The sequence below is a fragment of the Melampsora larici-populina genome (genome assembly GCF_000204055.1).
Source record: "Melampsora larici-populina 98AG31 unplaced genomic scaffold MELLAscaffold_12, whole genome shotgun sequence".
Lineage (NCBI taxonomy): Eukaryota > Fungi > Basidiomycota > Pucciniomycetes > Pucciniales > Melampsoraceae > Melampsora > Melampsora laricis-populina.
Genome location: NW_006768776.1, coordinates 883,012 through 1,024,455, shown reverse-complemented (window position 1 = coordinate 1,024,455; position 141,444 = coordinate 883,012). Strand labels below are relative to the sequence as shown.

General features: G+C 39.5%; 25 protein-coding genes and 1 pseudogene across 26 annotated transcripts; 11 read left to right on the top strand and 15 right to left on the bottom strand.

The window, feature by feature from the left end:
* Window positions 1–542: 542 nt before the first annotated feature.
* On the top strand, window positions 543–2,392 carry MELLADRAFT_47836 (uncharacterized protein; the record flags this gene model as incomplete). The annotated part of the gene is made up of 6 exons (XM_007408468.1): window positions 543–742; window positions 898–1,005; window positions 1,073–1,158; window positions 1,233–1,345; window positions 1,472–1,733; window positions 1,805–2,392. 6 exons carry the CDS (start codon window positions 608–610, stop codon window positions 2,100–2,102), a joined length of 1,002 nt encoding a protein of 333 aa, XP_007408530.1.
* Window positions 2,393–3,620: 1,228 nt separating this feature from the next.
* On the top strand, window positions 3,621–4,159 carry MELLADRAFT_124551 (uncharacterized protein; the record flags this gene model as incomplete). Its single annotated transcript, XM_007408469.1, has 2 exons — window positions 3,621–3,693; window positions 3,762–4,159. The coding sequence occupies 2 exons, from the start codon at window positions 3,621–3,623 to the stop codon at window positions 4,157–4,159; spliced, it is 471 nt and encodes a 156-aa protein (XP_007408531.1).
* Window positions 4,160–6,431: 2,272 nt separating this feature from the next.
* MELLADRAFT_105167 (uncharacterized protein) lies at window positions 6,432–7,079 on the bottom strand (the record flags this gene model as incomplete). Its single annotated transcript, XM_007408338.1, has 3 exons — window positions 6,432–6,717; window positions 6,807–6,846; window positions 6,908–7,079. The coding sequence occupies 3 exons, from the start codon at window positions 7,077–7,079 to the stop codon at window positions 6,432–6,434; spliced, it is 498 nt and encodes a 165-aa protein (XP_007408400.1).
* Window positions 7,080–12,583: 5,504 nt separating this feature from the next.
* MELLADRAFT_105166 (uncharacterized protein) lies at window positions 12,584–14,227 on the bottom strand (the record flags this gene model as incomplete). Its single annotated transcript, XM_007408337.1, has 4 exons — window positions 12,584–12,706; window positions 12,786–13,752; window positions 13,898–14,010; window positions 14,084–14,227. 4 exons carry the CDS (start codon window positions 14,225–14,227, stop codon window positions 12,584–12,586), a joined length of 1,347 nt encoding a protein of 448 aa, XP_007408399.1.
* Window positions 14,228–20,526: 6,299 nt separating this feature from the next.
* MELLADRAFT_84986 (family 38 glycoside hydrolase) lies at window positions 20,527–25,808 on the top strand (the record flags this gene model as incomplete). Its single annotated transcript, XM_007408470.1, has 24 exons — window positions 20,527–20,624; window positions 20,693–20,772; window positions 20,855–20,968; window positions 21,043–21,065; window positions 21,136–21,218; window positions 21,381–21,538; window positions 21,602–21,730; window positions 21,804–22,368; window positions 22,456–22,600; window positions 22,681–22,756; window positions 22,828–22,886; window positions 22,948–22,991; window positions 23,059–23,092; window positions 23,173–23,265; window positions 23,342–23,416; window positions 23,512–23,689; window positions 23,770–23,840; window positions 23,917–24,235; window positions 24,313–24,427; window positions 24,495–24,544; window positions 24,612–24,763; window positions 24,824–25,112; window positions 25,181–25,571; window positions 25,652–25,808. The coding sequence occupies 24 exons, from the start codon at window positions 20,527–20,529 to the stop codon at window positions 25,806–25,808; spliced, it is 3,498 nt and encodes a 1,165-aa protein (XP_007408532.1).
* Window positions 25,809–26,837: 1,029 nt separating this feature from the next.
* Window positions 26,838–27,686, bottom strand: MELLADRAFT_124031 (uncharacterized protein; the record flags this gene model as incomplete). The annotated part of the gene is made up of 5 exons (XM_007408336.1): window positions 26,838–26,969; window positions 27,046–27,124; window positions 27,196–27,239; window positions 27,318–27,375; window positions 27,472–27,686. The coding sequence occupies 5 exons, from the start codon at window positions 27,684–27,686 to the stop codon at window positions 26,838–26,840; spliced, it is 528 nt and encodes a 175-aa protein (XP_007408398.1).
* Window positions 27,687–29,728: 2,042 nt separating this feature from the next.
* MELLADRAFT_84985 (uncharacterized protein) lies at window positions 29,729–32,160 on the bottom strand (the record flags this gene model as incomplete). The annotated part of the gene is made up of 6 exons (XM_007408335.1): window positions 29,729–30,072; window positions 30,130–30,183; window positions 30,249–30,471; window positions 30,551–30,921; window positions 30,970–31,052; window positions 31,124–32,160. 6 exons carry the CDS (start codon window positions 32,158–32,160, stop codon window positions 29,729–29,731), a joined length of 2,112 nt encoding a protein of 703 aa, XP_007408397.1.
* A 2,407-nt stretch (window positions 32,161–34,567) lies between these two features.
* MELLADRAFT_105162 (uncharacterized protein) lies at window positions 34,568–38,024 on the bottom strand (the record flags this gene model as incomplete). The annotated part of the gene is made up of 6 exons (XM_007408334.1): window positions 34,568–35,421; window positions 35,495–35,623; window positions 35,689–35,813; window positions 35,880–36,123; window positions 36,190–36,208; window positions 36,900–38,024. 6 exons carry the CDS (start codon window positions 38,022–38,024, stop codon window positions 34,568–34,570), a joined length of 2,496 nt encoding a protein of 831 aa, XP_007408396.1.
* A 10,170-nt stretch (window positions 38,025–48,194) lies between these two features.
* Window positions 48,195–51,170, top strand: MELLADRAFT_105161 (uncharacterized protein; the record flags this gene model as incomplete). Its single annotated transcript, XM_007408471.1, has 4 exons — window positions 48,195–48,486; window positions 49,461–49,505; window positions 49,890–49,931; window positions 50,722–51,170. The coding sequence occupies 4 exons, from the start codon at window positions 48,195–48,197 to the stop codon at window positions 51,168–51,170; spliced, it is 828 nt and encodes a 275-aa protein (XP_007408533.1).
* Window positions 51,171–55,792: 4,622 nt separating this feature from the next.
* MELLADRAFT_105160 (uncharacterized protein) lies at window positions 55,793–56,640 on the bottom strand (the record flags this gene model as incomplete). Its single annotated transcript, XM_007408333.1, has 5 exons — window positions 55,793–55,921; window positions 56,000–56,078; window positions 56,150–56,193; window positions 56,272–56,329; window positions 56,426–56,640. 5 exons carry the CDS (start codon window positions 56,638–56,640, stop codon window positions 55,793–55,795), a joined length of 525 nt encoding a protein of 174 aa, XP_007408395.1.
* A 1,562-nt stretch (window positions 56,641–58,202) lies between these two features.
* Window positions 58,203–61,943, top strand: MELLADRAFT_105159 (family 20 glycoside hydrolase; the record flags this gene model as incomplete). The annotated part of the gene is made up of 15 exons (XM_007408472.1): window positions 58,203–58,489; window positions 58,582–58,990; window positions 59,091–59,176; window positions 59,345–59,367; window positions 59,464–59,579; window positions 59,670–59,792; window positions 59,870–59,942; window positions 60,023–60,138; window positions 60,232–60,331; window positions 60,418–60,553; window positions 60,608–60,817; window positions 60,964–61,004; window positions 61,182–61,525; window positions 61,638–61,806; window positions 61,909–61,943. The coding sequence occupies 15 exons, from the start codon at window positions 58,203–58,205 to the stop codon at window positions 61,941–61,943; spliced, it is 2,268 nt and encodes a 755-aa protein (XP_007408534.1).
* Window positions 61,944–63,421: 1,478 nt separating this feature from the next.
* Window positions 63,422–64,451, bottom strand: MELLADRAFT_123221 (uncharacterized protein; the record flags this gene model as incomplete). The annotated part of the gene is made up of 4 exons (XM_007408332.1): window positions 63,422–63,773; window positions 63,844–64,116; window positions 64,191–64,271; window positions 64,336–64,451. 4 exons carry the CDS (start codon window positions 64,449–64,451, stop codon window positions 63,422–63,424), a joined length of 822 nt encoding a protein of 273 aa, XP_007408394.1.
* A 1,128-nt stretch (window positions 64,452–65,579) lies between these two features.
* Window positions 65,580–67,526, bottom strand: MELLADRAFT_25365 (uncharacterized protein; the record flags this gene model as incomplete). Its single annotated transcript, XM_007408331.1, has 8 exons — window positions 65,580–65,940; window positions 66,043–66,162; window positions 66,306–66,502; window positions 66,584–66,696; window positions 66,781–66,956; window positions 67,064–67,195; window positions 67,277–67,373; window positions 67,439–67,526. Coding segments are annotated over 8 exons (1,284 nt in total), but the record flags the coding sequence as incomplete, so codon positions are not given.
* A 3,620-nt stretch (window positions 67,527–71,146) lies between these two features.
* Window positions 71,147–71,923, bottom strand: MELLADRAFT_84981 (uncharacterized protein; the record flags this gene model as incomplete). The annotated part of the gene is made up of 3 exons (XM_007408330.1): window positions 71,147–71,376; window positions 71,439–71,557; window positions 71,631–71,923. The coding sequence occupies 3 exons, from the start codon at window positions 71,921–71,923 to the stop codon at window positions 71,147–71,149; spliced, it is 642 nt and encodes a 213-aa protein (XP_007408392.1).
* Window positions 71,924–72,897: 974 nt separating this feature from the next.
* On the bottom strand, window positions 72,898–74,730 carry MELLADRAFT_84980 (uncharacterized protein; the record flags this gene model as incomplete). The annotated part of the gene is made up of 4 exons (XM_007408329.1): window positions 72,898–73,796; window positions 73,871–74,279; window positions 74,344–74,363; window positions 74,412–74,730. The coding sequence occupies 4 exons, from the start codon at window positions 74,728–74,730 to the stop codon at window positions 72,898–72,900; spliced, it is 1,647 nt and encodes a 548-aa protein (XP_007408391.1).
* A 1,005-nt stretch (window positions 74,731–75,735) lies between these two features.
* On the bottom strand, window positions 75,736–78,152 carry MELLADRAFT_47830 (uncharacterized protein; the record flags this gene model as incomplete). Its single annotated transcript, XM_007408328.1, has 4 exons — window positions 75,736–76,629; window positions 76,724–77,441; window positions 77,536–77,667; window positions 77,783–78,152. 4 exons carry the CDS (start codon window positions 78,134–78,136, stop codon window positions 75,902–75,904), a joined length of 1,932 nt encoding a protein of 643 aa, XP_007408390.1.
* A 9,059-nt stretch (window positions 78,153–87,211) lies between these two features.
* Window positions 87,212–88,869, bottom strand: MELLADRAFT_116059 (uncharacterized protein; the record flags this gene model as incomplete). Its single annotated transcript, XM_007408327.1, has 4 exons — window positions 87,212–87,833; window positions 87,910–88,206; window positions 88,304–88,427; window positions 88,511–88,869. 4 exons carry the CDS (start codon window positions 88,743–88,745, stop codon window positions 87,626–87,628), a joined length of 864 nt encoding a protein of 287 aa, XP_007408389.1.
* A 1,667-nt stretch (window positions 88,870–90,536) lies between these two features.
* MELLADRAFT_105154 (uncharacterized protein) lies at window positions 90,537–91,971 on the top strand (the record flags this gene model as incomplete). The annotated part of the gene is made up of 4 exons (XM_007408473.1): window positions 90,537–90,795; window positions 90,874–90,997; window positions 91,400–91,699; window positions 91,773–91,971. The coding sequence occupies 4 exons, from the start codon at window positions 90,537–90,539 to the stop codon at window positions 91,969–91,971; spliced, it is 882 nt and encodes a 293-aa protein (XP_007408535.1).
* Window positions 91,972–93,262: 1,291 nt separating this feature from the next.
* Window positions 93,263–94,633, top strand: MELLADRAFT_124549 (uncharacterized protein; the record flags this gene model as incomplete). Its single annotated transcript, XM_007408474.1, has 4 exons — window positions 93,263–93,521; window positions 93,599–93,722; window positions 94,068–94,370; window positions 94,453–94,633. 4 exons carry the CDS (start codon window positions 93,263–93,265, stop codon window positions 94,631–94,633), a joined length of 867 nt encoding a protein of 288 aa, XP_007408536.1.
* Window positions 94,634–105,392: 10,759 nt separating this feature from the next.
* On the top strand, window positions 105,393–106,829 carry MELLADRAFT_105152 (annotated as a pseudogene; the record flags this gene model as incomplete). Its single annotated transcript has 4 exons — window positions 105,393–105,531; window positions 105,623–105,750; window positions 106,307–106,536; window positions 106,616–106,829. Coding segments are annotated over 4 exons (711 nt in total).
* Window positions 106,830–107,976: 1,147 nt separating this feature from the next.
* MELLADRAFT_123917 (uncharacterized protein) lies at window positions 107,977–109,270 on the top strand (the record flags this gene model as incomplete). Its single annotated transcript, XM_007408475.1, has 5 exons — window positions 107,977–108,189; window positions 108,254–108,338; window positions 108,422–108,456; window positions 108,547–108,652; window positions 108,759–109,270. The coding sequence occupies 5 exons, from the start codon at window positions 108,059–108,061 to the stop codon at window positions 108,858–108,860; spliced, it is 459 nt and encodes a 152-aa protein (XP_007408537.1).
* A 5,330-nt stretch (window positions 109,271–114,600) lies between these two features.
* On the top strand, window positions 114,601–116,742 carry MELLADRAFT_74556 (uncharacterized protein; the record flags this gene model as incomplete). The annotated part of the gene is made up of 6 exons (XM_007408476.1): window positions 114,601–114,887; window positions 114,991–115,305; window positions 115,411–115,534; window positions 115,645–115,814; window positions 115,901–116,124; window positions 116,226–116,742. 6 exons carry the CDS (start codon window positions 114,762–114,764, stop codon window positions 116,455–116,457), a joined length of 1,191 nt encoding a protein of 396 aa, XP_007408538.1.
* Window positions 116,743–117,217: 475 nt separating this feature from the next.
* Window positions 117,218–119,558, top strand: MELLADRAFT_47825 (putative cytochrome P450 monooxygenase; the record flags this gene model as incomplete). The annotated part of the gene is made up of 7 exons (XM_007408477.1): window positions 117,218–117,455; window positions 117,531–117,571; window positions 117,642–117,922; window positions 118,012–118,357; window positions 118,455–118,665; window positions 118,763–119,012; window positions 119,155–119,558. 7 exons carry the CDS (start codon window positions 117,218–117,220, stop codon window positions 119,363–119,365), a joined length of 1,578 nt encoding a protein of 525 aa, XP_007408539.1.
* A 2,011-nt stretch (window positions 119,559–121,569) lies between these two features.
* Window positions 121,570–122,319, bottom strand: MELLADRAFT_71490 (uncharacterized protein; the record flags this gene model as incomplete). The annotated part of the gene is made up of 1 exon (XM_007408326.1): window positions 121,570–122,319. The coding sequence occupies one exon, from the start codon at window positions 122,261–122,263 to the stop codon at window positions 122,015–122,017; it is 249 nt and encodes an 82-aa protein (XP_007408388.1).
* Window positions 122,320–125,923: 3,604 nt separating this feature from the next.
* On the bottom strand, window positions 125,924–126,894 carry MELLADRAFT_71489 (uncharacterized protein; the record flags this gene model as incomplete). The annotated part of the gene is made up of 1 exon (XM_007408325.1): window positions 125,924–126,894. The coding sequence occupies one exon, from the start codon at window positions 126,868–126,870 to the stop codon at window positions 126,400–126,402; it is 471 nt and encodes a 156-aa protein (XP_007408387.1).
* A 1,987-nt stretch (window positions 126,895–128,881) lies between these two features.
* On the bottom strand, window positions 128,882–130,731 carry MELLADRAFT_77398 (uncharacterized protein; the record flags this gene model as incomplete). Its single annotated transcript, XM_007408324.1, has 2 exons — window positions 128,882–129,701; window positions 130,492–130,731. A coding segment is annotated over one exon (678 nt), but the record flags the coding sequence as incomplete, so codon positions are not given.
* Between the last annotated feature and the right edge of the window lie 10,713 nt (window positions 130,732–141,444).

Below are 141,444 nucleotides of genomic sequence, written 5' to 3'. Positions count from 1 at the left end.
TTGAACTTTGTTTGGTATTTTACCTTTAGTCCTTTTATTCTAGCATTTATATAGCTCATACTTTTGTAAATATCCTTGTCTTCTTTATTTCTTCGTCTCTTTAGAGAAATAAGAATTTAATCAATATATTTTATTAACTTATTGAGCTGTTTGTTTTGCTTTTGGTTGGTGCATATTTTGAATTCACTTGGTGAATAGATTGACTACTTCTACATAACACGGTCACCTAATGATTGGTTAATCTATTTTGTCTATTATTCTATGTGCCATAGATTTTAGCAGATGAATTTGATGAGGGAAAGATACATGAAAAGATATGTCTGATTGAGGTGGTGCAATGGGATTCTCCTTTTTGATGAAATGGTGAGGTATGAGTTAAGGTGAGTTTGAGAGAACCAGAGCTTCCAAAACACTCGCTGGGATGGGTCGATCAGGAAACGTGTGATCTTTCACTGACAAGTAACAGACCAGTGACATACCCAAGTATGTATCAAGAATTGACCCGATTTCAACCGACCCGATCGATAGCTATCAATCCAACCCAAACCAAACCAACCAACCAACGAGCATCTAATTAGAAAAGAAAGAAACAAACAATTAACTTTCTATGATGGCTTTCTCAACTAGAATTCCATTTTCAAACATCTTAAAATCTCAAGCATCACGTCATCAACTCACGAGTCATTTACCTCGATTCTCGTCTCGTTCAATTTCCACTAATACTACTTTTTCAAAAGCAGAGGTCAGTTCAAACTTCTTCATTAAACCGAACTTATCAATCGATCATCTTTCGTTAGACAACTTGGAATTCAGTATATATATATGATGATTGAAGAAAGAGAAAACTGATCAAGAGATTTGGTACAATATCTTTTTTTTGGGGGGGGGTTGGTTTAGTCGGTCTTGACTTCAAGGACAGCTGCAGTGGTCTCATCTGTCTTTGCTGCTGGTTCTTTAACATGGTACACTCAGTTATACGGTGTTCCATTTATTTCGGAAGCACAAGTGAGTGATGAACTTGATCGATTGAGTTTCACACAACCAGTTGACCAAACCTTGGATCGGGTTTTAGGCTATGACTGCTGCTGAACACGGACTTCATGCTCCTAGTTATCCTTGGGCTCACAAAGGACCTTTTGAAACCTTTGATCATGCTGCGTACGTATAATCATCACTTGGACGTGGGTTTGGGGAAACTGATTGGAGGTCTTGGTTTTGTTTCCGTCTTTTAGCATTCGTCGTGGGTATCAAGTTTACCGTGAAGTTTGTTCTGCATGCCACTCACTCGATCGGATCGCTTGGAGAAACTTGGTCGGTGTCTCACATACAGTCGATGAAGTCAAAGGTAAGTGATCAAACCCCAATGCAAACATCACTTTCTATCCCTAAGAAGGCTATCACATGAATCCGATCTCAACGATAAGGATTGAACCAAAACACTAATATAACCTTTTGTCAACATTCAATATAGCTATGGCCGGTGAAGTAGAGTACGAAGATGGACCAGATGACGAAGGCAAAAACTTTCAAAGACCAGGAAAACTTTCAGATTATATGCCAAAACCTTATCCGAATGAAGAAGCAGCTAGATCAGCCAATGCAGGAGCCTTACCACCTGATCTAAGTTTGATGGTCAAAGCTCGACACGGTGGTGCTGATTATGTGATGGCTTTGTTAACTGGATATGTGGATCCACCAGCCGGTGTACAGATCAGAGAAGGACTGAATTACAAGTGAGTACTTGTTTTCTTTGCGTCTTATGTTGAACTTCAGATCGCTTATCTTGTTGTGTGGGATCCATCAGTCCTTATTTCCCAGGTGGTGCGATCGGTATGGCTCGAGTCTTGTACGATGGAGTAGTAGAATACCCAGATGGGACTCCAGCCACTACATCTCAATTAGCTAAAGATGTCGTAAGTTTCTTAGCTTGGACGGCTGAACCTGAATTAGATCAAAGAAAGAAGATGGGATTACAATCGGTGATCATCTTGGCTACTTTGACGGCTTTGAGTATTTGGGTCAAGAGGTTTAAATGGGCTGGTATTAAAAGTCGAAAGTTGGTGTACAATCCACCTCCACCTACTACCGGTCCTAAGCATTAGTTAGTGGATTGATGGATTGATGGATGGATGGATAAAAGTTGGATTTGGAAAAAATTAGAGTGTGCAAATTGATGAGATGAGATGTATATGTAATCTCAAAAAGATCTTTGACTAGAAATTATAAAAGGCTTATTTTTTTCCAAAGATAGTTTGATTGATTTTTTTTGAAAGCTTTGAAAGGAAAAATTTCTTTTTTCTTTTGGTTTTTCAATTGATTTTTTTTGTGTGTTGATCTGGTTTTTTTCTATTAGATCTTTTTTTTCCTTTCATCAATGAGATTTTTTTTTGGTAAGAGAAAACTTGAGGAGAAGGGTTAAAGAAGAGGATGGTTTGATGATTCAAGAGAAATTGAATGATCAAGTATAAAAACTTGAGTAAGTATGTATTGAAACCAATTTGGCAGGTTGGAAGGCTTTGAGATTGCTTTGGTATTTACTCCTTTGGGCTTTTTCAAGCGAGATGATTCTAGCTGATTCTGTTGAGGATTGTATACAGAGTCGTACCGAGATTCATTATTTGTTCGAGCTGCATGCTTCTGGTAGAGCAACAAGATCTGATACTCATTCATCAAATATCCTGCTCAATTTTTTCAAATTTTTAAAACGCACTGAGAAAAACCCACCTGAGAAGCAGATTCATTTTTTGTAAAAAAAAAATCTGAAGCATTTCATGATCCATTCTTTGGGCGCAAACGGCTTATAATACGGTAATTTTACAATCTTTGCCATTGTGAAGTGTCAAGGATCTTGAGAATAACATAGATATGATTTCGAAGGAAATAGTTCAGAGTCAAGATGTATAATTACGATCAAGTCAATTGAGGACTTTGACGGTTAACAAGCACCAAGCTCTTCCTGGGCCTGCAACCGGTGCTACGTAGCACTCCGCTGCCAGGTATGATTCATGAGTTAGTTTCCGTGTACCCTGTGATTTGCTCCTGTCCAGGGCGGAGTTGTGGACCCGGCCTATCTTCGATGCTCCAAGCGACTTGAGTGCAAGTTGCACTGCCCCCAATTACGCGACAAAAGGATACGTCTGCGTCTCCGAGGGTGAAGCTGTCAAAACGGAAAGATCCAAGGAATTCACTTCAACACGCTGAGGTCTTGGCACGCTTCCATATTCAGCCCAACACCCGCGATTGATCTTTGGTCGAGAGATATGTATAAAAGTATTGCACTGCAGTCGCGCCGACGCTCCGAGCGACATTTGGATATGTGAGTGGTAAGTAAATAGGAAATTTTGAGGGATGTCTTATTGAACCAGGCTTCATTCATCAGCTCCATCCGAGCCGAAATGGAGGGCTCTGAGCACAATGTCAAGCTGACAGGTGAGGATCTCAGGCAAAAGCCACTCACCTCACCGTGAAAGAAAAACCTATGAAGGGTGGTCATAGATATCCATAAATCAATCTCAACCAACAACTCTTCAGCTTACTCGCGCATCTATCAGAATTTATCTATCTTATATAACTCACTCTCGCCTACTTTGCAAATCGTATTCACTCAACACTCTTGCAAGATGTTTGTTAAAAAAATGTACTTTGATGTCTTTGCATTCCTCATTGCCTTACACTCTACTGCTGGTCAACAAGGTACATATGACAAAGATCTACATATCCTTCTTTCACAGAGCTGACCAATACTTTTGTTTTATTTGTAGAAGAAACTAGTACCCAGCATCTGGCCACCAGACAGTTCAATTTCCAGCGTGGCCTGTTCAGTTACAGCACCTTTGGTTTACCCGTTTATAACAATAACCCTTTATACCAATTTAATAACAACTACTTTATCTACAATAACGGAGTACAAATTTCCGTTCCATCAAATGTCTTTCCTACTGGATTTCGCTTCAATATCGCACCACAATACCCAAACGGTTTAGTTGGACTTGCACCACTCGGTAGATATTATCAACAGTTCCCAATGTTTAGACATGGGAATGTATTTGGTTATAATCGTGGTGGACAGTTTATTCCACTTCCTACCACTTACAATTTTTTGCAAAAGCGGTCTACATCTGATGACTTGAGCTCTCCAGAAAAGGAGTTTGTTGCATGAACGGTTACCACAGGAAGCCTTAAAAGTCAGTGATACTTGACTCTGCAAGCCTTGGTTTTCACTGACATTGGCTTTCACTAAATAGAATTCTTATTTACAAAGGTCAAATGCCACTATATAAAGCTTCCAGGTTCTCAATTTTGTTATGGTTTTCTTCATATAGTGAACATTGGTGGTGCTCTGAGCTTCAATTTTTGATCATCATTGACTTCTTTTTACATCACTTCTCTTCCGCTGTTTAGTTCAGAGGAAAAATTGTGTTTCTATTCTTTTGTTTGTAAACTCTCTCAGCCCAGAAAAGGACAATGCATATGAGTGTTTTCAAAGTTTTGTATTATAACACAAATGATGATTTCTTTTTTGTTATCTTGAACTTGTTTGATCTTTTCTACACACAAGCTCTTACGACATTTTTGTAATGAGTAGCAATTTGAGCAACTTAAAAATCCTTGTTTTTCTTCAAAGTTTCAGCTTTGTCTTACTAGGCGTAGGAGAGGAGAAATAAGAATACAAAATGGAGAGAGTTCAGAATGAAAGAAAACCCAACCCTGCCCAAAAAACTAACTATGGTTGGTAGTGCCGAGAAGCGTCAAAGGTCGGACCAGCGAGTATTACTCTGCCAACTTGAGGCCGAGCCACAAAACTCACTGAATTTGGGAGCCAAGGATACTGTTGGACTCCTGACATTGATGGCAATCCAGATATGTCATTGGAAATTCAATATTTGAACTTCTTGTTTTAGTTGGTTTCTACAACATAACCAAATCTTGTCTTGAAGTGTAGTTTTTGATAAATATCCGGTGTGGGATTTGACGCTTCTCGGCACTAGCAACCATATGCCAAGCTACCAATTCACTCGGATGACAGCCATGCCTACACCCTATGTTAACTACCCTTACCAATGATAACTGGATGCCAAACAGCTCACACACCCTTCATCCATAGGCCACCACACACAAGGCCCAATAAGCCTCGTGGATTGTCTTTGAATTTAAGGATGATATGAGTATCTCAACAATCTTTTTTTCCCTTTCTTTGACTAAGTCTTAGTAGTATATACTCTCTTTGTGGAGGAAGAACCATGAAACATGGTGGTTCTGTACCATTGAACTCAGGATGGCCCATTCCATCATACCACAAATCTACCAAAAGCCAAATGAGATCCAAGGACAATGGGTGTCCATTTCTGTCTGTTTTCATATGTTTCATTATGGCTTTTAAATCATACCATCCTTCAACTTCCCTCTTCACACGTACTAATGAAGATCCCAAGATAATAGGTTGATTTGCTTCAGAGATATATTTGATCCATATAAAAAATACTCTTTGAGAAATTTCCATCCATTATCAGATATAACATCCCAAATTGAGTTGGACTCTCACTGTCAGAAAATCACTGATGCCTGCCAGGCTTGGGCCATTGTGATGTGAGCCACAGGTTGGCCCCCCTTTGAAGCCAACCAAATTTCACATCCTGCCCTGACAAAAGCAAGGCTTCCACTATACTCAAAAAGTCCTCTGTGAACCGCTGAAGTGCACACAACTTAGTCATCATGGTGCCATCTCTATGCAAATATGCCAACACAGGATCAGTGAACATTTGCAGTTTATTCATATTTGCAGACAAGTCACTCACACAGCTAATGATTTATTTTGAATTTTTGCAAAAACCCATTCATACATTTTTCAGCAAATTCTGAAACATCCATCAATGGTCCCCAGTACTTCATTGTGTCTGGTATGTGCAAGGCATATGTAGTGGTGATTTGGAAGAATGACTATATTGTCAAAAAGCCTTGCCAAAGTCTCTATTGAACAATGAAAGGTACATATATATACAGACTCTTCTTCAAGAATAATTGCACTCATGTCAGGATATGACTCTATAGAAAGAAAAATTTGCAATAAAAGAGTTGATGACAAAACAAAAGTAGATTCTAGACAGAGATATCCATACAAATATTTCAGTCTACAAGAGCCACCTCCTCTTGTGGTAGATGTGTAAAAATTGATATGCAATCAGAGCTGGTAAGTAACTTCCGGTTCTTGTGCACCATTTGATACACATATAAATGGAGTTCCTTATGTTGCTCAAAAACTGAGCTTTTGATTTTGGTGGTTACATTTCTCAATGCATCTAGGGAGGCAATGATTTGCTTGTGACATATAGCTTTAAGTTTGGGAAGGATCAACACTTGATTTTATCAAAGCAATGGTACATCATTGATCCTTTCAAAATCATGGTTCAAAGTTCTGGAGATGATATTGATATTCATGGACTATTGGCAACACAGTACAGGCTTTTTGGGCTTGAGATAGTCTTGAAGCCAGGTATAGTGGTATAAGGGGTGCTGTGAGCTTTGGACCACTTAGGCCAAGCAGTGCAGTGCTCTGTGTCAGAAGGTTGCTCTATCTTAGTAGATTGTGTCATGCCAGACTCTTCATGGGATTGCTCAATCTCAGAAAGTTCAGAAAGTTGTTCTATCTCTGGAGCTTCATCAGAATGTGGTTTGCCGTCTTCTAGGTATGCAGATTTCAGGGGTGCAAAATAAAGAGCCCTGATTTTGTGACAAAACTAGATCAGATTGGCAGGCTGTATTGTATTGTTCATCATCAGGTTGTGTTGAACATAATAATCTTCACTGACCCACAGACAGCTAGTCCACAAAGGCTGGTACATTTGTTGACTGAAATATTGAGATGAGTATCCGGCAAGAAACACACATGAATGAGGAGATCATGACCAACAAGGTGTCTGGGACATATGAATGGGTCCCTTTTCAGGTTCAAGGCTTTCTGAATCACTATCCCATTTGTCATCATAATTCTTGCAGTAAGCCTCTCCACTAAGTTTTTCTATCTCATCCCTTTGACATTTTTGTTGTATCCACGTCTTGAGCCTCAGGATAGTCTGATTCATGAAGCTGACTGCTGCACAAGCTGGGATCGGATCCTAGTTTCAACTTTATGTTTTCAGTGTTTTTGTGTAAGTACCATGGGGCATTTCAAAAAAAATACATGCTTTCATGAGCTAAAGTGTTTGTCAAAAGTGCCACTGCCATTTTTCAAGCAAGAATGACTCTGTCTTGGGTTGGGCTGAGCCTGCAAGGGCCGGATACCCTAAGTGCATGAGGGAGCAAAGGGGATCCCCTTGTGGAACTGGGGACTTAGCAAATTTTGTTGGGTGTTGTAAGTTACCCTAGCAGCAGCTAGCAACTAGCTAATTCTATAAGGCGATTTTCAAAGTACATGTGATGATACAGGAGTCTGTATCATCCTATACATTGGGTGCTTTCCAGTGTGCACAGGTGAGTGTGGAAGTGGCCACTCAAGGAGGCAGCAGGTGGAGGTCAGTTAAATTGAGGTGGAACTGAAAGGCAGCACACACCATGCTAAAGAAACTTGATTGCTTGAATCAAGATGTATGAATCAAAGAACCGTTCAAGAATGTCAGATATAACAAATAAAGTTAGAGGAACCTAAATAAGGTTTAGGCTTGAGAAATTGAGAAAAAAGGGGTTTTGGACCACAGATCAAACCCTAGGTTTCTGGGCAATGCTAGGGCTGTGACCCAACCCTGGCCCCGCCCGGCCGACTGTGCCTGCTGTTTTCTGCAAGCAGACAGTATGTGCCCTGACACACCAAAACCTACTTAATAAGAGTCATAAAAGCCCTGTGGGCACCTCAGACAGACCAGGCTGCCTGGGTGCCATCATTTCTTTTGTTGAAAGATGTAAAAAATTGCCTTCTGATCAGTTGGGCCCCATGGCTCTTTCCAAGCTCTGAGTAGGCTGATATAAGGTTTATATACAATTTCATACACCTAGATGTGCAATAAATGCCAGAAATCCCCCCTATGGCCCCTTTTAGCACTTATAATCAATGTGGGTTGTGCCCTGGTTGCCCCTGAGTGTTTTCTGGATCCCATTGGGTCTGCCACAGGCCGGGCAATGCCCTGGGGTTGCCCTGTCCCACTCAGGGCCGGGTCACAGCCCCAGGCAACACACATGACCTCAAAACTTACTGATGATTTTCACAACAGCTGTACATCAAAATCAGTATTGCATATCACGTAGCCAACCAAAAACAACTTACACATCCTGCGTGTGTAGTTAGAGCATCTCCAACACAGGTTGGTAAACGTACACACGTAAGCTGTATGTTATGTTTACCGACCTTGGTCACAAAATGACCATGCAGCGCGGTCTGAATAGTTGACAGCTCACCATGTGTGTGAGTTTGACTTTCCAGCAAAACACCTTTCACACGGTTGGTATAGTGGGTAGTGTCAAAGCCTTTGAAATTTCAGCCAAATTTCAGGCGCGATATTCCATTTTTTCAAATTCAATGTTCTCACTCCAATCTCAACTTTTCAAGCATTTGAAAACAGAATCATGATCCTAAACCCAGTCGCTTCCCATGCATAGCTTTTTTTTTGGATCCGATCACAGATTTTTGTTTTCATTGTCTTTTTAAAAATTCAATGTTCTCGCTCCAATCTCAACTTTTTGAGCATTTGAAAGCAGAATCATGATCCTTAACCCAGTCGTTTCCTATGTATAGCTTTTTTAAAGAATCTGATGACGGATTATTTTTATTTTTATCTTTATTTTTTTATTTTTTTCATTTTTTTTTGAAAATCCGAAGTTCTGGCATGAGATTTGACATTAAGAGCATGCAAGAACAGCTATGGGATGTTCAGACCCATTGCTATTGATGGGCAGTGTTTTTAGAGATTGGAGATGTGTAGTTTTTTTAAAAGATCAGAGGTGTGATTTTTGGCTCAAGTGCAAAGTCGTTTACTTAAAACTTTGAGATTTCATGTGATGCATGTGACAAGTGCTGAGAGAAAAAGAAACTAATGATACCTGGAGAGAAACAATAAAAAATACAAAAACAACAAAATAAAGAAAAATAAAGACAGATCACAAGAAATCATTCATTGGATGTTCAGACCTATTGCTATCGGTGTGTAGTTGTTTTATGAGATCAGAGGGTTTGTTTTGGCTTGAGTGCCGAGTTGTTTACTAAAAATCGAAAATCTTGAGATTCGATGTGATTCAATTGGAAAGGTTGACGTCTGTTGCCGCTGTGAGCGGAACTTGTCGATGAGAAGTGTAGACCTGCGCGTTTGGATTGGGTCCCTTTGTTTTTGCCCTACAGGATGAATTCACATATTATGATTGTATACAAAGAGATTATGTCTGTCTGTTTGAAACAAACCAGAACAACTTACATTAGGTCACTTCTTAATTTATCAACTTTCTTGAAAAACTTGCGTATGGTGATAAGGGGACAGGTGGTCCTCACAGTTTGCCATAGAGTTTTAGCTTCTTGGATAGTATTGGCAGTGTGACTCAATTTACGATATCCTAGAGCCAAATCAAGATGTAAACAATGAAATCAATGAACTGGTGTGGTTTATACAGTAGTCAAAAATGGCTTACGTGGTTTGATATAGCACCAAAGAAGCTTGATAGGGTTCCATTCGCAGTGAAACTTGAGTAAAAACATGCACAAGTGGCCTGCATCTTCAATAACTTTCTGGAGCACCGGCTTTTCGTTTTTGAAGTCGGATTGATTGGAGAGGACCTTGTACGCACAGCAATCTTGAACGTTGTTGTTGGGTGATGAAGCTTCATTTGGTTCCGAGTTGACTGACTTGGTAACTAGGGAGGCATTTTCAATAATCCTTTCGGATTGACGAATCTTGTCTTTAGCAGAACCGGTTTGTCTGCAATTTTCACACTTCAATACCATGGCTTTGAGACCTCTTAATGCGCATTGTTGGTTGTGATAGCTCCACAGTCCTTGTTCGGCTAGAATTTGCTGGACTCCTTTTGGTTGGTCTGCTAATTTGAGGTCGGGCTGATCTTTGATTTTCTTGACACCAGTATAATTGGAAGGAAAGTTCATTGTCTGAATTTGGCCTCGCAGGTTGGCAGGTATGTTTGGATCATCAGAAGGGATGATAGTATCTTGAGGACAAGGTTTTACACCACCAGATCCTAAGTTCATCTTTTCAACCCAAAGAGCATCATGAGAAAAAGATTTGTGAGCCGAGGAACAGTCGAATATGAAGAGAGCTTGACATCCAGGGTTCAGAAACTCAAAAATTGGAATTGCTCGAGTTTTGACCTGTTCAATCAGTTGACGCCAGTTCCACCATGCATCACCTTGACTACCAGGGTAAATTACAACTGCAGCATCCTTGAATGGGAGTGTGCAGTCCACCTCTGGAGGTATTACAAGACAACCATGTTTATTTTCAATAAAGTCTGAAAGATGCATCAATTTTCCTTCACTCTTCCGTTTGAGTGCGCAGTCCTTCTCTGACAACCAAGCATATTTTGGTTCCTTGCCTGTGTGAATAGTCCACTCGTCCTGATAAATCCAAACAATCTCTTGGGTTGAGCCTTCAAGTTTTGGGTGCACAATCTGATCTAGCTCATTTCCGGTGTAATCAACTTCACATTTGCTGAATTCATTGAGTTGCTTGTCAAAATCCTGTCTCTTCAAAACAACGTCCGCACGTTCGTGACCATTGTAATAGATACATTTAGAAACAAGTGTAACATGTATCCCAAGCTTATGCATCCATTTATTAGCCGTAGGAACTGAAATATCATTGGAATATTTGTCAAATTGAGGTAAAATCTCTTCATTGACATGACAAGCAAGCTTTTGAGGTGTGATCTGAGCAGACAAATCATCATTTTAAAATCAAATGTAGCAGCAATTAAGTTCAAAGCTATGTACATACCTTGCCAACCTGATCATCTGAAATCCAATCTGTGATCATCCGGAAAAGTTTAGGATTGTCAAGCATTGAGGGATGCTGGTTGGCCTTACCAGTACATGGTTCTATCAGTTGATTGTAATCTATCAGATGACTTGCTTGCTTTTGAATCTGAGCTGCGTGACCAGGTCCACCTCCCAAACCAGGTTTACCGTCAATTTTTTGAGACATCACTGCCTTTGCTACTGATTTTGAGGCTTCAATCTTGCATGATCCTCGGCTTGAGAGATTGAGTTCCTTTAGTAGATTATTGTATTCACACAGTTCAAGCAGGGTGTTGTGATGTTCAATCAAGACTGAAGGTGAAGGTGAGTGTTTAATATAATAGGCTTTGGCTTTTTCAATGCAGACTTTGAGTTGTTCCCAATTTTGGTGGATGTGAGCAAGCTGGTGTGCTGTCTTGTAGATTGGTTTAGCAATTTTAGAATGATTTTTGTCTTGTTCAATCATGGGAGTGTTGAGAGAGTCCTGTGTGCTAGATGGTTGCTGAGGCTGGCGCTACTGACGGAGGCGCTGAGCCTGACAGCGTCTATTGATTGCCATTGAGTTTGATTTGAGGATTATATATATATATCTGATAAATCATTAGGTTGATCTGAGGGAAACAAGCCCTCATTCAAAATATGATCCCGCGGGGTCATTTTCATTTCTCAGGGCATCTACCCCGTCTGAAATTTCAAAGGCTTTGACACTACCCACTATACTCCATATTTGGAGTACCAACTGAACTTTTACAGCAAGCTGTATTAGCCAAGTATTGGACAGGCATTTGGCCCATGTGATGATAAAGTCACCACATGTGTCCTATCTTCTTGTTGTCCAACCAATTGATGGCTATTTGGTGGCTCAATTGGGTGAGGGTTTGGCCACTTGGGCAGCTCAAAACGACTCCAAAACTTATACCTCATGTGCGCGTTGGACGCAACAAAGCTGAAAATGAAATACAGCTGTCATATTTTTTCCCGCAATTTTTTGGGGGTCTGTATTTGGTTTACAGAACAGGTCCGCGTTGGAGATGCTCTGAGCACAACCCGGTGCCTCGTGTCCGTAAGGTCAAACATCAAATCATTGATGTTTTCACACCTCTACCTAGCATTGGTGGCAATACCCTTAGACATACTTGGGTTTGGCATCTTCTCAGATCTGGAATTAAATGCCAAATATTTGAAGATCAGAATACCTCCATGGATTCTAGTCAGTTTCTTCGCTTGAAGGGGATCAACTGGTAGAGCTTCTTGACTAGAAAATAATAAACTGGACAAAGTCCCTTTGTCTCGCTTGTTTTGGCTCCGTGCTTTGTGATTTGAACTTGTCCTTGCAAGACATCAGGATTCACAAACACAAAATCAAACATGTCAGAAAGAATAGCCAAATTGTTGTTGGAAAGAAAAAGTATATGAAAAGTACAACAATAAGATTGTTTTATAGAATTGTGTTGGATGAACTTTACATTGCAATAAAAATCGATGCTTTAAAGCGAGTAAAGAAAAATACTGATTGGGTTTCTCTTCTCATCTGAACCTATCACCTACCGCCTTTTTGTTGTGTTCTGATTTTCAAAGATCAGAAATAAATGTAGCCTCCTGAACAAGTTGTAAAAGATAAACCTCATCAGTTTGGAAGTTTCACAAGGTTGGAGAGGATTTGATACACACATTGAACATGTATCCATCAACGGTAATCGTCTTGGAACCTGAAGCTTCCGTTGAAGAAGGCATTTCAATCGTAGCTTGAGCCGGATTATGCCACTGTATTTGATCAATTCAGTCAATAATCGAAGTGAACCTCATAAAGAAACTCAAAAACAGAGGAAATGGATCAACTCACAGTATAAATGTAAGGACGAGCACCAGCCACCGTTGCAACGAATTTCTTAATCAAATAAGGGATTTGAGCCATCACATCCACTTTTTCGATTAAACCTTTCGTTTCGTAATTGGTAGTACTAGATGATGTCAAATCGAGTTTAACTCCAGCTTTCAATTCTCCTTCTCCTTCAATCACCGGACCTTTCCAAGCAAAACTTAATCCTGCTGGTGCTTGATAGCCAGTATCCGAATCAAGCATAAACGGACCTTCATGGGTAGTCTGAGCACGAGGTGAACCAGCCACAGAAAGTAATGTGTCAGGAACTGTAGCACGATCGACCGTGATGGTTTGAGCTGGACCATAATAAGATCCAGGAACGGTAGTAAACTCCATAGTAATTAAGCTCACACCTTGGTCTTCTTCTTCACCTCCAGTAGGAACCGATTGAAAATTACAAAAGTTCCAACGAGAAGCAATGAGATTAGGTCTCATACCTTGAACTGCATGAATGAAGATAGCACGACCGGTATCAAGTTGAATTCGTTGACCATCAATGTTGATTTCTCCAGTTAAAGTACAACGAGGCCAGAATCGATGTACCACATATCCATCTGATCCAGCCGTCGTGTCAGGTTTGTTTCCAACTTGTGGTTTCTTTCCATTAGAATTACCAAAATAAGTAAAACCACCTTGAGCATCATGACCTAATTTCCAACCTGGTACACCAGATAATTGAGTGATACTAAAATCTAATGATACATTATTGTCATGTTGACCGTTTACATGATAAGTATTGGGTTGAGATGGATCGAGTAAGATTGAAAATTGATCAGATTTGCATGATCGACGATCGTAGTTGACTTTAGGTTTCGAATTCGATGGTGGTGATACTTTGAAATTCGTGACATTGGTCGATTTCCATACGTGAGTTTTGGTTTCAGGATCGTAGTAACGAAAAGTAAATTGAATCTGCGGGTACCAAAGACTGAACAAATCAAAAGGCCAATGGTCAGTTGATTGTTTTTATTAGGATCAGGAGTCGACGAATACAGAAAGTTCAATGTTTTTAAAGACAAGATGAATATGAAACACGATCGAGTAATCATCGAAACAAATGAAGAAAAACGAACCCAACAGCAGAATGAATGACTTGACACATTACTAATTTACCACCCGGTAAGGTGATATAAAAGGTTTGAGTCTCAGTCACAAAGCCAGACGATTGAGCTAACCAAGCCGTATCCTTTACAAGAAAACGATACCATGGTCATCAGTACGGGTTTAGTGTGAAGAGAATGAAAGTAAGATTGATTAACCTCATCTGTAAGAGTTCCGAAAAGGGATTGATCGGGGTAACGAGATGTGACTGGATTGATAGTATTGACGGAAGCAGATAAAGGTGGTGAAGTAAGTGTGGAAGAAGTTGAGGATGGTGGTGCTTGGATTGAGAACCAAGACATGATGATTGTTTAAGATGGTTGAGGATTTCTCGATTTGATTGAGAGTGAAGTGTTGAAATGGGTTGGAAAGGGAAAAGAAAGAAAGTTGAAGTTGAAGTTGACGTTGGAATTTGATTTGTAGAAACTTGGAAAACCAAATACAAAATTAAACACTTTAATCAAAATGAAAACCCTATCAAATCGAATTTAACAAAAACCCTTCATCAATCATACTCCCCTGGGCGTCCTCACATTCTTGAACTTTCTTGCCGAACAGAGATCACTCACTTCGGCAGGGATTAAGAAATGAAATTGCAATCTTCCATCACAAGATTTTATCGTGTTCCAAAAGGTTGAATGCTCATTTAATAGCACAGCTCATTAAATGGTCAATATTCCAACTGAGTCATTCGGCAACAATTCTGACAAACAAAAAAGGATTTTTAAACTCAATCACTTTTCACCTTGGAAAAATACATTATTTCTGCAGTTATAGTGTGCATGTTTCCAAACCTCAGAGAAACATTCATACATTTGATTCTGATCTGCATCCGCCTGAGCACACGCACTGAGCACCACTGCCAGGGCAATGGAAATCATTGCAAAGAGTCAATTATCTCTTGAGCCATCCTCCGAGCTGTTGCCAGAGGAATGTCAAGAGAGCAAAATTTTGTAATCATATCAACCTTTCCTCAGCTCAATTCAAGTCTGGACAACCCAGACCCTTGGCTATCCATCCCCAGTCAACACCTTACGTGATGAAACCTTTTAGATGAAGTTCAATCAGAACTTGTTCAGGAAACTTGTGAGAGTGGAAATAGAGAACACTCGAACCTGGAGATAACACTAATTAATAAAAGGTGAAAAAGAGAAATGATTAATAGTAACTATTTGCTAACCTATTCCGAACGGGCAAGGATTGGGTCGTGAGGAAATAAACTCAGATGAAAATAATAAAAAGAGTTTAGATGAAGAAAAAGGGAACAACATTCTTTTGGACAAAGTGAAAATACAAATAGGTGAAAATTGTCAACCATTCTTTCCCAATCCGTCATAACTCTCCTCTCATCTCTATGTTTTGTCTCTACGCCTCTTTCCATCCCAATCCGTCATAAACTGGTTCAACTTGTGGTTTTCTACTTAGGTTAACAGGTAAGGGTGAAGCAGCTACTTATCGTTCAAGATTACGCTCCTGAACTAATTCACAATCTAAATTGAGGAGTTCAATTTCTTCTTGTTTGTCCTTCTTTGCTTTCCTCTTTTCAATAGCCTCAGGGCTCAAATCTTCTTCTTCCTAAAGGGTTTCTTGATTGGGCTTGAATATAGGCCACCTAAGAGATTGATAATGCTGGTTGATGCTGTCGCAGCTTGCTCAATCATAAGTTGATTGCTTTTCTTTGCAGCCTTATTCTCATTTTTCATTTCTTTGTAATATGCTTGAGTAAGTAATGACAATCGAGTTGATTCAAGGACACCTAATGAGAACACTGTGTACCTAAACAATCAGTGCCTAATGTGAGCACTAGCGGTACTCAAAGTTGTGTATACTTTGCCATACATAGTTTTTCTTTTCTTTTTCACAACTACACACGGCCAGGAAAAACTATGTTTCTGGCTCAGAGGTACATATTTTTGAGCTGCAAACAAAAGACATACTTTTTCCAGGTTGTGTCTAGCTGCAAAAAGACAAAAAAACTATACACAGCAAAGTATACACAGCTTCGAGTACTGTAAATGTGTTCAGGTTTGAAGTTTTTGAGGAATCCCTTGTTGAATATCGCCATGGCTTCTTGTTGCATTGGGTGTTGTTCACTTTTGATTTTGGCAACAGCCACCTTATCACTTTTGTTTTTCTCCTCATGTTCCAACACTTTTGCAGCCGCTTTGCTGATTTATTCAGCTACTATCTTGGGTCCAGAAGTTTGAGATTGCTTGGAAGTCACAGCTGAGGATCCAATTGGGCTCCTTTTGCTTTGGACAAATTGTTTTCTGGGCTGTCATCCTTGTCCCTGTCACTGTCATCAAGGGCAGCTTCAGCCGCTGTGAGACCGTCGTTTTGAGAGCAAGACTTGATGAAGGAATAGAAAGAGAAATGGAAAGAAGAAAATAATATAAAAAGAAAGATTAGAAACAAAATAAAAAGAAACAAACAAATAGATAAAAAAGAATATGTATCTTACAATTCCAGTGTTCCTCTTCTTCTCTTGCAAAGGAGGTGGAGGCCCTGTACCTTCAATATCACCAAAATATGAGTCATTGTCCTTATTTGAATCAGATCTGTGAGATTGAGATTGAGATCAATCTTGTCCTTCATTTGAGCCATCATCAAAATACAAAGGGTGAAGATGTATCTGTCAGTATTGACTACTGTAGCCAACAAAGAAGACAAGATGATCAAACTTACCATCTTTGTTCTCATCTTTGTCTTCCTCCTCTTTGTTTTCCTCATCTTCATCATCAGTTTATAACTCACCTGCCTTCTTTTTACTTTGAGTTCCATACCCGTTGTTACCATTGGCTCAAAGTTTCTTTGGAGGTATGATTGTTTCTACAGCTTTATAGGCAGGAAAACCGCTGTGTTGAATTGGTTTGGCATCACCATTGCCTTCCTATCATGTGGATATTGAATTCCATCACCTGAATCAACCATCTATATATATTAAAGTTGATTGAAAGTGGCTTACCTTTTGGATCCAATTAAACCACCAGTCCTTATCAGCACTGACCTTGCCAGTTACTGTATTGGTTCCAGGAGCACTGGAAGAATTGATAATCTTGTCAAAAGCCTTGCAAGTCTTCTTTAACTGTGTACAAATGAAACAAACCATAAAGAGAGTCAGTCCAGTTGAAATGAAAGAAAGAAATGAAATGAACCTGACATTTTGGAAATGATTCTTCAATTGTCTCAAAGATGTGTTGTTTTTGAATTTGAGGTTGAGGTTTTCTAAAACAGTTTTCCAACCCTTGGTCTTGAGGTCACCATCATTACCTCTAACAAGATCCATTTGATGTTTAATTTTGTCGATGAGATAGAGTGTTTCCTTATGAATCCATGAGTCACCAGATGTGTCTTTATCTTCAGCTTCATCTTCCTTCTTATCTTCCTTCTTATCTTTGACTTGATCTTTCTTGTTATCTTTAACTTTAGTTGACTTGTTTGGTTTTGGTTTAATTTTTGATTTTGAGTTTGTAATTTCAATTTCTTTGGGTTCAGAATCAGATTGAGCCATGTTGGATCAAGAGTGGAGTTGATAAAGGTGTTGGATGATGGGTGAAGACGTTGGATGATGGCAGAAGACAATGGTTTTGAAGTGAGCCCAGTGATGGTTTTTGACAAAGGTGGTGAATGATGGATTTTGAGAGGTTCTGTACGGTGGAAGGGGACTTGTACAGCCATATTCATGATTGATGAAGATTTGAAAGAAAAACTTTTTGAATAATCACAGCAAATTGTGAATACAGTATTACAAGTACAGCAAAGATCATTCATCACCACAGTTTTGCTGTGATTATTCAATTAGTATTTTTCAAAACATTTGAAAAGTTTTTTTGAGTGTTCATCAATCAGGAATACGGCTGTATATTTCAACAAAGGTTTACGAGAAGTTGAAATGTGATTTATTGAAAGGAAAATTCAATAAAACTGAATTCTGTGAAATCGGCTCATGAGTCGCATTTTACAAGCATTCTGCACATTACAGAATGCTTTTAATTAACATGTCAAACACATTTTACAGAATGCAAATTCTTGACGTTCAAGAACTCGGATTTCCGCGGAAATTTGCCAGTGAAGGCGGCCTATGTAAACAATCTGTGCAACCTTCCGTACGTTACTGATTGACGGCACGGCTGGGAATGCTCTAAGAGCATCCGCACTCATGCAGTGAATTGGGTGTGGTAAGTTTAAATTTAATGCAACCACGGGGTCTTTTCCACACCGGTGAAAAATTAGCCCCGCGGTAGTTAATCTTTGATAACTTTGCGTTAGCAAATCGGTAAATTTACCAATTGGCTAACACATGCGTTATCAGACAGCACAACTCGTCCACGGCAACTTTGACCACAAAAACGACTCATTCCAACCTCCAACACCAAATTCAACCTTCAACACCGTCTTCTCACCTCTCACACTTCTTAACCCCGCAGTCACATGAACCATACCAAAAACGCTCGATGCCAATCAATGTTTTTCCCATCTTTGATATTGTGTGATTTTCAAATCAAAATTGATCAATTGAATATCTTCAACTACACTTCAAACCAATCACATGAAGGTAGAGAATATCAGGATTCAAAACCAAAATCTGAAGATCAATTAGTTGAGGACTTGGAATCAAGAGTTACAAATCAAAAATCAAAAAAAGTTTTGATACATTAGATTGGTCATCTTTCTTTCCTTGTTTTGAATCTTTCAAATTTCTACAAGATCATAGTATTCAGTAAAGCCATTGTTGTTTAACTAGAATTCATGTACCAAGTAGCTGAACAAAGTCATGTTGACTTTGTCCTTTTAAATCAAGATCTATTGATCAAATAGATGAACAGGATGATATCGGATCTTCATGTGTAGATGGAGAATTTGAAAGTATCTTAGTGCAAAGAAGAGAACAGTGCCTCTATCATATGAAAACTGGCAATGAAAGCAGGTGATTTGTACTCAAAAAAATTAAAACTTTACCTTACTGCATGGCCGGTGTGGAGCACACGCATTATCTGTAAAGCTGCAAAAGTTGCAGCACTGCTAATGCAAACAAGTGTGGATTTTTGATGAATTAAGTAATAGTGGCTCTCAAACCTGACCCAGTTTCAAAAAACCCGGTTGCCCCAGTTGCATTTTTGGCTGGGAGCTGTCAACAAATGTCAACTTGATACACAAAGTTACTGCCAAAAAACAACTGGGTCAACTGGGTTTTTTGAAAACCGGGGCAGGTTTGAGAGCCACTAATCTTTTACTTAATTCTGAGTTATGTAGTTACCGCACGTGATCAAGTTAACAACCGCAAACGAGTGTGGATGCTCTAAGTGCTTAATTAGGGGGTTTCAAGTCAGAAATTTTTTGTGAAACTTTTTAAAAAACGGACAAGTTTTTTAAATTTTACGGTGGGTTTTTTTTCTGCAAATATACGGTCAACACCATTCGGGACACCTAAAAAGGTGTCCTGATTTTTTTAAATTTACGGTATATTTTGCAACATTAGGGGGTTTCAAGTCAGAAATTTTTTGTGAAACTTTTTAAAAAACGGACAAGTTTTTTAAATTTTACGGTGGATTTTTTTTCTGCAAATATACGGTCAACAGCATTTGGGACACCTAAAAAGGTGTCCCGACTTTTTTAAATTTACGGTATATTTTGCAACATCGGACAACTTGTTGGACTGTAAAATACCGTAAATTTATTGACTTGAAACCCCCTATTGCTTTATGGCATACTACACTAGCTAAACAAGTTAGAGAAAAGGACTAGCACATCTAAACAAGACAGCCATCTAGTCAACTCCCAGAGTTTGTTTTGTCTGTTTTTCCAGTCAGCATGGTTGAGGAAGGTGTCTTGAATGGCCATTCAGCTGCAAGGATCCGATCGTACATACGGACCCGGTGCAGATGATTAAAGCGAATCAGTCAAACCCGCGCTAATGCATAAATTGGGGAGACAATTTTTGCTATGCATTATCGCGGGTTATGCAAATAGGCATAAACCCCCATAATGCATATTTGTATGCATTTAGGCCTAAATGCATTGAAATATGCATTATGACGGGTTTTTGTTGAAATTGTATAAGTTTATGCAATAGTACGTTTGTATTTTGCACGGGTACAAGGACAAGATATTTTTTCAATGCAGAAAAAAACACCACTAGGGGTCAGTTTGACCCCATAGAGGGCTCATTGCTGCCTGATGTTGCCAAAATCCTACTTGCAAAGGATTCAATCAGAGTTCAATGAAAAAAAAACACATCCTGGGGCGCTTTGTAGGCATGCATTATGACTTTGGGGACTTGAAAAGAAGTATGCATTATGGTTTTTGACATAATTATGCAATTAATGACAAAATTGGCCCGCACCAGCTGGGTGGAAACCAAAACTTATGCATTTTGGCTGGTTATGCATGTGCGCGGGTATGCATGTGCGCGGGTTTGACTGTATGACGCTACTATGACGCAGTATACAATTCAATTGACATTCTGACATAAAGGGGTACTACCCTGTTTTACCGCAACCTACAAAGTTTAAACCGAACGATCGTCTTCGTACCACCTGCCATCTCAGGCCATCTCCTTACCCTTCCCTCGAATATTGCGCTCATACACCATAGTTCAGCGATGTCCACCCAACATCACGGCTCGGCTGACTTGCGCGGGCCGTCTGTCACTCCGAACTACCCGCTACGCGAGCCCTTCCCTCGAGCCAATCGTTTCAGGTCAGCTCAAATTGCATGAGAAGACAGTTTTCAGGATGGTGTTCATGAGATTATATCTTGTGATTCAGAAACATAACCCTATCCCATCTGGACAACTTCGAAGGGGGAGACTATGCCGAATATAACATCACCTCTGTCCTTTTCGAGGGTATGCTTTCAACTTCGGATTACTGGTTAATACAATAGTGAGCGTGCCTTGGTTGAATACTTTGTTTAAACGTTTCTGCGAGTAGGTCGAGATGGATCCGAATCAGCTGTTCAGCTCGAAGTTTGGTCAGCCCCCGGTACAACTAAGCCTACCTTTGCGGAAGCTGTCAAGCAAAAGTATACTAAGATTGGCGTTGGTATGTCATGAGGCTAAATACTATTGTCGGTGATTGAAGAAGTGTCTTAGTCCACTTTTTCCTGATGAACGCAGGCTTCGAGTTTGGACCGAGCTGGGTGGGTTTGCACGTTTGTAGGAAATTGTGAACAAATCTTCATACTTATCGAAGTTGAATATTATGTGCAGACCAACCATTGGATTCGTGCAACATTGAATGTGAAGAGCGAATGGCGAGACAAGGAAAGAGTGCAGTTTGAATTCGACCCCGGGTGAGCGGTCTACCTTTCACTATTCAAGGGTCACTGCATTTTGCTCGACACCGATCTTTTTGGAGGAGACTGAGACTATATTTTCTTCAGCTGTGAAGCCATGATCTTTACCACCGAGGGTTTGCCTTTGCAAGGTATTTAAAACTCACACTATCAGACGAGCCATTTTCCTGGGACTTGGAGAGGACAGTTGACTGATCAAATCCGCCGATCTCAAGGCATCACGGGCGGCCACGGAGGAGAACGCAGGGTCGAATTCATCATTCCAAAGGTCGATCGACATCTTCCATTGAGACTTTATATCGAGGTATCTGCCAATGGTCAGTCATTCAGTGTCAATCAATCCTCGCCAGTTTGCCTTATTTTTCATACCCCTTTTCTAGGCCTATTCGGTGTGCCAGATGAAGGAAAACCGATTCATATCAAGAAATATTACAAATTAGAGTCTGCCGATATTGTGGTACCAAGACAAGAGGCCTGGCATCTCATGTGGGATATGCGGGTAATCAGAGGTATACTATGACTTCGATCTCCCTACGTACATTTTTGATCATTGATTGTCCTGACATGTCTCTCTCATTCAAGATATTACCAAGAGTTTGCCGGTGACCAACCCATCTTGTCTTAAAGCACAATCAGTGGCAATGGAAATCTCTAACACCTTCCGAGCGGATGATCTGTCGACTATTGCGACGTGTCGTAAGATAGCAGAAAAGGTTTTAGGGAAAAATTGGAGCAGTCAAAGTCCCTACCAGGAAGATCATGACTGGAACCCAGATGAACAAAGAGACGGCGTGCCAGTCTTAGGGATTGGTAACTGTCATATTGACGTACGTATCACCCTGACTATCACATTCATTGTGTGGTCAAAATCTTACATGAGTTTATCTCAGACGGCTTGGCTGTGGCCATTCTCAGCCACTCAACAAAAAGTTGCCCGATCTTGGTCTACTCAAATAGATTTGATTCAGCGATATCCAGAATACAATTTTGTTGCATCTCAAGCGCAACAATTCAAATGGCTTGAAGAGCTCTACCCTCAACTGTTTTCAAAGGTGAGGCGTGAAATCGAGAACGGTAGATTCCACATCGTTGGTGGCAGTTGGGTCGAACATGACACCAATCTTCCTAGTGGAGAATCACTTTGTCGGTAAGTCTACCATTGTGACATAATTTAGCGATCTTTTTGCGTGTAAGCACTGACACATTCGACATTCTCCTCTGTCGCCTCGCTCAGTCAATTTTCTTATGGCCAAAGATACTTCAAATCAAGGTTTGGTAAAACTTGTGATGTGCTCTGGCTACCGGACTCGTTTGGGTATGGCTCTCAGATCCCTCAGATCTGCCGCTTAGCTGGTATCTCTTGTTTCTTCACTCAAAAAGTTTGTAACTCACTGTTCCGACAGATCCCTCTGGTCCCAAGTTTTTTTCTGATCGTGTCCTATCCATTTGTGTTTCAAAGCTTTCCTGGTCTCAATTCAACAAATTCCCGCATTCAACATTCAATTGGATTGGTATCGATGGCACTCAAGTTTTAGGTTTGTAATCACAGATCCGCTCCTGAGTCTCACCGGCCGAGTCCTCATGCTAGATTGTAACTTCTAAACAGTGCATATGACACCCGTTGACACGTACAATTCTCAAGCCACTGTAGGTGATGTGATCAAGGTGAGTGATATAACTATAGTTTGGGTTGATCAGTCTACTCACACAGCTCTTTGATCCCCAGGCCACTTCAAACCATAAAGACCTTGAATGGTCAGACAAATCCCTGTGAGTGGGTCTCTGACTGCCTCAATGGCTGTAAAAAATCTCACGACAATTCTTTGTGGGTCCTCAGACTTGCGTTCGGAAACGGCGACGGAGGGGGTGGGGTGCGTTGAATTCCCATCTGATGTTGTCATTTTTTATGGATGTCGTTGGTATGAAGATTCTGATTGCACGTGCGTCATAGCCGCTTGCACCCATGTTGGAGAGTCTGCGAAGAATTCGAGCCGCTGCAAATCACGCCCCGGCTTCAGGTATCCCCAAAGTTACATTGGGTAGAGTAAGTGAACCATTATCTTTTATACGTCTTGTGGTTCGATCATATTGATCCCTCTTGATATGCAAAACTACAATAGTCTGTGTCAGATTTCTTCAAAGAGATTCTGCATAACACGCGCGGAGGCAGGGACCTTCCGACCTGGCGAGGTGAGGTAAGCAACGAAAGACCCACAACCTTGGCACCAACTTCGTTATGGTCGTATGCAGAACTGCATCACTGACGGGTGATTTGGAGTTCGATGTCTAGCTGTATCTAGAGTATCACCGAGGAACTTACACTTCTCACGGATCAATAAAACGTCATAATCGCAAGTCGGAGGTGATGCTACGCGAAATTGAATACTTAGCTACGCTAGCTTCGATATCACCTGATCGCAATGGATATGAATATCCTAAAGATACTCTCGATAGCATGTGGGAAACAGGTGTGTATATTTCTGTATCATCATATCATCTACTTTGAAACTGAATGATCCTCATTCTGGCTGCCTTGCCTTGCGTTCAGTTCTTCTTTGCCAGTTTCATGACGTTTTGCCTGGAAGCGCCATCAACATGGTTTACGCAGATGCTGAGAAAGTAGGCAGCATGATGGATTCTCTACCGAGGCTGTATAACGACTATACATATGCTAATGACAATTGCTTAATCACAGATGTACGCCGAAGTGGCAAAGAAGGGTGCTGCGTTGCTAGAGGAAGCACATCAAGTCTTACATCCAAAAAGTTATCCCTTGGAGTTTTTGTCTAATGCCCCCAACAAGATTGGGTCAAGTATCGCCATCAACACGTTATCCTTTCCGCGCCAAGAGGTGGTCAAGATCCCTCTTGAGCAGTATGATGGAAGATCTGCGTTTTCAGTCAGTGATAGCGAAGAGGATTCGTGCTTTGTGATTGCAAAAGATGGAACCGGGAACGGTGTGATGGAATTCGTCTCGCTGTCTACCTATCGTGAAAAGATCACTCCAGCCACTGGTGAGTTCCGAAAAGATCGATGGACAATCGATTGAGAACTGGTCTCTATGAATACTTATGATTACGTATATCAATAGCATGCACGGCTTATGGGGCCGACGGAGAGTTGTACTATATACTTGCCAATGCGTTTTTGACTGTCTGGATTTCCCCCAAGGGTCAAATCACAAGCGTCACAGACACTACTTTAGGGTGAGTCAGGATGATCGAAGGCTGCTAGTTTATATTTACAAAACTCATGTCGAACGTCATCATCTAGTCGTCAGATCCTACTGCCCGACTCGAAAGCAGGCTTTGTCATCTTCCAAGGTACGCGCTATCTCAAACTTGAACTCCATTAAAAAACACGACTGAAAAAGCGCGCGTCGTTTTTTAGACCAGCCAATCAACTTCGATGCTTGGGATGTTGATATTTTCCATTTGGATACCAAGGAAAGCATACTGGCAAGTTCGATTGAAGTGACTGAAGCCAAGGGCCTGCGAGCAAGTCTTGTAGTTCAGTATGAGTTTGGCAAGTCTAAGATCTTGGTAAGTGATCTCTCTTGTTGAGTGAAGTATAGGTAATTGATTTTGAACCCGCGTAAACAGTCAACTATCTCCCTCGATGCAGTTCCTGGCTCATTGAAGGATGATGCAATGACCATGCTTCGATTTGATGTTATTGCGGATTGGCATGAACGTCATCGGTTCTTGAAATTCGAGCTACCGCTTGATATTAATGCCGATCAAGCCACTTATGAAATTGCTTTTGGTACACTGAATCGTCCTACTCATAAGAATACAACTTGGGACGAAGCTAAATTTGAGGTTTGCGGACACCGATTCGCTGACTTATCCGAGTTTGGATATGGGGTGGCATTATTGAATGATTGCAAATGTGAGTGGGTAGGACTTGGGACTAACTTGACGGATTATATGCTGATAGACTAAATCAATGCCATTCAGATGGGTACTCGTGCGAGGGATCTTATCTTCGTCTATCTCTTCTTCGATCAGCAACGAATCCTGACCCACAACAAGATCAAGGTCATCATAGATTTTCATTTGCAGTCTTACCTCATCGAAGTCATTTCTTAGAGAGCAACGTCCCACAAGCAGCTTTAGCATTTAACAACCCACTTCATTTGAGATTTATGGAGAGTGGTGCCATGATCAAGTCTTCCATTTTGAATGACGCATTTCAACTCGAAGGTCGGGGTGCACGAAATGTATTCTTAGATACCGTCAAGAGAGGAGATGATGATACATTTGGATTTCATTCTCATAAGGAAACAAAGTCCGTGGTCTTGAGGTTGTACGAAGCATTTGGAGGATCAACAACCTTGGATTTGATCACGTAAGTCCGATTGAAATCATCATCACACAAAGTCTCTTTTCTGGTATTGATGAAAGATACAAACCATGAATCTTTTTTAGGAAATTACCTGTCAAAGAAATTTTTGTGGTTGATATTTTAGAGAGATGGGTGGAAGCTGTACCATTAGTTGAATATGTTGATGGAGGTCAAAAAGTAGAGCTCAAGTTTAAAGGATTTGAGGTGAAGACGTTGAAATTGTTATTGATTGATGAATAGGCAAAAGGAACTGGGTAAAATGAAATAGAGGTGAAATAATTTTGCTCATGTATTATCCCAATGGTTTTCCTTCTTCATGGTGTTTGGTAAAAGAATTGTTGGCAGAAGTTGTAAAATGATCAATTGATGATTTGTAAAAGGGTTTAAATCTGCCCTTTTTTGTTGTTGTTGTTCTTCTTGTAGTATTGCATTCTACTTATAGATTCTAGTGATCTGTTCAGTTGTGTGCTTGGGGCTCAGTGATGTTAATAACCCATTTCTACAATTTATTTATGGAAACAATCGCACAAAATGAAGGTGATGTGATCAAAACATAGACTGTGACATCGAGTATGATTACCAAGCTGGGAAGTTTTGAAAGCTGCTTGAGATACCATCAAGGGCAGACTGGGCCGAAATTCTGAAGACAATCAAGGAGGATGTATGTTCCAACCAGATTTTACATATTTCATAACCGGACGCGGTTTTCAGACATCACCTCGAGCATTATGGAGTTTGGGGCAAAGGCCTGGCGGTATCTCATATCTTGATACCTCATGATCACAATGTATGACTTCTAGGTTCTGATCCCCACGCCTGTCCACTCATCTGAATTCTTATGAAGATGAACAAATCAAAATCACTTTAAATTTGATCCCTTGTGGAGAAAGAAATCTTCTGATTCGGTCTTACACTTCAGGAATCCGTCAAGGAACTCAACTTAAGTTGTAAATTTAAACAGGTTTTGTGTCATTTGTGCTTGCATCTTTTTCCTCGTTAAAGCACTTACCAGTACAGCTTGAGTAACTTGGGGGAAGGGGGGAGGCACAAGATCAAATGATTATGTAGTCCAAAGAGTCAGTAGTAATTTTCCACTCTGACGCCAGAAGATCCGTCCTCAAGGCCATAAGACACGGATTGGTCAGTCAGTCATTCACTCGCAAAAAGAGACACTATGACATTGCATTTGCCTAACACATTAAACACCTTTGCTACTGACAACAGTCATCACAATGCTGTAGGTCTGAACGTTAACAGTGTAGAGTGGCATTACAAGGAACGCATGTAATCCTCCGTCTCTTTGTCGCACGTCTCAACTTGCTTGGAATCGGCATAAGTGTCATAAAAGACTACCATGATTTTCAAGTTGTCATCCGCGCTAGGTGGAGGAGGGTTGCTTTTCTATAAACCGGTATCGTTTTCAAGATAGTTTGAGTTAAATTTTGATATGCAGTAGAGAGAAGTACACAAGACTTACAAGGTTAACAGGCCTGGTAACCTCACAATTTTCGCTGATCAAAGCCCCATAGTAATTTCTGACCATTGAGGCTGAGGAGCTGACAGAAGAAATCATGTGTTCATATGGACCTCGAATAATCAAAATGAGCTCGGGTCATTGGGCACTCACTCCTGGAACATGGCCGGTTGTCCGTCCAATGTTTCGACGTACATCTGTGTGAAATGAGTCAATCATACAGTCAATTCAATACGTTCTAGCTTCTCAGTTGGCTCATTAGACGTCATACTCACACCCAGGTTTGAGAAGTAAACACATGAGGCTGGGCGCGAGATCAGAGCGGTGATCATTCTAATCAAGTTGCCAGGAATAAAGCTTGGTCAGTTAATAGGATTGGAGAAGCGAGGAGAATCTGTTGCAAAACCAGAAGGAGAGAATTTGACTAACTTTCCAAATTCTTTTAGATCGAAATTGAATGGCTTCCCTGCTCGACCAGGACAGACTGCCGGGTTACTTGGGGCTGTCGAGCGCTTGGAAAGTTCCTTTGGGTGTATCGATTCCAGACCACTCGAGCCACGTCCTTCTAAGTGACGATTGGATTCAGGATAACCCATTACAAATAAGACTTGTAATAGGAATCCAAGAATGATAGACCACTTCATAATGACGAGACAATACGCTTGCGCAAATTAGGAAATTATTCGAGGTTGAATATGTTGCAAACTTTAAAGTAAAAAGGATTGGAAAGATGTGAGGTTCAATTTTTGAGCCGAACACCGCGGAACCCTGTATTGCTCCACTAGTAGTCGAATTGAAGGGGACAAGGAGAACGACTACTACAGTCTAACCCGCGCTAATGCATAATTTGGGGAGACTCACTTTCCTATGCAATTAGACGGGTTATGCTTTTTGACCTACACCCCCAAAATGCATAAAAATATGCATTTAGATTTTGGGGTGTATTGCATAGAATTATGCATTAGTACGGTTATTGTATTACCCCACCCATATGGGACAAGAGAGGGTGAAGGTGGGAAAACTTCAGTAAGAAAGTGTTTAATTTTGAGGACATTTGTTGTCTATTTAGTACGATATGTACAGAAAGAAACAAAAACAATTGTTTTCAAGAACATGCTTTATCAAGTACAATGTGTTACAAAAAACAGTCAACAAACAATAACTTTTGAGGACTTGTGCTTATTTGGTACGACATGTACAAAAAGAAAGAAATTGAAGTATTTTTGAAGGCTATCGATAATCAAGTGTTAGATATAGTCACACGTTGGAAGAAATCAGTTATTGCCACTTGTTTTTTGTTACCAAAAAACAGCTCGGACTCAAGCATCTCGGCATACTTCTGCAAAGAGTTGTCCAATTTGAGACCAGAAGCTGTACCAGTGCCCTCTATGTGAGCTAATTCCTTGTTTTCAGTAGCAGACATGATGAAAAAAGATGCAAATTGATCTAAGGGAGCCGAAGATCGTGTGAGGTGGGTGATATCACTTTGCTGATCATTCCAAAGCACAACTGCTGTTGCTTTTTGTCAGTATCACCACCACATCACTGGGTTTGACCTATGCAATACCGCTTCCAAGATATAATTTTTTTTGCTTTGACCCTATGCATCATGCAATATGCAATTAAAATCTTGTTTTGGCCCGCACCAGCGTGGTGGAGACCAAAACCTATGCATTTTGGCTGGATATGCATATGCGCGGGTATACAACAGCGCGGGTTAGACTGTAGTGGAGTTCCCCTGTTAACAGCCGCGCTCAGAGACGACTTGTTAAACCCGACCTCAAACAAGTCCTCCGGAGAAATTTTTTTGAAATTCACCACCACAACTTAGCCAAATCCTGCTTAAGACCCCCTACAGGTCAGCACCGCATGTAACATCGGGTTTGTACCCGATAACTGCTCATACGGGCCTGTCACCAATCGGCCTAGCTTCGGCCTTGTTCTTGCTCAGCAAACTTCTCAGCAAACTTCGCTCACACTTTCACAAAATCTCAATAAATTTCTCACATCTCATCATCAAATCATCAAGTTCAAAGAATGTATGTATAAATTGTGTTGTTGAAATGTATCTATCTAAAATGAAGTCTGTCGAAACAAAAGAAAATGTATTTGGGGGAACACGCCGCCAAGGAAAGGACATCTTATAGTTCTTAAAGAGTATCTTGAGGTTCAACAAAGAACAGCCAATTTACATAAGGGGTTTCTTTATCAAGCCAACCTCTACAGATTCTGATGGTCTACTTTGGAGTCAGACAGGCAAAAACAGATAGCAGAGTTGCACGACTTTATGTGTCGATCAAAAGTGTGGATGGAAACTTCTCAGCGTTATGTACAAGTTACAATGAAATAAGCTGTTGATCTGATTGTTTTTGTGCTGCAAAAGCAAAAATGATCTGAATGAGTTTTGAATCCAAATCGAAGATAAACAAAAACTTCGTTATGAGAAAGTGACGACCACACGGCATCTCACTTTGTCTGAAATGTGAATGGTTCTGATGAATTGCTCCTTTGATTTGTTTTTAGATCGGTTACGGATTGCATCACCGGTGGATTACATACGACTAATTTCAAGTTCAAAACAAACACATCTTTGGAAACAACGATTTGAGTTACTAGTTTGAACAAAAAGAATTGTAACATAGATTGCTAAACTGATGTGAGACAAGAATGGACAGGGGAAGCTCAATTAGATGATGTTCGATTCATTTGTGTTATCATTAACATCCCCAAGCCGCTCTTCATCCTCCTCTTCGAGAACGGCATCCCGTTTTCGCTTGTTATTCTTGCCGAACTTGTACTTGAATACAAAGCCTGGAATTGGGGTGAGCAATACCGGGTGAGTGACAAGATCTTTATTGACCAGTCGAGCTTTCTCTTCAGTGACGGCGGAATTTGGATTAGTAATCCAAATCTTGTACACAGGATCGGATGGTTCGTATTGCAACTTGAGACCTTGTTCGGCAAGGCGAGCTTCGCAATTTGACCAAGTCCAGATATCTTGAGGCTTGTTTGAAGCTTTTGTAGCTTCTCCTGAAAACAAAAGTCGTGTCAGCAACTGCACAGGCAGTAATAAAACCATGTACTTACGAATGATCTGGTTCAAGTTGGCCTTCAACTTCTCTAATTCAACCCTTGGGCCATCTGAAATAATTTGAAAATTTGACATTAATTGTGATTGAGCAGAAGATTGAGTAACAAGCACTTACTTGCTTGCTTAGGACGCGCAAGGCCTGCAACTGTCTTACCGGTCAAAAAAGCTTGCATCCTTGAAGTAGTGCTTTCACGAGTTGGAGACGAATGAATGTCATAATCCACCCAATCCCATAAGCCAGGTGTGGTCGACATATATTGAAAGCAGTGCTTAGAAAGGTGGGTTGAGACAGCTGTGATAGTGAATTGAGCCGGATGAATTTGAGACATATTGTTTGCCTAAGAGCCACGCAGTTGACCGTTAGTTGATCAGTGTCACACAAAAAGGTGAAAAGAATGAATAGGAATATGTACTTACCTTCTGGATAAAGCTAGCCACAAACTCATCGCATTTGATTTTGGAATGCGCCAGGTCATGGCTTTTGGTGCGGAAGCCATTCTTGCGGGTCTCCTCATTGTTCGATCCTCGGATAATCTTAAGTAAGCCTTTGTGAGTTGGACGATTGTCGGGTATTTCATCTGGATTAACCCCATCGATGTTGTCGATGTTGTCGATGTTGTCGATATTGTCAATATTGACCTCTGCTTCAATATCACCAATATCACATGCCTCGCCAGCTTTGCGAAACTGATCTTGCTCTTCTTTTGTGTAACTTGCCCATAGTTGACGTACTAGTTCCCTCGAGACAGGATTAAGAGGACCTCCATCTGTCCATAACAAGAACTTGGCTTTCAGTCCGAAGTCAGTATTAAGATTGTGAATTGAGCTGTACTCACTTTGTCGATAGATATCTGAGACTGCCTTAGATTTTATGAAATAGTCATAGTTTCTTGAAGCCCTAAAGGATGCACATTTTCCACTTCAAGAAAGAAAGATAGACGTCAGAAGTTTAATCTAACAGACTTAATAGTAGGATGAAGAGCACCTCACATCTCGTTTGAGGCCACGTCTTGTGATATTCCAAGGTGGATGCACAAGATGGCAAGGAGCTTCTCGGTCGAGTTGTGAAAATCCCTTAGAATTTGTCTCTTCTGTAATGATGGAGCCCCATGACCTCGACCGCGAGTATGCTGGTCAGCAAGCGTCCTAAGCTGCGAGGCATCCAACGCATACAATTCAGTTACAGTAAGTTCAGCTGGAAGAGAGATATTATCGGGTAGACGTTGGGCTGGTGTTAGAAACTCATCCAAGAGCGCTTTGTTGCTTTTAGCAACTTCGTCTTCACGGTTAGCATCTTTGTTAGCTTTGTTTTGTGATGAACTCTTTGATCGAGATGCAGATTTCTTTGTTTGTGAAGATTTCTTTCCTGCTGGCTGGGACACGGTAGAGAGTCCTCTCGAATTGGATGTTGTTGAATTTCTCAAACCCAAAGGTTGAGATTCCAAGTGCGGAAGTAGGGAAGAGTCTATATGAATTGGTGCTGATGCCCGTTGAGGTTCCGGAACCGAGATTTGATGATTTTTGTAGATGTTTAAAGTTGAATCAAATTGATTTGGTAGGCTTTGACCTAGTTGAAGGTGAGTATGTTGATTTATACTTGCGTTTGGTAAGCTGTGAGTTTGTTGAAGCTGATTGTTTTGATTGTGTTGATTTAGACTTGGCCGATTATCGATCATTGGAGGTTGTGGAACTTGATGATCTTGAAAGAAATCATTAATTCCACGCTGAGCCTCTTGAACACGATTGATTTGATTGATATCAGCTTGAGTAGTAGGTCTTTGAAAAGGTCTATGAAATAAATCTTCATAGCTTTGTTCTGAATACCGCTGATGTTCAAGAGGGGCTTTTTGTTGTAAGGCTGCCATAAGTGATTGCTGGTCTATAATCTGACCTTGCCTTGAGTCTTCCATCTGTAAATCAAATCCGGTGAAATCCTGATGTGTTTCTTGATTACCGGCACGTAGGATTGATAATAAAGTTGGTGAGGCTTGTTGTATGCTGTTGTATGTGGTGGTGGTGGGGTGCATTACTCCAGTTTTTTAGAGCTTGGGGCGCGTCTTGTAATTCAATTGGCGCCATTCTGAGTTTTATCTCAAATTCCAATTCAATTGGCGCAATTCAGACTTTTATCTCAAATTTCGATTAAAATACACGATATTGAAGAAGTTATAATGTGTGCTATACGCACACCTTTGGCCACTAATACGGGAAAAACCTTGTGCTTGGCCTTCTGTTCTGAAATATGTAAGTGAATATGATACTATGTTATCATACTATGTGATAAATATTGATTCAGTTGACATATTTCAGGTAAGAAATCATTCATCAATTTGAATGAATATTGACTATAAGACAAAGTGAGAATGTCCTCTGCTTTTACCACGTGAACTGTAGAAGTCCCGCAAGTCTTTGAGAGCCCCAACTATGTGGGGTTTAAAGACACAATAAAGGATTACCAGATCTAAAAAGAAACAATCACTCATTCAATTATTGGTATGTTGATCTGATTTGAAATTTGATGAGATGATCATAGCATTGAGTGTGGCCAGCATCTTGTTGTGCTATTAAAGACATGCCAATGTTGATTAACAGTTATTTGATAATTTAAATTGATAATGGTATTAAAGAGTTATTCAGTGGCTGTAGCTTTGAATGATGTAACTCATGCAGCTATTCAACATTGGCTACAAGTTTGAGTCTTGATGGCAAATCAACATGAGATATAAAGAGGCCACGTATTATATATGTGTTGTGGATGTGATGTGGTGGTAGATTCAGAAGGACTTGATATATGCGGATATATTTCTCTCATTAACTTCAATTGTACAAAACAATTGGAGTGGTTATTAAGAATTGTATCCTTGTGAGACAGCATGAGCACCCCGCACCCCGCACGCCGGGTACGAGAGGTGTGTAGGGGGTTATACCTTTGTGCACACATGTCATAAGGTAAATGTTAAGATGCAGTATTACAGTTTTGATAGTAGCAGAGAGAATGAGCCAATTTTTAAGTTATTTGACCCAACAATGAAAAAGTTATTGGACTTTGAATTATATGCATAGTATGAGCAAAAAATCCTGGACAGAGCAGACCAATATGGTTATGGACAGCGCCACACATGTGATAAGCTCTATATGGTAGTATTTTTAGAGAACACACATATTAGCTGACAAAATGGTCCAACTTTTAACTGTTTTGGACAAAAATTGACCAAGTTATTAAAGATCTTGTCCGTGGGGGTCAGAATGAGGAAAATGTGCTGAAAATGAGATAAAAATGCACATGTATCTTTTTTCACAATTTTCATAGAGCTGTTATGATAACATATTCTGAAAGGCCTAGAGTAAGTGGAAAAAATGAGCCATACAAGAAGGTATTTGGACAAAAACTGAAGAAGTTATTAAAAATTCACTCCATTTTACTCAAAATGTGCACATGTTGTGTGACTAGCAACATCACTCCTTGTGTTACGCACTTGAGCAAGATGGAGTGAAATTTTTATAACTTTTTCAGTTTCTGTCCAAATTGCTTAAAAAGTGGCTCATTTTTTCCGCTCATCCTAGGGCTTTCTGAATATATTATCAAATCAGCTCTACGCCATGCTCAACAAAAGTTATAACTACATATGTCTCCACCAATTTGCACATTTTCCCTATTCTGACCCCTATGGATCAGATCTTCAATATCTTTGTCGCTTTTTGTCCAAAGTGCTTAAAAGCTACACCATTTTGTCCGCTAATATGTGGGCTTTTTGAAAATACTACCATGTTTACCTTATGGTGTGTGTGGCCTCCTCCTTAACCATGGATCTGTTTCCTTGTCCACCACAATTCCTTCATACTACACATATAATTCACTTCTCAATAAGTTTGTCTTTTGTGGTTGAAATAGCTTAAAAAGTGGCTCATTCTCTTCACTTCTATAAGGACTTTTATAATATATAATTATAATAATTATATGATATGTGTGGTAGAAGATATAACCCTACACACCCTTCCCGCCAAGCGCAATGGGGTGCTCTGAATGGAATTTGAACATATCAATCAATGAAATACTTGAATCAAGTTTATACCATAATTTAATAAACCTTAGAGTCTCATTGAATATGTTTTCAATATTGGTACTTCTAAATCCAGGACTTAGGGTTGTAGTACCTACATATGGGCTTCAGCATGCACCCAGATCAGCTGTATCCATCTTGAAAATGGATGTGAGACCTCGGCTGCAGAGCTATCAGCTAAGCTACAGTCATATTGAGCTTTGTTTCAAGACCTGATAGCTTAACAACTTGGCAGTGCCTGATAATGTTCAAGTAGGTATATTTGGCTCACTTTGATTTTCACATACGATAAAGGCAAAGATGTTACATGATATCTCCTACAATCCAATTACACTTTCTCAACAACTCGAATTTCACATGTATAGTTTAACATTCAGGTAACAGACAAATCAGAAAAAACATTGAGCGCCTCATAAACATCCTCCTCTTCCAAATGAATTTCTCCATTGCTTTCATCTAAGTCATCATGAATATTTATAACTACCTCTGGTCCTAGCTCATCCGGTAGTACATCATCAGCATCTTGAATCTCCATCTGATTAGCATCATTGTTCAAATTACTGATAATACCTGGGTTCAATTCGATCGCACGATTTGAATACATATGTTTTATTTTCCGAACCTGATCACACCAAATGATTTTGAGATCACCATCGCCATCTTGAGGTGGTGTGCTTTGAAACACCTCGATCAGATTTGAATTCCACAGCACTTGCAAATTTAAAACGTGTACAAGCTTCTCATTGATGATCACTTGTGCCGCTGAAATCTTACCTGGTCCACTGAGTGAACTTAGAGCTGGATGTTGGACCAAGCAAAGGTCCATTCGAAGTTCCACCTCATTATTCTGTGATTGAAGTTGAAACAAATAACTATAGAGAGAGTTGTGCAAGTCTATTGCCCACCTCATTACTCTCCTGACTTCCCATCCGATTCGGCGAATTTCTTCACTAGCCCGATCAAAGTAGGCAATTTGTTGCATCCCATACTGTGTGTCACCATCGATTGCCCAAGGTTCCCGTCTGTTGGTGAACAAGCCATCGTTCCAGAATGTGTGATCAAAGTCGATTTTTAACAATTCAGGGTAGGTGATGTTTTCTGGTTGAGATCGATGTGGAGATGTGATTGAATATGTACTTAACATCTTCTGATAATTTTCTAGTTTTGTTTTCAATTTAGCTGCCTGATCGCGAAGTGTCTTGAGTAGAGGTGTCTTGTCGTTGTAGCCTGTAGATAGATGAAGGAATATTGATCTTTAAAAAGAGATTTCCGAGGTATTTGAGGCCAAGAAATCACTCACCGATACTTGAATTTCTCCCATCGCGTCGGCTTATATCCAATGGACGTTTCTGTTCGCAAATTGCCAGAAACTGATCACGGACCTCTTGTTTAGTGAACCAGATCTTCAAGATCTGGTCTTGTTCGTGAGCTAAAGATATACTATCCAAGGTCAATGATAATTTGGTTGAGTGAGTGAGATTCAAAAAAACATACCTTCCAGATTGTTGAGAATCACTTCGGAACCAATCTTTGCACACTGTTTTTCAATTTTCTTTTTGTAAGTATTATGTTCTCGTAACCTAAGAATCGCTTCTTCAGCATCTTCCGCATCTTGATCCCTTGAGAAATTGTTCTCATTAGTTTTATGTTGTTTATAGTACCAGATGAGCTTTAATTGAACTTACCACACATTCTGAGCCATCTCCTCGTAATATAATAATCGGCCTAGTTCCAATTTTTGTTCTTCTTTTATATGGCACCTCTTCTGTTGAGAATTGCGCTCAACAAGCCACTGTTGACGCAGAAAATCGTGGGTGTATCGGATTGTAGGAAAAAGGGAACTTCGTCTGCTCAATAAGTTGGTAAGAGCTGTTCTAGCTTGACAAGATACTGTTTGAGCATTCCGTAGCCTGCGTAAGAGCCATTTGGCTATGGTGGATCAAATTGAAAGTAAGTTATTGATCAGCATTTGGGTTTTAACATATTCTTACATACCTGTTGACATACATGTGATCTCCACATAAAAACAGGTCCTCCAGTTGATGTTGAGTAGTCGATGAAGACGGGTTGAGATACGGTTGATAGCCACGAGTGCGGACAAGAAAGACCAGAACCTTTCAAGTCCTTCACCATCAGATAATCCCCAAAAGTTGTTGAATCGGGGATTGTACATCACTTGACAGGCCCAGTTGTGCACATAGGCATGAAATACAGATGTGCCAAAACTAAGTCTTTGGCAGAGATTCTCAAGAAAACCTCTCTGAATGTACAAACCTATCAGCGATCTATGTAAAAATCGATAGAATAGCCAAACTTACCTTTTTGATGTGTGCTTCCAATTGACACCCAATATCATACAAAACTCCAACCTGGATTTCGGGCAAATCCGTCAATAAATTCTCCAGGATGCTTAACGGGTAGTACAGCCTATTTGAAGCAAAAGATTAGATGAATATCAACCCAACTGACAAACAATTGAGCGAAGTAACTCACTTTTCGCCAGTTCGGTAGATGTTGGCTAATTTGAGGGGTACATCATGTCGACATGTACATCCAAAGAGGCCCGTATCATCGCTTCTCTTCCACGAGGTAGAGTTTCGAACATCGTTTGCTGCAGTGTGCGAGTCAGCACACGCACTCTGAATGTGCGTCAAATTAGTAATTAATAAATTGGTATAATTTGATGAAATTGATCGAAGACTCACCTTTATATCCTTGACTTGAGTTTCAGTCAAATTCTGTATAATTTCATTCTTCTTCATACACGAGGGCTTAATAAAAATATCAGGATACTCTTCTTCTGTTGGATTATCCTTGCTAGATCGGGTATAGTGACGATGTTGAAAATTACCGTCTAAGGCAATTATAACATCTGGCTCTTGAGGTGAGATCTTTGTTTCATTGATGGCTGGACCAAAACAACGTGCACATTGGTCCGCCAAAAGCTGAGCGTTGGAAAGCTTCAGGCCTTCCTTATAAATCCGTTTAGTGCAGAGAATTATAGCTTGATGCATATCAACTGATTGTGTAAATTGCTTTCTCAGATCTCGATCGTGAATAAGAGACTCGTATTTGGTGTTTTTGGGTTTCATATTGGTATTGCTTCTATCGCTTCGTGATTTGAGAAATCTAAATAATGCATTGACAAATCCTGTGCTGGCTACAACAGTCTCGTTCCACAGGTGATGATGAAATTGTAAGAGTGGGATTGAGAATGCTGTCTTTGGAAATTGAGGTGAGCTCGCGATATACCCGTAGTGTAGGAGCCGTACTGGTCTAGGCATACATGAACAGAATATGATTTTGGCTTGAAAATGAACTTTTGATTGAGCATAGAGGTCAACCGTTTGTTTGACAAGTTTGGTATTGGTACATTGACAAATGATATTGATATCGAGGTAAGAGGCTTGAGAAGTCCAGTTCTTTGTACAATGCTGACATTCAAGGTAGGTTGCGGTCATATCTGATTCTATGGCGGCCCATTTGAGTTTTTCAAGTCGCCGTTCCTCCGCATTCCAGTACTCACGGCTTTCTTGAGCGAATTTTGTACCAAGAATAGGAATCGAAGGAGGATTGGCTTCAGGTTCGTCACGATGAGGTATAAATTCGGCTGCTGCTGGATCATTGAACAAATCAAAATCATCGTAATGGTGCTGTGGAATTGGCTGGTCATTCGTACCACTTTGGCCAATGCCAAGTGCGTCGGAAATTGATTTAGGAATTACAGGAGGTTTTCGGGGTGGGGTATCTCCTTGTCTTTTGCGTGAGGGTCTTGTCCCAATTCCGGCGAGAACATTAGAGTCACGCTTCGCCTTGCGTGATCGTACCATGGATGGTTGGTTGTAGTGTGGTTAATGCGATGAAGGGATGTGTGGTGAGATGGATGGCAATCGAGGAGGATAAAGGGCTTTGCAGCTCAGCTAGGCCGATTGGTGACAGGCCCATATGAGCAGTTATCGGGTACAAACCCGATGTTACATGCGGTGCTGACCTGTAGGGGGTCTTAAGCAGGATTTGGCTAAGTTGCGGTGGTGAATTTCAAAAATTTTCCCCCGGATGACTTGTTTGAGGTCGGGTTTAACAAGTCGTCTCTGAGCGCGGCTGTTAACACGGGAACTCCACTAGTAGTCGTTCTCCTTGTCCCCTTCAATTTGACTACTAGTGGAGCAATACAGGGTTCCGCGGTGGAGCCGAAAGGTGTTGAGTTCGAAGGAAGGAAGGTGGACCAAAAGAGACATCAGGTTTTTAAAGTGTTTTCAAGATATATAAATAGCAATGCATGATGCATCCCACAAAATCTTTCAAGCCGAGGTCAACTTAAATATGTATACAAAGTCACACACTGACCCTCTGACACGACTATTGCTCACGCGTTCACGAGTCACCAATTCCAAATGTCAGTATAAATCGTACATATATATTTCCTCGTGCGACAACGACAGAAATGTGGTTGAGCTTTTGCTTTTTTTGTTTTTTCCTGCTTTTTCCTCTCGAGGGTCAGCTCGTACACTCCATAACGTGAGAAATGCTCATTTTGCAGGGAGAAATTCTGTAAGCTCTCTGCATGTTGCCCTACCAAAGGTATTTTGGTCTGGACCCAAGAGAAAAGGTGTTTGCACAGGGATACAAAGTTAAAACTGAGAGTTTTTTCCCAGTTTCCCAGTTTCTCAAATACAGCCAAAAACGCAAACTGGGAAACTGGGAGAACGTGGGAAAGTTCCAAACACAGCCAAAAACAAAAACTGGGAAACTGGGGAAAAAATCGGATTTTACTACAGTCAATTTCACAAAGCTTGGAAAGAATTCCGCGCCAATTTGCCCAAGTTTGGCGGGCAAAAGTTTCCAAGCTTTCTGAAATCGACTGTAAAAGCAGCCCCCCCTCTGAAGGGTTGACCGCCCCCTTTTAGTCGGGGAAGACGTTTACAATACAAAAGCGTGTGAATATGTGTGAATTCAAAACAACACATAGGGGGCGGTCTTGAATTCAGGTGAAATGGAAACTGGATGAGATGCTACAGAATGCTATTGATACTATCTTGCTTCCAGTCTCTGGCATGGCAGAGGCAACACCTGATAACGCATGTTCTTCTGATCGACTTTCTCTATATGATGATGACGATGAAGCAATGAAATATCCAATTGTGTTTCATCATCACTTATCAACCATGATACATTTTGGTCTGAATGTGAGGTGTAACATATAACCTTGATCTAATGAAGGATCTTATCATTATCAATCAAATCTTTGCTTCGGTTATTACCAATCGATTTTCTTTACGTGCGCATGTGTTCAATCATCACAAGAAAGAACAAGGAAGAAGTAGAAATATTTATCAATCACTGCGAAAGGGGGGCAAGAGGAAATTTGTGATTGTAAACAACGCCAGGGAAGGAGATTTTTGAATCACCAAGCACCAAGTCCAACAACAGATCTTGAGCCATGAAAGCAGGAGGAGGTGATAACGATGCTTTTAACGATTGGCTTCCATTTCACCTGAATTCAAGACCGCCCCCTTGATGTTCAGTTTTGCATTCACACGGATCAATAACTGACAGCCGTTTTTATATTGTATTCTTCTTCCCCGACTAAAAGGGGGCGGTCAAGCCTTTGAAGGGGGGGCTGCTTTTAGTAAAATCCAAAAAATCCCAGTTTTAACTTTGTATCTAAAATATAAATACGTGGAATCAACTCGCATGAAGTACCGTTCTCTTTGGTCCGGCTCTTTTTTTAATGCTTTTATATGTTTTATGGTTACCACTTTCACTTCACTTCGCTCCGCTTCTATTCTTTTCATGCTTTGATATATTTTCTTTTAATGGTCATAGTTTTATCCTTTTCTGTCAATTTTTGCATGTGTTTGTGAGTTCATTTTTCATGATCCTGCTGCCTTATTTGTTGTGTTGCTTTGAAACCTCGGCCTTTCATTTGCTATTGAACTGTGTCTCTTGATCCTACCTATTTATGGATGCTCTTATAGGTTTGCGTTGTGTCTTCGTTATGGATCATAGCAGTGCTTTCCCGTTCACCCTTTTGTTCTGTTGCTTTCCATTTTCAATCCCGAATTTTGCCCATTGTTGAATCTAATGTCGCCAATTCAATGAACAAGCTTTTCAGCCTACCACACAATTTGGTCTAACTGGCCTATATAAGAGCCTTCTACATGAACCTTTCTTCTACCTTCAGTCGCCCCACTCCTTCTCATTTTCCTCATCGACAACCAAATTGCCTATCTGACAACTTCATTATTGTGTTTTCGGCATCAACAACCAAACTGCCTATCTACAATCTTGTTTATTGTCTTTTCCCTACCTCTTCGTCTGACTTTCTCTTCTCTTTGCTTAATCTTCCCCGGCAATATTCTTGTTGCCCACCTTAACATCTGTTCAATTTTCTTCTCTCGACTTTAACCTCCTTACATCTACTTGTTGCATTGCCTTTATTTCTGGATCATTTCCCCCAGCAACTCTACCTCTTCCACCAAAGCCAAGGCTCGCACCCTGCATGTCTCCGGTCGAATGGACGTCTACAAAGTTGTACGTGTCTGTTTCATCTATCCATTGAAGCTAATGTTATACTTTGGTTACAGTTATCCACGAATAGCACTTCTACTTGTCCTCTACGTGATGCTCATGTCTTGATCGTTTGCAATTATTCAAATGTGTAACCACCAGATAATTTGTGGGCACTGCTACTGACTGCTTTTACTACTCCAATCATACTGTATTTAATGACTACAAAAAAAACGAGAGCTTGTTCAAAGTTGTGTAAATTCAATTGATAACATGCATTTCCCTGTCTGTGATAATAAAATATTGGACAAGCTTCTTGATCACCTCCAAGGGGTGCTGGCACTAAATCATTCAACTTCTGTGACTCGATGTTGTGACAATCACCCTGGGTGGGTTTATTTTCATGATTTGTGGAATTTTGAGGTTTGGTTGCTCAATTCACTGCATAATTAGATATTTCAAGTAAGTTGGCAATTGAACTGGTGCGGGCATGCCCGCATAGTCTCTAGTCCCCTAAATGTACACTAGTGGTCTTCAAAACTCGTGTTCAGTGTCCCAGAAGTGTCCAGAAGTGACATCCAGAACCTTCTGGGACACCCCCAGAATAAATTTGGGGTGTCACTTGTGGACACCTCTGGGGATATTTGAGAACACCTCGCACCCTCTGGAATCCAAAGACTCTACTCACCCCACCAAGATGCCGCGAGTCTCAGCACGACGGCAAGTACTCCCAGCTCTGAAAGGGGTATCACGCCACCTTCTAGCTTACCCCACCGACTATACACCTCCAGCAAATTGTTCCTCAAGAAGCTCATCTTTGTTATCAACCCTGCTCCTTCTGCCTTGTTTATTACCTGATAATCTTCGTCTTCAACCAATCCAGCGCTTGACTTTGTCTCTCTTACTTAAGAGTAGAAGTACTCAACCCCTCATGGACTTTGATTTGAAGAAGACTGAAGTGGAAGTTTGGTTGGCGGAACTGGAAAGCATTGAGAATTGACGATACCTGGCTTTGAGAACTCTCCGAGAACGTGATCATTCACAAGAACTCTTCGTCGCAATGATGCATGCTCCTGAGGTTACGTTCATAAAAGTGGCAAGCTATCTCATTTCTCAAGTTTGTTTTTTTGGTATTAGCTTCTAACTGTGTTCTTAATATCCTATTTGAGGATGTGATTAGGCGCAAATGAAAAAAGGTAGCTTCATCACGCTTTTGGGTTACATCGAAGATAGTCAAGTGTTCAAAAACACCTCAAGTAATCCTCAAGCACAGGTTGAGTTGCAACTTCTGGTTGCTCTAGCGAACTTGGGGTTGTCAGGAAATGGCGGACAAGTGGCCCTCATAGGCAACTTATTAGGTGTTTCAGGTGGGTGCTCATATATATTTCAAGTACATCATCTCGGCATTAACATCTTTCCGTTTCCACAACAGATGGAAGTGTAGAAAACTATACTTGGAGATGTGTAGCCGCTATCTTGAATTGCAACCACAATTCCTCTCCTGGCCATCCGAAAATGAGCAGAAACTTATTTCAAACAAGCTCTGTCAAAAACACCCTGTTCTGAAGGGTTGTGTGGGGTTTATAGAAGGAACACTTATCCCGTTAGCTTTTGGCCCGGTAAATTGCAAAGAGGATTACTGGAACCATAAGTACTTTTACGGAGTCAATTCAATGCTTGTGTGCAATCATCGGCATCGGATCACGTTTGCTCGCCACGGTTGGTGTGGAAGTGTCCATGACCAAAGAGTGCTCAGAACATCCTTGGTAAGTGTTCATTTAAATCATATCATCCTGTCATGGACTGATGATATGATTCATTAGATTTGGTGTCACCCTGGTGATTACTTCAATGAGGGTGAGTATCTGATTGCAGATTCCGGTTATAGTGCTTCGAAGTGCACTTTGCCTGTTTTCAAAAGAAATTCAGCCTGCAAACTTCCTGGACTCAAGAATGCCTTCAACAAAGTCCTCAGTGAGGCACAATCAGCCATTGAACATGTCAACGGAATGCTCAAGTCCAGATTCCAGATGCTGAAAGAATGTCGGCTTCTCTTGCGAGATAAACAATCTATGAAGCATTTAAATGCCCTGCTTATGACATGTTGTCTCCTTCATAACTTCTTATTGGATGAAAACGAACACAGCGCTTTCACATATGGTCTCCCAACCCCAGCCAAGCGAGAAGAGGAGCGTCAAAATGCAGAAGAGAACGTCGGGGTTGTTGATGAAGTCCTTGCAGATAACAATGAGTCATTAAGAAGACTGGTCTTTTGCAATTTTTGTAGCCTAATGGGACACGAATGATCAGTTGTCAGTAAGTGATCTACCTCACTCTTATATTTTCTGTGATGTAATGAGACCTTTTTTTGATTTTTTTTCTCGTTTGAACACTTGCCCTTAGGAAGCAAATTTACAAGGTAGGTAGCAATTGTTGCTTCTGATTTTCACAAGTATTAGTTTTTTTGGTTCTTTTTAAAAAAAATAAGTAAATCGTATAGGATTAATTTGGGTACTTCCAAATTTAAATCCACTGGATACACACATGGTTAAAATAAAGTTGTATTTTGTTTTCATTTCACCAAAATTTTTATGAAATCCAATGTGTCTTTCTTTTTTTTTGAGAAAAAAGGAAATGAGCCAGTCGTCTCACTTCACATACATAAGATGAAAATCCATCAATAAGCACAGTGAGTAGTGATCACCTCACAATTTTAATGAATAAACACTAGAAAGAGATAAATTTCACAAGAAACAATAGGGCGGTTCAAGAAGAGAACCGCGAGCCACGTGGTCGCCGAGTCGCGATCAGTCTTTTTAAGGTTGCTCAATCCTTAAAAAGCTTGATCGCAAAGCGGCAAATGCTGTAAACTTATGTTTTACAGCTTTGTAAATTCAGGAACACAGTCCCAACCGTTCTTTTTTTGGCTTTGTTTTCTTTTTTGTTTTCTTGTGTTTTTGTACAGAATTTTTGTTAATGAAAGAGGAAGCCACTGAGAAAAAAAAGACAAGAAAACGAGGTCCTTTCTTGACCAAGAATCGTCAGAATCCAGGAACAAAAAAAGAAAGAATAGAAGTAATTCTTTTTTTCGGCTCAATTGTCCCTGTCTTTTGGAAATTCAGGGACAGAATTTAAAAATTTTAAGGCCGATTACAAGATCGCCAAACCGTGAACCACCTCTAAAGGTGGTTCACGACCTTGAAATTATACTTAAAATTTACAGACCCCAAACAAGATGTAAAATATAAAAAAGGGCTGTAAAAGCCCTTCTTGAACCGCCCTAATTGTTATGACGTGTTTTAAAACAATTTTAAACTTCTGTGAACACAAGAGATGTTTGAATACAAGTTGTTTTTAATATTTTTAACTCGTGTGTGTAAATAAGACAAGATTGAAAAATATAACATAAGTCATTTTATTTGCTCAGATGAGTGTATAAAAGTAGAGAAATATAAGGGAAAAAGTGATAAGTTTGAAATAACTTGTTTTAAAAAAAAGTTGGTGTCATGGATAAGCTCAGTTGTCTTGAACCAAAAAGGTTGGACATGATTATACTTCATTTAATATTTTTAATTGTTATCAATCATTTTGTCCACCGTTTTTTTAGCTTCAGACCAACTCATCTGAAAGTTGTCCATATACTCTTTGTAAAGACGACCTTGCATGGAAATATCATCCATGTGATCCTTCTTTTTCTGACTCTGTCAGCCCTGAGTACTGAACCATAGTACCAAAGGCTGACATGTAAAAATAAGAAAAACCTTAAAAAACAATAATTACAACTCAGACTCAGTTTCAAGAGTCAAAATACATATGAATTAACATATGTAACATATGTAAAAGGTATGTAAAAGACTGTGTAAGTACACGTCTTTTACATGTCCTAAGATTACATACATTTCACAGCTGTAACATGTATGTAACCAAGTAAAAAGGTTAATACCTATATGTAATAAAAACCTAACCTTGGAACCACAAATTGTGCGCATAAGATCTTCAAACTTCAGACTATAAAAACTCTGAATATGCGAAATTTAGAAACATCATCACATTACAATTTAACACTTTTTATTATTCAATAAATCCTCATCACCAACTAGATTATAAGCTTTTCGTAAAGTGAACTTTACTATCTTATTTGTGATTGTTATCTTGATCTTGTGGTTCTCAATCTTGTTTATTGTGTTTGTTCTTGAACACAATATTGTCATAGTTGTTGATTACCATTCGTGGAATCAAACTATTAAGGAAGTAGGATCCTTAAGTGCTGCTTGATCTGATTGGGATTTGATCAGACCAAGAAACTTTAAACCTTCGTAGTACCTCTATTAGTCAGAGTGTAAAGTACTAAACACTATAAAGGAATTTAGTGTTCTTAATCATTTTATTTCTAGTCAGAAAGATAATTGGTTAAGGGAAGTCACTGAAGATTCAGTGCGCATTAACTCAAATCCCTAGAAAAGCCTTTCTTTAAAGGTCCTCTAACTGCAGTCTATACTTGTTTGTTACAAGTATAGGGCCAGAACCTTGTTTTTCCGCTTATAAACTCTGTAGATCATAATCCCTACGAGTTTATACCCTTTTCTTAGTGATTTACTAGCCTAAAAGAAGCTAGTAGCTCACAGACTCTCTAAGTCTCTCTCCATTTTATCCAGTTCAAGTGCCTCACGACTTCGCTTGAGGCTCTTTGTCTCTTCCAAAGTTTTTTTCATTGAATTCGATTTGAGCTTGCTGTAATTCTAGCGCCTCCCTTTTCATTTTGAGTTGTTGGATAGAACGAGTGTCTTCATCAATTTCGGGATTCAAAGATTTGGTAATTGCTTCAGACAGTTCGTTGGCAGATGATACCTCAGACTTTCTCGCCTCTTGTTCAGCCTTCATGTAACTCATTTTAAATGCCCACTCAGCCTCATGTTCTTCCCGGGAAGGCAAATGACTTGCTAAAAGTGATGAAGCTGGGCCGGAATTCATACGTGATTTGTTTGAGACTGCAGTTTTAGAATCCACGATTGAGCTTTTACAAGGTGATGATTGACAACCCTTTGATTTGATAAGAACATTGGAATCAGTGTCTTGTTGACTATTCACTACTTGACTAGAAGACCCAGATGTTTGAAAAAGATTGGTTTTTTGACTCTCACTACAATGATTGTTGTCACAGTCAGTTAAATTATCGAATCGAGGACTCTCATGAACACCTTCAAGTAATTGATTGAAATTATCATAATTATTTTCTTTGAATTGATCTGACTCAATGCCTTCTACTTGATCTTTTGCTGAATAATTTAAAGATTCACTATTGTTATGATTAGGTAAGATATCATCTAAATCTATCACATTGTTAGACTCTTGTATATCATCTGGCGAGTTTGCCTGTCGCCGTCCAAAGGCAGGAACCATCTCTTCATAGTACAGGCACTTCTTTTTAATCATCGCTGTTCAAATCGTTAAACGCAGTCAATCAGCATTAGCGGTACACATCAACCTGAACCTATGCACATGGAACTAAAACTCACCCTCAAACTTGTCTTCGACAGATGACAGCAGTTCCTTCCATGCCTCACTATCCGATTCGTAACCGTTTTCTTCTTTTTCAGCCAACACATCCTCCATTAGTGTCTTTTTCACACCTTGACCAGTGTCCTTATGGAAATCCCGCGCGTTCCGGAAGTGCTTCTCAAGATCTCGGATCTAAACCCAAACTCATCAGCATTTGTAACCAAAAGAGATACTCCAATCACAAACCTGCTGCTCAACCGATGTTGGGCGTATATTTGGAAAACCGTTCACAGCAAGGTAATTTGCAATATCCTTGGCCACTCTCGCCTTTTTAATTGTTCCACCTTGACCCCTCCACCAATCCAGACAGAACCCGTCACCTTCAGGCATAGTCAGCCATTCAATCACAAGCCACAAGGGACTCTTCCCGTCCTTGTTGAGCTCTGTACGCCACTGGGTTTGAGGACGGCTAGGGGAAGATGGCGGTTTGTTGTTGTTCTTGTCGTTGGATTCTTTTTTTTTCGGGTCCTTTTTCCAGGCTTAGAAGTTGATTCATCAAGACTTGCTGGAGACTCTCAAGTTTCTTGATGTGAATCTTGAAGAGCAGATTGAATTGACTATGGGTAAGATGTGGGAGACATCATTGGCCAAATATGATGGGAGTTGATAGCTTGAGAAAGATGTGGATTGATTGCTGGTGAGACAATTGCTGGCGAGATATGTGGGTTGATATGTGGATTGAGACTCGGCGAGACCAAGGCATATGAATAAGCTCCAATTGGTGCCTGGCCTGTGATCGATGAATTTGAAGGAGTCCAGGAAAGATCGGAGTGGGAGTGGGATGAGGGCATATGGGCCATTTGAATGGGACTTAGGTGGATACAAGATGGATTGGTTGCAGATCCATACAACTGTGCATATTTATTACTTATGTAGATAAACTTTCGAAAATTCCAAACACCCCAAATTTATTTTGGGGGTGTCCCAGAAGGTTCTGGATGTCACTTCTGGACACTTCTGGGACACCGAACACGAGTTTTAAAGACCACTACTACACACTTTTTTCGCAAGGAATCACAAAAGTTTCCTCCTTTAAACCAGTCCAAATGATTCTATCTTCTTAACACTTGTAACATGGATTCATGTAGCAACTGATGTGTCACTTACAAGTACCCTCCTTTGAGCAACTTTGGCACTTGTTCAAAGGAAGGAGGAAGAATATTCTCAATGGTGTTGAACCCCCCTATCAATTTCAATTTTTTTTCCACTCATCTTTTACTTAATCACTCTTTTGAAAATACCTGTATAGGCAGTTTAGGGTCAGATAGGGTGTTGTTTATTGTTGGAAAAATTATTTATCCTAGTAGGCATTACATCTTGGGATTTTGTTCAAAGATGTTGCTTTCAATTTAAAAATGCATTTTGTCAAAGGTTCCTTATCTATGTTTGAAACTGATCATTCCTGTTTTTTTAACAGAACCTATGGAAGTTAAAGAATCCTTTACTGGTTCAAGTTTTTCTAAACAAGAGAAGTTTTGCATAAACAAGACTTTGAAAATCTACAATTGCCAAGAAAGAAAACTAACTTGACCTCTTTCAGAAAATGTGATGAAGGCTCAGACTTGCCCAACATCCTTGTCTCATACATGTGCAAGTCTCCGCATAAGTTTTACTTGCATTGTCCTTGACCCATCACTCCACTCCAGTATGTACTACAAAGTTTTGTAGGATGGAGCTGATGAAAGAGCTTTGAATAAATGAAGGCACAGCTTAAGGCTTAGGTCCATAATCAAGGTCTAAGTCGTGAGGTGATGGTATAGCTCATGTACAGCTCTGCCCAAAGAACAGAGAAGAGATTTACAGCTCAAACAATTTTGCACTCTCAGAAATTCTACTTTTCAACATTTTTATATACTTAACTCATTTCAATTTTGTTTTTTATATATCTCAAAATGTTGTCATTCACCAAAGACATTGAAGCCGCGAAGAATATGGTAGTAGCAGCAGGAACGAAAATCAAAATAGTTAATAAACAGAAAACAACTTTGAAAGTAGAAACACACAGCAAGAAAAAATCCAACAAGGATGAAGGTACAAGTAACGATACCCAACCAGAGCAGCAGAGCAACGGACAAAGTCAAGACAAACAACAACAAGAAGCCCAAGCGCAACTGGAGGCAAGCACGTCCTCAGGACAGCCAGGAGGAAAGGAGGGACCACTGCATCCTCCAGAGAGGTTCTTGACATCAAGAATGTCACCCACTCCAAAGGGGGCCCTTTGTAGTACATTACAATCTTGACGTCAAGAAATTTTCTGGTGGACACAGTGGACAAGCGGGAAAGGAGGCTAGGAGAGGAGACAAAGGAAAGGATGCAGAAGGATAGAGAGGAGAGTCAAGCGCTGACACAGAACACAGTGAGTGACAGAACAAGAACAGTTATTTTCCATTTTAAATTCTGTACCTCCTGTACACCACCACCTACACCACAGGGCTGGTGGCACATGAGATTTTGCTCTGCCATTGAAATATGTGCTGTCTACATTGCCATACCCGACGTGAGTTACACATGCCAACCAGTGTGAGCTTAACCCAATCTGACCTTTATCATAGCAAGGTGAGCAACGCACATCATAACCAGGTGAAATGACTCACACAGTGACAAGGTGAGCTATCTGACATGACAATTGTGCAAGCTTGATCACCCAATGACAGGTTGAGTGATTCCCCTCAGTGCTCATTGCACATTATTTTGTCTTAATAGCCAGCCCGCTCAAATTGAGCTTGGCTGTTTTTTTGCTGACAGAATTGTGTGTATAGTTCATCTACTATTTGAATTGGAAAATATCCTCAAATACTACATACATATATCAAGCTAGTAGGAAGGATAAGATTGGGAGAGCATAGTTGGAAAATAGAGAGAGAAACGATCAAATAAACTAAAATAGATCTGAAGGTGATGGGGATCCTTGTATCAAAGGAAATAATGTTGTAGATATGACTGAATGTGAGACCTGAAGCTGACACAACATAGAAAACCATTAAACAATGTACTGATGTATGGAAACATAGACAAATCAAGAGAGGAAAGAGATAAACAAGGAAGAGAATTTCTACAAGGCCCAAGAAGATGCACAGCAAAAGAAAAAGAGCCTTCAAAGCCAACTAGGATTGATAGGTCCAACATCATCCTCATTGTCAACCACAAGTGTCTTTGTGTGACATGCAATCCACCACCCGCCTGAATGCTTTCACAAGGTAAGACCTTTGATCCCGGTTTGGTTGATCAAGAAAGTCATCCGGGTCAGTGTGACAAAGTTGAAAGTTTCAACACTTGGCGTGATTGTTAAGGCTTTGTAGGTAAGACTCAGAAGGTGGACAGGACCTTCTGATAAAGATTGGTGATGGCATCTTGAATGGCCAAAAGAGAGTCAATTGGGATAAACTTCAGCCAATTGGTATATTGTAATTGTGCTGAATTTTCACATCCAATGACTTGGCTAATCTCAAAGCCCAGTAACTTGTTGAGGTGCAGAATGCATTGAGAGAGCAAGAAGATCGGATAATCGCCCATTGAATTGGATTTATGAAGAAACAGTTGATGAGCATTTGTTATTGAGATTGAAAAGAGAATGAATGATGATGCAAATGTGAATTATTTACCTGAATTCGTGCCATTGTGAATAGACAATAATAACAACCCCTTGCATACTGTTGAACAGATGCAAAGTAAGCTCAAGGGAGGAGATTGTTGGGAGGAGAAAAAAATTGGAAGTGGTTGAGTGGTCAGAGAATTGAGAAAAGGTATTTGGCCAGTGGGTTGGTTGATAAACAAAGTTGAGAGTGAGATCCAGTGATGTCACTGTCCCTCAGAAAATAAAAAGTGTACAAGTACAAAATCAATTAAGAATTCAAGCCATCCAAGCTGCTTGAGTTGCTGAGCACATGGCTAACAGGTTGCGCTCACACACATCAGCTCACCCGCTAATTCATGTTACGCTAACGTGTAGGATAGGTGACAAGCTTGGGTGAGGGCCACATGGTCTTGATCACCCTACTGTCACCGCATTCTCCACAACGGGCTGTTGTGGGGATACCTTGGTCCCAGTCAAAATTCACCCTGTGGTGTATCCGACCACATTTTTGCCAACCCTGAAAAAGATACATATACGCTTCCCCAAAGCCCCCCCTGTTTTCTACTTTTTCTTTTCAATTCATGCATACACCCCCAATCAACTAAGAAAGGCAGTCTTGTCACTCAATACCGAGGCATGTCACAAGCTATATTGTGAACAAAGAAAGGGATAAAACATATGAAATTATCATAGAAGTTAACACCTGCCAAGGAACCAAAGCCTTTGAGGCACCCAAAACATCTAAAGGATGGAAATGGAATGGTAATGCTAGAACAACAAGGACAATAATAGTCCAAAATAGTGTAGAATCAACATCCAAAAAAGGAAAAGATGAAGGAACCAAAACAACTGAAACAAACCTTGTTTTGATCCATTGGAGATAGATGATGGTGATGCCAAAAGGGCAAAGTGGATGGAGCTAACAGAGCATGAGTACTATTACAGCAACCCAGATAGGGCAGAAGAAATGTTGAGAGTGTTGAATGGCATGTACGGAGGAGCCCATCCAACCCAAGCAGAGCAGGACCACATAACCACCAATGTTGTGAACAACGTACCCAGGAAGTGGGCTAGAAATCCGGAGGAGACAGAAACCGCAAACAGGCGAGAGCTCTCACCAGAGGTAACAGTGAAAAGTCCTAGAACAAAGTCCCTAGTGACAGGTGGCAAAAGAAAAAGCAAGAGCAAAACTGGAGTCGTACTGGTGAAGCAGGTCGCAAAAGGGAAGAAGAGAAAAACTAAAGACCAAGAGGAGAAAGTCAAAAAGGCAGACAAGGTAGACAGCAACACCTTATCAGGTAAGAAGTGCACAAGAGATAACAAACCTAATTAGCCTGAACTGATTGGAAGAACACATTTCTACAGAAACAGAAGATGGAATAACCTACATGATAGGAAAGCCTATTGAAGGATCACTTCTGCTACCGCTAACACCATACTTTGACAACAAGATGAAAACTCTGAACGCATACATCAAATTGGCCGTTTTTGATCAGGCCAGGATTGAAAGAGATCACAGACAAGTTGGAAAAAAGAATACAAAGACCTTGAAAGAAGTTCAAGAAGATGACTCTTCAGCAACCTTCTCAGGACTAGTACCACCAAAACTTGAAGAACTGCTGATGACTTATGGTTTCTGGACAGACACGATGGATCTATTCATCAATTACCTAGAGACGGAATATAACAAACCAATGGCGGAAAACATGTTCAGAAGGCAGAAAGAAAATGTAGTACACATTGAGAGGTCAAAGAAGTGCTGGATGATTGCACTCAGATACTGTATGAAAGTCAGACTAGTTGTGATGGTTGTAAAGAAAAGCAAAGGATGACATGTGATGATTGATGCAGGATATCTTCACAAAGATATCTTACAAGAAGCAAAAGAAGACATCAAGAATAACGGAGAGCGGAAGTTTGCCAAGAACCTGTACGTAGCCGGCGGTGGGAAAGAGACAATTGATCCGGTGACCGGCCAGACAAAGTCTGAAGCCAAGAGATTCTTTGCGTTCAACAATGGGACTGTAAGGACTTAAACTGTCCTCACTAAGGAAAGGGGTGGAAGATAAGGTTTATCTTCTAAGGCGCGTAGAGAAGGGCACCACTACAAGAACTGGTGGAAGGTTTCTAAATTCTAGAACAGAAGTATATATTGATTACAAACTGACTCCAAAGGAGACATTGACAAAGATCAGATCCTTAAGGATGAAAAGGAAAGGAAAATGATAATATAGATGTACCTGACTGCAAAGGAGACATTGACAAAGATCATTCAAAGATCCTTAAGGAGTCAGAGCAATGTAGCGTTGTGGAAGGAAGTACATGGATGTCTAAGTCTTAAGACTTTAGGTGTTTAAGTGTCATACTGACTTCTTGTAAAGTAACTAGTTGAGGGATATTACAGGGACATCAAGTGAAGTTTAAAAAGTTTTTTTTGCCCCGTTAGGCAAGAATGGAAGAAACAACATGCTGACCATTGGGGTAAACAAACTCCTGTCCTTTTGGGAACAGAGCAGGGCCCAGAAAATGCCAAACAACCTGTTACCAAGGAAGCAACTGGATTCCAAACTTTAATGCAAGAAAAAAAAGGCGGATTCTGGACCTCGGGATAAAAGAACAAGTCATCCCAAGTCTTTGCACCCGGCAGAGGTGGCAAGGAGGGGTCACCAGGAAGCTGGCAAGCCAGAGGAAAAGGAAACATAAATGGTACTTCAGGAAATGAACCAAAAACCAGGAATGATCAAAGCAAGCTGTCAGCCCTGAGCCCTGATTTCACGACCATGGGCTAACAGTAACACATGTAATATTATATTAGTGTATAAATCCATAAGTACATCTCAAGGCTCAGTGTCGAGAGCCACATAAACACATGTACATAATGTATTAAATATGTAACAAACCTAAACCAAGTGTCAACCACAAGTGAGACAAGAATCACACGCTAACCACAAGTTGGCGCTTGACCTGTGAATATATAAACCCCCCTTCTACCCTTCAAGTCTGGCTCGCAGCGCTGTGCCCGCCGCTATTGCCTCTTTACCCGGGACCCGCAGGGTCCAAGTAGCTATGCTGTGCGCTGATACTTTGGCCCCGGGAATGTTACCGCCACGCTTTCCGCCACTAAACCCTTTGACCTGTCCACGCTTTCCGCCACTACCTCCTTTGATCTTTGATTGAAGTTACAAACCTCAGCCATGTTTCCAATGGCACCTTTCAGATTTGATCAGCCTCCAGTCCAATATTACCTCAAGCCATCCATATTGAATCTCCTATTCCACTTTTTATTCAAAGACCGCAAATCGATTTGGTGTCCAGTTCTGGTGCTGGTGGGAGACACCCTTGTCTCTCCACGCACAGACATATGGTATCGATACCTGGAATCACTACAAAGGTAACCTATCTTTCTTTTCATCTCTTTTGCATCGGCTATTTGATAATTGTTGATTGACTTATATCATTGAATGTACCATCGAGAAGGTTCTTCCAAACTTGACCGGGCCAAAGCCTTACTTCATGAGGCCTTCACGTCTGAACGTCAATCAGCTGCTCTTCAAGAACAAGATCAAGCGGACCCCTCAACCACACCTCCATTAGTCCAATCATGTCCTAGCATTTTTGAACCGGGTTATCTTTATTTTTACAATGAGGTCTCATCAGAAAGCCATCTTAACAAGCTTGACAGATATCTCCAAGGGATAGATCCAATGAAATCATCCGACCAAAATAATCCACAAACCGTGTTAGATTGGTGGAGAGTGAATATCAATATCAATTCTTTCTTTTTATATCAATCTTTTCTTTTTATATAAGTGAATCTCATTACTGATCACCTATCTCTTTGGCATGATAATCCCAGGCTCATGAAGGAAAATACACAGTGCTATTGGTATTAGCAAAGAACTATCTCGCAACACCTGCAGCTTTGAGTCCCCCCAAATGATCTTTCTCTGTTGCCGGACAAATCTGTAGCGATGAAGAAGGTGGATTGAATACTTGTATCGTAGAGATGTTAGTGTGTGGGACTATTTGGATGCTGGAAGGGGTACCTTTGATGGGGGACTTTGCTGAAGTGGGCAAGGTTATTGAATATGCAAAGAAATTTCTCACAAAAAAGACCCAAAAAACTTATTCTTGATTGTTTTTCACCATTTTTTAATGCTATTGTTTTCATTTTTATAATTTTTACTTTCTATACACATTTTCTTTGTTTTCTTTTTTATAATTTTTACTTTCTATACACTCTTTTAAGCCCTTTATATACATTTTCTCTACAATCTTTACATCCCAACACCTTATGCGCAATCTTTTGTCTTGCGCTAATTTTAAGCCTGCAGCGCTGGGAAGCGCTGCGTCAAAAAAGTGCGCTTTTCACTGCTATTTTGTCCCCCCAAAAAAAGTACGCCTTGCTGAACGCCCCTGACTTTGGCCGGGCTCAATGCGAGCTACGCTGCTCAAAAGTCAGTTAGCAGCGCTGGGTAGCGCTGCGAGCCAGACTTGTTCCCTTGATTCATCACCCATCTTTTAACACATCACAACATCAGAATCACATTATACTTGAAATCCCATTAAGGGGATCCTTGAGTACATGATTAGTTGTGTAAGTCTAAAGACCAAACTTGAGCATTACAGGTTCTATTGCTGAGCACACTGGTATTGATTTCTACAAGCCTTGGGCCATCATATCCTCTAGAAATAAACCGTAAAGTAGCAAAGCTTCCTCCCTTACACGGATTCTAAAGTAGCCTTCAGGATCTTTGGCTTGCCAAAGTATAAAGCCTGCCCCTTGCAGTCTCACAAGGTTAGAGCGTACTAGCTCTTCATTGTTGGGTGTACCACGTGAAGACCACACTTTACACTGCCAGCATTAAAGAGGTTCCCAGATGGGAATATGGGTCGTAGGGATCAGACCGCCATTGTGATATATGTAGTCACAAAGGCTGTCTGATTCCTACAACCCATATTCCCATCTGGGAACCTCTTTAATGCTGGCAGTGTTACCTTTATCAACACATTTTTAGTGAAGAGTACGCCTAACAGACGCGCACTCCTCACACAAGCAGTGAGTTACAGTGTCACATACCCCAATACCAAGCTGTAGAGAGGAAACAAAAGATTTGGTTCTTTGTTTGACAATAACAAAGAGAAAAAATCAAAAATCAATTTGGAATTGAAATCCAATTATTATGAATGCAACTTTGAATTATTTAGAGAATGTCTTTCAGAACTTGGTGAAGCTTTAGATAATGCATTCAGACTTTTTACTCAGTTAATTTTCTTTTCAATTGTAAAAAGAATTTTATTTGTCTGTATACTCTTCTTTAACAGGAGTGTGTTATACTAATTGTTTGTGTGTGGTTTGATTCTTTTCAGAAAATGGTATGGGTTATAAAGCTCAAGTTCTTTTCCCTTCTTTCCCTTCAATTCTAATAATGTATTTGAATACCTTTGAGTGATTCGAATGAGCAGTCATTTGACTTTTCATCATCCATTGGGTTTCCTTTCTATTAGAGTTGTAAACTATCTGTGTCTGTGTTTTGTGGAGCTTTTGCTTTGATAAAAATATAGTTGATGTAAACCATTTTGTATAGGTCAATTGATCTCCATGTGGAATGAGTATATTGTCAACCTTTAAATCTCATTTGGAACGTATTGAGCCTTTGATAGTTGCTACATGGTTTTTGGCTTGACACAAAATAATGTGATTAGTTGAGCATGGAGCATATATTCCAAACATTTATCCTATTTTAAGTTGTTGTTTTCCTCATTATGACTCAAGCCTCCAGACATTTAGACCATAAGAATCAACACTCTACTCGTTAAGTTTAGAGGCGGGCAAGCCCGCCTGAGTTCTAGTCACATTGCATTTGCCTCACATATTGAACACATTTGCTACTGACAACAGTCATCACAACGCTGTAGGTCTGAACGTTAACAGTGTAGAATGGCATTCATTGGTCACACGGAACGCATGTCATCCTCCGTCGCTTTGTCGCACGTCATAACTTGCTTGGAATCCGAATAAGTATCATAAAAGATTATCATGATGACCAAATGGTCATCCGTGCTCGGTGGAGGGTTGCTTTTCTATAAACCGGTATCGTTTTCAAGGAATTTTGAGTTCAATTTTGATATGCAGTAGAGAGAAGTACATGCAAGACTTACAAGCTTAACAGGCCTGGTAACCTGACAATTGTCGCTGATCAAAGCGCCATAGTAATTTCTAACCATTGAGGGTGAGGAGCTGACAGAAGAAATCATGTGTTCATATGGACCTCGAATAATCAAGATGACCTCGAGTCATTGAGCACTCACTCATGAAACATGGCCGGTTCTCCCTCCAATGTTTCGACGTACATCTGTGTGAGATGAGTCAATCAGCCAGTCAATTCAATACGTTCTGGCTTCTCAGTTGGCTCATCAGATGTCATACTCACACCCAGGTTTGAGAAGTAAACACATGAGGCTGGGCGCGAGATCAGAGCAGTGACCATTCTAATCAAGTTGCCAGGAATAAAGCTTGGTCAGTTAATACGATCGGTGAAGCGAAGAGAATCTCTTGGAAAACCAGAAGGAGGGAATTTGACTAACTTTCCAAAAACTTTTAGATCGTAAACGAATGGCTTCCCCTCTTGACCAGGACAGACTACCGGGTTGCTTGGCGCTGTCGAGCGCTTGGAAAGTTCCTTTGGGTGTATCGATTCCAGACCACTCGAGTCACGTCCTTCTAAGCGAAGATTGGATTCAGGATAACCCATTACAAATAAGACTTGTAACACCAATCCAAGAAAGATGAACCATTTCATAATGACAAAACAATACAAATCTGGAAATTATTCGAGGTTGAATATGTAGCAAACTTCAAAGTAAAAAGGATTGGAAAGATGTGAGGTTCAATTTTTGAACGGAAAGGTCTTGAGTTCAGGAAGGTGAATCGAAAGAGACATCAGGTTTTTAAAGTGTTTTCAAGATATATAAATAGCAATGCATCCCACAATTATGGCGTTCAAACATGCGCAAGAAATTTGCAAGTTGCGAGAAAGTTCTGTGCAAGTTCTTTTAAACATCTTGCATAGAACTTCCACAAAACTTGCAGACTTAAGAAAGTTATGTGTGAACCTAGGCTTCCCCGCTTCGAGGACTCAGTTTGCCCTTGATGAGATACATAAGATACATACAGCAGGGGGTTGTGAAAAAATTAATTAAGCAAGATCCGTGCAAGATTTCATCGGTTTTGCAAATTTCTTGCACATGTTTGAACGCCATAAATATCGATCGAGCCCAGGTCAACTTATACAAAATCACACACGATGCTTCACGCGTTTGAACTCACGCGTCCACGAATCACAGATTCGAACTGCCTGAATGTCAATATATGTATGTAAGTCGTATTTCCTTGTGCGACAACGACAGGACTTGCAAGCTTTCTGCATGTTTCTCTACCAAAGAGAAAAGCTGTTTGCCTTGTTCTTGCGCACAAGGTACAGTACTTTTTTGCCCAGGAATCACAAGATTTCCTCCTTGTTCAAATGATTCCATGTTCTTAACACTTGCAGCATGTATCAACTGATGTGTCACTTACAAGTACATATCCTCCTTTGAGCAACTTTGGCAGTTGTCTAAAGGAAGGAGGAAGATTAGTCTCAATGATGTTGAACCCCCCTATTGATTTCTATCTTTTTTCTACTCATCTTCTACTTCATCACTCTTTTGACGATACCTGTATAGGCACTTTGGGGTCAGGTAGGGTGTTGTTTATTGTTGAAAGATTATTTATCCTAGTAGGCATTTACATCTTGAGATTTTGTTCAAAGAGGTTGGTTTGAATTTAAAAACATTTTTTATCAGTTTCCTTATCTATGTTTGAAGTTAATCATTTTCTTGAACTTTTCTTGCAATTGAAATTCAAGAATCCTTTGACAATTGGTTCAATTTTTTTTTATACAACAGAAGTTTTGCATAAAAGAGACTTGACTTGCAAGTCTACAATTACCAAAAAATAAATTCAACTTGTTCTGTTTCAGAAAATGTGATGAAGGCTCAGACTGCTCAGACTGGCTCAACATCCTTGTCTCATCCCTGTGCATGCCTCTGCATAAGTGTTACTAGCATTCTCCTTGAGCTACCACTCCAGTGTTACAAAGTTTCATAGGATGGAGCTGATGAAATGAAGATATATGTGTGGTATGAGACACAGGTTAAAATGAATGGTTTGTATGTAGTTTTGATATTTGATTTGATTTTGATTTGATCGATGGAAGAGATTGATTGATCGATCGATTCAAGTTTTCAAATTACAACAAATGGTAAACAGTCAAACTAACTAACTAAACCATTCATTCATTCACTTGAAACCAAAAAACCATTCATGGACTCTTCAATGGACTCAAACAACCATTCACCATCACCATCATCGATTCGATTGATCCTCTTATCAAACCAAATCGAACCTGAACTTCATTTCGGATTAAACCAATTCTCTACAAACTCAATCAGACCTAATCTTAATTTCATTCATCAAAACCATGACCAATCAATAAAAGATTATAATCATCAAATCAATACAACTAGAACGATTGAATCTAAAGCTTTTTTACCTTCTTTTGAAGAAGAAATCCGAAATGATTTAGATCAAGAATATTGGTGGTTTATCAAGTTCAGTATATCTTTCTTTTTAATGATGGAAAATCAGATAGATACTAAAACAAATCATACGTTTTTGGTTTGGTTTTGGTTTGATGAATTAGATTCAAATTTGATTCAAACCTTTTAGAAAACCAATTCAAGATCCAAACCTCAAATCCAAGTTTTCATGAGTTTTCAAATACGTCATCAAATCATTTAACGGATTATATAAGTTCGATTAACCAAAACCAAGTCATTCCACATTTCTCAATCACCATCACTTACAAACGAAAATCCGAAGCCTTTAGATCGATTGGACATTTATTAACTTTAACTCGTATCAAAGAACATGATAAGATCTTGATGAAATTAAATGATTATCATCAACTTTCTAGATTTGATTGTTTAGGACTTATGATTGATTGTTCTAGAAATGGTGTACTTAAATTGATTAGGATTCAAGAGTTGTTAAGGTTTATGGCCTTGATGGGTTTGAATATGTTACAACTTTATACTGAAGATACTTATCAGGTCAGTTTGGATCTCTTTCTGGGTTGTTTTCTTGAGAATTTCAATTAGACTGATTGGTTTTGAGGGCGGGTTGGGGTCTTCTTTCTTTGGGAGGGAATAGATTGAAAATGAACCGTTTTTTGGGTATTTTAGAGGTCCTTATAAGTTTGATGAATTAAAAGAAATCGATCATTATGCTGATTCACTGTATGTGATTCTGTCTTCCCTGAATTTTACTTTTTTTTTCATGAATCCTTTTGGAAGATTTCAAAACAAAAGAAAACCAAAACTGATTCGAATGTTTCTTTTTTTCTTTCTTTTGTTCTTTCTTGGGGTGGGGGACGTGAAATTCTGAATGGAAAATTCAATAAAAAGTGGAATAGAAGTGATTCCTTGTAGTAAGTGTTTTTTTCTTTCTTCATTAACCAAACAAAATACTCCCCCAAAAGGAAGAAATCCAATTTTCTAAAATGATTTGTGTGTGTGTTTTTTAGTTCAAACTTTAGGTCATTTAGGTCAAATGTTACAATGGCCAAGGTATGGAGGAATGAGAGATACACATGAAGTCTTATTAGTTGGAAGTGAAGAAGTTTATCAATTTATTGAAAAGGTAAATCCAAAATCCAAGATCACTTGAATTCAATTCATCTTGAAATCTAACTCTAATATGGGGTGCGTGTGGGTGTTTTTTTCTATGAAGATGATTGTTTCGATTACAAGTCCTTTGAAAAGTAAGAAAATTCATATTGGAATGGATGAAGCTCATGGGGTTAGTGAAGGTAGGTATCGTCAATTGTTTGGTCATCATGATAGTACTGTTGTGGTAGGTTGTGTTGCTCGATTCCTTTAAGTAGAATTCAAGTTGGATTATACTGAGTCATTTTGGTTGGATTGATCAAGTTTACGAATCATTTAAGAAGAGTGAATGAAATATGTAAAAAACATGAATTAAAACCGATGATTTGGTCTGATAGTTGAGTATATCCCCTTTAGTTTCCTGTGTACAACATCAGAATTCTTGACTAACTTTTGGTGGATTCGTATCGACTATAGTGTTGTTTTGTTTAGAAGCTAAAAATAATTCATTAGGTGCTTATTATGATTCGAATCATTTGATTTCAAATGAATTGGTTCAATCTATTCCGGCTGAAATCGATTTGGTTTATTGGGTTAGTGATTTATCAAATCTTTTTCTTCTGGGTTTGACTTTCATGTTGTTCGTTCAAAATTCAACTTGATATGTTTTCTTTGGTGCTCAAAAGGATTATTATCATACTACTCCTGGACCTTATGTTAATAAGATTCATCAACATCGTCAATTGAATTTCAAAACGCCTGCAATGGCAAGTGGGATTTGGACTTGTTAGTATACCTATAAATCTATATCTTTTTTGTTTTTACTTTGATTATCCAACTTGTGTTAAATTAAGTTTTATGCTTTCTGTTAGGGTCTAGGTTTTGGACTGCTTTACCATTTACGATTGAAACGATTGGTGCTAGTATGAAAGCTATTAAAGATCCAAGTTTGAATGTGAAGATTGCAATGACCACAATATGGGGAGATGAAGGAAACGAATGTGATATGTATGTAACTTCTTCTGTCTCTCTATCTCTTTCTATTCCTTGGTGAGGGAAAAGAAGAACTGAGATTAGAAACCTAATTAGTTGGTCGGCTTTACCTGGTTTACTTTATTTTTCGGAACATGGATTCACATTGGATTTAGAAGTGGATTTGGAGTTTTTGAAAGTTAAATTTGATGGGATTTGTGGTGGTTCGTTTGATGATTTCTTGATGGCTTCTAAATTAGATGATTTACAACCTGAACATCAATTGATTGATGATAAAGCGTAAGTTTTGCAAAAAATCAAATCAATCAAAACAATCAGAACAATCAAGATGAATTGGTTTTTATGAAGTGTTTTTCTTTTTTCCAAACAAATACAAAACTGATTTTGAGGTTGGTGGTTTTTTTGGGTGTTTTTGAATCCTGTAGGAGGTTTACACCTAATCTTAGTAAATGGTTAATTTGGGAGGGTGAGCGGAAATTGAAAAGAAGTGTAGGAGATTAGGTATAGTAAGATGAAAGAAACAAGTTGAACAAAAAAATAGACTGATGTGGGGTTTGGTGTTAATTTTTTTTTGTCTGTTTGAATTATGAAAAACGATTTTTGGAAACGATGAACCAACGAACGGAACCGAACGGAAAAATAGAACCATTTTATTCGATTTTATCACCACAATATGCAGGACATGATCTTGAAACACATTATAATGAATTATCGAAAAGTTTATCAAGAGCGATTACGAATTCTACTCATCAAGAAAAGATTGAGTATCCATTAAATCAAAGATTGAAATTACCTAAACTGATTGCAGAAGTGTTAAGTTTGAAATGTCATTTGAGAGATCGATTAGTTCAGGCTTATGGAAGATTAGATGTAGAAGAATTAATGGCTTTAGCTGGATATGATTCGATGAGTAGGTTGAGTAGATTGATTGGTTTGGTTAAGGTTATGTGGATTTATCATCGAGAACTTTGGATGTCTATGTATAAGGTTTGTCATTCACTTTTGATTATGATCTTTTGGTTTGAGAAAAAAAAAGTTGAATGAATTTTGGGTTTTTTTCCTGTCGTGGGGGTGGGTGGGTTTTTTTCCTTTTCTTTAGCCATTTGGTTGGGAAGTTTTAGAACTTAGGTATGGTGGATTAAGGTCTAGGTTAGATACCATGCATTATAGATTAAATGAGTTTATTCAAGGTAGGTTAGATAGGTTAGAAGAATTAGAAGTTTCAACTGAATTGGTTTATCCTACTAGTGGAGCAGTGATGATGTTAGGTGAGTGATTTTTTTCCTTTCACAATTCATATCAAATGTAGTTCATTAAGTTCAATTGGTTGATTTGGTTTGATGGATGTGATGGTGTTTTTTTTTGGTTAGATTATCATAGGGTTAGTAGACCTCAGTATTGTTAAAGAAAAAGAAAAAGAAAGGCTTGAATGAAGATTAGAGATGGACAATAAAGTGATTAGAAATTAAGAAAGAAGAAGAAAATCTCACCCAAATAATTTAGTATCCCAGTTAATTTTATTGATTTTTTTTTATTCGTTTTTTTATGATTATTTTTTGATGTTTTTTTTTCTTTCAATTAATGAATTTTTGATGGGGGTTTTTGGTTGAGAGAAAGAAAAAAAAAAGTTTGGTTGCTTTTCTGATTGGTATATTTGTGTGTTTAAAAATAATTTCAAGTTTCTTTTGTTTTCTATCTTTATCGCATTTCATTATAAATATAAATTATATGTTGTTTTCTTTTAAAAAAAACATAATTTTTTAATATAATTAATTAATTTGATTGGATTTTTGATGGGATTGGATAAGGTTTGCTCGTTTTGATTTTGGTTTTTTGGGTTTATATTTTTGAGGGTAGAAGAGAATTGATCAATGGAAGTGTATGTGAATTTTTGAGAATATCAAAAATGTGATATTCAGGATTTAATTTTCTGGATGAACTTGTTTGAAATTAAAGAGATATATAATTGAGTGAGTTCAGGATGTAAACTGGCAGTGGGGTCACCGTCTACGGCAGATGGTTTTGTTTGGTAGCTACTAGTTAGACAAAGGGTAGAGAGTGAGACATACATATTGACATGGTGACGATAATTGAGATGAAGTTTTTTTCTTGTTGTTCAGAATAAAATTTGGTTCAGTAAAGTTGATAAGAGATAAAATGGAACTTGTTGATTTTGGAAAATCTTCAATAATCCTAAAATCTTGTGATAAGTTTTTGAAATTTTTTGTGAAAGAAATGAAAAACTCGTGTATATAAGGGTTTTTTTTTTTGGAAATTAGAAATCAATGGTAAGTCTTGATTAGGTCTGGAATTCTTGCTCAACTTTAACAAAACTACGGAGTTAAAAGGTGAACTGGAGTAAAATTGAACTTTTAGAATGGAATCATTTGAACCTCGAGGTACATACATCTTTCAAATTCTCGCCATCATGTTTGGTTAAAGTTATTTTACAATGTGTGCTTAGGACGATGTGGCACACGATTCCCTCAACATGAGTCTTACACCCCATCCTTAATTAGATTGGTGATACTTATAATTGTTCTCAATTGTGTTTGCTGGTTTATAAGAAGTGAGAATCTGGCGGGTTGGATTTTTTTGCTCGCCAATGGAAAGAAAAAGGATTATACTTTCAAATAACAAGAATAATTTTTCTCATTGAAAGTAAGAAACTTAGTTTCTTCCAAAGTTCTTATCAACACAAAGATGACATAAAAGTACACTTGGTTCTTTATTGGATACAAGTGAAAAGATTAAAATATAATGACAAGTGAGAAAGAAATATATCAACTTTGCACAAAAGTGAGTGGTACCTGCCCTCAATTAGTAAATAATCAACTGTGAGATCAAACAGATTGAATAAATACAAAAATCAAATCAAGCTTATCATTCAGCTGGTTTCTGACCCGAAATAGGACTAGTCATAGTAGGAATAGAAACAGTTGAAACCCCACGTGCTTGAACTTCAGATACTTTATTAGGACCACTCATATGATCTAAACCAAACTTGACAGCCTCTGCACCTTTCTTAACATTCACTTTGTTAAAATTGACAAAGTCAATGTCTTGTAAAGCTGGAGTTAATGCTCGATTCACTTCAGATGCATTTGGTAATCGACCACCCGCAGCTCTTTGTTCACAGAACATGTGAATAGTCTCTAATAAGGCAGTTGCAATTTGTTCGGAAGATCTTGGAAAAGATAGCTTGTTCAAGTCGGATTTAGGAGCCTTTGACACGCTGAAGTAAGATTAAGAGAATTATTAGAAGAATGATCAACGAGATTTTGAAACACGAAATGATGACTTACCGACTCTCACCGGTTTCACCTTCAGCAAGTTTACGATCAGCAAGAGCGTCAATTGAGTTCTTGATAGCTTGGGCGACTTTGAAAAAATATCTGTCATCTGAATTTTCAAGTGCTTCATCGACTGCTTTTGTCATTTCTGCTTGAGTTGGAAATTCGACTCCTGCCTGCATATCAGCTGAAAACTTGGCAATTGAGCTGACAAGACCAGCTGAGACTCGTTGCATCATAGCAGAAGAGAGTCCTAATTGAGGAACGCCCGATTGACGAGTAGGACTAATCAATCAATTAATTGAGCTCAAGTTAGTTTGTTTTCCAATTTGAAGTGAGAAAAGATTGAGAATACTTGCCTTATTCCAGTTGGTTCACCCTGAGAAGATTCTTCATTGGCACTGGTAGACCCAGCATCCAAAGATCGACGACGGATGATTCTAGGTACACAAAACAATGGATTAGACACTGACGTCTAAACTTGAGGTGAGGATGGAAACTTACCTGATCAAGCGAGTCAAATCGGCTCCAGGCGCTGCAGAGACCGAGTTGGTGTTGGTAATATCAAGGACAAACAAAAGGGCCATAGAAGTAGCAACAAAACCGTAGTTGATATGCATATTGATGTGTTGAAAGGGATATATTTGATTATAGGGTAAAGCTAGCTCAACGAAAATAGTACAAAGTGATAATTGATAAATGTATGCACGAAGTATAAACAAAAGTACGGATGAATTGATTTAAACAAAGATGATTGTAAGCAGAAGAAGAAACTTGGGTGATGGGGGAGATATTTACTGGTGATTGGAACGGATGAATTTAGAAAAAAGGTGAGGAATACCTTTGATTTTATACCTTAACTCTTCTAACAAAACATCATCATTTGGCCATGGCTGCGGTGGTTTTAATGACTCTGCCTTTTCTCGTAGGAATCCGCATTGCCTAGTTTTCAACCTTGTTGTCATCGGCCAGTACGGCTGAGCAACTCCAAAAGCTCGACGGGTTTTTGTAGGCGCAGCCACGGCCCAAGTGTAGCTTCAGGCGAACTTGGCGATCATGTACCAGAAGCAATAATCTAGTTAAGTCCATCATTCAACTATCTAGCACTCGATCACAGTCACTGCTCAGCAAGACCTTGCGATCTAGAGGAACCTTCATATACGCTTCGGGCCACGGTGCCTCTTGATGTACTTTGAAACACATTTGCGATGAAGAAATATGCTGGTGTTGTAATGCAAGTAAGTGCTCACCAATTGGAATGGTGAACGGGATATCTGGTCCCAGCTTTGTAAAGACAAAAGTGTATATAGTCCTAAAGGTCTTCACAATTCCTCTACACATCACCAAAATATATAACGCTTGACACGTAGACACACCAATTCAATAATTTACCCGTTGTTCAAACCAATTCAAAGGTTCATTCCAAACTCCATTTCATGTTGCCTTTATAACTCATAACCTTGAATCAAATGCACAAGATAACTCTTTGAAATTAATGCTTATTATCAGTCTAAATTGAAATTCTTTATAATTCAACCAAGATATTGTTTTTTTGGTAACATTTCAAAAAATCATACGTTTAAACCCAACAAGACGAATCGGTAATCTTTCAAAAGCATGATCATCATCAATCCTTACAATCTTAACTGTTGTTCCACTCTTCATGTTCCTTTCATTCATTCTTGGCTATCCAAACTACTCATTTCCCTCTCTTCTTCAATAACTTTTCCAACCCTAAACAAACTAATCTCACTACCCCAAGGTCCAATCAATTGAACTCCCACTGGCCATTTCTTACCTTTATCTTCTTGAACTTCAATCTTCTCTAAAGGTATCACAAGTGATGGTAATCCAGCAAGACTAGCAGGCACTAATAATTGATCTTGTCCCCAACTTTTCCTAATCTCCTCTCCTTCTTCATTCGAATTACTTTTTTCCAAGTTTAGTTCCGGTGCGATTGATAAGCTTGGAGGAGTTAATAAGATATCAACTTTTTCGGAATTTGATTCAATAGCATCTTCTTGATTGTTCTTCCTAAACACTGAATCAAATTCTTCACAAATCTTGTTTCTTATTCTTTGAGCTTTTAAAAAGTAATTCTCCATGCCACTGTTTAAAAACATCACATTATTGAATTTTACAAAAATATCATCAAGAAATTGTTCTTTGAGGAATTGCTCTTTGAGGTTATTTGGATTGAACGTTACTTACCTGGCTGAAAGAGCATAAGTACCAAGTAAAATTCTTCTTTTTACTTCTTCGCCAAATCCATTTGAACGACTTTCAACAAACATTTTTTCAGATTGATTGCAAGATTCAATCGAAGTGTTACTAGAATCAATTTGATCTATCGAATCACGATATCCTAGATGATTTCAAAAAATCATTCAAATATTAAGACCTAATGGTTCACTTTAATTATTTCTCTTGGTGAAGAATCATTGGGGTACACTTTTTCAATATTGAGATTTTACATACCATAATGTACACCAGAATAACGAGCTAGATTACTACTTGCTTCTGCACTGGCTATTACATAATATGCTCCCAGAGAATAAGAAGTGGAAGGTAATGAAACTGAAACTAATGTAGCCCCTCTTGATTTTAAGGATGATGCAACTTGACGTATTCTTTGAAAAAGTTCAGGTTGTAAATCAGTTGTATAGTATTCCTATAGAAAGAAAATCAAGATTGGATTAGGTTTTTTATGATTCAAGACAAAAGAAAGAAACTATGGAATGATCTTTCTTACAATTGGGATTCCTATTCTAAGATCTGATAAATCTTTGCTGGTGGTTTTTGTTTCTGGATTTGATTTCCACTCAACAGAAGTAGGATCACGTTTATCAAGTCCTACCAAAGATTCTAAAAGAAGCAATTTCAAGAATAAGTTTTGACCTTCACTTTTTTTAAAAGATAGAGAGAATTTCGAGTTGTGAAAGAGCTTACCAAACAGTTTATGAATCAAATCAATCGATTTAGAAAAAAGTCCAACACAATCAAGACTATGAGAATATTGTACCATTCCATAACGAGAAATCGCGCCATAAGATGGTTTTAATCCTACTACTCCACAATAAGCTGCAGGTAATCTAGTCGAACCACCTGTATCAGAGCCAATCGCACTATTTTGATCGAAGAAATAGATATCGTTTCACTTGAATTAGACTTAATTCCGGTCGAGTCTTTTTCCGTTTGGTTTGTGAATCAAGATGGAAAAAATAATGCGAACAGATCAGAAAGTCCTGAAGCAACTGTAACAGCTGATCCACCTGAACTGCCACCTGGACTTCTAAACTTTTGATTATTTGATACTCCATTCGGATTAAGGACTGGACCGAAATGAGAAAATGAACTTGAAGATCTATACATTCCAAAATAATCAAAATTAATCAACAATTATTGAAAAAATGTTATCTTTGAATTAATTTAAAATTTCACTTACCCCATTGAAAATTCATCCATATTAGTTTTTCCTAAGATCTTGATTCCCGATTTTTTCAATAAGCTTACAACAGCTGAATCATAAGCAGGTTTAAAATCTATATTCAAATACAAAGTAGTTTAATCAGTTATCAATTCAAGATCATGATTTCTTTTAGCTCACCTTTTAAGAATTTTGAAGCACATGTATTTGTTTCATCTTTTACAGAAAAAATATCTTTGATTGAGATTGTTAAGCCGTTTAAAGGTTCTGCTTGACTTGAATGAATTGGTGGATCAAATCGTTTGATGAATGCATTATGTGGATTTGAATGTTTGATGAATTGATTGATTTGTAGTTTTGATTGATTTGGTTTAAATGAAATCATTTATTGAAAGGCTCATTCAAGAAAGAAAGAAACCATTTAACTTTCTTGGGTTTGTGGTTGGATTGAGAATTGAATTGAGAAAAGTTTGGCGAAGTCGATCGAATTGCAACTCACAATCATGTCACATATTCACTTAAAGCATATTGACATGTAACTTACACTCATAATATGCTACTAAACAATCAACTCGCAACCTATTGCACGGCAAGCCTCAAATGCAATGAAGCAGAATGAGGCTTCATTCTTGTAAGAAGTCGAGTTGAGCAATTCTTCATCTCAAGAAAATCCACAATATTCATGTTGGAGGGTTCCAGAAATACTTGAATGTATTTTAGTTTGAAGGTCCGCCAACAATTTAAAACAAACTTGTAAGTAGACTTGGTAAACTGCGTGGTTTACTTTATACACAAACAATGAGATCACTATGTCTCAAGACCTCAAAAAATGAACAAGATAAAAAAGTATTGGTGAAAATGATGCATGAAGTAGTTGGAATATTCTAACACAGACCCTGTTCAAGCTACATATACCTCAGTATTTGAATGTAATCAACACTGATATCTATCAGTATCATTGTCCTCATGGACATCACTTTTCTTTTGCTATGTCTTTATACAAACTTATCCTGGAAGTAGTTTCCACAATCACCAAATTCTTCTTTTCCTAATCCTCAACCTCTAAGTGACTGAGAGGTGACTGAGATCAAGTGATGGATTGTTGAACAATGGACTTGATGGGATTACTTCTTCTGGTACACCAAACTTTCCAAGTTTGGATGAAGCTATACTTGTTGCTTGCATGCGCCTACAGAAATGTGTCAAGTTTTCTGATTTGTGTGGTTGTGCTGATAAATTACAACAAATTGGAAACAAGGGAATGAAAAAATATGAGATCTTGCATGATTTTTCAAGTCTTAAGCTGATTGGGTGGTCATCCCATACTTGTTGTACTATATACACAGTTTGACAACCTCATATTTTATTAGCATCAGAATGCAAAGACCAAGGATTCTTATTGATTAGGGAGACCAATCAAACTGGGTGTTGAATCAACTCATGATCAGATATCATTGCAATCTCCTAGTCCTAGAATGTGAGTGTCAGAAATCAAATGTCTTTGTCCTGGTGGAAGGAGGGAAGACATGATTAAAGTGGGGAGTGCCTGGTGGTGATATAATCTCTGGCTGTTCACAAAGCTCAGCCGCAAAAGGCAAAATAATATGCATCACAATATAATATGTTGCTTTCAAAAGGTTCATCAAGATTAATACTCTGGAAGCTATTTGATAGTAACAGAAAGGGTGTTACATAAAGTTTAGTTAATGTAATTGCACCAAAGCTATGAGTTGGTGTGTGTAGTCAATTTTTGGAATGCTTTTGTTACACTGAAAAAAATTACAGAAGGTAATACATATGGTTTACACATCCAGATGAGCCAATATCTGAGCATCTTTGTATGTACACATGATAGCTCCCAATTTACCCATGCTACTGCACATATGTAGTGTGGGTGCTGTGGATCAGGTGTGCAGTGATCAATGCTTTATCACCAATTCTTCTTCTAATCATTTTCCCGTGCTCAATTGAAGCCAAGTTGTTATGTTTGCAATGCACTGTCCCAATACATGCCAGTTGTGGACCAAAATTTGGTTTCTGACATTTTCTGCATTGTGGTTGTAAAAATATGAAAAAAGATGCAAGATGATTGGAATACACCACAGAAATCAACCATTATTTTTTCATATTTTTCTATGTTTTCTCAATTTTCTAAACTGAGCGGTAAATTTTCAATTTGGCATAGTGTAACACAGGCATGATCAATCTTAATTTCTACATTGAGGGAAAATGAAAGACAAAAGCTGTGTAGCACCCCATTGATTTGGGTCCTTGCAAGTCAACTTATGGTGTATTACAGTCTGTCGTGTCTGTCAATTTTATAAACTACAATCAACTAGAAGTGATTATGTTTAAATCTTCATTGAGTAAGGGTACTCAAAGTAAGTATGTACGTGTACATACTTTTTGCTATATACTTTTTTTGGCGGGGAAGGCGAGGCCAAAAGTATATTTTTTTTCTTTGTCCCCGCCAAAAAAAGTATGTAGCGAAAAGTATGTAGCGCTACATACTTTGCTTTGAGTACCCTTAGTGTAAAGTGATTGCTCAGGACCCAGGAATGCGCCTGTTGAGGTATGTAATGTAAATTCCGACCTTTGAGGGTGTCACCCTGGTCAGATCCCAAAAAAATCCGGATTCCAACCTCCCACATTACAAACATACCTCACCATACGATTCCAAATATCGGGCCGCCCGAGATCGGGCCATACCCGGCCCCGGTCACGCACCAGCGCGGGACTGGCTTACTACCAGCCAGGTTTGCCGGTTCTCGGAAGCCTAGACAAGCATGTCAAACGGTTCTTATTGCGCAAAAACGTTTTCATTACCAATGTGTAATTGAATAAAGAATATTTTTGATAAAGAGCGTGATTGGACAAAGAATGTGATTTAAAAAAAGAGCGCGATTTGTAAAGATGTCATAAAAGAAGAAAGGAAAAAACAAAAACGACACTATTCATCTTGTTCATGAGCCGTTGACTTCTTTTGTTTTTTCTTTATTGTCGTTTTGTACAAGCTTGTCAATATCAATTTTTTGTAACATATTGCGGATGACCTGAGGGATCAAATAACATCCCTCTAAAACCAACGCGAAGTTCGAGCCATCAGAGGGCTTGAAGAGATAAAGGATGTCCGGGGCGTCCAGAAGAGCATACGTCCAAGTGTCTGGAGCAGATGGTTGAGTGGACATGGCAACTGGGTAGACTGGAGTATAATGTAATACTTGTACACCAATGTGTGATAACTTTTTCCTTGATGGAGCGCTTGTAACAAAGGCATGTTTTCCGGCCACGTGCTCATAGACGACTATTGTACTTGCAAGATGCAATTTCTGATACCCATAAAATATCAGAAATTGGTTACATTTTAGAGCAAAAGGAAAAACATACATTGTTTTTTATGGCAATGAGAAATTTACCCGGCTCTATTGGGTTTTCAACTCCAATAGAACCCCCATCAAACCACTGTTGCATATCCAAAGCGTTATCTGTGGTGGTGTTTGTGATAATACCCGCCAAATTGATCTTCACGTGCATGTTCCATCGATGTCGACGTGCAGCACCAGCTGGAGTTCCTGAAAAATTCTTCATGAAAACTGCTATTGCCTTAGAGCAAACACTAGGCTTCATGCCACCGTCCTTGGTAGTTGATTTGAGCTCAACTTGTAGGTGATCTGTATTGATCAGCATTCGATCATTGCCTTTATTTTTGGAAACTTGACTATCGTGCCGTTTTCGTAGCTCAATCACGTTCTTGATGTGCAGTTTGTTGCCGTCTATCAAGCTCAACAGAGCATCTTCACCCGAAGTCTCAACACGAGCTTTGAGCGGGTGAGGCTCATCTGTTTTGTGAGAGACAAGTCAGTTTAGTCTTAGACTCAACATCACATGCTAAGCTAAACAGTACATACCGCTAGAGTTGAGGAGGTTTGAGATTGACATCGCAGATTTTTGAACCATCTTGCTCTCAAGAGTGTCGGGTATTTGATTGAGCAATACATCGAGAGAGTTCTGCTCTTTTGTTAACATAGCTGCGGCTTCAAAAGCCTCATCCTCAGGAAATTCACCAAATTTGCAGCTATAGTTGATTTCGTAGTCTTTGGAAATGCTAGTCAAAATATCTGCAATTTACAAACATTAATCATTCTCGTAATTCAGATGGAAATATACTGTTTTTATTTACCTGGCAATTGCGCTTGGACTGTATCTACAGTTGATCGAAGAACGTCTTCTACATCATCCAAACCATCAAGATCGGTCGCTAAGAGCACGTTGCTTAGCAGCGGCAAGATCTTCTGAGATCTCGTTATTGGATGGAAAATCACGCAGGTGGTTGAGGTTTTTGAAGTTATCCTCATGAAAAGAAATCTGGTACCCTGAATGTAGGTGTTCTGATGGGGGTATTTTCATCCTGCCACTCATGATACTTTTGACAACAGCGATGATTTTTGGCATCATTAGACAAGCATCAAGAACACTGAAGTTTGGTGAGATAACTCTCATCCACCCAAAGATATGTTTGCAGGCTTCAGTTCCATGTTTCCATGGACAGAACGGAAAATCAGTGTAGTACTCCCGATGCAAGATAATCAGTGCCAGAAGAGATTCGGCAAGACTCGAGAATATCTTGAAACTTGCATGAGAGATGCCGTTGAGGTGGAAACTCATCAAGCCGTTTGTTTCTTTCTGACGCTTGAGAAGGTGCGCCTTCCACATCCGTAAGAAAAACCCTGCTGTCCATACAGCCCTAATTCGCTCACGATGTCCCATTGTTTTATTCAACCACGCATCACAAAGCTCACCAATAATATACAAGTATATCGTTAATCCAGAACAATCGGGTTGAGCTAGCGTGATGGCAACTGTTTGAGAACAGAAAGTCCTCAATGCACGTCCATTGTCTTGTTTATCACAGTCAAACACATCCTTAGCAAGCAGTGGGCTGTTTGGTGTTTGTAGAACCTGAGACAAATCTTGAAGCGAGACCACAAACTTTCCTAAAGTGATTAAGCGTGAACCTGATAGTAATTGGTTCGCGCCGGTCTTCCTAGCGTGCTTAGGGTCTTGTAAGGTTACAATTGGGCGAGGTGGATTTCCAAAAAGTGGGACTTTAATGTGGACATCGAGATTATTGTTTGAATATTGCAAGAATCGAGTTGACATTTGATTCAGTTTTGCCTGTGCAGCCAGTTCATTGGCAGCTCCGTCTGCTCCAATTGACAGCACATTGATTCCTGAAGTTCGACTCATCTGGATCACATTATCATGAAGAATTGCAATGTCGTCTCCTCCTTTGTTTTACTAGCCAACAATGCAACAACTAGAGTTGGTATGTTGGGGAGAGGAACTTGAATCGTGTAAGCTCGTATCTAGTTGTTAATTAAGACACATCATGGCTCAGTGGACACAATCGGCCATGCAAATCATACAAAATACTTACTTTAGAACATAAATTATTTTCTTTCTTGATGTTTTCAAGCAAACCTTGAAGTTCATCTGGGTCATTGAAAGGTATGTCGCCTCCCTGGGCGCCAACAATGAAACCACAATGGTGACGAAGAGTTTGGACACACACAGTCTGATCTGAGCCGACTGCAACAGGACCGTAATATCCAAGCTCAGAGAGAATTGCACCTGCGCGATCAAAATTTCCTTGAGCCATTTCGTCTTCTATCTCGGTCTTGCTCTTTGCCCGATCCAGCCGTTGGTGTTTTACCACCAAAGTTCTTCGTGACCAGCTTCAGAGCGCTCTTGCTCATCGCACCCAGAGTTGTGAGGCAATCATTAAGATGAGCATTGATCCGCATACCCCGGAGAGATTTCCCTGCCTTCTCACGCTCGGCACGGATAGCACATCCCATGATCATCCCTTTGACGGCTTCTTGGTTTTTGAAGATTCCCCTTCTAGCCATGATTGCTAGGTGTTCGAGGAAATCACCAAAATCGCCACCAGTTGAAGATTCGAGAGATTTGTCAAGAGTTTTGAGGTCTAAGAACTTTCTCAGTAGAGCATTGTATTTATTGGCGACCAAAAGATAGTTGGGTGTAAATTTTAATTTGTCGCCCACGGCATATTTGTGATTGACAGCTCGAACTAAGCTGCCTTCTTCTTTCACCTCCAGGCATGAATCACATGGCCGCACAGGGTCATCTTTGTGGCGTTTGAAAGTCTGTTCACATTTTTTCGAGTAGATCACATTTTGTTTGCCATGTCGCTTAACCTCCCAAATCGCCCGTGCATCCATTGCTGCAAGAAGCTGGGCCTTTTGTGATTTGTTGACATCGTTCTCAGTGACAGTGGGTCCAAAGAGTTCTTTACAAACATCGTGCCGATTAACGCCCCGATAAACGCTACAGGTGCTATCCATAAACTGAGAAATGGTCTGCTCGGCTCGGGGTCTAGACCAGGTTTCATCTGTAAGACCTGGACAGATGGTTTCAATAATATTCTTGTTGACAGGTTGGAGAGCTGGGTCCTTGACAAAGTACGAGCTCAAGAGCTTGTTCGTTCGTAAACTGGATGTTGCACTTTTACACAAACCTGATGATACAAAAATACTGAACACGTCAGCACAGGTTTCAAAATTATTTAGGATGTGTGATAAAATTACTAACCACTCGACCAGTGCGCTTGTGCACCTTCAATTCGCCCTTGATGAAGCGTAACTGGTGCTGCACCACAGTGACAGCTGAATGCCTTACCCTTTGGGTGTCGTTCAACCTTACAACATATGCAAGGCTTGTTCGGTGCTGATAGAGGGCATAGTGTGATTACGTCTTTTCTTTTTGATTCTTTGGGTTTTTTGTTTTTTTTACTCAGGTTGTTGCTTTTGACATATACAATTTCCTCGTCTTCGGATGAGATCAGGATGGTGGTACTGGCGAGTGTATTGTGTCGTTTGGGAGGAGGCTTAGGCTCCTTGGCGACTGCGACATTGGGATCAGGTGTGGGGTTCAATACCATTTGGTTCAGATTGAGGAGTATCAGCTGGAAGAGGTTTTCCGAGTGCTGATAGACATAATACTTGTTTCAGCGGACCTAATTTTGTTTGTAGGATTGGAAAGAAAATAAAACAAGAAAGTCTTACCCTTGACTTTTGTACAAATTCTCTCAAATTTAAACTTGATCATCAAGTCAGATCCAAGTCAAAATGACCTTTCTTCTGGATGTTTTGTGCCTTGTCCTCCGGCGAATACCAGGTGGGATGCTCGCGCGCCTTGTTGACCCATTCAATTACCAAAAGCATGCCATCAGGTCCCTTTCGGATGTTTTCATGACTGTTTTCAGAACCAAAGAGTCCGTCAAGTTCCTTATTGACACTCATCCAAATTCCTTCGTCCACATCCTCGGCGGGTAAATATGGTGGATTAGAAAACTTCTTGTAAATATTATCCATGCATGTAGCCGTGGCGATCATTGGACATTCTTCAACAAGGCGCAAGGCCTCTTTCATGACATCATTGAGGAGAGGCATGATTGTGTAGGTGATCTTGCAGAGTTTAAATGAATTGAACTGGGTGGTGTAGTGCGTGCTGTGTGTTGTAGACTTCTGTGTGGTAGTCTGTAGTGGTATGTACTATGTAGTTTTTTGGAGTGGTGCGAGGGCAATGGGAAAACACTGATTCTGATGTTCCAGGATGTTCGTGTGATTCTCAAGTGACATCTCTTTTTCACATCCTTTTTTTTGTTATGCAATCCGCATAGCCAGACCTAGCCCTAACCCAGTTCTTTTAAACAAAATCACAGCTGTATTCCGACCTTTTACATTACAAACATTGTGGCCAGGATGTCAGATTCCAACCATTTTCGACACAAACCTAGGTAAAATCCGGCCCCAAATCCCGACCTTTCACATTACATACCTCAACAGGCGCATTCCTGGGTCCTGATTGCTCTGCTAGTCTTGAGGAACCTATGGAATAGCCAAGAGATATACAAAGTCACTGATGGTGTTGATCAAAACTTCATACTTATCATCATTGAGAAATTGGACTTAGATAAAGAATTGTCATAAATGATATCATCAAGTAAAAGACTGACTTGTAGAAAGTGTCTTAAACATAGTAAAATACAAAAAGGGATGAAATATCAAAGAGAATCAGAGTAAAGATTTAAAAACTCAATTTTCACCTTCAAGTCACTAACACAGGGCAATGTAGTATTTTTCCCAAGTGAAAAATGATTGACCTGAATGACAAACAAAATTGAAAAAGGTGGAATTCTGCATTCATTTTGCATGTATTAACGCTGCATTTTTAATCATTTTTGACATTAATTTTATTCATCTTGCATAGTGGAAAAATACTACATCTCCACAGTATAAGGCCGTGTTCACTTATGGAAATTCTGACCAGAAATCACATTGTGTGAATTTTTTAATGCAAAAATGAAACATGCTCCACCAGATAGAACCTTCAAATTTTGTAAATGTGATTTCTCCCCAGAAATTGCTCAAGTGAACGTGTCATAACTCTCAACTAAAAATAAATGATGGTGATCAAACCATTTCAAATTCAAACCCTGCAAAAACTTCTATACAACACTTCTTTTCTCTTTCTTTCTGCGTTCATTTCATTCATATATAAATATAATGATCATTTTTCAATTTCTTCAAAAACCTTTTAAATATTGAAAAAAACAAACTTTTAAACTACTCTTTTACAATCTCCATTCTTAATCTCTTTTTCTCTTTTCATTTTCCAATCAGCTAGAATTCCTACACTCTTTTCTTCTTTTTGCTTTTCACTGTCTTCAATCTTTTGGGGTGGTATTGTTGATAATGGTATTGTTGATGTTGATAGAGAAGATGTTGAAGATTTTAAAGGAATCTTTGTTTCAGTAGAAGTGGTCAGCGAGTTTGATGATGGTGATGATGATGAGTTTTGAGAAGTGATTCCTGTGACTGTTCCAGAACTACCTGAAGTCGATCTAGGTACTGCAAATCGAGCCTTACTAACGCTAGTTTCCTGCGTTTTCTCAGTAGGCTTTTGACTTCGTTCAACATAAGCCTTTAGCCTTTGTTCAATAAACGATAATCTTTCCTTGGCATCTTCAACTCCTCTCTCAATCACATCTTCCTGCTTAGCATCAACTCCGATAATCTCATTCCAATGTTTTCCATTCAAAAGCTCTTTGACTTCATCTTTAATCTTTCGAGGTAATCCAATTCCTTCATAAGTCAGACTAGTATAGAGTTGTACCAAACTTGCACCTGCTTTTGCAAAATCAATCGCATCTTGTCCATTTGAGATTCCGCCACATCCTATCAATGGTACTTTTCCTTCTGTTGTTGTGTAGATTGTTGAAAGGGCTCGGATTGCAAGTGGTTTGAGAGGCGGACCTGAGAGTCCACCAACCTCGTTTACGGACAAGTCTGGACAATGGGTAAGAGAATGGGCAGATCAGTTCCGATCTGTAACACCAATCTGTCCCGTTCGGATCATGTGACGATGGTGTGAAATACGTACCTGAACCGGCTTGAGGAGGACGGGCAATGGTAGTATTGCTGACAATGATACCATCAATACCAGCCTCACGTGCTGCCTCACCCACATCGACTAACTCTTGGTAACTAAGATCGGGAGCTACTTTGACTAAAAGAGCTGGTCGGACCTTTTTGCCTTCCTTAGTCGAGGCTAATCCATCCCGAGACTTGACAATCTCGAACAAAAGTTGTTGAAAGATTGACTTGGATTGTAAACTTCTGAGACCGGGGGTGTTAGGAGATGAGACATTGACCACTAATACATCGGCCAATGGTCCAAAACGTTGGATACCAATGGTGAAATCTTCAATCGAATCTGGTGCCGACCATTTGTTCTTTCCCAAGTTGACTCCCAGTACTTTCCCGTCCCTCAAACTACGAGGTAGATCAAGATCATCGACCAATGCGCAAAGTCGATCATCCAACGGTACTACCTCAGTCTCGAGAATCTGAGGAAGTGGATATACGGATGTGAGAGTCTCGGCTGAGAGTGGTGTGGTGAGTGATCGGATAGGTTGAGCTTGTGCATAGTTATTCAGTAAGACTGTAGGAGCTAGATATCGATGTTGCTCCAGGTATTCAAGCAAACGAGAGCGGAGTTTGGTGAGTACTGTAAGATGTCCCTCGGAGTTGAATCCGTATCGGTTGATAACTGAATTGGTAGAGGGTAGGCGGAACATCCTAGGCTTCGGATTTCCTGCCTGGAAAACTCTCAAGGTTCGTTGCATAGAATTCATCAGTTCGATCGAATATGGAGCAGTTGGCTAAATAGAACGAGATCCATCAAGATCTCACCTGTGGCTCCGGTGTTACTGAGCCGACTTCAACGTAACCAAATCCGATATCGAACAAGCCATCGATCGCATCTGCATTTTTATCAAATCCAGCCGCAATACCAATCGGATTAGAAAACTTGTTCCCCCATAGCTACTCATAAAACAAATACATTCAAGATAGATGACAAATTCCCGGTAATCAATCCAGTGAAAAAACAATCAGCATCGAATCAAATTCTTCAAAATTTAAAACCCATACTACTCACCTCTACTGCTAACTGATCACCATCGACTCCTCTATCCTGAATCAAATGATGAGCTCCAATAAATTTCAAAAGTCTGATAGCCAATTTATGAGATTCCTCAGGATCTTGAGAAGCCAAAGCTTTGATCAAAGGAACCCCAATCCAAGAATGAAGACCAGCTCGAGTATCAGATAAATAAACTGAAGAACCAAGAAGTGCAATGAGTAATCCGGTAATCTTGGAGAAATTCATTAATCGAGTTGTAATTGGAGTAGGAGGGCTGGGTCGAGTGAAGAAAGGACGAATGGCTGGATTGAAACCATGTCGGAGATTTGAGGGTGGACGAAATGAGTTGATATGAATTGACCTTCTCATCTTGATAGGAATGAAAGAGTTCGAAGTCTTGAAGTCAGCCGAAAGGAAAGGATGAGATCGGAAACCAACTTCCTTGCGTCACACAAATTGAATTACCACAAGGTTCACGCTACAGTGCACGCACCAGACTGCCAAACTGAAGCAAGCGAGCAGATGCTCAACCTCGGGCATGCGCCATAGACATGTACCTGTCTTCTCCACTTCACGAGCAGCGCCAAAAGCTGCCATGAAATGAAATGCATCAGACAAGATCAGATATCATTTCAGGGATACAAGTGCTGTGTTCAACAATGTCAGACTCCTGGTATAAAAAACTGCACAAATTAACAACCTCACCAAAGGCTATACATACAGTGTATATATAGCAACAGTCTGGGAAGTCTTTCTGTAGCCTATACTATATAGGCATTTGTTGAAATGCCACCTCTGAAAAGGCACAGTGAGCTTGAATTCTTGAAAAACAGGGAGATCAGCTATTTTTGCAGTCAGAAATCTGACATCACAAAAATTTGAATAGATTGGGAGGAGTTGGGACAAAATTCAACTCATTCATCTTTACAGTCTCCCCTTCTGATTCCAAGATGTGAACACAATGGTGTTTTGAGCACTAATTGTTTAGCACTGCCCTCTGTTTGTTTGCTAGGTATGTAGGAGGACCTGAACCGGTTGCTTCAATCTCAATTTTCACATCAAACTTGATAAAAGATTCAAGCAGTGGGAAACTTCAAAACAAGCACTAGAAGACCTTTGCTTGAGATCACTAATAAATTTTCGCCATTCAATTTCCTTGGTAATCAAGTGCAGAGAAAGTCTTCCAAAATCAAAAGAAAGAAATATTGACCAACTCCTTGTAGTTGTTCACACCAAAACATATCTCACCATTCACACCAGGACAAACTGCAGGGTCGGTTGGCAATGTTGTGGGTTTAGAAAGTTTGTTTGTGTGGATTGATTCCAGACCAGTTGGTTCATGTTCCTCTGAGTGGCCAACAGATTTGGGATGACCCACTACAAATAAAACTTGTAAAAAGAGTCCAGGAAAAATTTATGATCTCATGATGACTAGAGGTGGGATGTGCATGTGCAAACAACTTGGATTGATTGACTTTAAAAAGTAAAAGGTATTGGAAATTAAATGGAAGTTTCAATTTTCAAAAAAGAAGGTCATTAACTTGAGTGAAGTCAAGAAACATCAGACTTTTATTGTGAAATTACCAAACTCCCATCTAATTTCCTATACCTTACTTTTCTAAAATCACTCAATCCAAACTATTTGCACTTACGCATCCCACCTCTAGTCATCATGAGATCATTAATTCATTCTTGGACACTTCTTACAAGTTTTATTTGTAATGGGTTATCCCAAATCCATCCACCACTTAGACTCAGAGGACCATCAATCAACTGGCCTGACTCTGGAATCAATTCACACAAACCAACTTTCCAAGCGCACAACATTGCCAAGCAAGCCTGCAGTTTGTCCTGGTGTGAACAGTGAGAAGAATTTGATGTTGAATAACTTGTTACAATCATTCAGACCAAATTCTTTATAGAGTACACTAGGAAAAACTGTAGGGTTGCTTGGCAATGTTGTGCGCTTGGAAAGTTGGTTTGTGTGAATTGATTCCAGACCAGTCGAGTTGCATCCTTCTACGCAGCCAATGGATTTGGGATAACCAAGTACAAATAATACTTGTAAAAGGAATCCAAGAAAGATTAATGATTTCACGATGACACGAGCTGGGATGAGTATGCTTGAGGAATTACTTTCCAGTTGGGTCGATTTTAGGAGAGCGAAAAGGAGTTGAAAGATGGAAACTATGAGTCAAGAGCTGTCAAGAGCTTCAAGGGGAAAGGACAATAGCTTACTACCTTTGCTAAAAAGGTTGACCGGGTCGACCGCACAAGAGAAGACAAGAAAGGCCAAATTTCGCCGCAGCTTGCAGAATCCAAAATCCACCCGATCACAAATCTTCATACGATCGACATGAACTGCCGCTTTCTGGCTTTGTAATGTCTTGGGATTGATCATAAAGCACATATATCTAGCTCATTATGTTGAAATCAAGCATACAGTCAGTTTTTCTAACTTCACCTGAGCTGTGAACGGAATAGATACTCGTTTTAATCACAGCACAATAAGAACGTTCGGTCGAACGGCATGAAACAGCTGCATTGTGGACTGAAAAGGTTGGCCTGCATGGGTTCGAGGCTGACTCGTACTCTCTCTTTTGCTGAAATTTTGAAATGAGATCAAGTTTTTGATCTTTGATGTGTCAGTGCAATCATTATCCTATGATAACCTCATTTGAGCTCTTGACTGAGCGAGAAAAATGAAAGTTTTTTTTTTCAAAAAAAGACTTGTCCTTTTTTCTATGATTTGGCCAAAATGTAAAAGCACAAAAGGACACACAGGCTCAAACACACTACCAGCGCTTATCACCACTTGAATGTCAATAGCCCACGTGTGCCATGTCAACCACTACACTAGGAAGACTATGGGGAAAGACGGGAATGTGCATAATCGATCTCACTGAACTAAAGCTGGGCTCGGCTGTACGGTCAATCTGGTCATGCCAAGCTCTACATTTTTCGTAGATATAGTTTGCATGAGTCTCAAGACATTACAAAGCCAGAAAGCGGCAGTTCATGTCGATCGTATGAAGATTTGTGATCGGGTGGATTTTGGATTCTGCGAGCTGCGCAGCGGCTTCGCAGCAGGCTGCGGCGAAATTTGGCCTTTCTTGTCTTCTCTTGTGCGGTCGACCCGGTCAACCTTTTTAGCAAAGGTAGTATACAGTCAAACCGGAAAAGCTTGTCACAAATTCCCCGCCAAATTGCTCGAGTTTTGCGGGCAAAATCGGTCAAGCTTTTCCGATTTGACTGTAACAAAATCCATCGAGCCCTATGGAATACGTGTAGACTCATACCGACATATAAACATGACATGGATTCCACATGTAATTTTTTCATGTCATGTTTGGTCAAAATTCATCTCCGAGCCAAAAACCGTCTGACATGACTCATACCGACACACATCGACATGGATTTTTGATTCAAAAAAACCGTGTCGTAACATGAGTCATCTCGTACAACATACCATCCGGGAAGTGCCATACTGACACAACATGACACCAAATGTAAATGTCTCTATAATCAATCCAATTTTTTGAGTACATATTTCCTTTTCATCTTTCATAACACAACAGAATCAAACAAAGCAACAAAATGAATTCACAACCACAAATTGAATTATATTCAATTTAGTAAAGTAGGATTGATGACCAAAGATCAATAAGAAATGATAAAAGCTGTTAAAGAAAGATCAATTCTATAGCCTATCATGTTTCTTGCAGTTCTCTTGATCAATCACTTGTGAGAGCTGATAACTCACAGAATTGCTCATTTTGATACAACAAAAGTAGTCAAATCCATTTCACCTTTTGACTTGTTGAAAAACTTGCTTCCTCTGGCTATGTAAACAATCATCAACTTTAAAATCTCAATGTTTTTATTCAATTCCTTTGAAATTTTCTGAGTAAAACAAAGAAAACAAATTGAATCAAACTGAATACATAGACCAAGAAGTAGAAAAACAGCTACAAGGCCATCTTCAATTGAAGGAAATTTGCTTGAATTGCAATATAATACATGCTAAGATAAAATTGAATATATATCATGATCATTTGAATTATATACCAAATCAAATCTTTTGTTGATTTTTGTACAAGTAATGAAAGAAAAATTACTAAAAAAGGAAAACGAGCCAAGCAAATCTGAACAATTGAACTTTTTGTTCATTAGAAGCAGGATTCAATTTTTCAATTTGATTGTTTTCAACTTTTAAACAATTGATTTTTCATGAGTGATAGTAGTTGTCAAAGGCTTCCTCATTTTTGATGTTCCATTCACAGGTTGAATTGCATTAGCTACAAAAGCGGATTGATTTCTTTTTTTTTTGATTTTTTTGGTAATAGTTCAAGACAGCAACCCACTTTCAGTGTCCATCCCACACTTGGATAATGATGACTAGGGTTGCATAAGGTCTGTGTCGAACCCTACCCACAAGATTCTGGTGCGTGAAGCCAACCCAGTCTTGGGGAGGACAAGTACAGTTAAACCTCAGCAGTGACCATACATCATCATGATCCAAAACCAATTTGATAGAGGAATGGCATTGGTGAGATCAAGTAGTTCCGCATTCAAATAGTGAAGAATGAACATGCAAGATCCAATTCCATCCTCTATCAAATTGGCCTGTGAGACTTCCCATCATGGAAGAAAGAATTAAGTTTTATCTCACATCATTCTCATGATTTAGATAGATAAATCTAAAGATAACAAAGTTGGATTACTTTGAAGAAATTGAAATGAAGTGTTTTGAATTTAATCAATGAGATTGCTTGATTTAATTAGGAACTAAAGATTCAATCTAATTTGGTTTGATTGGATGATGAGCTGTTGAGATGATTGATTACAGGTGAATCAGATGGAGACGATTGATTTTCATTGAATCAGATGGATGGAGTCTGGAGATGATTGATCTTGATTGAATCGGATGAAAACGATTGATTTCGATCGAATCGGATGAAATCGATCGATTTTGATTGAATTGGATGAAAACGATCGATTTTGATTGAATTGGATGAAAACGATCGATTTTGATTGAATCAGATGAAAACTATTGATTTGGATTGAATCAAATGGAAACAATCGATTTATCAATTGAAAATGAAATTGTTTTCATGTCTAATCACTAAAAAAGGTTAAAGCATTGTTTGTTGAGAAATCACAAATGGATTGAAAGGGGGTGGGACCGAGAAGAGGAATCTAAACCTGAGCAAGAGAACAGAAAAGCAAGGGACTTTTGATGGAAAATTGATGAGTTCCAAGTTGAATATTGTGAGTAATTCAAAGATAGAAGGAGTTGAAATACTTACCCAAAGAAACCCAAGTGAGAGAAGGAATGGTTGATGATTTAAAAGGTACTTTACTCCAGAGAAGGCATATATTGCAACCTATGTACCGGTGGTGAATCGGGTAAAGCTATTAGATGTGATACAGTGTGATGTTGTTTGTCGGTATGACACTTGTCGGCCATCAGACCATCCGCCATGACTCATGTTACAACACGGGATTTGGAAAACAAAAATCCATGTCGATGTGTGTCGGTATGAGTCATGTCGTACGGTTTTTGGCTTGGCGATGAATTTTGACTCAACATGACATGGAAAAATTACATGTTTAACCCATGTCATGTTTATATCAGCGCGAGCCCCGGTAGCTATCCGACGAGTGGTGGAGCGCCCAAGCCCCGAACCGACGGGTAGAAGGATTGAGTGATCCCGATTCGAGTGCTCCGATCGAGTTTTTTTGCCAAAAAAAGCCGCCCGAGACCCGAACGGGTTATCCGCCGGATACTCGCCGCCTGGCCAAAAAGGACACGTCCAGGGGGGTTCAAACACGGATCGGAGGCATACAGGCTATAGAGGGCAAAGGGCCAAAGCTTCTGATGTTGTAACTCTGGCTTCACCGAACCGGATACCGCTAATATGCATGTAATGCTAACAGTTCTTTGTGCCTGTTTGTTTTTTTTCCGTTATCGTGCAAAAAACACGAATCCAATCTACATATTAAGCATGATATAAGTACAAACTAGGTTAACAAACTAGGTTAGTAACCTAGTTAATCTCATGACTCATCCACCCGGGCGGCACCTGCTCCTCTCGAATGATCAACTTTTTTTATATCTTCTTCCAAAAACTCCGCATAAGCTACATTTTTTTAATTCAAAAAAAATATTCAAATCATGTCTCAGAGTTCACAAATCACCACCGTAACCACCGTAGATTTAACCAACGAACCGGATACTGCTAATACCACAGATTCTGTAGCTTCTGCCCTCCGTCCAGCAAGTTACGTTTGGTTACACTTTGTTAAACTTCGAACGCGTCCGTATAATAAATGTGGTGTTATACAGGCTGACGGATCAAAATGTGGTAAGGAGTTAAAGCGTGACGATTCCGGCAGTACCAAATCTATGAAGAATCACCTTGAGTCAAAGCACGGAATTCGTGATGCCAACCTTCCGAACCAAAGTGATATACTTGCTTCGTTCAAGAAGATCAAGACCGATCACATGGTACGTACTCGTAGTATATATATCATGTGAATTGTGTTGTATCTTTTCTAACTTTTCTTATCTCTCCTATCTTTCTTTTTCTATCATCTTTTATATCGCTCTTATCTTTCCTAACTTGTCCCTTTTTAACATCTCTTATTGGCCGATATCTTTTTCACTCGTATCTTCTTACTTACCTATTCCTCAATCAAGCGTAAACTTGATGCCACTAGCCTGATGACTGCGGTTTTGTACTTCATCGCGGACTGCGACCTTCCATTCTCCATTGTTGATCGAAAGTCTTATCGAGAGCTTTTAACCCTTTGTAACTATCAAATCAACGGCATGCTCAGCAAACGACATGCGATTGCTCAACATACTCGCAAGATTTATTATCATTACGAAGAGTACGTTAAGAAACAGTACCTATCTGAATCCCCAGCTATAGCCATCACTCAGGACGCTTGGACCTCGCCGAACAATGTTCCATTTATGTCGCTCACCGGTCATTTTATCACGAAAGAGTGGAAGTTAACTGATATTACTCTCGGCATTGCCGAGATTAAGGGTCAGTCTATTTTCTCTACATAGTCAAACTCAAACTCAAGCTGATTTCCAGATTACTTCTAGGGGCTCACGATGCAGACACGTTTGCCGACATCATTCTCACGTACTTGAAGAAATTCAATGTAACCGATAAGTTGTCTGCTATGACAGCAGACAACGTTGGTACTAATGCTGCGATAGGACGAAAGCTTAGTTTATTTCCCAAAATCACCTTTGATCATACTCGTCAAGTACACGGATGTGTAGCACACGTAATCAACCTTGCGGCCAAAGAAGGCCTCAAGGAGTTTGGCGAAGTGACCGAAATTGAAGACGGCGTACATCCATCTAGCTCAATGGATGTACGCAACCTCGTGGACCCTCCAGATGTGCTTCAATTCAATCTTAAGACTATTTACGCCCGGTGCCACGGACTTGTGAAGGCGACTAGATCTAGCCCTCAACGAGCACAAGCTTTCGCGAACGTTGTCACTGCGGTTTGACACCTTGCCGATACTCTTCAAACTGATCCTCTTGAAAACCAACCTCCGGCTGCTCACGCTAACAACCCTCAAGACGATGAGGATGTTAATTACATGATTCAAGATTTCAACAATGAAGACATCCAACTTAAAACTCAAACTCGTGATGGTGCAGCGAACCGATTGGTGCCAGATGTCCCCACCCGCTGGAATTCATCTTATCACATGTTCCGCAGGATGCTCCGTTTACGTCAAGCTTGCGATGAGTTTTGCAAGAGTAGAGATTTCAAGAAATTTGCTCTTTCATCTGCCGAGTGGGATTATGTACAACAGATGTGTGACTTTCTCGAGCCACTCAGTGCTGCAACTGAGATGCTTTGTCGATCGAAGTTTCCAACGATGCAACAAGTGGTACCCATGTACATCGTAGTGATCCAAGGACTTAAATCGGTCAGTTTCTTTGATATCATCACTTGATTAAAGCATCCTAACTAACTACAAGTTTGATTTTGATCATATAGGTGGCTCAGCAATACGATCACGATCAACTGGTTCCTGCCTCCAAAAAAATGATCAACAAACTTGAAGATTACTTCAAGAAGGTCATTTCTAAACCAGGCCCAATCTGTGCCACTATTCTTGATCCACGCCTTAAACTTCATTATTTTCAAGTAAGTTGTTTCATTCTCATTTAATAACTGGACTCTGACTAATCATGATTCAATATTTTTGAACATAGGAGCGAGAGTTGATCCTTGGTGATTACGATCTATTTGTTTCAGACATCAAATCGATGTTTGAAATTGAAGCAAGGAAGTATGAAAAGCAGCTCGAACCCGAAGATGAAGAACCCTCAAAAGATAAACCCACCTCCTCAACTGGGTACTTCGAGGATGCCATTTACGGCGATCATCATCGTGATCATTCAGTTGGTAGTGAGCTCATTCGATACCTTTCCGAGTTACCCGAACCACAAGAAACAGATGTCTTGGCCTATTGGAAATCACGCCAGGAAGTCTTTCCTGCGCTGGCTAAGATGGCCATGGTATTTCTAGCAATCCCTGCGACTAGCTCTCCCTCTGAGGGAGTTTTTAGCAAGACCAAGAATATTTTAGACCCCCAGCGTGCTTCTCTTTCTTCTATGAATGTCGAGGTCCTTTTGTGTCTTAAAGACTGGTACCGTTTGTTTGGTCCTTTGTATGTTGTTGATCGCGAGAAGGAAGCTTAAAAGCCCTTTCCAGTTTCTACTCTTTTTGTGTGTCTTTTGGCTTGTTTCCTTCACCTCCCTTCAGCGCTGCTGGACCCTGGTATCTACTATACATGTCTATAAGTAGATCTCTTATATGAATCCCCTCAATGCAATTACCCGTCGAGTACTCGGAAAACCGCTGGTTTTCCCAAACCCACGCCCGAACCCCGATGGTTGGGGATACCCGACCATCGGGGGTCTCAAAACCTCTGCCCGGAAACCGGACCTATCGGGGGATCCGCGGGGTCCCCGATCGGGGGGCTTCTCCGGGGCTCGGGCTGATGTTTATATGTCGGTATGAGTCTATACGTACACCGTAGAGCCCAGATCAATCCATCAAATTCCCACACTCAATGCTAGCTAAGGTTGAACTAACGTCGAGCTGGGTCGTGCTCAGACTAGTCAAACAAGTCCATAGCTGTCGATTGTAAAACTGGCATGTCGAGCGGATGGAAAAGCAGACACGAGCAGATCATCTATGAACGCAAAAGTCCCATGACGTTGCGTATCGTCATCGTTCGCTCGAAAAGCGTTGGGCTTGCCTATCTTCGACAGCGGACGTGGCCGCGTCAGAAGAGGCGCTTAGTTCAGCTTCCCTGGGTATAGAGTGGTTGAAAATCTATCTAAGTCCCGCTTGACCGTTATGAGTGCTTGGTAGGTTTGGTCAACCTTGTTGTGATATCAGTAGTCAACCCTTTATCGTTGACAAGAGCTTTCGAATGTTACATTTCAAAACCAACACCTCAAGTGAACCAAAATGTTGCCATGGATAAATGTTGACATTTGATCAAAAATTCCTTCACGTGATTCAGAACAAAACGTTTTGTGAATGTCAATCAAAGAAAATAGAAATAAAAGAACAATGCTAAGATTGAGATTTTGATTAAGTTGAATTTGCGTAAGATTGATTGATTTTCAAAAAATGAAAATAAAAGCATCAATCAAAACAATAAAATCAAAAGAACAAAATACATAAAGAATGATAAGATAAGATAATGATTGAGATCTTAGAAAGATAGAGATTAGACAAGATGTTCAAAAGGTTGTATAATTCAATTCTCAATTTATCCAAAGAATCAAAAATGAATGATCTAAACCAGTAATAAACTGATACAAGCAATTCCACCGGCAGCAATCTTGATCATGTCAACCATGTTAACAAATTGACCTGGTGCAAAACTAGCGGTGGTGCCGTTAGGTTTAGCAGTTGTGGTTGAGGTAGACGTGGTATTTCCAGCAGAGCTGGTGGTGGAGTTAGACGTGGTAGTCGAATTGGACGAGAATGAAACCGTTCCATTCCTAAACAAAACCAAAACCAAAAGTTCTCAGTGATGAGTCAACAAAGAGAACAGGTGAGAATGAAAAGATGACTTACTGGACGGTAAAGAAGCTCGAGGCAACTAAATCACCTAATCCACTTGCAGTAACATAAGCATTGAAATCCCAATGACCAGGTCCAACATTAGCCGTTGATAAGTTAGAAGGAGCAGCGAATCCTGAAGGTTGAGCAAATAATAACCAAGCATAACGATGTAATCCCGAGTTGAGAAGTGGACCAGGTGCAACGTAAGAGGTTACAACAGTTCCTGTTCCATCGTTCAAGCTCATGGTACCATTTTGACTAGCATCAACAAACGTCGCACGGTTTTCTAAGAAATGACGGAAGTTTTTTCTTCAAACGGTTGAAGATTATGGCAAATTGAATCAGCGTTCAGAAAAGCGGGTATAGAGAAAAAAAAAGAAATCGGTTTCAAAACTGAGAGACTGACTCTGGGTCTGGATTTCCTAGGGCATTGGCGTCGGTCAAGACGAGCGTAAAGGCGTTGGGAGCTTTAAAGTTGTTTACAGCATCGGCAAGAGGAGTAACACTGATGGTAGGCTTAGTAGCAACATCTAAAAAAATCAAAACCAAATAAAACAACGTTAAGAGATACGACTACGGTTTTTATAGAATGTGAAGTGAATGAAACTCATACCTGATTTGTTGTAAAGTTGACCAAGGTTCACGTTTCCACTTGGATAAACCACATTGAGTAAAGCCTGAGCTTTAAGTGGAATACCAAACCCATCAGGATAAGTAGCTGATAATTTCAATGCATCATATTTAGATTGAACTTCGGTAGTTTGTTGAGTAGTAGCTTGAGCATTAGATTGACTAATAAGTAAGCATGAAGAAATCAAGATTAAGCTTTGATGATTGAGAGTGAACATGATGTTTTGGTGGTTTTGATGATGATGGTTGTAAGTTGTGAAGTAAAGTAAAAGATGGTAAAATGTTGGATGATATTTGAAGACTTTAAATGCTGAAGTGGATGTTGGACGAAATGAAATGAAATGAAAGAACTTCTCAGGCTTCTAATTCCCAACGGTTCATTAAACATCTCAAGCTTTATACAAAACTATAAAAATTTAACGAGTTTTGGATTTAATCCAGTTTGACTCAAATTATCAAACAGGTCGGTCGAGGGCAAGGGTCGCGCAGATAAAATTAAAGACGCTCGCAGTGATGCACACTGTACAGGAATTGTTCTTGATAGACGAAAGAACACCGAATCAACAAGTGCCTTCGCTCATAGAACCGTTGGTTGTATTCCCCAATGAGCTTGCAGATTTTTGTAGGAGTGTCTTTGAGTTCTGCTGCAAGTGAGTATGAAGATACATATGAACCAAGGTTTCAACTCGGGTGACTCCGTTTATTCCTCTCCTCTAGCGGATTTCCAGTCTAAACCGGCGTTGTCGCAAGAAAGACTCGAGTTTTAAATGGGGTAGATGAAAACAATGTTATCTTTTCCTTTGGGGAGCTATTGGGATGGATCTGTCCAATCATGATCCATCTCATTTGTTGAGATCATTGTAAGTAGCATGGACAAAAATCTCTTTCAATAGACAATAAGATCTGTCTTCTTTTTTGATCCCCACTGTCCAGCTGAATTGGACTTGTAAAAAATTGTTCACAAAGTATTGGGAGCCAGGAATGGCACTGGCCACTTGCTTTTGTTTCTGTGATTATGGTTGTGATTTGTGAAGGGAAGTGAAAGATGATCAGATGCTTCATCATACTTGAGTATTTCAGGATATCTGAGATGCTGAAGTGGATGTTTGATCAAGAAATGGATGACTTTGCAAGGCAACAATTCCCAATCAATAGTTCATCAGGGCCAAGGGTAAAGAAACGCAATACGTAAACCCCAAAGGCGCGCTGCTCACTCACCAAGAGAGGCTTACTCAAGGTAGACGTGTCACGGTGTTACCAAAGTTGTGATTTTGCTTCATTCTGCCCCACTTTTGCCTTGGTTTCTTGATCCAATGAACATGAATCAATGGTCAAAAAAGAGGACTTCAATCCGCTCCAGCCAAAACATGGATGTGGTGACGACTTCGGTCTGAAATCTTATACGCAGATGATGAAACAGATGAAGAAAGGAGCGTGGTACATCTGAGGTTCAGTGCCAGCTTTGTGGCAATTGTCCACCAGTCTCCACCAGTCTCCACTCCATTCTCATGATCTATCGGGGTGGACTTTCCTTTTCAAAAGGTGTGGAAAGGAGTCACGACACCATCTCAACTGATCATCAGATTCTTTCATGACACAATTTGGATGTTCAAGTCGATATCCCATGGCACTATATAATTCATCATTTATGTCTTGGTTACGCTTGTGTTCTTCACATCAAAATTTGAATCCTCAACACAGCCAATGTGGATGTTACCTTATTAAATCAACATCGTAGAGGATATCTTTGGTTCGACTACAATATAAAATCAAATATCTTGTTTGGATGCGATCTCGATCACATCGTATCACATCGCACACTTGAGAGTTCGTTCGTTTGCTGAAGTACACTTGGGCACACAGCCTCAAAGATATTTTGAGATTATATATATTCAAGCTGAGGAGAGGGAGGAGACTGAAAGTCATCGTTCCGAAATCCTTGAGCTTACAAAAGATCATATTTGAAAACAATATCCTTACACTTCAAAAAAAACCACAACTAGAAAAACATGTTGACTTCTACAATCAAATCAATTCCTCATCAAACCCTAGTATTGATCGCTTCATACTTACTTATCAGCCAATCTCAATTCACTCAAGCCCAAGCTACCCCTGCTCAAATTGTCGAAGTTATCTCTAAATATGATGCTTTAAATCTTTCGTCAGAATATCCAGTTGGTCTTGGAATCCCACTTAAAGCTTTAGCTTTGCTCAACGTAAATTATCCTAATGGCCCCGTAAACCTTGGTCAACCTTACAACAAGACAGGTATGCATTTGTGAACTTGTTACATTCTTTTTAAAAACCGTGATCACCTGTCTAAATACATTCGATTTCTCTTTTTAGATGTTTCCACTAAGCCTACTATCAGCATCACTCCTGTTGTCGCTACTGTGGAGAACTTCGAATCCCCTAATGTCTTTACACTCATCATGTCTGATGCCAATACGCTCGGAAACCCGGACCCTCAGTTAGTATTTCACTTTTTAGATATTGGTTTCAATCAGTATTTCTTTCCCCTTGCAAGGTGCTTTGAGTTACAACGCTAGACCAAATGTATAGTATGGAATCTTCCGTGTTGGAAACCATGTCGTTCTAAGTATTTGCGCAGTGCTGTGATTTAAAGCGCTCGATGGCATCTTTAATAGCCAGACTTCACATCAGCAAATGGGAAACAAATCCGGTTTGATATGAATGAATCGACTTGACTGTTCTCCATCTTATCAAATGTTTACATGCTGTTTCTCGCCTAGTACCTTTGTACCAAACGCACCTTGATCTTGATCTTTGTAATCACCTTGTTCCAATTTCAGATCTTTGTTGCTTGTTACCTACTTTTGATAGAAGTTGACAATCTTTTTAATTTTCATAGAGGCGGCTTTCGTCACTACCTACAAAACGGTGTTACCTTTGGTGATCTTACGCCAAACAATACCTTGAACATCAATGAAGGATCAGGAACGGTGGTCACCGATTACGTTGGACCCGGTCCATCTCTCAACTCAGGACCGCATCGTTATACATGGCTCTTATTTATTCAACCTTCAGGATCATTTAATCCTCCTTCAAACTTATCAGCTGAAAATACTGGAAAGGGACATTGGGATCTAAAGTCATATGTTAACTCAAGTGGATTAGGTGATCTGGTAGCCGCGAGCTTCTTTACCGTCCAGTTCGTCTTCTTTTCTCTTCTATCACTTCTTTTGATAGACATATTCTAAGAATCTTTGGTTGGTTTGCTTTAGGAATGGAACTGCCACTTTCTCGTCTAATGGGACTAACTCTACCTCTTCTGGGAATGGCACATCTACCAACACTACATCTTCTGCCAAAAGCAATGCTAACCACGCTAGTTTTGCACCAGGTCAATATGTTAACTCGATTGATTTGATGAAGACTATTTTTGCAAGTGCAGTTGTTGGTATCAGTTCATTGTTGGTTTGAAGATCTCTTTGAATTTGGATAAATTGAGAGATGAACCACGCTTCAATAAATCAGGATGTTGTTCAGTTTATTTATTTACTCTTTCAAATCTAAATCATTTCTTCTCTTCTTACCTTTCATCAAATCTTAGCCTGAATCAAAAAAAAATACAAAATATAAAACTTATTGAAAAAGCTGGTTGTACCTTCAGAATCAAAATCTCATCTTAGCATTGTTTCCTTTTTTGTTTCCATATAGACTTTGTATTGGTTTTCTTTCTCATCATATGATAGAAATTTATTTTGTTTTGATTATACATGATTGTAAGAAACCAATTGAGATGATGATTGAGAGATCAAAACAAAAATGAATGTGTGAATTGGCAACTTAACATAGTTAATTTTGTGGTGGTGGACCGGATATGCAAAACCCGTATTGATATTGAAGATAAAAGTTGGCCAAAACGGGTTTTGGTCAGAACCTATTTTGGACACATTTTTGACTCCACAGCTCACCTACATGTAAAATTTGAAACCAAATCTTTGAGTCAAAGTTCCAGGTAGAGGGCAGCAAGTTCCTTGGGAGAAAAAATATGTACCATATGTGCATGAGGGCAGCGCACAGAGTTGCTCTTTGGACCACTTTAAATTTTTGGCAGTAAAAGGTATAGAAGTTACTTAAAGACACCCCCTGCCAAAAGCTCACGGGGGACTCTTGAGTTTGTGCAACTTTGGCTACAGTCCCTCGCAGGCTCGGGCTGTCGAGTTGCAAGCGACATCTGAGTCCTGACTGGGCTGTACTTTGTTAAGTTTACTCGATCATGATTGATGTCATCTTATCGTGACATCAATTTGTGGATTGTTTTGATGAGGTGGCCCGTTTTGTGCGTTTTACACCATTTACATTTTTATTTGCCAAGTCGCGGCACGGTGCACAAAGATTCTGTCATTTCGCGCAATTAAGGGAATACAAACTTACTTCACGTTGTATTGGGAATTACATACAATCGAATCGGGCTTATTTGCACACCACGGTGGTGATACTCTCAGCCAGAATTCAAGCAGGATATTGGCGGAGGAATAGGGGCAAGCTCTTTGAAATTGACACTTGCAAAATATTTTGTATTTTTAATTAGACACTTGGAAGTTAAACAGACTCGACTGAGGCAGTAGCTTCAAAAAAAGCTTTTAACATCATATATTCAACGGACTGTCGAGAGACTCATCCTCCCAAAGATCGCAACGTTAATTTTTGAAATCGCTTCCGATTCTTAATCGTCTTTTCACTTCACAAAAAGCACAAGGATAACATTATGTTGAATTCAACTGGCAGATCAATTCCTCGCTATACCTTCCTTTTCATTACTTCATACCTACTCATGAGTGAATCTCCAGTCACCCAAGCTCAAGCTACTCCTGACCAAATCGCTCATGTTATATCTAAATATGACGCGTTGGAATTTTCATCCGGCCGTGCAAATGGTTTCGGAATCCCACTCAAAGCTCTAGCTTTACTCAACGTAAATTATCCCAATGGAAGCATAAAAGATGGTCAACCTTACAATCAACCAGGTGTGAATTTGTAAACTTGACATACTGTAGAAATAGTATTCACTACTCTTACATTGGATCACTTTTTTGTCTTTTAGATGTTGCCACTAAGCCTACTATCAGTGTCACTCCTACTGCCTCTGCTGTGGAGAATTTCACAGCCCCTAGCCAATTTACCCTCGTTATGGCAGATGCCAACACGATTGGAAACCCAGACCCACTGTTAGTATTCCGGTCTTGAATCTTGAGCTCAATTTTTTTCTTTTCCCCCTTGAAGTTGAAAGCACTTTGATCTACCACGCCAGAATCAATATATAATACGCACGTTTTTGTGCTGAGACTCAAGTTGTAATTTTGAGTACATTATGTTTTAACATAGGAAAACTGATTTGGTTCATGATGAATGAATAGCCCCACCTCTTCCCTAAGTTTTGTCAAATGTTTATTGGATACTGTTTTCTCTAGTACCTTTCCATCTTCTGTGGAACTCACCTTGATCTGAATTTTTCAACCACTTTTTTCTTACCACCTTTGGGCGGACATTGACGATGTATCACCGTTTAACAGAGCCGGTTATCGACATTACCTACAAAACGGTGTGACTTTTGCGGACCCTTTGCCAAACAACACCTTGAATATCAATGAAGCATCTGGAAATGCAGTAACAGTAACCGATTATGTTGGACCCGCTCCTCTTGTCAACACAGGAAAACATCGTTATGCAATGCTTTTATTTGCTCAACCTTTACAATTCATTGCCCCTGTGAACTTGTCAGCGGTCAATACTGGACCTGGGAATTGGGATTTGAAGACATATGTTACCTCAACTGGATTAGGAGATCTAGTAGCTGCAAGCTTCTTTACCATTCAGTTCGTCTTCTTTCCAATTCAATGAATACTTTATCCATTGATGAGTGGATTAATCCTTGTAACTTGGGTCGGGGTGGTTTAGGAATGGAACTGGCTCTTCGTACAATGCGACTGCCATCAACTCTACCTTTGATGACCATGTTGCATCCACGAAAGCTAAATCTTACAATGGTCTCGCACCTGGTCAATACGTCAACGTATCTGATTTGATGAAGATTGTTCTTGGAAGTGGAGTCATAGGTATTGGCTCCTTGATGGTTTAACTTTAATGATCTCTCTGAATCTGGAAAAATTGATAATTGATAAATCCAAATCTCTTCTCCTGTCATTCAATCAATTCTTATTCTTGGTTAATAAATACTTATCAAAAAAAGCTGATCATATCTTCAATCCATTCTTAATCGTGAAGATCTAGATGTAGATCCCAGGCTGAGGACCGTGGTCTATGAAAATACCCTTAGTTATACTTTCCTCTGCCTGCTTGGATAAAGTTAAACTCTCTAATTACATGTCCTACCGCCTGAGCATACTGTCTCTTTCCTTGAGACCAGTAAACCCTTTGGCGTGGTGTGGGGGTAGCTTTGTAGGAAGAGAAGCCTAGGATGGGTTGTTCCAACCTGTCCTAGAACTCTTCCTGCTAAGCGAGAACAGGTTAGAAGAGAGTAGACTTCTCAACCCCCCCGGGTGGTGGGTGGGCTTTGAAAATTCAAATCTGAGAAAAAGAGAGAGAGAGAGTTGCACTACTACTATCTAGGATTGACAGGAATCAACACAGGAGAGGAATTTGGTTGAGGTTTGAGAGGAGAAAATTTTCCTCTCCTCAATCTTCCAAATTCACTGGTGGAAGAGGTGTCAACTCTTCCACAGGCGTGTAATCTCTCCTGTTGACCTGTCACTCGTACTTCACCTCTAGAATGGAATTCAGTGTACCTTTGCAAGCTTTGGAACACTACCAATCCATTCTTAATCGTGAAGATCTAGATGTAGATCCCAGGCTGAGGACCGTGGTCTATGAAAATACCCTTAGTTATACTTTCCTCTGCCTGCTTGGATAAAGTTAAACTCTCTAATTACATGTCCTACCGCCTGAGCATACTGTCTCTTTCCTTGAGACCAGTAAACCCTTTGGCGTGGTGTGGGGGTAGCTTCGTAGGAAGAGAAGCCTAGGATGGGTTGTTCCAACCTGTCCTAGAACTCTTCCTGCTAAGCGAGAACAGGTTAGAAGAGAGTAGACTTCTCAACCCCCCAAACTCACGAGGTTCTGAGTCGTGAGCCTTGAGAAGTCTGGCTCAGACTAACCGAACCCCCCAACCCTCATGGCTCATGAACCCTCGATTTACTCCGTCCGAGGTAGCCTCGGCTACCAGCAGGGGACCTCATCTACTTATGTCATCGATGAGACTCTGCTTCTTAGCGAACACTCTTCTCAACTGACCCCTCCGGATCTCAGATCAACTTCTACAACTAATCACATTACCCTCAGGCGTGTGAGAACCTGTTGTTCTCACCGTGATAAGAGCCTCATCGGCTACAGAATCTCTCTCCGCCCGAATCTCACCAAGGCTAAACTATAACTGAGACGCCATGTCTCAGTCCCACGAAGTACCTATGTATGAATTGATTCCAGAAAAGATCTACATCAAACATTCCAAACTTTAAATCAAACACAATTTAATATCTAATCTTCCAACTTGTACGCTCGAAGCCACTCAGCAGTCTCTTTCATTTCTTTCTTGCTGAACTTCCTCAAATAAATCTTATACGCATCAGAGGCCCACCTCCCGCTCAACTTCACTTCTTCTCTTGTTGCTCCTAGGTTCCACCTAAGGGATGCGCCCCCTATCCTGAAAGAGCACCGGCAACATTTTTGCATAGCATGGCAGCATGTGGCAACACAAAGCATTTGGACATCTGATGTTGAATCACATTATTTCTCTGTGATCCAATTATCATGTGACTTCTGGTTGCTTCCTTTTCAAGTGATCTAACATCACATTCAGGTTTGGGTTACACGGGGTCATGTGATTCAACTGAATTGTGATTTGATATCACAGAAAAAACTTGTGATATGAACACAAGTGATGCAAGATAGCTGAAATTAAGATGCATGACACACATGTGTGTGATTTAACCCTTTACATCACATGTACAAAAAGCCATGTAACCCACTCATGGCTTCTTGTACATGTGATGCAATCTAAGATTTCTATATGTGATGCAATCTAACACTTCAACATGTGATGTAATCTAAATTTCCAAAAGGTGATTCAATCTGAGATTTGAACATGTGATTGAACTCAAATTTCCAAATGTGATTCAATCTAAGTGTGGTGAAAAGTTTTCAATTGATGACTTTGATCAAGTATTTAGTGATGTCATAAAGTACAAGAATATATAGGGTAAGTTCCATGCTATCTGCCACCCACATAATCAAAGAGAGAGAAAAGGAAAAAACGAAAATGTGTTGCGAAAATTTGTCATGAGGAATATCCAACACATCACAAGTGTAATTAATCTTCTTCACTATCCAGCTAGTTAGTAATAAGAAAGTATAGGCGGTCCAAGCTAACTTTCTTAAAGGCATTGGTGATTGAGGTTTATTCACAGTTTGCTTCTGGTGATCCCCACAAGTGTCACAGGTCAATTTGATGTCTTCCCTTGATATAGATTCCATAAAGGCCAGAATATCAGAGGTCTCATTATCTCTACCCCTTCTCCCTTGAGATATTCTACAGGTTTTTGCTGGGTATAGAGGGATCAGCTGGGAAGATGAAATAAGGTTTGACAATTGAATTCATACCTGCTAGTGAATAACTATCCTTTGACACAGCAACTTCACCCACATTAGGGTTCATATGCTTTTCTAATTTCCATGGAAGAGTTGAAAGAATCAATATTTGGTTCTTATGATCATTTCAGATACTGAATACTCACTTTTATGATTTATAATTTCCATTGGAGGTCCCGGTTTTCTGATATATGGCTATTGAAAATTGTAAAAGTATAGAATTAACAGCTGATGTGGGTGCTAGATATGTTCATCACACTATGACTTTGAAGACTGGCCCTTTTAAGGCTGGAAAAAGATCAAATTGATTGCTGAGCCACTTTGATTTCAATATATATTACTGGGCTGAGGCTCACACAGACTATACTATCTAAGCTTAACTGATTGTGATAAATAGATAATGAGCCTATACCCGCTCAATGCTGATTGAGCAATTCTGATTTACGCTGATTAATTGAGCAATTGAGCTGTTTTTTCACAATATCATCTAACTCATACTGTATTTAAAGACACTGCTGACCCAATTATCTCCCTTTCAATCCCTTGGTTCTTTGCTTTTGAAATTTTCATTGATTGTGTTTCCTGAATCCTCTATATCCAGTATTTCTTTTTCCCATTGTTCTTCATCTGCAGGCTGAGAAAGTGTGAAGGCCTTTGTTGCTCTGAGCAACTGAAGCTTTCTGAATAGAAATTCCCTATCAATTAATAGGCCAACAGCAAATCTTCATGAGGCTCAACTCTGCTCAGTTGCTGTGCTGCTCAAGGTCACTGATGGTACTGATCATCTTGAGGAAACTTCTACTGAGTGAGCTCAACTCAGAAGTTTGACAAACTTCAGCAACTGAGTCTTTTTCTGAGCAACTGAAGCTTTCTGAATGGAAAGGCATTGTCTACTGAGTGAGCTCAACTCAAAAGTTTTTGAATCCTCAGCAACTGTACATGAACCAAAGGTCTCCTCCAGCTTCTAATCACAACTACAAAACTGGGATCACATCACATGTCCAAATCTCAGATTGAATCACCTTTTGGAAATTTAGATTACATCACATGTTGAAGTGTTAGATTGCATCACATATAGAAATCTTAGATTGCATCACATGTACAAGAAGCCATGAGTGGGTTACATGGCTTTTTGTACATGTGATGTAAAGGGTTAAATCACACACATGTGTGTCATGCATCTTAATTTCAGCTATCTTGCATCACATGGGTTTACATCACAAGTTTTTTCTGTGATATCAAATCACAATTCAGTTGAATCACATGACCCCGTGTAACCCAAACCTGAATGTGATGTTAGATCACTTGAAAAGGAAGCAACCAGAAGTCACATGATAATTGGATCACAGAGAAATAATGTGATTCAACATCAGATGTCCAAATGCTTTGTGTTGCCACATGCTGCCATGCTATGCAAAAATGTTGCCGGTGGAGTGCCCAAACAATAACTTCTCTTTCTTCGATCTATACTGATTCCAAAGTTCTCTCAATCTGCTGATCACATAACGTTTGGTGAATGAAATTATCCTTCCATCTACTTTGCTTGCGAATCCAAATACTGGGTCTGTCGATTTCCTCGGTCGAAAATCGAACAACATTTTTAATACCCTCACCGGATCTAAACGAGACTTCTGACGTCGGAGATATATGAATTGGATTTCCCCCGGCTTTGCCGTTTTCGCTCCGTGAATCGCTATCTTCGCATATGACAAATCCTGACCCCAAAGAACGTCTCCCCAAATTGGTAGCTTCTTCTCTCTATCGTCTGACACTAATTCCCCCAACCTCGCCGTTCCCCAGAATGCCGTGAGCGCAATCGCATACACCACTAAATCCTTTTCGTACGTTAGATTCACGTGTTTGAAAAGAACAGCTAGGTCCGATACTAGAACCTGAGGTCTCAACCTTTCTGCTTCCTTCATTTCGTGCTCTACTGTCTCTGAGGCTTTCAGAAGTAGCGCCACTATCTCTTCTTGTTTAGCTGGATAATCCTTCCTATGGAACCGATGCCATGCTTTCAAGCCCGCGATGTACGCTCTCAACGTTGACGACTTCACCGACTCATCCTCCTCAGCCAATTCCTCATTTTTCTTTGACGCCCAGACGATGAATTCTAACAATATTTCAGACGAGATCGGTAACAGCTTGGACTTATCCACCTTCTTCAACTCTGCAAACCTCAAAAGTTTCACCACCCCCGAATTGTAATGCTTGAGGGTACCATCCATCCACGAACCCCTTAGAAAATGTTTTTGGATTTTGTCCGAGTTCGTCCGATCCACTCCAAAGGCATCTTTTTTGAAGGATCCAAAAGGTTTCGTTATTCTTTTCAGATCCTCTAATTCTTTCTCCGATTTCTTCTTATTTTCTGATGATTTTGATTTCTTTCGACCCATTTTATAGTTCAAGTTGTTTAGGTGTGATTTGAAAAAGTAGAGGTTGAAGATCAGAAGGAATATCGATGAGAACTTCTCGGAACCAGAGGAGGTTTTTCTCGAGGAAACCCCTTGATAAGCTGTTGGCTTTGTTACTCTTAGACTCGACACGTTTCTGCTTAATATTACAGCCTAGTTCCGTAAGTAGCCTTTGTATCACCTTCCATTCCTCATTCACATCTTGATCCCTCGACTTACGCTTCCTGATTGCATGTTCCGTAGTTGTGTTGTCCGTTCGAACCGAGAACCTGCGCCCTTCGACTTTCATCAACTTCGTCAACACCAGCAGGCCGAGCCGAATAGCAACCGTTTCAGCCCACGCAATCCTCCTTCTTTGCTCTTTCCGACCTTTTACCTCCCATTCTTCAATGAATTTGAAACACGCCCATGAGTCGCCGACCAGAACTCCGACCCTGTTTCACCACCCCGTACAGCACGTTAGTGGCCAGTCAGTCCCAACCTCAAGAAACCTCCTTTCTAAATATGTCAAGGCTCACCCAAATGTTGAGGCTGCATCTCCTACCCAGCCTACCTCCTCGGGGACTGGGTTTGGGACTATCCTACAAGCCTCAAAGGTTTGTAAGCACGTCTTCCATTCTCGGAGGTCCTTGAGCACATCCTCTGGCACCTTTCTCTTGGCTTGTTCGTTCCTCCACGACTTTTTCCACCTATGCATGAAGTTCAGGTATGCCGCCATGTGTGGTACTATGTGCACCGTGTGGCACATCCTCCCTACAAATTTTTCAACTTGTGAGAACGTCCAAGTCTTTTCTTCGTCTAGGAATTGCAAAACCTGATTCGTTCTTTCTTCCAGTTTCTCAGCCGGGAGTCCAACTGTGTGGTGCTTGCCATTCCAAATAAAGCCAAGAAATTTTTGTTCAGTACTAAACTCGTGATTCTTTACTGGATTAGTTCGCACGCCCATCGAATTACTCAGATTGGTGACATGCTCTAGCGACTCCATCTTTCCTGGCCTTCTGAACAGAAGATTATCATCAACCCATCAAAAGATTGCTGGGAAGCCTAACTCGACCATCATTATCGTTTTCCAGGTTTCGGCCGGCGCCCCGAAGACCCCGCAACTTGCTACACCTCCGAAGCCAACCGCTAAGTCTATCCACAACCATCGTTTGAAATCCATAATTATTAAGAACTTTCTCTGACTATGGTGTACCGGCAACTGTCTGTACGCCTTCGCCCAGTCAAACACTGCCATCTCCCATTCCCCTGGATTTAATCTAAAGAATTTCGAGACTGTCTTAAAATCATCCCAAGTGGTCTCATAGTTCATTTTATCTACAAATGAGTTCACAGAAGGTAAGTTTGCATCTCCTTTTGGATACGAGAGATCATTGATCAAACGAATGGAGCCGTCTCCATTCACTGCGCTCCCCATCGGATTTGAGCGAAAGAATCCAAATCTGGCATATAGTTGATCGTGAGTGAAAGGTCCCACAATCCTTCCTTCCGCATGTTCTTTTGCTAACGTTCTCTCAATTTGATCTTTTGCGTCCAGTGCCGAGGAATGATTTTCCGGGGTGTACCATTTTTTGTCACCTAACGAGTGAGGCGGAATGCCCAAACAAAAGCCTTCCGTGAAACCATCTAAGATATACTGTACGTCTTCCCCTAGCCCAGCTTTTTCCATCAACGTCCTCCACTTCTCGATAACCATGTTGCACTTGACCCTCGTTGGCCACTGACTCGCCTCCTTTACCTTGAACAGTTTTCTCTCCCTCAGCGGCAGGACTGACTTCTTCGACATCTCGTATTCTGAGTCATCCGACTCGTCCGAGCTCTCCTGCTCTCCTACTACGTCTTCATGGACTTCCTTCACACCACTGGTGTCATGATGTCCTCTTACCCGGTCTTCACGGTGGGGCTCATCTCTCTCCCCCGTTGCCTTATCTTCTTTCCTCTGTGGTTCACTTAGGTTGAGTTGTTCTAGGACCCAGGAACGAGGACCTATGGGGCTACCATCTAACGCGGCGGCAAACATGTCACATTTCATATCCATCAAAGCCATGGAAGAAGACAAAACAAATCATTTCAGAACGCTCCTCTATATAGTTTCACTATGTCTGCTTCATTTCTCAAGACCAGAACTGAGACTAGAATCTTAAACCGGAACATACATGACAACAAGTGTAAAAACAAGAGAAATGCACCGCATCCGAGAACAAGATACAAAGAAGAAAAACCACGTCCCCCACGAGCGATTTTAAACCGATTCAAGGTAGAAATTGAATGTCTCAGTCAGTACTAAGTACATTTCTCCCATTCTGTGAACTCGTGCTTACCAATTGTTCGCATTGTGGGCTTTCTGTTTCCCTTTTTGGTTATTCGGGTGTTTAATAGCGTGTTGCTGGCCATGAGCTACCCAGTCTTGACCACTATTGCTCGCGTACGCATTGTTTTGCGGATATTGATGGGCGAACTGAGCATAATGAGGTACGTGAGTTTGGTTACCCTGAAACCCCTGAAAGGACTGGAACCTATTCTGGAACTGATACCCTCCATTTCCTCCACCATGACCCCTATTACCCCCTCTCTTCTTCTTAAACAATTTACCAAACGCAACACTACTACCTGCCCCTTTGTCTCCGTGTTGAGGCTCTAACTGCGGTTTGTAGTTGGAGGACGACACTTGCTGACCCGTATATAAATCAAAACCATACTTCGGCTGACCTGGGGCGTATGGGTTTTCTTCGTACATCAAGTCACCAGCGGTTTCTGCATCCCACCTAGCTCTCCTTACCGCCTCTTCTTGGACACCCTCAGGTAAGAGAACCTTTTCTACCTTCCTTCCTTTTTTCCCATTCTTCTTTTTCCGATAAACGCACTTTGATCGTTTCCTGAAGATGAGTGACCGAATTGCTAAATGATATCGCAAACCGATCATCCAACACTTGTGGCGGACCAGCAAGTCATTCACCACTTCCTTATGCTTACGGATGTACTTCGCATACGCCTCATGACCGTACAGTTCTCCAGCGTACCTGGCCTCCAAGTCGCAAGCTAAGATAAACTCTCCAAACGTCATCTGACGTTCTAGGTCTCGTTCTGAGGTCGATAAAGTGGGTCGCTTCCTTTTCTTCGAACCATCGTCTACTGAGGAATTGTGTGCCTCGATATAAGATCGTTTAAAGACCGACAAGGGAACGTATCTTTTGAGCTTTTTGAAGCATTTGTCCCAATGCTCCGGGAGATCAGGGAGGTCTAGTCCTGGGATCTTCTTGAACTGCTCAAACTCGACATTCTTTTTGGATATCAACTCCATACCTCCCTCTGATGCTGAGGAGGACCTAGAGGAATCTGAAGACCCTGACGATGATGATGAAGAACTCGACGAATCTGATTCTGAACTCGAGTCCGATCCTGAGGACAAAGAGGATGAGTCACCCGAGCTCCCTGAGCTGGAAGAGGACGAGCTTGAGCTAGCTGTCGAAGGTGAGCGGGTTCTTTTCTTTCTCTTCTTCCCCTTTGGTTTCTTTGACTCTCCTTCCTTCTTCTTTCTCGCCTCTTCCTTCTTTTTAAATTTCTTAAACTTTTTATCTCTCTCTCTACCTTCCTTCTCCTCCACTTCCTCCTGTCTCTTTCTTAACTTCTCCTCCTCAACCATTTCCCTCCTTAAGATTAGCACCGCCTGCATATCCAAGTTGTCAATGGCTTCTACCAACCTGTCCACTAACGGGCGTCCATCCTTGACTTTCCTGTCCGAATTCGACTGGCTTACTAGGCCTGTGGGTTGCGATGAAGGCCCCGGTAACTGATCAGTATTCATTGATCCAGTGTTGCCCAGCGAGCCTACTGAAACCACGAGCATGCAAGTCTATCAGTCACTGAAGTGAAACTCCACTGCTCTCATCTTTTAAGGAAAGGATTAAAAGGTATTTGGAGTAATTCTTCTATCTTTCTGGGCTTTCCTACCCTTGCTACAACGAATTATTCGGAGCTGTGTTAACTCTCCTATCCCCCTTTCTAGTCAAACTGATTTCAGGATTTCCCTCTCCTACCCTTTTTGGGGAGCTCTGGAAGCTGCAACCACATCTTTCGAATTCAAGAATTGGGGGGAGGGTCCGTCAGGAGCTGCTAGGCTACAACTAACTACAGGTTAGTTTAGATCTAACCCTAGGAGCGTATCGCTACAACTATGTGAGAGGGGGGGGGGCGAGGAAACCATCGTCCTGCAGGAGCCTATCAAGGCTGCTACTGCCATCTTGGGGGGGGAATACAGATAGCTAGAGAGGAAATTGTAAGTCTGAAATCTGGAACTCACCCTGATCATATTCGATCAACCCAACATAAAGTTCTTTCCTTCCTCTAATGCTACCATCTTCATTCAAAGGACTCTTCTTTCTTTTTCCCTTTTTTCCTTTTGCCTTCTTTCCTTTCTTGCTTACCCCCTCCGCCTTCTTCTCCATGCTTATTTCCTCCTCCTCTGACTCCTCTTCCGATGAACTGATTCCATGCACCTCCCTTTCCAATCCCTCTTTCCCTTCACCTAAACTTCCTTCCACCTTGTCTTTAGGCACCGAACCCTGACTTCCTTCATTCGGCCTTTCTAATTGATTCTTGAGCGGCGAGCCTATGATGGAGCTGTTCACCAATGGATCTCTCGAGCTTGCTCGTCGTTCTCTTTCTTCCGCCTGTCCTTTCAGTTTAAGCGCGTGCATCTTCTTCTTTTCTACTTCTAGATTTGCTTGTTCTATCATCTTCTGTGATTGATACTGTAACGATGTGTTTTTAGGTTTAAGTTTCCTCCACATCCAATCTTGGTGTCGTATTTATGAGATTATTTTGTTGTTAGGTGTGATGATAGAGACTTTGAAAATTCAAATCTGAGAAAAAGAGAGAGAGAGAGTTGCACTACTACTATCTAGGATTGACAGGAATCAACACAGGAGAGGAATTTGGTTGAGGTTTGAGAGGAGAAAATTTTCCTCTCCTCAATCTTCCAAATTCACTGGTGGAAGAGGTGTCAACTCTTCCACAGGCGTGTAATCTCTCCTGTTGACCTGTCACTCGTACTTCACCTCTAGAATGGAATTCAGTGTACCTTTGCAAGCTTTGGAACACTACCAATATTGTTATCTCAGCTTAGCACTGTTTCTTCTTGTTGTTGTTTTCTTATGAACCTTTCTTGATTTTGTCTTTCATCCTTCGATTGAATTGAAATTGTTTCCATCATAGATGATCGTTGGAACTTTTGATCCAATCTTCAAGATTCATCTAATTTTCTTGATCATTTGAGATTGAAATATCTTATCACCATCTTACTCACAACCCCCTGCTCGGAAATAGTCCAACTATCTTACTACTTGCGACTCGAGAGTTTTTCTTTGATGATTGCCAATTGTTGAGTTCCGAAGTCGACACGAGTGCCAAGCAGCGCCAAGGCAATAGGTTATAAAATAAACCAAACTATATAAGATACAATCAAGTCATGCAATTCACCGTCACTGTCCGTTGTTCTTTCCTTTGAATTGCGCAAATTCAGAGGTGGATTTCAGTTCTTGACAAGTTTGATCACGCCTTGAGGACCCAGGAGTGAAAAGAGTGACAAGTTGCTCAACCAAGCCCTCTGCCGCGGCCGCGTTCGCGCCCTGAGATCCACTCCACAAAACTCAATTTCCCGATATCCTTCTTGCTGATAATTTTGATCCTTTTGCACTCCACAGCAATCAAATAATAACACCGTCATGATGAATTTCAATCACCATACAGTTACTCATCATCCATTCGTTTCACTCCTATCATACATACTTTTCACAAAATCTCAAATCATTGAAGTTCAAAATGAATATGACACTCTACAGTTCCCAGCTCCCAGCCGCATATCCAGATGGTTTGGGAATTCCACTCGCACCTCAAGCTATACTCAACATAGGCTATCCTAATGTTGACATATACCCTGGTCACCTTTACAATAAGTTAGGTACATATGTATTTTCGAACTTGACCTTTTTTTTAGAAAACATTCTCAATTTTCTCAACTTTGTCTAAACAGAATTCCTTTCGCTTTTTAGATGTTTCCACCATGCCTACTATCAGCGTCAGTCCTGTGACCACTACTGTGAAAAACTTTACAGCCCCCAATGTCTTTACACTCCTCATGTCAGACACCAATACGCTTGGAAAACCTGATGCACAGTTAGTATTCTCACTTTGCATTGTGATTTCAATATTCTCTTTCTACTACCTATCTAAATAACAGTTGCTTTTCTACTGAATGTGCACTACAACCAAACCCCTCGTAGAGGAAGTTTTCGTCATTTCCTTGCAAATGTGTAAAGGACCTCTGAAGTCCTCACTACTTTAATCTTACTTTGTTCAAACTGTTAACGGGATGTGAGGGAACTGAGAATCACGTAGTGATCTCGACTGATTTTTCTAGAACCAAACTATGCAAGCTTATATTGTCTAACTCCAAAGAGATAAAATCTAATCAGTCTAGATTCCCTGAGCGGGTACAAGATATAGAAAGAAAGAAATAGTATAAGATAAATAGAAATGGTTTATTTGCTCACCTAACTCCAAAGAGATAAAATCTAATCAGTCTAGATTCCCTGAGGAGTTAGTGTTCTACGAGTCAAGAGATATTAAAAAGGTCATGTAATTAAGTATAAGAATATATGTTTGTAATGGAGTCTTCGACGACATTACAAAATGGTGTGACCTTTGATGATCCTTATCAAAACAATTCCTTTGAGGTGGACGTCAATGAAGAATCAGGAACCTTGGTAACTCCTTACATGGGGCCCGATCCACTTCCCAAGACAGGAGAACATCGTTATGCGTGGCTCTTGTTTGCTCAACCATTGGGATTTAAGGCTCCTGCAGACTTATCAATTAATGCTGGACCAGGGTATTGGGACTTGATGTCATATGTGGCTACAACTGGATTAGGTGATCTAGTAGCTGCGAATTTTTTTAGCATCCAGTTTGTCTTCTGTTTAATTTTCTCGTACCTTTTTTTGATGATCAGATCCATGTTGAAAGTTCTGTTCTCTTTGGTTTAGAAATACAAATGCCACTTCGGATTCCGCACCCGCACCCGCATCTGCTATGGCCGAAACCAACAATTCTACTGCTTTTCAATCTCCTCAAGAGTTTGCTGCATCTCTAAGAGCTAAAAAGAATTTGGCACAGGGTCAACATGCCCATTTGACTGATTTGATCAAAGGTCTTGTTATCGCAATTGGAATCTATTGCATGAGTTCCTTACTGGTTTAATGAACCTTTCATTAAAATCGAGTCATATTGAAAAACTGAACAACTATCTTTCATATCTTCCTACAATCTCTTTGTCAAAATTTCAACGATGATTACGACAATTTCTAGCTTTTGTTTCTTTTCTGGCAAGCTCACATCAACATTTTAATTTAGCATACTTTTTTTCTTTTCATCAAATCTTAGGGATCTCGTTATTTTTTCTTTTCCATACCATCGAAATGGAAAATGTTTTGCAGCCACTATTCCTCAATGGTCTCAAAGTGGTTCAATACAATATCAACTTTATTTATCTTTCAAATGAGGTCGTTTTGAGATAAAACATAATGCAGTGATGTATTCCGAAGAAGTGGAAGCGTTGGGATATGCGAAGTTCGCTTTGAATTTTGCGATGATCGAGATATCCGTAGCGCCGATAGCCCGGGCAATTCAGAACCACAAATAGGGCAACATCAGCATGGGTGGGCGTCTTCTAATGGTTAGGAAACCTCGTTGTGGTCAAACAACTCCGTGGAAATATCGGTTCGATTCCGGTCGCCCACAAATATCTTTTGCTTCTCGGGGTTACCTCAAGATATCTTCGAGGGAAATCAAAGATTGCGACTTCCTGTTTAGGTGAACTCGTTTTGAAAATTTGGATGAGCGAAGTCAAGTTTGGTTACTCTGACTTAAGCTCACACGGTCCGACCGATCCAGCGAGGGAATCGCCCAAAAAGGGTTACAGATGCTGCCGACTGATAAGTTTACTGCCGACACCTGTCGAGAGTCGACGCACGCGGGCTCTTTCGATCATAAAAAGCTTGTACATATGTTGACGAGAGTCGTCCACTCTCAAAACGAGCAGAACATAGCTTTACCCCGAGTTTCCACCTAGCTACTGGCTTCGCTTTCGTGCAACAGCGTGGCACTTTGGTAGATCCTCTGTGCGTTCTCGGACAAAAGTCACTGCACGTGATGGCCTTGATCAGCAAGCTTCAGCGTGTGTCGAGCTGTGTCGAGGTCCCATCGTCCTGATGACGCTGTAAAAAATTGTGCAAAGAAAAAATAGCCCTCAGGCCTCTGCGTGGCGATGTAGTGGCGATGTAGTGGCGATGCAATATTTGGGATGCTTAAAAAGTCCCCACTGTGCGAGTTGCAAAGATTCCTTTGCATACGAGCCAGTTTCCTCGAATCGACAATCTAACTAAAAGATCCAATAAAGCTCGATTCATCAAAACTAAACCACTCTAACCATGCTCTCAATCAAATCTACCTTCGTTGTAGCGATCGGACTTATTCTCGTTAACCAAGCTGCTGCTTATAAAGGATGGGGAGATCCAGCTTGCTCTGAGGCTTCTGAGATCACAGGATCAGACTGTCATGCGTGAGTTTCCATTTGACCATCGTACCACAAAGTCAACAACTGAACTTCTCTTGTTATACAAAAGCGCACTCAAACAATTCTTTGAGACTTCGGGTGTTTATACCTCTGTACAAGCAGGCGACTCTGTCAAAAGTTTTGGTACTTGTTCGGTAAGTCATTTGATCAAAAAAACTCAAATCCTCAAAGTAGCTGTAAATTCAATGAAATTTTTATGTCCACCATACATACATAGGTTACTCTCAACGTACCCAAGGAGGGTTGTCAAGTGTAAGTTCAATCACACAACTAAATCCACAAAGGTCTAGATATTTGTACTTACCAAAACTTACGAATTCTTTCTGTGCTATGAAAATACAGAGGTCAGGAATATTTGATTAGTGGAGAAAATCCAAAGCTCAAGGAATTAGGAGGAGACAGAGGTGGAATGGGTTATTTAATAAGCAAATGTATTGATAACAAAAAGGTAAGATCAAAGCTTGGTTTACCTCTTTTCAAGACTAGCAAAATCTTCAACAAAGCAAAGAATTCTGATTTTGATTTCCAATCTTTGTACTTTGCAAACACAATAGAGTGGAGACGTACTGATCTTTTCAGACCCAGCCTTCTCAGATCCTGGTGGCCGTGCCGTTTCTTGTTCATGGCGAATCAAAATTGCTCAAAACCAGGGATGAGATTGCTTCATTTGATCTGATCCCAAAGCCTGAGTACACTATTTTTTGTCTAGTTGTGTGCTTAACACAAGTGTTCTATGATTCACTACAATTCGATGTATCTGTTGGCTATTTCCCTTTTCCTTCCTCCTGTTCTTTTCAGTGTTGTTATCAGTGGTATTCATTGTTATAAGCAGTGCCATGATCTGATGGTTCCATAAACTGGGCATGAATACCTTTTCTCTATGTGATCTTTTCTCTTTCTATCATCCATGTTTTCAATGTTCTTATAGGTTGTTTTTGTTGTTAATAGCAATTACATGATGTGACACTTTAGAATCTTGCTTTCACAATCAGGATACATCAAGTCTTTTCCATCCTTGCAGCTGCCTTGTGTTTTGTGAGGAGATTTCACAAGTCAACTTTACTATGATTTTTTTCTTTGTTTGGATTGCCAATTATGAACTTCAAGTTTCCTAAGATGCGTTCACTTAAGTGATTTCTGTTGAGAAATCACATTCTGCAAAATTTAAAGTGTCTATTTGGTGGTGCATGTTTCATTCTTGCATTAATTTTTTTTACAAAATGTGATTTATGGTCAGAAAATCCTGTGAACACACCCTTACACTACACCAAATGACATCTTTTCCCAGGGGTATAGAAAAGTGGTGTGTATGGAGAAAACTATGGGTAGAGTACTTTTCTATACCCATAAAGATCAAATCATCTATTTCCATACAAACCATTCTGTTCTATACCCACAGATAACAACTCACTATACCCATGTGAAATACATTTAAATCTATAACCAAACTGCTTCTCAAGCCTCATCCAACAGGAAAGTGTGATCAACCAGTGATGATTCATGTAAATGGCACCTGTCAACCTGTGCAAGGTTGTACATACATGTTCACATGCACTGCTGAGAATTCATAAGAATATAGTGGGTAGTGCCTAAAAGCGTGAAATTGGGTATTTTGAGAAAAACGTTTATAAAACCCACAAAATTGATCCAATTTTGATGCTGAGGGCAGATTTGGAATCCTCACATCAATAGCAATCCAAAATTGTATTGAACATATTGTTTGTAACAATTTTTACAGTAGAGAAAGTTCTTTTCACACAATGGAGTTTTTGATAAATCAGCTTTTTGGCCGGCCCAACATTACACGCTTTTAGACACTACTCACTATATCTTTTGTGAGCATAGATCAAATGTCAAAAAAATGGGAACTCAAGATCCTGTGTACTGTGGTAAGCTTCACTTAGTCCCTAGCCTTGGGCCTTTGGTGAGGGAATTAGTTAAGTTGGACACTGTGGTGGCTTCTTTTGGGTCTGAATACATACAGCTAAACCAGCTCAAATGAAGACACTCAATTGCCCAATCTCAAACTTTTTACATGGGTATATCAAAATAAATGTTTCATGGGTATAGAAAAGTACCCTACCCATAGTTTTCTATGCACATATTACTTTTCTATACCCTTGGGAAAAGATGTCATTTGATGTAGTGTTAATCTCTGTTCTATCTTTATAGTTTAAAGGCAGGAACCTCTGTTACATAATCACATGCACACACTTCCTAAAGCTACATTGATTTACAAATTGAAGGTGTGGTAACACAACCAGAATAAAGGTTTTACTCATTCATCTCATTGCTTGCATTCTGATCAGAACTTTGCTTTCAGACATTCTACTAAGATCACCATGCTCTACTACATACAAACCCTGGCAGAATTGGAAGAAAAATATTGTGTTCTGGCCGTTTCATATAAACCTTCTACTGCATATGTATATATCCTGACAGTGAAGTTTGTATATATGTAGACTTGAAAGGAGGTTCAAGGGAATTCACACAACACACCATAGGGTCCTTTTGTGTCCAAAGACCCACTCAAAATAAATCATGTCAATAAGCCAGAGGTAAAGTCAGATAAGAAACCCTGCAATCCCACTGAGCAAGAAAACAACTGTCATGGTTGGTTATTTTGGTAGTCAATTGATCAATCTTTTGGCAGGCAAAAAGATGAAATCAAATTTTGGTTTTCACACTACTGTAACTCCATAGATGTGGTGACCTCTGCAGGTTTCTTGTTCTGAGAACAGGAGAGCTCCTCAAGTACATTTCTGGTCTTGGAAACCTGGCAGATCTTTATCAATATCTGTCCTCCCCTACATGGGGTGAGCGGAGTGGTCATGGTGAAAACTGGATACATATTCAATAAGTTGGTAATTTGATACCAACATATTTTTCACCCAGATGACCAGGATATGTATGTGAATACCCAAGCTGTTAAGCAGAATGAGAATGGCATGTGATACAACAACACTTTGAGTATGTAAGTCTTAGATTGAAGCTAACACTGCAGAAATGAATTAGTTCAAAATCTGAGTAAGTAAAGTTTTGGTGTCTGAGTCCAAAACTCTCCTTAATCACTGATATTGTTCACATCTTGTTCACAGGTTTCTCTTGAGAACTCACTTTGATCACTTTGTCCCCACTGAGGTCCTTTGTTTGGTCTCTACCATGTTGATCACGGACAAAGATCCTTCTTGAAGACCTTTGACTGGTAAAGACTGTAAAAATTTACGGTGCTCAAAGCAAGTATGTAAATCTACATACTTTTTTTTGGCAGGGAAAATACTTTGAAAATACTTCTTTGTTTTTTCCCCGCCAAAAAAAACTATGTACAACAACTATGTATGCACACATATGTAGCTTTGAGTACCGTAATTACTACCTTTTCTAAAAAGCTTCCCCAGGTCTGAGAGACAAGAGAAGCCAAATTTGGCTGCAGCCTGCTGCAAAGCCCCTGCGCAGCTCAAATCCAAAATCTGCCCAATCACAAATTTTCAAAGAGACTGACTCAACCTGCTGATCTTTGGCTTTGAGATATCTTGAGATCAATCATAAAGCACACATATCTAGCTCCTAATGTTTAAATCAAGCATACATCTGGTTTATACAACTTCTTTCAGGCTGCAAGTGGGATCAAAGCTCACTTTACTTTGCCAACAGAAAAGCAAAAGTGGTTGGATGCAGTATAATGATGTATGACTGTTGGTACATGGTCGGGCTTGATACCATGGGTTCAAGGCTGACGGTTTGACTCTTTTTGCTAAAATTTTGCATTGAGCTCAAGGTTCACATCTTGTATACATGTCAGTTTGATCATTGTCCTATCGCACCTTACTTGAGCTCTTGACTGGGCAAGAAGAATAAAAAAAATTGTGAAAAAGAAAACAGGTTTTTTTTCACTGAGACTAAAATGAAAAAGCACAAAGGAACACAAAGGCTCAAACATGCTAAAATCAAATCCAAACCACGGAGATCACTGCACCAAACCACTGAAACAGATAGACTGTAACCAAAAGGTAATGTGCATCCTTCATATCATTGAATGAAAGCTGGGCTCCGCTGCATGATTGATCAGGTATTACCAAGCTCTAAACATATTGTAAGCATGGTTATAATGAGTCTCAGAATGTTGCAAAGACAGACACCATCAGCTCAACTTGACTTTGTTGGAAAATTGTGATCAGCCAAATTTGGAATCTTGGCCTCACTCACAGCAGGCTGCAGCCACATTTGACTTCTCTTGTCTCTCAGACCTGGGCAAGCTTTTTAGCAAAGGTAGTATACATTATCACCAAGTGAGATTGGGAAAATGATTGAAATTGTAGTTTTTCATGAAAAGACATCTCACTGCACACCTGAGCCATAGCTTCCACACTACATATGTGCAGCAGGATGGGAAAATTGAGAGCTATCATTTACATACAGAGCTGCTCAGCTATTGGCTCATCTGAATAAGGATATCATATGTAATACCTTCTGTAATTTTTTTCAGCTTGACAACAGCATTCCAAAAATTGACTACATACACTGACTCATATTTTTGGTGTAATTCCATTGTATAAATTTCATGTACAACTCTCTCTGTTGCTGTTGAATGGCTTTCTGAGTATCTTCTGAGTACATAGCTACAGAGGTATACATAGTCAATTTTTGGGACAATTTTGGTCAACTGGAAAGAGTTACATGATGTATCACATGTGATTTACTTCTTCAGATGAGCAGGGAACTGAGCAGACCTGTATGTACATGATAGCTAATAATTTACCCAGCTTGTTGCACATATGAAGTGTGGGTCTTATGGTTCAGGTGTGCAGTGATAGATCTTTTGATGACAAACTACAATAATGATCATTTTCCCAGTTCCACTTGGGGATAGTGTATAATGTTTACAGTGCTCATAGTCCGCGCTCAAGGTGACACCCATGCCAACTTTTTTCAGGCCACCCACAGGTCAGGGTGAGCCCAACAGCCTCAAGTCAACCTGAGCCTGAGAGCACTTTGGGCTGGCCCAATAGCCCAATCTGTACATTTTGTGTGTGTTAGGACTGGTGTTTGTGTGTTGCAAGTTCTTTGTTATGTGCCAGATATTTTGATGTTATTGAAAATCTTGACCTTTCTAGTATGTATGAATTCAATTTCTTTGAACAATAAGCCAGAAAACACCGGGTACTCCAAAGGCCGCTTGATCTTCTGGTAGGCTACCCCCTGGCCAGGTGCCACTTAGTCTGTGCCCAGTCACACTGGAACCAAGTCAAAAATGTACGGTGGTCAAGGAGCGCCAAATGTGCCAAAACCTCAAAATTCAAAAATCACACTTGAAACTCACCCTGAAAGCCCGACCAAGCGTATCCCAACCCCAGTCTGTGGTGCCGGGGTCATTTCTCCAGGAGTCCAGATGGCAGCCAGCCTCAGACAGCTTGATGTAAATCAACTTCATCAATTCTTCAGATCAATCATGTCTGCCACCAATGTTACTTTGAAAGAACTTGGTCAGTACTTAAAGAAACATCATTATCTTGAATAAGACTGTTACCATGAATACAGCGAGAAATATCATGATGCTTGTAAAAACTTGATTGTTCCTTTGGATTAGTCAAAGCTGCCACAAATGTTGCTTTTGAATCATTGTACTTACTATCCTAGTGTAACTCTAAAAAAACATATGTTTTGATTAACCAATCACACAATGAATCAAATGGTCAAGAGGCTTGTGAAAATCATACTCTGATAAACGACAACTGGAGTAGATCATGAGCGGACTAATTACAAGTCTTTTACAAGGGTCACTTTAACAATTCCTTCACTGTGATCTGGAAAGTAAAAATTGGCAAGGACTGATATTTATAACATGATTGATCTTCAAACAGATGTGAAAGGAAAGATTTTCAAAAAAAAATCAACAGGATTTAAGAGGAGGATCTGGTCCAGCGCCACGAACTGGGGTCGGGATATGCTCGGCGGGGCTTTCAGGGTGAGTTTGAAGTGTAATTTTTTCATCTTGAGGTTTTGGCGCATTTGGCGCTCCTTGGCCACTGTACAAATGCCCTGCAAGCATGTGCCCAATTTTTTTGGCTTGATAAACAAAAAAATCAAGCTTCTTCTTCTTCAAACCTAGGCCCATCATAGCTCTTTCTGATGTCCAAGTAGTCTTACATAGCCTTGATATAAATCTTGATATGCATTTAATGGCAATATAGTTTGGCAACATTGCATTCTGACCACATCTTTGCATCTATGAAGCATTCAAGGTGGCCCTGAGTAGTTTTTGGCTTCCCTCAGGTCTATTCGCGGCCAGATGTGGCCACGTGGCCTGCCCTGAGGTACCAGGGCCGGGTCACAGCCCACGGATTCAATTGGCAGCCCCAATCGAATCTGTGGGCTGTGTAGGTCAAGAAGTGGTGTGATGAATTTAATTTTGATGGATTTCCAATCAAAAGCTGTGCAAAATCACCAAGACCATCGATCAATTCTCAACAAAGAACAAAGAAGACTTCATTAATCTACTTGTTCAATCACAATCAATCATCAAATAAACTCACTCAGCTCATCATTTCTTAACTTCAATGTTAGATGCAAACCTATATACTCTAAGTTTTATTCAATCAGTCAATGAACCTAATAAATTAGTTTTAATTGAAGAAGGAACTGGTGAGCCAGTTTATTATCGTACACGTTCTTCTCATGAACAGGTTTGTATGAATTCCCAAAGAACCGAAAAACAAATCATCATCAAACAAAACAAAACCAAGTAAAAATTCAAACTAACGATATCGATTCTTCTTTACTCTTTAGGATCAACTTAAATTAGACTTATTTCATTCACTTACGAATGCACATTTAGCAAGCTTACAAAATTTGAATCATAAACTAAAATTAATTTCTTTATACAATCCTAACCTACCTATCGAATTAAAAAATTCAAGTTTGATTCATTGGGAATGGACTTTTACATTTACTACTAATAGTAATGGAAACGGAAAGGGAAAGGGAAAGGGAAAGGGAAATGAAGATGGAAAAGATCAAGAAGAAAGGTTTAAATTTTCTTGGAAACGTGATCTTTTAGGATTAAAATCAAATCGAAAAGGATTAGGTTATACATGTTGGTTAGTAAGTTATTTTTTCGTTTCTTTTCTTCATTTTTGATTTTGAAGTTTTGAAGTTTTGATGAATTGATGAATTATCAAATGGATTTTTCTTAATTTTGATGTGTAGATCAGAAAACCAGATCCAGATTATCCATGTGCGATTTACAAACCTAAAACTTCAAATCAACCAGCAATATGTCAAATCCTAGATTTCAATATCCAAAGAATTGAAGGAATTCAAGATAAGAAAGGTAAAGTAATCTTTTTAACAAAACAAAAAAAAGTATCAGATCTAATGAATTCATTCTCGTTTTTTTTTTTCATTTTGACTTTCGCTTTGAATTGGTTGATGAAAGTTTAGGACTTGAAATCGTGATGATCTTATCACTTCTTGCATTTACAGAACCGATCACTGATCACGAATTTCGGAAACCCAAACCAACCAATTCACCAGACCAAACTCCATCTCAAGCTCCAGTTCCAATTCAACCCTTAACATCAACAGAAGCCAATCGAATCCTAAACGATGATGTAAATAAACATCCAATCTTCCATTCTTTTCCAAATCATTATTAATTCATCAAAAGACTAATATAAAGTTTGGTTGATAAATTCAGGTGGAACCTAATGAGATCTTAATCAATGAAGAAGAACCGATCGACAGATTTATCCAAACCGGACTCAAACTCTTATCAGATCCACTTTTGGTATACATATATATCCATGCCTCTACACCTAAAACGATACCCATGGCAGTTAAAGTAGCCGAATCGATCAAACGAACTCGGTTTAAAGACTTTCAAGAAGACTTACAACAATATTTAATGGATGATATCATGAGGTAATCGATCATCTACATCTCATCATTCTTCTAGCCGAACAAAACTAAAACCCAAGAATCTGACAAACTAATTCGACTTTTGAATTTATCGAAAATTTCAGTCGGAATTTAAAAGGTAAAGGTAACCAATCCATCAATGATCAGAAACCAACTTCAAATACACTTAAGATTTATTTATCAAGGACTCCATTAGATGAATTATTACCAAAACCAAACTTGAAATCGAAATCAAATCCTTCCAAACCACCCATTAAACCACCCAAAACTTTAAATGGTGTTCATACTTCTAAACCTCCTGGATCAAATAAAAAACTAATACATAAGAAAGTTTGAAAAATGTGACGTAGGAAATGATCAAGCGGAGAAGTTTTGGTAGTTTCGGTTTATATGCTGATTTCTTTTATATTCTTATAAGTTCTTGTAGCATTGTGTTTTCTGTTTAGGATAGAATGGAAAAGAGAGAGATTCTTCTGATTTGAAAACCAACTTGGATTTTCGTGTGTGTGTTTTTTCTTTTCTTTTTACTTTGAATCTATATATGTATATGATTTTAACTATGATGAATAATCCGAAACATGAAATGTATGGTGATATATACCTATCGATAGCTTGAAAATCAATACTTCTTGGTAAGAGTAAGTTTAATTTGACATATTTCAAGGTTGAACCAAGAACTTCAGTATAAGTTGTAATAAAGTCACTTGTACTTCACTGGTTTTTTTCTTATCTGAATTCCTTGATTAATTATAACGTATGTACAATTTCAAGTTACGAGTTAAAGATCATGTTTTGATTTTGATTGTAAAGGTTGTCTTTGTTGGATTGAATTTGATATGTAGTGACATGATGGAAAGAGAGTGATTGAAGATGTGTTCAAAGAACTGGCAAAGAGAAAGAAAGCAACTGGCAACAAGGCGATGAAGTAAAATCCAATTTGAATATGATTCATTTGTAATGAATGGCAAAATGCTGAGAAACTTTCAAATCCAAACCAAATTGAACCAAATGACTGAGTAGCACTTTAAATAGCCAGAGCCAACTGTTTCTCTTCAACATCTGATTCGAACTTCAACAATCCATTTCATCATCCATCATGAAAGAAATCATAGAAACTTACCACACCAATTTCTTATTTCTTTCGATCATTCTCATCCCTACTCTACTTCTATTCCAAGATACCCTTTCATACTATTATCAAAAGATCTTTTATCCCAATCGAATTCCAATCAAACCTTTACCAGGTCCGAAAGGTTTACCGATCATTGGTAACTTATTATCAATTCCATCTCAAACACCTTGGATTAAGTTAACTGAATGGAGTCGAGAGTTTGGTAAATATTGATCATCAATGGATAATCATGTTTAGAAAAGTCAAAAGTTAATCCCATCTTCTTGTAAAATTGTAGGTCCGATTTATCGTCTTAAACTAGGCTTCACTACACTTGTGGTAAGTCAAACTATCAACCCATCACCCTCACCATGAAACCTCCTAATCCGATGGTGTGGTCTTGATCTAGGTCATCAGTTCACCCGCTATAGCCATTGAATTATTAGAAAAACGATCATCGATTTATTCATCTAGACCACGACATATAATGACATCTGAACACGTCTCACATGGTTTAAGAATGACCTTTATGCCCTATAATGATCTTTGGCGTCGTGAAAGGAAATTACTTAATCAACTTACTCAACCTAGAGTGGCATCTACCTATGAACCTATCCAACTTCAAGAATCGGCTCAATTAGTTTTAGATTTAATTAATCATCCTACTCAACATCACGCTCATGCTTTACGGTTTGTCTTTCTTCTTGACTCTCTTCTTGATTTGGATTTGGTAAATTCTTATGTCACTTTCTGAATTCGATCTTTTTCAAAACAAAAAGGTATGCAGGTTCAACAGTTTTACAAATCGCTTTTAATAGAAGAGCTCAAAACAATCAAGACAAATCCATCACTCGAATGAGAAAATGTAATTCCCAAATGGTTCGTACAGCCGTACCTGGTTCATACTTGGTAGATTCGATTCCGATCTTAAACTATTTACCATACTTTCTTTCACCTTGGAAATCTTATGGTTCAAAATTATTTCATCAAACTTTGGATTTGTTTTCTGATTTGTATTCTCAAGTCGATTTAAATGGACCTAATTGTTTTGTTAAAAGGATTGAAGAATTAAAACATCAGTATGGTTTGAGTAAAGAAGAATCAATCTTTTTAGCTGGTGCAATGGTTAATTAAGCTTTTCTTTTATAAAAATCATAAATAAAAAAGATCATTTATATCTGACTTTCAATTTTGGATTTCCTTTTTTTCCAAAAAAAAAAAGTTTGGAGCAGGTAGTGATACAACCTCAGATTTCATTGAAACCTTTATTTTTATCATGACACTTTATCCTGAAACATCTAAAAAGGCTCAAATCGAACTAGACGAGATCGTAGGAAAAGAAAGATTACCTGATTTTGAAGATCAAGAGAAACTAATTTATTGTCAAGCATTGATTCGAGAAGTGATGAGATGGCGTACAGTGATTCCAGGAGGTAAGATTCAAGTATCATCCCAAACTTTACCCCCCCCGCCCAAAAACAGATGACCATTAAATTGACTTTGGATTTTTTGGATGAATGTTGTTTATAGGACTTGCTCATATGGTTACAGAAGATGATATATACGAAGGATATCAAATTCCAAAAGGATCATCCATACTAGCAAACCATTGGGCATTACATCTTGATCCAAAAACATATGTAAATGCAGAAAGATTTAATCCGAATCGGTTTATTGATCCTAACACAAATCGATTGATTGGAACTCAATGGAATGAAAAAGGTCATCATTCTTTTGGTTTCGGTCGTAGGATTTGTCCTGGGATACATATTGCTGAAAGGTAACGTCAAAGCAATCATTCTGATTTTTTTTTTCAACATCTTTTGAACTTGAAGAATTGGAAAAGATTAGGTGTTGAACATTTGAATTCATTATGGATTCTATTTCATTAAAATCTGTTCTTTTTCTTTGGAAATCAATAGATCAGTTTATATTACTGCGATTCGAATCTTATGGTCATTAGAATTCGATTCATCTTCTTCTACTTCTAATTTAGATCCAAATCAATTCTCAACTGGATTCTCATCACATCCACTTGATTTTCAAACTAATTTCAAACCAAGAGGTGATTGGGTACGAAAAGTTATTGAAGAAGTTGTTGAACATCATGGATTAGGTGTTATGGAAATTTAAAATCAGATTGATCATCTTTTTGTTTGGTTTGGGTGAAGAAGTTGGAAAGGGTTTAAGTTTTGAAGAAAATCAGGTAGGTTTGTATTGGGTTATATTGTTTTCATAACTTGTTTGTCTTGTATTGACTTTGTAGGATTATTTGTATAAGTGTGAATTGTGATGATTTGAATGGAAATCAATTTGATCAAGCATGAAAGTGCAGCTTAAGAATTTTGAAATGTTGAAAATGAAAATTGTTCAAGGGCTGTAAGTTATACTAACCCAACAAATATCAAACAGCTGATGATGATGACTGCATTGGTCCTCATGGAAAATCATTAAGTACTCCAAGATCATTTATTTGTTATGCAAAACCAAAAGCCTACAGAGAAAGGACTATAAGTTTAGTCAAATTTAAGGTTAATAGGCTCTGACAAATCATTTTGATCATCCATTTGGATTCCAGTGTATCTTCAGATACCTTGAAATCTTAGTGCTTGAAAAGTTACAACACCTCTACAAACATTTTCACACCAGGATGGATTGCTGATTTCTTCCAAACCATGAACTATATCCTCTGAAGATCTTCTCAACAGTTTTCTGGCATTCCGAGTTTCAACACATCAAAAACTGTGGAGTGATTCTGTTGCAAGTGTTGACACCTGAACCTGTGTAAGTTTTTGTTGAACTCATTTGTAATCAAGTATATGATATTCACTAACTTCTACTCTATATAGATTCAAACCTGACAATGCCAGAGATAGATCTTAGAATATATTATCAAGAATGTATCCCAAGACAATAAGCTATAAACACTTGAACTTTCAATACGATTATGCAATCACAATCATGATGATTGCCTCCCACTTACCATTTCTTTCATCTCACCTGTTCATGATGTCCTTTCTGTGAAAAAGCTTGTTACATACAATCATTCCCATACTCATTTATAATAGCCTACACATATGATCTTTTGATCTCTTTCTTTTCTCTTCAAATTTCTTTGTCAGAAACATATCATCTGTGTAAAATAATCCCAACTGGCACCAATCTAATTTCATACTCCATGTATTGATTATATTCTTACCAAGCCATCACCTGTCAAATCAATGTACATACTATTTTTCACACCCTTGTTGTTAATTATAAGGTATAAAAATAAAATACTACACTGTCTATATTACTATCCAAGCTCAAACAATTACCTCTGAAAACCACACTCTATCTTCCCTCCAGACGCCACTTAGGTCTTTTCCCTCCTTTTACCTTTCTAGAAATTTTCCAGTATCCTAGTAGTAGTACATCAATTTTTTTTAAAATCTCATTATCATTCTCACAAACCAGTTCCTAACTCAACCAATGTTCTTCCTTTTACTCTGAACAAAACTTTCCTTGCTTTAGAGCCAACAAAATGATGACCAAGAAAATGAGTTTTATTAAGATTAATTAAAGTGTACTTTAGTAAACCATTCATGAAGAGTTGAATTCATTTAGGAAAGTCAAAGTAGTATTGATGATTTTGATCTCCAAAAACCAAATTTTTGAAACCATGAGTTTGAGTAAGATTGATCAAATAGCTGAAAAGCAATAAGACAAAGAAAGATCAATTGAATATTTTGATTTCTTTATAAACTCCATGAATCCCTTCTAGGTGTAGTGACAATAGCCTACCTGCCTGCTTCAATTCTTTAAACATTTATGAAAGTTTAGAATTGGAAAGAAAGATTTGATATTGAAAACTTCATAAGAGACCTGGTAAGGGTTCCTTGGAAAAAAAGACAGCAAAACTGATCAAGGACAAAGATCACCACTATCAAAACTTGATAAATCACCAGACCAAAATCTTGCAGTAGAAATCGAATTCAAGCCCTCTGCAGGCTCTGATGAGGGACACAAACAGTTAGTGATGGTTTTGTTAAGCTATGTGGGAGCAGTTGTAAATCATTTCAAGAAAACTTCATACAAACTCAATCCTGACTTTTATTTCATTTCATTTTATTTTGTTTTGCATAAGAAAATCCAAAAAACTCAACCCAACCAAAAACACAAAGTAAACACATCAAAAGTAAACAAATCTAAAGGACCAAAAAACACAAAAACACATCAAACAAGAATCATGTTTTTTTTTTCTTGGTTTTGTGATCATCACAACCAATCTAAAGAGAGAGAGAGAAAGAGAGAAAAAAAAAACTTAAACTTTCAACAACTTGAATCATTTTTTTTTTGGTTGAAAACTGTATTACAGTTTTTTTTTAAAGAAAACAAGTTAAAAAATAATCTTCATAAAAACAAAAAAATGGTTTCATAAAAGAAAGAAAAAAAAGTTTCATAAAAACAAAAAAGAAAGAAAGAAAAAAAATTGTAAGTGAAATCAAACCAAGAGAGAGAAAGAAAGAATGAGTATATATATGAAAAAGAGATCTAAGTTCATCAAAAAAAGAAAAAAAAAGAATGATCAAATCAAAAAAGAAGGAATGTATAATCAAGAAAAAAAGCCAATTTTGAAATTACAAATCCTCAAGACCTTCTAAAAAAAGAAAAGAAAGAAAAACAACAAATCCAATACAAAAAAAAACACACAACAAGAAACACATCATCATGTAAAAAAACAATCCAAATTCCGAATCCATTTCTTTTTCCCCCCCAAAGAAATTCAACCAATCAATTACTCTAACATTGGATTTCTAAAGTAGGTCGACCTCTTCCAAACCCTTCCTGATCATTAACCTGAACATTAGTATCCTTCAAACAAACTTTTTTCTCATTCTCAATTAAATCAGTACCCATCAAATCAAGATTATTAGTAGGAGTACCATGTTCAAGTTCAAGCTCCTGATCATCCTTCACTGTTACTTTGATATCCTCTTCTCCATCACCATGATTGACATCCGGAATCGGTGGTTGATCAGTTTCGATCATCTTACTAATCGGTTGTGAAGGTGAAACCAAACTACCAAACAATTTTCCAATCCGAAATGAAGAAGGTGAAGTTTGAGACGAGTCTACTAAACTTTTACGACGACTCCAAGGAGTAGAGAAACTAAAGCTAGGTGTATGTGAGACTTCATGATGATGATGAGTGGATCCAGCTGCTAAGATGGGTGTACTTTGGTTTGATGAAACTGGATCGGTGCTTGGATTGATCGGGATTGGAACGGATGCTTGTCTATGTAATAATAGGTTTAAACCCCATCGTGGAGTGCTTGGTTTGGGTTCTGATATCATCTTTTTCATTAAGCTTGGGTCCATGGTTTGTTTGAATGCTGCAAGGGTAGTTTCAGAAACAAGTCGAGCTTCTTGACTAAAACATCAACACATTCAAAAGAAATGTCATCAATCTTTCAAAAAAAAAACTTTTTCAGGAAAAAGATGAAACTTGGACTAATGACTTACCATTCTGCTAATTGCGCTTCTAAAGTAGACACTCTAGCACGAAGGCTTTCAACTGCTTGACAATCAACTGGACATTCTTCCACTGGATTGGTATCATCAGGTAAACTAGGAGATCCAGGAGTGGGAATGGATGAAGTGATAGATGAAGGTGTCATGCAATCACTTTGACTTTGATTAGATTCACCAAGATCAGGCGTTTGTCGATCGATCATAGCCGATGGATGATCCGAAACAAGTGATTTGATCGATTCGCCACCAACCTATAAAACCCCATCCCAAAACAAAACCAAAGATCAGATAAAACAAAAACAGATAATCCAGGAAACTCGAAAGCATGAGACGAACAGTAGAAGGTGATTGAGAAGGATACAATTGAAGATGTAAACGACAAATCGTACGACGCGTGAGAATAAGTTCTTGATTCAAGTGTTGTAAAGTATTTTCAGTTTCTACTTTAAACTGATCACATTCTTCAAAATTATGACCATTCAAAAGCAACTTAGTATGTTCACGTAAACAAGCCAATTCGTCTGCTGTATCGATCGCCACCGATTGTAAACTAGCATGGGTGGCTCTAAGCATTCCGAAATCGTATGAAAGTTTATCATATTTATCAATCTGTTCTGCTAGATCTGTTGCTAATTTTCCAATCACTTCGTTTCTTGCACTCTCATTCGTTTCCGGTTCGGGTTCTGTTCCATGGAATTCATTGAGTTTTGATGAAGGTCGTGGTGATATGTCTTGCTTACTGGCCAACGTATCAGTTTCGGAATCATAACTTGCTTGTTCACTTGAAGATGATGGATGTGAGTCTAATAGATTAGATGATAGATTGGTAATCTCATCTGGTCCAAGTAACGAACCCTCAAGAACGATAGGTGGAGAGAGTAAAGCATTTGAACTTGAATTGCTATTACTGGTAGGTTCTAATTCGGGTGGCTAAAAGAACAAAATACAGAATTAGAAACATCAAAACCAATCATGAAGATGAGAAGATTGAGAAGCTTACAGTAGGTTTATGACGATTTTTCAATTCTTGAAACAAATCAATGGTAGTAGATTGATGAAAAGTATAAGATTCATCAGTAGGAGTCGACTGAAGTGAATGATTAGAAAAATCAAATGAAGATAATCGATCATCATCTATATCTTTTTCTTTTTGTCTTAAAGATTGAAGTTTGTTTACAAAGTCTGATTTTGTAAACTGATTTGAGTTTGGCAGATCATGAGAAGTGGTAGTGTTTAATTTGATAGATTGATTAGAAGAAGAAGAAGAAGAAGAAGAAGTAGGTGATGAATAAGAATTGAATGAGTTGTTTGAAATTGGTGAAGAAGGAAGTGGAATTGATTCGGGTTTAAGAGAAGATTCAGTCTCAATCGAATTTAAATTTAATGAATTCTCCATCTCTTTCGGTGGATGTTCTTCTCTTTCTGTTTCTGTTTCGGTTTCTGATTGTTCTGTTTCTGATTTAGATGAAAGTTGATAATTTTGATTCCTAGGATGGTGATGATGAAAAAGAAAGGATGATATAGATAGATAGATAGTATAGTAGTCTTTAAATGAAAGGAATTTGATTTTCTACTTAAATCGGTCAACAACAAAATCAAAATTAACTTCCAGTTGCTTTTACAATTCCTTTTTTAAAAAAAAAACTTCATTCAACACGAAGGACGCGATTTATAAATATAAAAAAAAAAAGAAAACTTAAACTACAAATTAAATCAAATGACGTAAATCAAACTACAGTTTGGTACCTAAATCTTACATATCCACATTTGAACATTTTCTCATTTGAACAATCCAACTTGCCTTCTTTCTCAAATCAAATCCATTCAATCAAACCAAAAGCTTTTCACTATTTTACATTGCCCGCCAAACTTGAGCAAATTGGCGCGGAATTCTTTCCAAGCTTTGTGCAATTGACTGTACAATATATATTTCTCATACAAACATACTAAAAAACCAATTGATTTCTTTCATTCACAACCCCACTTCATTTCTCACACTAGTACACACTTACGGTACTCAAAGCTACATAGTTACACGTATATAGTTGTCGTATATACTTTTTTTTGGCGGGGAAAATAAAACGAATATACTTTTGGACTCGTTTTCCCAAACTTAACAAAGTCCCTCGCCGAAAAGGCCCGAGCCCCAGCGAGGGACTTACCCCATAAACTGGAATCCTGGCGTGAGAAGTGAGCTGTATTTGCTCCAAATTCTCTACATCTGTTTGTTTTTTTTCTCTCTCAACAAACATGTCTTGCAACAAAGAAAGAAGAAAATGGCAAGGGACCATTACATATGTACCAATTGCAAACTCCTTTCTATCTTTCTGGGAAGTTATCTTTTTGAGTAGTTGAAGATCAATTATTTTGACCGCTTTCTGAGAAATACAGGCTTTGAGCCGGCTCGCCGCTGCTGAAAATTGAAAACAGACCCATTTTTGATTCCCTAGTAGCCCAAGTTCCAGACCAGATTTGGGGAAGCTTGCAATTGGCTCATATGTAATGAATATTTGCCATCATCCTTTTATTTACCTCCGAGACCTGTTTATTTAGGAACAAATCAAAGAATTCAAAGTAGCGTTTTTTGAGCCAATACAGGCTACTTCTCACGCCAGGATTCCAGTTTATGGGGTAAGTCCCTCGCTGGGGCTCGGGCCTTTGGCGAGGGACTTTATTAAGTTTGTCGTTTTCCCCGCCAAAAAAAACTATGTAGCAAAAAGTATGTACGCGTACATACTTGCTTTGAGTACCGTAACTGTACACCTGAAGGCTACATGCACCAATCTTTCCAACAAACTAAGGCCAAACTTTCAAGGCGGGAAGAGGCGGGATCTGAGAAACATTTAAGCGCTTAATATGTAGCCAAAACCTTGAAGAATTGGGGTTGATTTCCAAAAAGAAAACAAAAGTGCACACTCGTTCTCCAGGGAGAAGCCTTCTCCTACTGCGCCCTAGTTTCATTTGATGCCTTTTAAGAAGTACACATACTCCCAAGAAGTTATACCAAGTCATAAAAAACCTTTCAAAACCCTCAATTCTTGAATACATAAAGTATTCTTCACTCTTACAAATATACGAAAAAAATGATTTCCTCATATTTATTTATGAAACAAAACATAATGATTCTCAAAAGACCTCTATTTCCTCAAATCATAAATCAATCAAATTTCTTTTCTTATCGTTTAAATCGTATTATATATTTCTAAAATCAAATCAAATCAATTCATGTACGTACAAAAATAAATCCAAAAGAGAAAAAAAAACCAAAACGATTTATATAAAGAAAATTTTTTCAAGTGTGTCCTTCTTACATTTGATCATAAAAAAAAGATAATAAAAAAAAAGATAAATGGTATACAACATGTTTTTTGATTTTTTTGATTTCTTGTTTATCAAGATCAAAATAAATAGAAATCAAAATCAAAATCAAAAAAGTTAGAAAATAACAGAAAGAGTAAGTGAAAGAAGAATCAAGGTTGTGATTTTTTTAAAAAAAGAAAAATCAAATAAAAACGAAGAAAACAATTCAAAAAAAAGAAAAATCATCTTGTATATATACACAAACAAAGCATCTTTTTCATCTTTTGTTTGCTTTCGAAAAAGAAATATATATTTACAAATCAAAAAAAACCATCAACACACTTGAAAGTGCATCATCTCAAAACCTTTTCCTGTTCATCCAACAAATACATTTCCAATTCTTGCCAACCTCCCGAGTTCCTAACCACAACTTTTTCCTCATGTTGACCTCTATGTTTAAGAACCAACTTACACATCATCGGTTTACTTTCTTTTTCTTGACATTCATCTTTCAATAAAAATATAAATCGATATCTTGCTTGATCTCCAATCCCTCCTCCTGAACTTTTCACTTTTTCTGCATTTCTAGATAATGGTGGATCAATTCTTCTTAATCCGATATCTACCATTTGTTCAGTGACTATCTTCCATACCATTCGATCTAATGGATCATATGGATTATGATCATATATCACTCGTTTCATCATTCGGTCTTCTCTTCTAAAGTTACCTTGTGATTCGGTTGATTGTCGTCGACTTGGATGCGTTGGAAGTTTGGCTATATCACTATAAGTAGGACTAAATGGTCCTGGACCTGAACCCATCGAAGACGGTGTCAACAACGTCTTAGGAGTAGTGTGTCTTCCGAACCCAGGCGTTGCACATCGAGAGGTAGGTCGTGGTAAACGTGAGGTCCCACCAGGCGTTTCACATCGAGAAGGTGGTCCTGCGCGATGCCCTCGTGGATAACTTGATGAGGAAGAGAGTTCACCAGTCGGTTGACTTATGATCGCATCCCACACTGGAGCAGGTATCCGAGTGTTCCGAGACGGTGGGCGAGGTCTGCAGGCCATTGACATAGATGTGAGAGCTGAGCAATCACTCCGTCCAGCCGCTGAACCAGGCCGTGCGTAGCTATGCGCAAAGGAAGCCTCGGGAGGCATACTACCAACTCGATGGTTCAGGCGAACCCCACCCGAAGAAGATGCCCAAGTAATCGAATTACTAGGTGGCATGTGTGAAAAGCGTGATGGGCAGCGTGATGAGGCGCGACCAGGGACAGGAGTAGCCGTTGATCGCCTTATAGGAGTGTCTAGAGACTCTGGCGGGTCCTCCATTCGCTTCAAGGAGATGTTCCATCTAGGTTTTTCTTGCTTAGTGGCTGGCGCTGAGCGGAACGGATGTTGGACGCGGGTTTGATAAGAAGGTGTAGTTGCACCAAGGTCGGAGGAGATATGGCTGCTTCTTGGATGGAGTATACTGCGCACACGACGTAAGTCGCGTGGTGCAGAGCCCGAGGTAGATGAATGAGGATAGGTGGGATTGGATGGAACTCGACTCGAACTGGCCTGACCACCTTGCGAAGACGCTAGACTGGGCGCTACACTTGGAGTGAAAGGTCGGCTTTTGCTTGTAGTGATCTTGGAGGCAAGCTTTTTGAAAGGTGATAGAGCGGTAGGAGAGTGCTTTGAGAGAAACTGAGGGGAACTTGGAGTGAGGTATTGTGTAACAGAATTGAAGGCCCGGGATGTTCGAGTGGAACTGGCGTTAGACTTGGGAGTGTAGTTTGACATGGCCACTGGAGAAGCTGGTACATCCGATAGCTCTGCAGGAGGTTGTCCATCGGACTCAATTGTTTGTCGCAACACAGTCTCCGTTCGACTCAGTTCGGCATCTGTTTGAATGATCCGTTGCTGAATGTTTTGGAATCGCGTTCGCATATCAGCATACCTTCTCAAGACTTCACCATTTTTAGTGCTACGGTTCTCAATGCCCTTGACAAGTGTGGTGAGAACACGCTCGCATGAGGGAACCTGGATAGATTTGCGAAACGAAAGAGTCAGTGGGTGTTCATGTGCGAGAGCAGGATCGAATCATCATCTTACATAGTGCTTCTTTTTGGCGACAAAGTTCTTGCAAAGTACCAAGTATCGATCCAAGAGGTCTTGAACAGCTTCAGGGGCCATGACAAGTGAAGATGAGTCACATAAGACTTCCACTTCAGATCCATCACTGCTTCTAGAATGACGACTTGCTCTTTTGTGACGACGAGTATGATCAGGAGAACAACACTGTTTCTTAAAGTCCCACATAAACTCTTGAGACGCTGTCAAAACCTTTTCTAAGCTTTCCATCATTTCCTCCGCTTGAGTGCTAACCGTTCGGAAGACAACCAACCATTTGTCTTCTTTTAATTCATCTCGAAGTAATTCTGTATCTTTTTGAATCTTGCTCCAATCAGACATCAAACCATTATACTTTTGCTTCAGAAAATCAACCTCTTCTGCACTTCGTATATCTTTGAATGGAGTTAAAAGGTCTTCTAGATGTGCCACTTCAACAGTAGTTTCTTCTACTTTTTTATCCAGTTTCATTAATGCACGATCCACCGGTGTTAAGGCAGATGCCCCAGCTGTTCTCATTGCGCTAGTCCTCGCAGATTGAGCAGATACCTGTGTACTAGTAGTAACAGATGGACTTCCTTCGTTGGGATTGTGTCCTCTTGTTCGGGAGTCACTGTTGAATGCGTTAGAATGACGTAGTTCCTAAGAAAACAAGAAAGACGAGAGTTTAGTCAAGAATCATATGATAGACCACATCACCCATTGTATTTACCTGAACTTCAAATAGTGCCAATGCTACTTCTTGAATCATCATTCCTACCTCGGTCATCCTGGCACTAGTAGCCAAAACACTGATCGAATCAAAAGGCGATTGAATGATGTCAGGGCTAGAGTGAGGCGATTGAGATGAAGAGGAGAGGTTGGTGTCAAGTTTCGATGGTAGTTCATGTTGAGAGCGTTTAGGTGTATCTAATGGGATAGGTGATGATAGCTCAAATTTAGCATCAAGAGGTGAAGAGTCCATAACAGCTTCGACTAGTGATTTCGGCTCTTGTTCTAGAAAGATATCCTCAATGACAGGTTGATCGGGTCGAATAAGGTTTTCTGTGGTCGGGTCGAGATCTTTAGGTTTGTTGGCTGAAGGGTTATCAGAACCATTGATTGAAAATGTCCCATTGGAAGAGTTTTGCATGTGAGATGTGGTGGTGGAATCGGAATCGGAGCGTGGCTCATCTAGAGTACGATTGAGTTCCGGTTGAGGCAATGAATCATTCATAGTCTGCTGAGCAAAATCATCGATGAGTGATGGTATCGGATAAGGCAAGTCGAGTGCTGCACGAAACTTCTTTCCAGAATCTTGTGAAGCCGCGGGAGTTTCAGACTCAGGAAATGATGCTAATGACGTTGTAGGACATGGTTCGAGAGTTGATCGACTCGGAAAGGAGAGCATCTGTCGGAAGTCCGAGTCGAGTTTTGGAGAATCCGGTGTGCCTTGAAGGTCCGGTGAGGTGGAAAGATTGGGTAATGAAGGATAATCAGAGCAATGTTCGGGAGTATAAGATGTTCTTGAAGAAGAAAGGTGACTGGATGGCCTGTGATTTGAAGAATGTGTGTTGAATTGAGAAGAGGCGAGAGGAGATCGATTTGAGGATTGAATGGAAGCAAAGAGAGGGGTATAAGTCAAATCATCATCAGTATGAGAAACCACAGGAGAGATGATGTTGGACATGATGTTGATGATGAAGGAGAGTTGAGAAAAATGTATCAAGATAAAGTTGAGGGTTTGGAAGATCTTAGAGATTGTTTTGTTATGGGATATTGAGATTATGTGATAGAGGCTGAACGGTTAAAACATCATCCCTGCAAGGGAAGCAAGGGCAAAAGTCGTGGACTCGTGATGTGTAAAAAACACCTGAACAGGCAAAATAACCTTTCACTCCTAATGTGAAGTAAGCTTAATTGTAGGAGACTAGTGGTGATCAACCAGAGGTTTCATACACAAACCAGTTCTGATCTGCAATGAAACTCACCACTGGCACGGCGATATGGACCAGTTGAATTTTGGGTGGATTCTGGTCTGATCAACCAGTACACGAGGGTATGGAATTTTCTCTGACAAAAGTGGAAGGATGTAGGAAAGATGATGGATAGGAGAAGTAATCAAAGAATGTTCTCATTCGAGTGAAAAGGACTTGTTAATAAGATAGATCAATTGACCGGAATCAGTCTGAGGCCCATCAGAAAAGTTATGGCCCAGGCAGTTGACAAGGCGGTATTGTGAAAGATGAGTGATGAATATGAAATTCAAGTGTATGGCCATGCAAGGAGAAAAGGAAAAGAAGAAATTGAAATTGAAGAGAGTCAAGAGAAAGGAAAACTGACTGAGAACTGTGTCTACGATCGAATTGACTCCTACGGTCATCCGGAAGACGATTGGGAGTATATGAAAGAGAAGACAGATTCGAACCATTAGAAGCCACACGCTCAAAGAGAGCAGCAGTTTGTTTAACCCGATTTTGAGAACCTTGACCAGGTAGAGAGATTGGAGGTTTTCGATTCGAAAGTGAAGGTGAAGAGTAATTTGAAAGTGAAGGTGAAGGTTGAGAGCTTGCAGTTGGTTTGAGAGGTGGTAAGATCGGATGAAGATTTTCGAAATGAGTGAATGCCATGATGGTGATGTTGATGATGAAGAGGGAAGAGGGAAGATGAAGATGATTAATGAGGGTATAGAATTCCACAAGGTTGATTATTAATAATGGGATTGGTTAGTGTTATTATCGAAAAAGGGAATGATCAAATGAATTTATTGACGAAAATGATAATCAACTTGATTTTAAATCTCAAAATCCAATCCAAGTTTGTTTTGAACCAAGATAGTCAAAGTCAAAATCAAAATCAAAATCAATTGTACTTCTAGAACCAATTCAAATCAATTTAAATTTCAAAAATGGTTAATCGAATCAAAAACATCATTCTTTACAATTCCTTTGAATTTTAATTGGTACCATACCGACCATACCCTAAACTGATCAATTCAATCCTATACATCATCTCTTTCCCATTCTTCTTTCCTTTTTAAGTTCTGGGTGATCTTGACGACCTAAAGGCTATACATACATACCTTCATTAAAGATTGACTACAATTTAGTTCAACTTCAAAATTTCAATTTTGCGTCCAAGAGATATCTTGATTTTAATCTGAACTTACTTTTATCTATTCTCAGACTTACCAACAAGACTTTCAAACTCTTCTCGGATTGGGTTTTCTCTGATTTTAATCTTGGCTACGTATTGAAACTCAGTCAATTAAACATCATAAGAAATCATCTGATCGGCCATTCAAGACAGCTTCATCGATCGTGCTGACCAGCAGGCTGGCTTGCCGCCGCAGCTCTGGAATGACCTGCAACTCAACCTCAACACATCGTGGGTACATGGGTATGTACAGGCTATTCGCGCGGCTGCAAGATGAATCCTTTAACAGGATTTTGATCAAGAAAACGATCTTGCATACCAACACCAGAGGGATACTGTAAGGTCTTTGTGGACCTTCACTAAAAGACTTGATTCTCTCTGGCACGACTCTCTCGAGGAGCAAGTACTTGGGACTTCGGTTTATATTTCAAAGAGTCTAACTCCAAACAGTCCCAAATGAGGCTCTCGAAAGAGTCAGCGACACACCAACAAACAAGAAGAAAAACCCCCAAAGGGAAAACAAAGAGAAAACGTGCTGAGCTCACCTAACAGTCCCGAATGAGGATCTCGAAAGAGTAAGGACTGTTTGGAGTTCGGCGTGGAGGATAGAATGTATACAACAATTGCCTAAACCCATAATGTACCCCCTAAGCCATGATCTGCTGTGTACTCCTTACACCCTCCCTTCCTAGAAGAAATGATTATCCTCCTGAAACCAAAAAGAGAAAAATAGAAAACACACACAGAGAGAGAAAGGACAAAAAAAAGGAAAAAACGGCATGACACGCCCTTGAACTGACCATAACTCGTCCCGAGAAAAGCAAAGGTGAGAAAAAAAACCAAGTACATCAAAACTTCATGACTATTTTGTAAAAGAATTCAAACGCAAAACGGAAGTACAGCTGTTTGCATAAAAAATGCCGTCGCCCTTTTTTATTTTTTATTTTTTTTAAGTTGCACTAAAAATTACCAACATAGTTCTACATAAAGAGCAACTGTAGTTGATCATGATGTGCTGAATTTTAAAGGTTGTATGACATATGTGCAGATCCCCTTTTTTGATCTCGTCCCACCTTTTGACTTGTCTTCACCCCTCTCCGATTACATACACACCTTCTACCCTCCCCGATTTGGATTACTCACGGTGGGGTAATGTGAGCGCGCCAGTTGGACATTGTGGTCTTGAGGCGGGATGCAAAGTCTAGCCAGAGGGGTTAGAAGTGCTTCAGAATGAAGCTCAAAACGCTTTCATGCCCTATTGGTGCCGGGTTGTCCATTGTGATGCTGATCTTTGGTTGCAACCATACCAAAGGTTGAGGAAGCTTGTGCATTTTGGATACAAAGGCAGCAATACTTGTGATCTTTCAGGATCTTTGGCAAACTTTGCACCCTTGAGAAAGTCGAGTACAGCCTACCACAGCTCTTATGTAGAATCTACGTTGGTAATTTTTAGTGCAACTTTGAAAAAATAAAAAAATAAAAAAGGGCGACGGCATTTTTTATGCAAACAGCTGTAAGAAAAGAAAACAAAAAAAGAAAAAAAAGGAAATAGAACAGAAAAGTTAAAGAAAAGGATAAAAGAACAGAACACAAAAGGAAATCACTAAAATCCAAGGTGATGGTTGATTCATTGTCACGTCCTATGTCTCCTCGTTGTTTCCAAGTGTATCTGTAACAGGCCATTGACGTGGTGCTCACAGAGTGGCCAAGGTATTGTTTTTGACAAGGTGTGTAGTAGGACGGTGGTGGCATACTAAAGAAAGGCACTTACTTTTGGGTGTTATTCCCTAACTTCCAAGTCCTCTGTTTTGCCATGATAAGCCTTCAGTTTCAACATATGAAAGACTGGAAAGGACATGTTATTTTCCTTCAACTGTAGTCGGAAATTCTGTCCTCCGTTCAAGCTCTCCAACACTTGATAAGGCCTGTTGAAACGCGCGCGTAGTTTGCTGAGGCCCTTTGACTGCCCTCCTACGACTTGCTGCTGATCAGTACTATCCACCATGACCCAACTCCCCACTCTAAATGACTCCCTTCTGCGTCGCCAAAGGTTGTAATGAGCGCCTTGATCCACTTGGCTACACCACAAACAGTGTCAGCTTGACACTAAAGATGGGCTGAGAAAACCTTCGAAGTCAAGCTACGAATACTTACAAAATGTATTTTATCGAGCAACCGACTAAATCTTCGTTGCTGAGGGAAATTAGTTTTCAAATCTTTGTAAGTAATTTAAGACTATAATTGTTCTTTATAGCTGTCTATGGTGTGGAATGAATACCACCGCCAGTTTACTAATAAGTGCACTCACTTATCAATCTGCCAAGGTGATTACGATAATCGTAAAATGAGCCTGGGTGACGCTTTAGCGTTAGTCTGATAAAACAAGTTTTTATCAAAAAGGATTTCTAACTGAGTCTGAGGAACTTTAGTCGAGTGATGATAGCCAAACGATCTTTAACGTCCTAACGATGAAGTAAAGGTAGAAATGGAGGAATCAGAGAAAAAAGGAAAAGAAGTCTGGACAAAAGATCTGATAAGCGATGAAGAAGTACAGAGTAAGTCTTTAAAGTATCGCTAGTAGTCTTTTAAACAGAGAGTAAGAATGTAAAGTTTTTGTTTTAAACTAAATGTTCTAAAAATTGATAAAGGTAAAAAGGAATGGGATTCTTCTTCTTCTTGAGGTGAAATAGCTAACTATTTAAATGTAAGAAAAACCTCTTGGTGTCGATATGGTAGTTAGTTCTTAAATTAAGGGTTTTTCGATAGTACGTCATAAAAACATTGTTTAGACCAGTCCCTGATAATGTAACAGGGTTAACCGGGGTATGATTCGATACGCCTGGTTTGGTCTAGTTTTTGTTAACTTCGGTGGTTGCCTTCCTTGAAGGTAGGTAGGGTTTTTTCTTTATGTATTTAGTTTACTAAGTAAAAGATAAGTTCTTTTACCTTTTCCACATTCTTAACTGTTTTTATTAAGACAGTTAATAATACTGCACTCTTGAAACTCGAGTGTAAGAGGTGTCTTGGTTATATATTTGTATATATGTATTTGTGTTTTTCTTTTTAAATAATATAGTGATAGTATGTTTGTTAGTACGTTAGAGTGTTATTTGCCCAGCAAAAACCTCTTCCGGCTGACAAACAGTCTTGCCAAGCGGCCCATTCCAATTGCCGTTGTTGAATGCATTGCAGTGTCACATCTTTGTCTTCCTCTTCTGCAGGGAGTTCAACCGGGAAATGTTGTGGAATTTGACCGTAAACAAAGTGGAACGGTGAGACTCCAGTCGCCAAGTTCACTGCCGAGTTAATGGCAAACTCAGCTGCTGGTAGCAATTCAAGCCATTTCCTGTGCTTTTCTGCAGCTCGGTGTTGAAGTATTTGACCAACTGTTTTGTTGGACCTCTCACTTCTGCCATTGGCTTGAGGATGGTAAGCCGTTGATAGATTGATGCGCACTCCTAAAAGGTGATGGAGTTGTTGCCAGAATTGAGATGTCCATGCCTTGTCTTGGTCGCCAATAATAGATTCCGGTAGACCTAACATAGATGACCAAGCGCCAAATAAACAAGTTGCTGATTTCTCGGCTGTGTCTTGCTGTGAGGCTGGGATCAATCTCACAAAACCCGTTAGCCTGCAGGTACATGTCAAAATCATGTCATAACCAGACACGTTTGGGAACAGTCCAACAAATTCAATTGCAATTGACTGCATCAGCTGGTAGGGTATTGGATTGTTCTGGAGTTTTCCCGTTACTTTTGCCATCTGCGCCTGCCTCCTTTGACAAGCGTTGCAAGATTTCCGCTGTGTTTTGACGTCTTTTGCCATGCTTGGCCAGAAGAACGTATGCTGGAGGTGAGGCAGGGTCTTTACAGTCCCCAGATGTCCCAGCGCCTCGTGGGCTTGGGCTGTGAAGTCCTGCCAAAGGTTTCAGTGACACGGTATCACCAGCCGCCTGTCCAAGTACAGCAGACCATCTTTTTTGATGCAGTTGTCTCTTAAAGGTAAGACCTTTTGTAGTTTCACACAAAAGGTGTCAAGCTCATACCCTTCACGGATGTCAATCAATTCTTTGTCATTCAAGGCAGTGTGAACTTCACAGGAGGCGGCTTTGTCATGTCAAGACAGCGTGTCAGCAACCGTGTTATCTTTACCTTTGAGATACCAGAAATCTGGATCAAAATGGGATAAGGTTTCTAACCACCTCACTTGACAACAACTTAAATTGTGTTGTGTCAGTAGCATTGTTAGTGAGTGGTGATCCAACATCACATTGACACACATTCTGAGTAATAACAACCTTCATTTGTCAAGCGCATTGATGACCACTAGCAATTCTTGTTTGTGGACGGGATAGTTCTGCTCCGCAGTGTTCATTGTTTGACTTTCATAAGCTATTGGCAAAGTGGTATCCCACTTTGCTCCTTGGAAAAGAGCAGCTCCAAGTCTATGTCCACTCGCGTTGGTGAAGAGCCAAATGGGTTCTTGAGAGTCATAATCAAGATTTTGCAATACTGGTAGGGTTTTAATTTTGATATTGTTGAGAGAATCCTCTTCCGCCTGACCCCACTTGAAAGGTTTATTCTTCAGTGTTGTGCTGTTCAGAGGCGTCAAGGTTCCTACGTGATGAGACAGACCATCAATGAATTTCTTCATCCATCACAATATCATCAATATAAACAACACAAATTTTCCCCACCAATTCACCCAGAATCTCTTCATTACGTGCCTGATGAGTTGCTGGACCATTGGTAAGTCCCATAGGCATCACTGTCCATCCGTACAACCCCCATGGTGCCTTCACTGCCATGAGAGGGATGTCTTCTTCCTGCATCCTGTCTTGAAAAAAAGAGTTTGTTTGATCAACTAACAACCATACTTTCCCTGTTGCCACAAGTCTTACCCTCTCATTGACGTTGGGTAAAGGTGATCTATCCTTGATGGTGTATTTGTTGAGGGTTCAGTAGTCACAAATCCACCTAGGAAGCTCAGTCGGGTCTTTCTTCGGGATAATCATGGATGGCAACGCGTATTGACTTTGAGAACACTAAATCCTTCCTGCACGCAAATTTTGGTCAATCAGTTTGCGCCAGGACTCACAATAATTTCCCAGATAACCATATTGTTTCTTGTTAATGACTACATCAGGGTCAGTAAGAATGATCTTGTGCCAGACTTATCTTGATGCATCAGGAATCCCTTCAGGGAAACTCTCTTCTACTTCTCTATCTTCAACCAGTGGAAACTCAGCCGGGAATAAATTTTTGAATTCTTCCAACATAGCGTCCTCTTTCTCACGTAACTGCTCAACTGCACTAATCTTTTTCAAATTCTCCAATGCAGGACCCTGGAATGCGCCTACAGAGGGTAGTGACAAAGCCTGATTTTCAGTTTTTGGGCTCTACACTACACACCATTCATTCTCCCATGATCCCAAGCACTGCAAAAGATGTACATGGAATAGGGCTATCAGATGAGCTTGGCCTTACCCCTGTAGTTTGTATCACTTTGGCGTAAATTGCAAAGGCACAAAAAAATTTTAGGCCCCCGAGGCCCAATTCCAACCTTTGATTTTTGGCCTTTTTGGGGCTTTACACTTGAATATATTGGGAAGTATTGGTGCTATAGGGTTAAAATTTAGTGCATATGAAAGCTCTGCTTCTTGCGCTTACTTTGCGCTACTGTAGCCACAGAGAAGTGTGATTATGTACCCTAAAAATCTGTTACAAAAAGGTTGGAATCTTACGTCACTACCCTCTGTAGGCGCATTCCAGAGTCCTTCCAATGCGCACATCAACCTTTTCAAGTTGTCTTGCATTTCTTTTTCATAGATCACATTGCCGCTTGGCGTATGCACAACACAACACCGGTGGAGAGAAACATCTAGCTTAAATTTTGAGAGAAAGGGAGACCCAAGAATCATATCATACTTTGTAAAATTACTGGTCAAAGATCTTGAAATTGATTATCTTGGATAAATTCATCCCCTAGCTCTTCTGATTGTCAATTTGGGTTGTTTAGTCCAGAAGAGAGAAGGTTGGATTTTCACCTGCATATATTAACTGAAATTTGCTTAGATGATGACAGGGAAAAAAAATAAGTACCTGATTCAAAGTGGCAATTTGTCAAACCAGGGATGTTTGAGAAGTCATGAATAGCACCCAGCATGCAACTAATTCCCACAAGAGAGAAAATATCACAATACATGGCCTCACCTCATGGTGATTATGTCTTTCTTTTTGCCAATTTGTTCAAATTTGGTGGAATTATCTTCAAAGATTTTTGATCAAAGTAGCTTTCAGTATACGAGTTTTGTTTAGACAACAAGGATGGATAAATTAAGATCCCTGGTCAGGATCAACCAGGCTTTTCCAAAGGTTGGCTTGAAAGCTTTCAAGCACGACACAGGTTTTGAAGTGTAAAGACACATGGTGAATCAGGCTCAGCAGACTTTGTGGCAATTCAACAAAGGTTACCCAAAATCATCAAGATGACCAACAAATTTGCTCTCAAGGACATCTTCAATATGGATGAGACTGGGCTTTTCTGCTGCCTGACTCCAGACCATACAATCACATCTCAAAAAATTTCAGGAGCAAAAAAACGATAAGACCCGCATTACAGTTGCATTGACGTGTAATGCTGATGGCTTGGAAAAACCACTTCTCTTTTTTATTGGACATGCGGAAAAGCCACAATGTGTCAAAAGGAAGACCAGAGAACAGCTTAGTTTTTACTACCGCAGCAACAAGAAGGCTTGGATGACTGGTGTGCTCTTCCAGGGTGAGGGATCATCATGAAGATCTTATTTCAAACTGATTCACTGACAGGATAACTTTTTTACAACAGAAGTATCTTGTCAAATTGAATAATGAGATGAAAGCTCCAAATCAAAACATCTTATTGATTCTGGACAATACCCCCTCTCATGTTATCTCAAATGTCAAGCTACCCAATCTCACTCTTCTCTTCTTGCCACCAAACGCGACCTCCAAGATTCAGCCTTTGGATGCTGGGATCATCACAGCCTTCAAAAGGCACTATCAAAACTATCAACTATAGAATGTGATTGACCGTGAGGAGATTGGATCAAACAACAACAACATTTATAAAGTTGATCAGCTTCAAGCAATGAAATGGGTCCAGATGGCTTGGGAAGAAATCTCAGAACAAACCATTCAAAACTGCTGGAAGCATACAAAGATAATCTCACCTCGCGATCAAAATGGAAAGATACTCGAAGTGCCTGAAAGCAATGATCCAATTGGGAACTTTGAAGAGTCTCAGCTTGAAGTGCAGTTGACTTCTCATCTGCCTACTCTTTGTGTCCAAGATCCGATGGCCATCAGTGACTTGCTCAATCTGGATGCTGAGAACAACAATCACAAGACTTTGACCAACAGCAAGCTGATTGAGGCCGCATTGACTGCGGAAGACGAGGTCATTGTGATTGAAGAGGACAAAATCAAGCCGGAACTTCCCCTAGGACAACAGACCAAAGCCCTTATTGATGCAATTCAAATCATGACTGAACGAGGCAATCCAAACATTTCTACAAGTTTTGTCCAATCACTTCGAGTGATTTTGAATGAGGTTAGGGAGGAGAGATGGATTGAAAGGGAGAGTCAGGTGGTTCAGACAGCCTTGAAGGACTTTTTCTGACTCAATGTTTGACCTTTGGGGTCCTTTTATAGTAAAATACAGTCTTTTTTTCCCCAGTATCACCCGGTACTTTGCAATTTATCAACCGGATAGCATCTAAGGCAGGCTACTGGTTATTTAGCTGGGAACCAAGCTGGTGGAAACCTCCGCTACCAGATTTGGCAGGCTACCGGGTTGGAGAGTACCGGATAGTACAGGTTTTACTGTAGCTAATAATCACCCAATATGGAGACTGATGTGACTCCAACTGAGAAGAAGAAAGGTGGTCAAATTTATAATACAAGAAGGAAATTGCTTAAAATTTACACCGATCTCTTGACCATCTGTAGACATGATGTCGATTTGATGAACAGTGATGAGACAAGTTCCAGAGTCAAGAGTACAAAGTCTAGATATTGAAGAAAAAAGAAAATGTGGGGATCAGAGGAGATGAAATTGATAGGTGAGGTGCAAAAATGAGGTTGAAGGTAGAGAAACGTTTTTACTTGGCAAGATTTGAAGAGAAAGGCTGTCTTGATCCTGCCAAGGGTTGAGTTCAAAGACGTGCACTGGGTTTGAAATATGTTATTGTATTCTGAAAGCTGCTCTTAAGCAGCTTTCAAGATGCCACATTTTTGATCAAAATAATAGATCATTGGCTATGAAATACATTTTTGAAAGAGGGGCAAAAGTGATAACAAACATGATTTTTTGAAAATGTGAAAAATAGATTATTTTCAAAAAGGGCACATTTTGCCCGCCTTGGTAAGCCATACCAAGCGGGGCCTAAGTTGAACAAACAAAATTGATGAAAATTGATTTCAAGATGTCCTAACACTACAAGAAAGATAATATTTTCTGGGCAGAAAATTAAATTATTGATACACAAAAATATTGAGAGGCCAGGAGGAGAGCAAAAAATGAATAAAAATATGCATCTTGTTCCCTGCGTTGAGAACTTCACTCTGCATATTGTTCCGTATTTTTACAGTCCATATTGATAAGCGTACTAACAATAAACCTTCACAATCATGCAATTACAACCTGTAACAAGCACTGAAATTTGGCTCATTAGTGTTTAGAGAAACTTTTGATTTCTGAAAATACTCATAACTTTTTCAATTCCGGTCCAAAACGCTCGATTTTGGGTGCATTGGTAAGCTGGAATTGTCCTCCAAATAGTTCATAATAGGACCACACAGCATGCTGGTCTGCTAAAAAAGATATCATCTTGTTTATACATTTGTACATACAGATCCATAGAATGATTGTCATACTAGCTACATAGTTCTTGATCTTATGAAAGTTCGAGAGGAAGAGTTCAGCTTTCCAATGCACTTAAAATCGAGTGTTTTGAGGCAGATTTGACAAAGTTATAGGTGTTTTCAGAAATCAAAAGTTTCTCTAAACACTAATGAGCCAAATTTCAGTGCTTGTTACAGGTTGTAATTGGATGATTATGAAGGTTTATTGTTAGTACACTTATCAATACGGACTGTAAAAATATGGAAAAATATGGATAGTGAAGCTCTCACCGCAGGGAACAAGATGCATATTTTTATTTATTTTTTGCCCTTCTCCTGGCCTCTCAATATTTTTGTGTATCAATAATTTAATTTTCTGCCCAGAAAATATTATATTTTGTGTAGTGTAACCAGCCGTTGTAGTATTTAAAGCTAAACAAGAGCTTTACAACACCTAAGAAGGGATAATTTACTAATGTAAGGGTAGTAGAAGTTGCCTAAAGACTGCCTTCTTCAAAGGAACCAGCACCAGGGCACTTGCTGACCAATGTGTGATAACAAAGAAATGTTTCTCAATACCTTAATTAAGTATTATTCCAGATTTTAAGCGCAAAAGATCACAAAACAATATCAAATACTAGCAATACTGTTGTAAGTATTATTCCCAAAGAGACTTAGGGCGCATTCACTTAAGGAAATTCTGACCAGAAATCACATTCTGTAAATATTTTAATGCAAAAATGAAACATGCACCACCAAATAGACACTTTAAATTTTGCAGAATGTGATTTCTCACCAGAAATTGCTTAAGTGAACGCGCCCTTATAGTCTTTAACACACATAAATAAATTTGTCCTTGCTTTGAAGGGGCGGATTTGAGAGAACTTTGTACAAATGTAGTAAATAAATGATGATTTATAACACTACAACAAAGGTATAAGATTAAGAAAATGGAAAAACAATCCCAAAATCATCAGTGAGTATATATATTAATGTGTAACAACTCCTACAATGGTCAACAGCCTCAAAAAACCAATCAATTTCAACCAAAACACCCTAAAAACCATATGATGACGCCATGTAATGATCTTGTTACTGATGTATGATGTAATTTACAGTGCCAAAAGTGATCAATGACGTAGTTGGATGATGTACAGAACTTCTAATGATGAATACAGGTGATTTTTTCTTTGTAAACTAGCTGAAAGCCTATTTTGGAGATTATGCTTTTTTTCAAATGGGGTCCAATTTTGGATTA